General features: G+C 43.7%; 4 protein-coding genes and 1 long non-coding RNA gene across 6 annotated transcripts; 3 read left to right on the top strand and 2 right to left on the bottom strand.

Moving 5' to 3' along the window:
• The first annotated feature begins 10,909 nt into the window (after positions 1-10,909).
• On the top strand, positions 10,910-24,709 carry LOC120913910 (transforming protein RhoA-like). Its single transcript, XM_040324252.1, has 5 exons — positions 10,910-11,015; positions 15,477-15,634; positions 20,981-21,101; positions 22,207-22,337; positions 23,492-24,709. Exons 2-5 carry the CDS (start codon positions 15,479-15,481, stop codon positions 23,663-23,665), a joined length of 582 nt encoding a protein of 193 aa, XP_040180186.1. The 5' UTR covers positions 10,910-11,015; positions 15,477-15,478; the 3' UTR covers positions 23,666-24,709.
• A 12,725-nt stretch (positions 24,710-37,434) lies between these two features.
• On the bottom strand, positions 37,435-84,484 carry LOC120913907 (rho guanine nucleotide exchange factor 3-like). The gene is made up of 12 exons (XM_040324248.1): positions 83,827-84,484; positions 68,543-68,594; positions 68,411-68,464; positions 63,666-63,773; positions 59,573-59,734; positions 57,207-57,269; positions 53,902-53,998; positions 51,961-52,037; positions 46,388-46,645; positions 43,622-43,792; positions 42,374-42,563; positions 37,435-38,290 (listed from the first exon to the last, which is right to left on the bottom strand). Exons 1-12 carry the CDS (start codon positions 83,898-83,900, stop codon positions 38,052-38,054), a joined length of 1,545 nt encoding a protein of 514 aa, XP_040180182.1. The 5' UTR covers positions 83,901-84,484; the 3' UTR covers positions 37,435-38,051.
• Positions 84,485-87,185: 2,701 nt separating this feature from the next.
• On the bottom strand, positions 87,186-96,429 carry CCDC115 (coiled-coil domain containing 115). 2 transcript variants are annotated; one of them, XM_040324251.1, is made up of 6 exons: positions 96,351-96,429; positions 95,014-95,191; positions 93,282-93,385; positions 91,149-91,255; positions 89,317-89,478; positions 87,186-87,764 (listed from the first exon to the last, which is right to left on the bottom strand). In XM_040324251.1, the coding sequence occupies exons 2-6, from the start codon at positions 95,185-95,187 to the stop codon at positions 87,646-87,648; spliced, it is 666 nt and encodes a 221-aa protein (XP_040180185.1). In that variant the 5' UTR covers positions 95,188-95,191; positions 96,351-96,429; the 3' UTR covers positions 87,186-87,645. The 2 variants fall into 2 exon arrangements, with proteins under 2 accessions (XP_040180185.1, XP_040180184.1); XM_040324250.1 differs by lacking the exon at positions 96,351-96,429 and adding an exon at positions 96,272-96,294.
• A 19-nt stretch (positions 96,430-96,448) lies between these two features.
• On the top strand, positions 96,449-112,672 carry IMP4 (IMP U3 small nucleolar ribonucleoprotein 4). The gene is made up of 9 exons (XM_040324249.1): positions 96,449-96,535; positions 101,577-101,685; positions 101,767-101,850; positions 104,050-104,159; positions 105,111-105,243; positions 108,717-108,871; positions 110,714-110,808; positions 110,947-111,020; positions 112,512-112,672. The coding sequence occupies exons 1-9, from the start codon at positions 96,533-96,535 to the stop codon at positions 112,622-112,624; spliced, it is 876 nt and encodes a 291-aa protein (XP_040180183.1). The 5' UTR covers positions 96,449-96,532; the 3' UTR covers positions 112,625-112,672.
• Positions 112,673-125,547: 12,875 nt separating this feature from the next.
• On the top strand, positions 125,548-131,431 carry LOC120913906. Its single transcript, XR_005743590.1, has 2 exons — positions 125,548-126,731; positions 129,582-131,431. It is a non-coding gene; the product is annotated as an uncharacterized LOC120913906 (long non-coding RNA).
• The last annotated feature ends 12,748 nt before the right edge of the window (positions 131,432-144,179 follow it).

Here is a 144,179-nt window from a genome sequence, read left to right as displayed (position 1 = left end):
TTGGTCAGGGTGTATGAGGTGGGGCATAATGGGAGCTAATCTCTGAGCTACTAGTCTGGCATATAATTTAAGGTCAGTGTTTAAAAGAGAGATAGGGCGGAGGGGGGGGGGGGGGTATCCGGCTCCTTCCCTGGTTTGGGCAAGATTACAATATTGGCAGAGAGCATTTCATTAGGGAATTGAACAGAGGACACAGCAGTGCTGAACATTTCGCATATATGGGGAGCTAAAGTTAACAATCGTACAATGTTTCCAGGGGGAAGGAGGAATCTAAAAAGAGAAAAAGCAGAACTCTGCTTGAGCGGTCTGCGCCGCGACTTAAACTGGGGGTTTAGGCTGACGAGCTGGGCTCAGGCAAGGAATCTAGGGCTTATATGTAAGCCAGAAATAGCTTTGGAGACTCAGGTGGTCTTGTCATCCGGTGGGTCAAAATCATCCCAGTCACCAGTGTTGCGGGCTCCTTGACCTCGATTATGCTGCCTTTTTTCCAGTGGTTCCAGGATGTGCCATTGTCGCAGTAGAGAGAGGCCTTCGTCCAGGGTGTGGACATAGTGGGTCTTGTTATCTTTAGTGATGATCAGCTTAACTTGATGACCCCACTTGTATTGTATCTGGTGGTTATGCAGGGGTTACGTAATAGTGGCTAGATTTTTGCGTTGCAGCATTGTATATTTAGATAGATCCGAGTAGAAAGCCAGGTTGGCATATGGCTGGTGATAGTCAGCATGGTTGCGTGCGGCACGCATCAGATTTTCCTTGACGTGGAAAAAGTGAATTCTGACAAAAGTGTCTCTTGGGAAATACTTTTTCAAGGCACTGTATATTAGGTCCCATTTACCTTATGTTTGCTGGTGTGCTGCAGTGCCATGCATCATGAGTAGCGCCATAATGCACCTACAGGTCCATTGTGCATTGGGCAGCCTATTTGAATGACTGGGCTACCCTAACGGAACACACATTACAATTTCAAGGGGTATGAATACTTTTTCAAGGCACTGTATGGATCTGACAGTGGGGGGGAATGCGTGCAGTGTGAATCCATTCAAAACATACACAGACTACAAATTAAAGTAGGAAAAAGAGGGGGACCGGGAATAGAGGGGTAGCGGGTGCTAGTATCGCAAACTCACACTTTTTGTGTATCAATAGACTTTCTCGGTACTGATAATATGAATCAATGTAGTAAAAAATTCATTTATTATACATAAAAACATAGTTTTCTATATATATAAAACAAAGCTAGGACTAACAACCTCACTAAAGATACAGAATGTTATTACAAACGGAAAACCGTGAGGTATCTGGGGTTGTGAGGAGGAGTCATAGAAGAACCTCTACCAGTTTCGCGGGTGACCGCTTCTTCAGGAGGTAGTCTGCTAGTTTTTGATATTATATCATCTATTGTACAAACATAAAACATCAGAACAACAAATAATAAAACACTTGGAGGGATCAGAAAATTACAAACCAAACCACCAAGCTGCTTACCAGGAGTCGAGGACCGTAGTGCAACTTCACTGACCAGGGTCCCCCGTGGCGAACAAGGGGGAAGCAAAGTAGGTAAAACGCTAATAGGATAATAATGATAATATTTATTTTACTTTAGAATTAATAAACCCAAATATACTAATGGGACACCATGTGCATCCGAGGAATAGGATATGCGGGACCAACCAAGGAATAGAAAAAAAAGAAAAGAAAGACGAGGAGAGGTGGGGTGGGGGGGTGTTGTGAGGGCCCCCCTTTCCTCCGTTTACCCCCCTTGTTTTTGTTCCTTTTCTCCTTTCAGTGTTTTTTCCCTTTATCATTTTCCTTCCCCCCCCTCCTTTCCCCCTCTTCTGGTTTTCTTTCCTTTCTCCTTCTCCCCCCCCCCTTTTTTCCCATCCCCCTCTTTCTCTCCCCCTTTCTTTCTTTTCTCTTTTCCCCCCTTCCTCCCTGCTCCTCCCCTTCTTTTCCTTTCCCCCCCTCTTTCCCTCCCATATTTCCCTCCCTCCCCCTATTACCTTCCTGGGCCCCTCACAATACCCTCCCCACCCCTCCCCCTCTCCTTTCTTTTTTTTCTATTCCTTGGTTGGTCCCGCACATCCTATTCCTCGGATGCACATGGTGTCCCATGAGTATATTTGGGTTTATTAATTCTAAAGTAAAATAAATATTATCATTATTATCCTATTAGAGTTTTACCTACTTTGCTTCCCCCTTGTTCGCCACGGGGGACCCTGGTCAGTGAAGTTGCACTACGGTCCTCGACTCCTGGTAAGCAAGCAACTTGGTGGTTTGGTTTGTAATTTTCTGATCCCTCCAAGTGTTTTATTTGTTGTTCTGATGTTTTATGTTTGCTAGTTTTTGATATTATATCATCTATTGTACAGACTACCTCCTGAAGAAGCGGTCACCCGCGAAACCGGTAGAGGTTCTTCTATGACTCCTCCTCACAACCCCAGATACCTCACGGTTTTCCGTTTGTAATAACATTCTGTATCTTTAGTGAGGCTATTAGTCCTAGCTTTGTTTTATATATAGAAAACTGTATGTTTTTATGTATAATAAATGAATTTTTTTACTACATTGATTCATGTTATCAGTACCGAGAAAGTCCATTGATACACTTTTTGTCTGGGTAATAGTTTGTGTGAGTTTGCGTTACTAGCAGCCGCTACCCCTCTATTCCCGGTCCCCCTCTTTTTCCTAACTAATTTCGGATGATGGTACATTTTATTTTGATCTAATTAATTCAATCTGAGGCTATACTCAAATTTTATGCATACAAATTAAAGTACTTTACATATAAACACGCAGTTTCTATTTAAACGAATTAACTCAGAGGCATAGTTCACCTTTGGCAAAAACTGCTGATTAAAAACAAGTTACAGTATTGGTGTAAGCCATTTACATGCAGCCTGACCGAGAAACTCCCAGAGATTGCATCTCCCTGTCCTGCCTTAATAGGATGATGCTAAGACACACCCAGCTATTGCTGTTCACATTCAATATCACAAGCACAGAGCTACTGCATCAGGCCAGAGAAAGTTCATGTGAAGGAGTTTGAATGGATGAAAGAGCTCACTCCTGTGATGGCAGAGGTGAACAGTAAAAGCTGGGTGCATCTTAGCAACATCCTAGCATCAAGTCCGGATGGGGAGATGCAATCTTGGAGTTTTTCAGTCAGGCCTCATAAGTTATAGCAAGGACATTATTCAACTTTGGTTAAAGCTGCAGTTTGTTTTTATCTACAGACACCCCATTTTTTGGGGGTAAAGCTGATCAAACCCTTTAATTTGAATGTACATGCGGATTTGTTTTAAATTTGTAATATAATTTATTTATTTTGAATCGCCAATTTCTTTTGGAAGTCACAAGCAGCTGTGAGTGATCAATCGGTGGTAAAATAACAGTCTTCTAACCATTCATAAATAAAGTGGACCCAGCATCAGATATATTTTTCATGATAAGTGAAATTAATGTGTAAATGAAACAGGCCCGGACTGGCCATAGGGCAAACCGGGCTTATGCCCGCTGGGCCGCGGCGGCCCGCGAACGGCCGTCGGCAGGCCGCATGTCACCTCTCCCCAGGGCCGTCTTACCGAGCGGCACACCTGGGCAGTGCCCAGGGGCCACAAGTGCTGATGGGGCCCCATCAGGACTTGCTCCGATCTAGGGGGATGCAGTACGCATGTGCAGTTCCCGGCCGGAGCCGACAGAGACCGAGAGACAGAGTCTCTGGTGATCTGACAGGGTGCAGTCACATGTACCCTCCCCCTTTCTCTCAGCACGCCTTATTTAAGTTCCTCACAGGAGATGCTGAGAGGGGGAGGAGTGGAGCCATGCAGCCTGCAGTGGAAGACGGAGTTCAGCCTATCCTAAGGTAAGCTGAACAACATGCAGACAGTCCTGTCAGTGGCTTATCTTAGTGGGCAGGAAGAGGGGGAGAGTATGGGCTCTGTGTAGTGTGTAGCAGGCTCCTGTCTCATGCTGTATCACAAGATCATTTTTATGTGTGGCTGTGAACTGCTCTGCTTCTAAAGGGAGCATGTTTTCTGAGATCTCCCTCAATCTCTATTACACCTACCTATTACCTGCTCACCGGGCACAGCCTCCTCTCCTGTATGACCACCTCATGTGTTAGGCTGTGGCACCACAAATCCCAGCATGCCAGGAGAGGGGAGGTAGCAATATCACAGATCAGGCTGGTTTTGTAGATGAAAAGTGCTGGTGTTGTATAGTGTGTTTTATAAAATGTATGATAATTATATATTTGATTATTATGCTTGATGGTCTTAAGGTGTTTATTATTCATATATTTTTAGTAGTGAGCAAATTTGGTGTGGAAGCGCATTGGAGTATTTTTATTTCTTTATAATGGAAAGACATAGTAGTGGAGTGATGGGGGAGGGGGGTGGACAGAGGGATGGAAAGAGTGAGGAGTGAGTTAGGGCCCTTTCACACGGGGCGGATCAGTAATGATCCGCCTCCGTGTGTCTGTAAGCTCAGCGGGGATCGCTCCGTAAATCTATCTATCTATCCACCTTCCTTTCTTTCTATCTTTATCTTTCTATCTGTATCTATTTTTCTCTTTCTTTCTTTCTTTCTCTCTCTCTCTATTTCTTTATCTCACCCCACATCCCATCATTAACCCCGCCCTTGTACTCAGGGGGGGGAATGCTCCACCCGATACTTGTACAGTCAGGTATCGGGTGGTGGGGGGAGTTACAAGTCTTCTCTGTGTTGTCTTCTCCCCGTCTGTGCCGCTCTCCCCCCCGTGATGTCTTCTCCCCCCCGTGATGTCTTCTCCCCCCGTGATGTCTTCTCCCCCCCCGTGATGTCTTCTCCCCCCCCGTGATGTCTTCTCCCCCGTGATGTCTTCTCCCCGCCTGTGCTGCTCCCCCCCGTGATGTCTTCTCCCCCCCCGTGATGTCTTCTCCCCCCCCGTGATGTCTTCTCCCCCCCGTGATGTCTTCTCCCCCCCGTGATGTCTCCCCCCCCGTGATGTCTTCTCCCAATTCGTGCCGCTCTCCCCCCTGTGATGTCTTCTCCCCGTCCCCCCCCCCCCGTGATGTCGTCTTTCCTTCCGTGCTGCTCTCCCCCCGTGATGTCGTCTTTCCCTCCGTGCTGCTCTCCCCCTGTGATGTCGTCTTTCCCTCCGTGCTGCTCTCCCCCTGTGATGTCTTCTCCCCCTCCGTGCCGCTCTCCCCCCTGTGATGTCCTCTCCCCCTGTGGTGTCTTCTCCCCGTCCGTGCCGCTCTCCCCCCGTGGTGTCTTCTCCCCGTCCGTGCCGCTCTCCCCCCGTGGTGTCTTCTCCCCGTCCGTGCCGCTCTCCCCCCGTGGTGTCTTCTCCCCGTCCGTGCCGCTCTCCCCCCGTGGTGTCTTCTCCCCGTCCGTGCCGCTCTCCCCCCGTGGTGTCTTCTCCCCGTCCGTGCCGCTCTCCCCCCGTGGTGTCTTCTCCCCGTCCGTGCCGCTCTCCCCCCGTGATGTCTTCTCCCCGTCCGTGCCGCTCTCCCCCCGTGGTGTCTTCTCCCCGTCCGTGCCGCTCTCCCCCCGTGGTGTCTTCTCCCCGTCCGTGCCGCTCTCCCCCCGTGGTGTCTTCTCCCCGTCCGTGCCGCTCTCCCCCCGTGGTGTCTTCTCCCCGTCCGTGCCGCTCTCCCCCCGTGGTGTCTTCTCCCCGTCCGTGCCGCTCTCCCCCCGTGATGTCTTCCCCCGCGTCCGTGCCGCTCTCCCCCCGTGATGTCTTCTCCCCGTCCGTGCCGCTCTCCCCCCGTGATGTCTTCTCCCCGTCCGTGCCGCTCTACCCCCGTGATGTCTTCTCCCGGTCCGTGCCGCTCTCCCCCGTGATGTCTTCTCCCCGTCCGTGCCGCTCTCCCCCCGTGATGTCTTCTCCCCGTCCGTGCCGTCTTCCCCCCGTGCCGTCTTCCCCCCTCCGTGCCGTCTTCCCCCCTCCGTGCCGCTTTCCCCCTCCGTGCCGCTTTACCCCTCCGTGCCGCTTTACCCCTCCGTGCCGCTTTCCCCCTCCGTGCCGCTTTCCCCCTCCGTGCCGCTTTCCCCCTCCGTGCCGCTTTCCCCCTCCGTGCCGCTTTCCCCCTCCGTGCCGCTTTCCCCCTCCGTGCCGCTTTCCCCCTCCGTGCCGCTTTCCCCCTCCGTGCCGCTTTCCCCCTCCGTGCCGTTTTCGCCCTCTCAATATGTCAGGATGGAGAGCGGAGGTAGGAGCTGCTAAACCCGGCTCCTACCCTTTCCGAATGGACAGAGTCAGTGATTAGGGAGATGTCAGAGGTCTGTAAAGACCCCTGATATCTCACCAAAGCCCCCCAACAGGGCTAATTAAAAAAAAGAATAAAATTGCAAATAATAAAAAAAAAAAATGTTGATAATAATAATAAAAAAAAACACACACACACACACACTGAATCCCCTACCCCCCCCCCCCCCCCCTCTAAAAAAAAAAAAAAAATCACTGTAAAAAATAAATAGTAAAAAATAAAATTGTGTAAAAAAAAAAATAATACATGACATAAAAAAAAAAGTATCGGTATTCGGTATCGGCGAATACTTGAAAAAAGTATCGGTACTTGTACTCGGTCTCAAAAAAGTGGTATCGGGGACAACCCTAGTTACAACCAAAAACATAAATGTATTTTATTGGGATTTTATGTGATGGACAAACACAAAGTGGCACATAATTGTGAAGTGGAAAGAAAATGATAAATGTTTTTCCAAATTTGTTACACACCACACTTTTCAGATATTTAATTGTATTTGTATTCAGCCCCCCAACTGATACCACTAACTAAAATCTAGTGGAGCCAATTGCCTTCAGAAGTCACCTAATTAGTAAATTAGGTCCACCTGTGTATCATTTAATTTCAGTATAAACACAGCTGTTCTGTGAAGCTCTCAGAGGTTAGAGAACCTTAGTGAACAAACAGCATCACGAAGGCCAAGGAACACACCAGATAGGTCAGGGATAAAGTTGTGGAAAAGTTTTTAAAGCAGGGTTAGTTTATAAAAAATAAACCAAGCTTTGAACATCTCATGGCGGTGCACTGTTCAATCCATCACCTAAAAAAATGGAGTGTATGGCACAATTGCAAACCTACAAGACGTGGTCGTCCACCTAAACTGACAGGCCGGGCAAGGAGAACATTAATCAGAGAAGCAGCCAAAAAAACTCATGGTAGCTCTGGAGGAGCTGCAGAAATCCACAGCTCGGGTGGGAGAATCTGTCTATTAGTTGTGCACTCCACAAATCTGGCCTTTATGGAAAAGAGGCAAGAAGAAAGCCATTGCTGAAAGAAATCCATAAGAAGTCCTGTTTGCAGTTTGCAAGAAGTCATGTGGGGGACACAGCAAACATGTGGAAGAAGGTGCTCTGGTCAGATGAGTGCAAAATTCAACTTTGTGGCCTAACAACAAAATGCTATTTGTGGCGGAAAACTAACAGTGCACATCACCCTGAACATGCCATCCCTACTGTGAAAAATGATGGTATGATCATCATGTTGTAGGGATACCTTTCTTCAGCAGGGACAGAGTTGATGGGAAGATGGATGGAGCCAAATACAGGGCAATCTTAGAAGAAAACCTGGTAGAGTCTGCAAAAGACTTGAGACTGGGGCAGAGGCTCTCCTTCCAGCAGGACAATGACCCTAAACATACAGCCAGAGCTACATAGGAATGGGTTAGATCAGCCCTCAAAATTTCCACTCGCCTACTAGCATTTGGCGAGTGGATTTAAGCTGGGGGCGAGTGATGACAGGGCTGCATGACCAATCTCCCTCCAATCTGTGCCTACACTTATGCCGCGTACACACCATCACTTTATGTGATGAAAAAAAATGACGTTTTTAAAAACGTCACTTTAATTGACTGTGTGTGGGGGAAAACGTCGTTTTATGTCTTGTAAAAAACGACCAAAAAAAATTGAAGCATGCTTCAATTTTATGTGTCGTTTTTCAAAAGTGCACTTTTTACTTCACAGAAATTGACCGTGTGTAGCAAAAAACGTCGTTTTCTAAGACGTTTTTTCATCCACGCATGCCCAGAAGCTACTTATGAAGCAAGCTTCAATGGAAAAACGTGGTGGAACGTAACCTCACTTTGCAAGATCATTGTGAGAAAAACGATGGTGTGTAGGCAACTTCGTCTTTGAAAATTGAAGTTTCAAAAACGTCATTTTTTACTTCACAGAAAGTGTCGTTTTTTTTCATCACATAAAGTGATGGTGTGTACGGGGCATGAGAGTCCAGATGAGATTGGCGGCCAAAGAGGAAAGGTGCATGCTCAGGAAAAGTAGTCTGTTGAGCCGCGCACAGGCAGAGCAGTACACAAGTGCTCTCCTTACAATTCTCATTAAGCCATGGGACCTAACAGTATGACCTCTCTGAGCCTGCCCCCCTCCCTGGGCCCCGACCAATGTAGCTGGAGAGCAGAAAGTAATGAGTGAGGTGGAGGATTGCAAAAATGACCACTCCGGTGCAGCACTCACTGAAAGTTGCCCTGACATGAGAGCGGCAGCCTTCTAGTTTGTGCAGTTTTCTTCTCCTTGTGCTCTATGTAAGTGTCCAACAGTTTAGCCTGAGCACTGTGAACAGACTGGTCTCAATGTGTGCTATGCGCTGTCAGTGTGCGCTGTGCTATGGTGTAAATGGCTGTGCAGTTGTGTGGATCTCTGCGCTGGATTGTACTTCCTTCCGCTGTGCTGCAGCTCCTCTCCTCTCTGCCAGCCTGAATAAAAGGGGGAAGTGGGGACATGCAAGCGTGGAGCCGCACACAGGGGCTCCTGATGATGAGATGAATGGGAGAGAGAGAGAGGATGGATGGGAGTTGCAGAGGAAACAGCAAGAGAATGGGGAAGAGACCCAGTTCTAGTGCCCTGTCCCTCTGGTCTGCCCCCGGTGCCCTGTCCCTCTGGTCTGCCCCCGGTGCCCTGTCCATCTGGTCTGCCCCCGGTGCCCTGTCCATCTGGTCTGCCCCCAGTGCCCTGTCCCTCTGGTCTGCCCCCAGTGCCCTGTCCCTCTGGTCTGCCCCCAGTGCCCTGTCCCTCTGGTCTGCCCCCAGTGCCCTGTGCCATTTTGTTAAAGTTGTTGGTAATATTTAATTTTGTAACTTGATTCTGCATAAAACATTGTCATTCCATGAGATAATCTACGATGGCGTGTTTACGGGTGCAATTAGGCGCAGGGCAGTGTATGAATTAGGTGGGGCAACTGGTGGCGAGTAACTCTTGAGGCCTGGCTAGTAGCTCAGGACTTGAAATTTTGAGCCCTGGGTTAGATCAAAGCATATTCATGTGTTAAGGCCCGTACACACGGTCTGACTTTTTGCCAACAAACTTCAAAATCTGCAAGTTTTCTAATTTGTCCGATCGTGTGTACGCTCCATCTGACCAACTTTTTCGGGTTTCATTGGACAAAAAGTTCGGTCTGCAACCGGACAAACTTTACGTCAACAAAAGTCCAATGGTGCCTAGTCTGACCGTGTGTACAGCAAGCCATCGGACTTTTGTACAAAGTACAAACGCGCATTCTCAGAAGCAAAGACCAGCCGAAAGCGTTCTGTCTGGTAAAACTAGCGTTCGTATTTGAAAGAGCACATTCGTGACGTGGCAAGTTCTGAAATCAAGAAAAGCAGCGCACATTCTCTTCTTCTTTATAATGTGATAATAGTAAAAGCTGCTTTGCTGGTGATACTGACGGAGTAAAAACAAATGTCTTTACTTTGGATTAGTGTATTTTGGTTATATGAATCAAACATATTTTTTTTTTTTTTGTGGGTCAAGTTAGCACAACCCCATTGCGCAACATGTCTGCTTGATGAACGGACGTTCAGAAACGAACAAAATTGCATGAAACTGAAAATCGCGAATGCACACAGACGAAACCTCTACTCTCGATTGGCAGAAGGAGCCCGAAGGGTGACGCCGGAGAATTGAACTTCCTATTTTAAACTCTCGTCAGTATGTTGAAACGTCACTACGTTTGTGTTTGTTGCCGAAAAAGTCCGAGCGTGTGTATGCTATGGGTGTGACCGGACAACTACCTTCGGACAAAAATCCAAGGGAAAGTTTGTTGGATGTCCGACCGTGTGTACGGGGCTTTAGAATAGCACAGTCAAAGTCCAGACCTAAATACAATTGAGAATCTGTGGCAAGTCTTGAAAAACGCTATTCACAGATGCTCTCCATCCAATCTGACAGAGCTTAAGCGCTGCACTTCCAGATTGTGGCCCAGCGACTCAGCCTGTCCTACTGCACATTGGGTGTACAAGGTATTGGCTTCTGTATTAAGTTTGTTGCACTCCTGGGCCATCCCTATTGTGTGATATCCAGATTACCTCCTGCTGAGGAAACAGCACAAGTTCTGGTGAAAAACATGGCCTGGACTGTCCAGACTTTGCAGAGGTATCTTTAGAAGCATTATAGAGCCATGACATTTCTAGGTAGCTGTAGATATGCACTGCACCTCACTGTCACCTAGGGGAGGCTGCAGGAAGTTAAAGGGGGAAACAATTAAAATTGTGTTGTTTGTTCGTTTTTCCAAATTGTGTTAGAGGGAGATGGAGAAAAATAATTCATATTCATTGGTGAAGCAACCAGCATTTTCAGAAAGAAAGCTCAGCAGTGGCAGCTGCCATGGTTTTCCCCAGTAACTGCTGTTTGCCTTTTTGGAGTGAGGTGACTCCACCCTGTCAGGACTCTTCGCAGCTTCACCAGGCCCTGCCCTACTGTTTCTCTTATAGACAACTTTCACATTCCAACATGGCGCCGATCACCTGACCGGCGCTTTCATTTGACGTCGCCGCCCAATACCTATTGGGACTGGCGGGTCTGTCAGGCTTTCCATTGGTGTCTTCGAGGCGTTAGTCCCTCCCGCTTCCTGTCAGTCGTACGCTCGCACTCTGGCCTTCGCTATTGGCTTTTGGGTCTGTCAGTTTGGGGCGGAACAGGCTGTGATTGGCGGGCGGGGCGGAACGCTGGACACGTCACAGCTGGTCGGACGGGTGGAAGCAGCGGGATAGAGCTGACGGTAAGCGGATTCTCTCCCCGGAAACACAGGCTCAATCCAAGTGTTCACCATCTTGTGCGAATCACGGAGACTCCACGGTGGAGAGAAGCCCACTCGGGTCACCCGTGTGCCCGGTTTTCGGGTGTTTCCCGCTCGAGGGTGCGGTAACGTCATAGGAGGTGTATGACGTCACTGGGGACTCGGGGGGGACACAGGTGGTGGGATTGAAATGCCCGGGATGGCGGCCGCCTGTTATTTCCGGACTTCCTGTTGAGTGTGAAGGCAAAAGTTATCGGTGACGTCTGAGGGCGGGGCATCGGGGGAGGGGCAGAGGATGACACCCATACAAACTATGTGCTGGAGACAATCACCTCCAACACACGAGAGCCAGAGACATGCAATATCCCCTCATTCACACCTGATCTATTCCAACATAAGGAGAGGGACACACACAGCTACAACAAGCCCAGGAGACACCAGAGGGGATTACCGAGCATTGGTGTCACCCAATGTATAATACAAAGGTGACATCATCACTCTCCATTAAGGATGAGCTCTGGCGTGTTCGCATGCTACACGTGCAGAGCCCGCCAGGAAGTGTGCGCTAATCACAGCCAGGGAGACATTTCCCGATCTCTGCAGCCGAGCATCGGGACAATGTCTCCCTGGCTGTGATTATCGCAGCGCCGTGCACACTTCCTGGCGGGCTCTGCACGTGTAGCATGCGAACACGCCAGAGCTCATCCTTCCTCTCCATATAAGTTATATTCTACAGGTGTGACATCACCGCTCTCCATATAAATTATGTTTCACTTGTGTGACATCACCGCTCTCCATATAAATTATGTTTCACTTGTGTGACATCACCGCTCTCCATATAGGTTATATACTACTGGTGTGACATCACCGCTCTCCATATAGGTTATATACTACTGGTGTGACATCACCGCTCTCCATATAGGTTATATACTACTGGTGTGACATCACCGCTCTCCATATAGGTTATATACTACTGGTGTGACATCACTGCGCGCCATATAGGTTATATACTACTGGTGTGACATCACCGCTTGCCATATAGGTTATATACTACTGGTGTGACATCACTGCTATGTCCATATAGGTTATATACTACTGGTGTGACATCACTGCTATGTCCATATAGGTTATATACTACTGGTGTGACATCACTGCTATGTCCATATAGGTTATATACTACTGGTGTGACATCACTGCTATGTCCATATAGGTTATATACTACTGGTGTGACATCACCGCTTGCCATATAGGTTATATACTACTGGTGTGACATCACTGTGCGCCATATAGGTTATATACTACTGGTGTGACATCACTGCTCGCCATATAGGTTATATACTACTGGTGTGACATCACTGCTATGTCCATATAGGTTATATACTACTGGTATGACATCACCGCCCCCCCATATTAATTATATGCTACAGGTGTGACATCAACGCTCTCCATTTAAATGATATGTTACTGGAACAAAATCCGGGAGCTAGAGTTCGCGGCCTGGGGAAGGAAGCATAGGCCTGCAGAAGGCCGTAAAGCCGCGGCCTCAATTACTGGCCGGCGAGGTGGGGGCGCACGGAGACTCGGGACCATCCAGCGTCTCCATGCGCCCCCACCGTGTGATCGCGTTGGGCCGTGCCGGCCGGTAATTGATGCAGCGGCTTTGCGGCCATCTGCAGGCCTATGCTTTCTTCTGTGATCTGGCGCCATCTTGTGGTGGCCGTTGGCATGACAAGACTAATAGAGCTTCCCCTGGGTTTTCACTGCCTTCTCCTTCCCTCTAATTAGAACCCCAAAACATTAAATATATTTTTTTATTCTAACACCCTAGAGAATTAAATGGCGGTCGTTGCAATACTTTCTACTTTGCACACTTTTTTGGGATCAAATACACTTTTTTTTAATTAAAAAAATAAGACAACAGTAAAGTTAGTTCAATTTTTTTTATATTGAGAAAGATAATGTTACGCAGAGTACTCATGTATGCGTTCACTTCTGCGCGCGAGCACGATGGGACGCGTTTCTGGCGCCTAACTTTTTTAGCTGGCTCCTAGATTCCGAGCAAATTTGTCAAACCCTGATGTAAGATATATTTTGCTGGTCCTCAGTGTGATGTAATATTCCTGTTCTGCCCCTCACTCCCCATAAATATACAGTGCCCTGAAAAAGTATTCATACCCCTTGAAGTTTTCCACATTTTGTCATGTTGCAACCAAAATTGTAAATATATTTTATTGGGATTTTATGTGATGGACCAACACAAAGTGGCACATAATTGTGAAGTGGAAGGAAAATTATAAATGGTTCATTTTTTTTTTTTTACAAATATGTGAAAAGTGTGGTGTGCATTTGTATTCAGCCCCTCCGAGTCAATACTTTGTAGAACCAACTTTTGCTGCAATTACAGCTGAAAGTCTTTTTAGGGATTTCTACCAGCTTTGCACATCTAGAGAGAGACATTTTTGCCCATTCTTTTTAGGGATCGACTTATTATTGGTGCAGCCGATATTCACTTTTTCAGAAGTATTGGCCAAAGAACTGACTGATATTGCTTCAAGGGGTTTGCTTTATTGTAATAACAACCGATACAGCTCAGCAGCCGCTCGGCTGTTATTACAAGTAGCGGAAGGGGACATCCCGCCGCTCGCCCGGGCTCTCCTGTCCCGCCGGGAGGCCAGAGCAACTACCCGGCATGTTTACCGGCTGCCTGAAAACCCAAACAAAGCCGATGCCTTGTTCGGATCTAGTAGCCAGGAAGTGATGTCATGACATCACTTCCCAGATTACTGGCATCTTAAAGGCACCAGTTTTAAAAAATAAAGTATTCAAAAACCGCTGATCTTGAAGTTTTGAATACTTTCAAGTGCAGAGGAGAGGTTTGGGGTCTTATAGACCCCGATCCCTCCATAAAGAGTACCTGTCAATGCCTGTTACTGTGACAAGGGATATTTACTGATAGTGCAATCAGTGCCATATATCAGTGCCCATAAGTGCCACCTATTAGTGCCCATCAGCACCAGTCAGTGCCCATAAGTGCCGTCTGTCAGTGCTACCTATCCGTCCCCATCTGTCAAACTGTCACATGACATTAAAAATAAATAAAAAGTATCGGTATCGGCAAGTACTTTGAGTAAAGTATCGGTACTTGTACTCAGTCTAAGTGGTATCGGGACAACCCTACTTTTCAGATAATTATTTGTAAAAAGAAAAAAAAAAAAATTGTAAACCATTTATCATTTTCCTTCTTCTTCACAATTATGTGACACTCTGTGTTGGTCTATCACATAAAATCCCAATAAAATGCATTTATGTTTTCGGTTGTAACATGACAAAATGTGGAACGTTTCAAGGGGTTTGAATACTCTTTCAAGGCACTGTATATGAGAGCCAGCCATCGCTAAATGTGAGTCACACACCAAATGAGATTATACTAGTGCAAGCGCTCTCCCCTTTAATTTTTATACACAATATAAAACTGTGCAAAAACACATACACCAATATAAATATGTGTAATAACAAAAATTTCGAGTGCAAAAATAATCAACCAAAACCCACCAAGTTTGATGCACTGATTCTAAACATATTGATTTTTTTTAAAGGGGAGAGCGCTGCACTAGTGCAGTCTAATTTATATATTACAAGTGTGACATCACTGTGCTCCATGTAAGTTTTTATTTTACTAGTATGACATCACTGTGCTCTCTATGCATCACTCCCCCCCCCCCCCCCATATATCAGATCTCATAGACATTAAATCACTGCTCTCTGTATAACCTATATCAAGACTGGGGTGTCATTTATATATATTTATATATGGAGACCAGTGATGTCATGTCTGTAAAATGATAAGGATTGTGAGATTAAAAAGAAAGCAGGTAACTCACCAGTACTGTATAAGCAAAAAGTGACGGAGCAGCCATTCTGACACTTGACACAGGTTACAGAATGAAAGCTACAAGCTGATTGGGTGCTAGTTTTCCTTTGATGCAGTTATTATTGGCCAGTTTTACTTGCTTCCTTTTTGTACTTCCTCTGAGGAAAAAGGAGCAAGGAGGTGGGACTTTATGTAAAGCACGTGATTGCAATTGAATAGAATGGTGGGTATTAAAATATTTAATATTCTGTAGACATCTAATTACATACGTTAAATTCCACATATATAGAAATACACACTAATCGTAATGTCGATTTCTATATATGTGGAATTTAACGTATATAATTAGATGTCTACAGAATATTAAATATTTTAATACCCTCCATTCTATTCAATTGCAATCACATGCTTAACATAAAGTCTCACCTCCTTGCCCCTTTTCCCTCATACTGACAGGGATGGAATCGCATGACCTTACCAGGCCATGGCTTCATTTAAAGTCCCAAATCCCTCCTTTTTACCCCATTTGTAGTACTTTCTCTGTATGATTGCCTTTTCCTCTCTACTTACAGTAATGGCTGCCATACGTAAAAAGCTTGTGATTGTTGGAGATGGAGCTTGCGGGAAGACTTGTCTGCTCATCGTGTTCAGCAAGGATCAGTTCCCTGAAGTCTATGTGCCCACCGTGTTTGAGAATTACGTAGCAGATATCGAAGTTGATTCCAAACAGGTAAGGAAATATGTGGACCTGGGGCCTAGTTTAAAGGCACCTGTTATCTTGTTATAGACCCTGGTGCTGAAGGAGAGTCAGGAGGGGGGTACTTTCTTTAGCTTCTTGGCCAGTGACAGTTCATATATTTTGGATATGTGATCATGTGCTCCTGTTATGCAGTTTATTCATCTGTCATCACACAGGTTATGTCAGCTTGGTACTAGAGTATCAGCAGAAGGTTAGATTGAGGGAGAGGAGAGGTGGTTATCGATGCTGGGTGGACTGACCCTTTGAATGAGATAATTCAGTGTTTGGTGGATGCTGGAGCGTTAAAAAGGAGCTCCAGTCGTTTTCTGAAAATTAAGTCAGCAGCTACAAAAACTGTAGCTGCTGACTTTTAATAATTCGACACTGACCAGTACAAGGATCCACCACTGCTCACCCGACGCCGAGGACAGTGTTCTATCCTTGGCACCAGCATCCTAACTGTGGGCACCCTCCTGTGACAGCTTGCTGCTTCATAGCCAGGTGCCCACTGCACATGCACGAGTCACACTGCGCATTGTGAATGGCTCCACAATCTTCTTGGACCTGTGACATGTGGAAAGGGGAACTTCTGCTGCTCAGGTCACCTAGGCTGATGTTTCTCAACCCCCAGTCCGCAAGTACCCCAACAGGCTTTTCATTATTGTGCACACGTGATTTGATCAGTTTTACTGCCTTTAGTAATTACCACAGCCGTTGCATCTGAGGGAAATCCTCAAAACATGACCTGTTTGGGGTACTTGAGAAACATTGGCCTAGGTGCTTCGGTCAGAAGTGGGAGTGGGTACCTGATAAAACATTTTATCTTCCAGGAATGCTAGTGGTGAGATCGCTGTGCCATTGGCCATTGTGAGCCCCCATCCCATATATATATATATATATATATATATATATATATATATATATATATATATATATATATATATATATATATACACACAAACAAACCACCTCCTGCAAACTTTCTGATAGGTGACCATCCAGCCTTCCCTTTGCCTATAGTATCTAGGACCAATTCTAGACACGACCCAAGCCAGATTGCTTCTCTAGGGGCCAGCTGTCAGACTCTCAGATCAACCGGGAAACACTCAACTCGCTCCCTTCTTCCGGACATGGCTCAATTGCACTCCAAACCTTTCCAGCTCAACAATCTCACAACACTGGACAATTGGATCCTTTCTCGGAATCGGCCATTAGCACTGTTCAGCCAGGCAAAAATCTCCTTTGGCATTATTGATTTCCAACTTTTCCCTAAAATCTGTGTAATCATTCCTCCCCTTTCTCTGAGAGGTGGTAACTATGGGGACATCAGCCCATCAGGTTGGGGTGAGATCTACAACTCGCTAATTGTCCAGTGCCCTCAGTAGTCAACACTCCCCATCAATATTCTGGAACCAAGAGCCATAAGACCTGCTCCCCTACACTAGACCTCTCTTCTACAATCACCCAGTAAGAGTACAGTCTTACAACACTGTGTCTTTGGCCTAAATAAACAGCCAGTGGAGAATCAGAAGTCGGGCAGAAGGTGAACCCGATTTAATGTTGGGCAGAGAATTACATTTCAAGACTCTCGACCACCTACATAGCGGGAGTAGAAAATTGGCTAGTGGATTTGTCAATGCCTGGACTCGGAGGAGTTGCCTTTTCACCTCGAATATTTTCCTGATGCTCTGTCAAAAATGGAGAACACCAGATGCGGACATCATGGCCTCCAAATTCAACAGGAAAATGAACAGGTTTGTAACCAGATTAGGGCTGCAACTAACGATTATCTTCATAATCGATTAGTTGGCCGATTGTTATTTTGATTAATCGGATAATGGCCTTAAAAAAAAAAAAAAAAAATAGCATTTTTACATATTTCTTTTGAGTCAATTTGTTGTTGGGCAGATTACAAAACACAAATTGCCGCAAAAACACATTATATGCTTTTCTGCAGCTTCTCCATTGAAGTATATTGAACCAAAGATAAAATAAAAAATAGCATCGTTTTGCGTTAAAGCGGGGGTTCACCCAAAAAAATAATTTTTAACATTAGATTGAGGCTAATTGTGGGAAGCACAATCGGGTGTTTTTTTTTAAATCAATGCAGTACATACCTTTTTAGAGATAGATGTATGGACTGCGGGACTGGGCGTTCCTATTTGATTGACAGGCTTCCGACTGTCGCATACAGCCCGTCACGAGTTGCCGAAAGTAGCCGAACGTCGGTGCGCAGGCGCCGTATAGAGCCGCATCGACGTTCGGCTTCTTTCGGCAACTCGTGACACGCTGTATGCGACGGTCGGAAGCCTGTCAATCAAATAGGAACGCCCAGTCCCGAAGATCATACCCGGAAGCCGCGGAGAACATCTATTTCTAAAAAGGTATGTACTGCATTGATTTAAAAAAAAACACCCGATTGTGCTTCCCACAATTAGCCTTAATCTAATGTTGAAATTTTTTTTTACGGGTGAACCCCCGCTTTAAAAAGTCCTTGCTCTTTCCAAATACGCAGCAGCCGAAAAAAAATTGTGGATGTAAATGTGTCCCATAGGAAAACATGTAACTGAACTGTAGTGTGTTTCTGCAAAAAGCACCAAAAAAGAGGTGTGAACCCAGGCCTGAGATGTTTAGTAACATAATGGGGGTTAAAAAAACAAGTACAAAAAGAGCAATTAATCGCTACTATAAGGGGTTAATTTTTTTACTGTGGGACAGTGAAAGTAATATTTACAGTAGCGATTTGCTTTTTTGTACTATAAAAGGCTAATGTTAGTTTTTTTAACCCCATTATGTTACTGGCTGATTAATCGATTATGAAATTGTAATCGATTAATTTCATAATCAATTAGTTTTTTTACTTTCTACTATAAAATATACCCAATAAAAAATGAAAAAAAATCGAATTTCTTCATCAATTTAGGCCAATGTGTTACATAGTAGGTGAGGTTGAAAAAAGACACAAGTCCAACCTATGTGTGCGATTATATGTCGGTATTACATTGTATATCCCTATATGTTGTGGTCATTCAGGTGCTTATCTAATCGTTTTTTTAAACTATCGTTGCCCCCCGCTGATACCACTGCCTGTGAAAGGAAATTCCACATCCTTGCCGCTCTAAATGTGCTATATGTATTCTGCTACATATTTTTGGTAAAAAAAATCCCAATAAGCGTATATTGATTGGTTTGTGCAACGGTTATAGCATCTACAAACTATGGGATATATTTATGCAATTTTTTTATCTTTGTTTTTTACTAGTAGTGGGAATGCGACATTGCGGCGGACAAATCTGACACCAAGTGATACTTTTTGGGGACCAGTGACACTGTCTCTGTACTAATGACGGGCAGGAAAGGGGTTAACAGGGGCAATCAAAGGGTTCAATGTGCTCCTAGGGAGTGCTTTCTAACTGTGTGAGGGATGCTTTGACTGGGGGAAGACAGAGATCCGTGTTCCTGCTTGGCAGAAATACAAGATCTTCATCTTCCTCTCTCACAGAACGGCAGTCTGCCTTGTTTACATAGGCAGACCGCCTTTCTGCCTCTCCTTAGAACGATTGTGAGGCGCTGGCGAACATAGAGTCCACTGGACCCACTGATTGGCTCCTGCCGTGTCCAGTCATAGTGGGAGTGGGTCGCTGGCAGCACAAATGCCCCAGACCCAGTGCACAAAATCATGTACAGGTACATGATTTCACACAGGAGGGCCGTCCTACCCACAGTATATCTGCGTGGGGCGATCCAGAAGTGGTTAAACTGATCCAATATATCCCATTGGAAGATCTTTCCAGCAAAGTGGCCTTTATGGTGGCCATTACCTCTGTCAGATGTGTCTTCAAATTGGTGCCTCCTTTCTTTTTAAAAAACCTTTTCTTAACTTACTTAGAGATCAAGTGCTCTAGAAACCCTCCTTCCTTCCTTCCCAAGATGGTCTCTATGAGGAGCCCCCAAACATGCCAAGGAGATTTCACCCAATTGTCAGGATGTGGTCAGGGCAGTTACGGTTTACCCAGCTGCAACATCTTTTTTCTGAAACACTGATCCCCTTTTGAAGGTTCTAAGAAGGGTCATTCCTTCTCCTCTTTCACCATAACTAGGTGGCTCAGGCAGATAATTTCCATGCTCTTAAAGTGGAGTTCCACCCAAAAGTGGAACTTCCGCTCATTGGATTCCCCCCCCCCCTCTGGTGCCACAATTGGCACCTTCCGGGGGGAGGGGGGACAGGATACCTTTCCCACTTCTGGGAGTCTGGGCCACGGGGATCCCTCCGTCGTCGCCGAGCCAGTAGGAGAGAAGAGTGGGCCTTGCGCATGTGCAGTAGGGTTCACAGCATGAAGCCCAAAGGCTACACTGCCGGGTACCCTTACCCACAATGGCGGCGGCAGCAACTGACAGCTGAAGGAAACATCAGCTGCGGGTGCTGACATCGCTGGACACCAGGACAGGCAAGTGTTTATTTACTAAAAGCCATCAGCTTTAAAGCGGAACACCGCTTTAAAAAAGGGTTCTATTCTTCCCTATCGGAGCCCATTTCACCAGATCTATTGTTTTTTTTGGTCTTTTCAGCATCAAGCATCCATTTTACAGGTTTGCAAAGCCACCATCTGTTTTCTTTTGTTCAGAACTTCTGAAAGTTTTTCCTAAAGGACCTCCAGGCCTCTGTTCATGAAAGCTTTAGCCACCAGCTGTTTTGGGCTGTCATCTGAGTGTTTTGGTCCCATTGATCCTTGCTTTCTTGTTGGAGGTTTGCGATGTTTTCTAAATTGTTGTTCAGTTAATTGCTTGTGAACATCCCATGATCTGTGACTACAGATGATGTATTGTATGATTAAGAGAATTGGAATTTTGACTTGCCTGTAAATTCCATATCTTGGAGTATATAGTACAGAATACAAGTTCTTCCCTTCTGTTCTACTTTTTTCCTCATTGTTTGCTACAAAACTGGAGTCCCATGGATTAGGTGGGGTTATATGGGGGTGCACTGGGGGTGTTCCTTTGCTAGTGTTTAGTCATCTGAAGGTAGCAGCATATAACCTAGTGCCATCCAGTGCTTGGATACCAATCGGAAATCCTAGTATTGCACTTTTATTTTTTTTTATAATTATTGCTATTTTAAAATGCACTGTGTTAATGTAGTTTATAGTGCTGTGGGCACGGAGGTGACACAGAAAAGAGCAGGGTGGCAAGAGAATATTGAAGTTGCTTTCTTTGCAGTAAATCAATTCTGTGTATATTGCAAGGTTTTCTAAACAGAATTGTGAATGCATTTTAGCCATTTGGATAGTTTTATCTTTTAAAAATGCCAAGAAACATGATCTCTTACATTTTCTGCAGGTGGAGCTAGCACTGTGGGATACCGCCGGTCAGGAAGACTACGATCGCCTTCGACCCCTGTCCTATCCCGATACTGATGTCATTCTTATGTGCTTCTCCATAGACAGCCCTGATAGCTTGGGTGAGCATACAGAACAAGTCCTTCCTCTGCATGTCCATCGTACCTGTAAAATAACGTAATTGGATAAGAGTTAGAGTATTGTATTCTCGTGGCTTTTTTTTCTTTCTGCGGGAACAGCATTTTGCCACCTACAGCAGCCATCTCCTCACTTAACACAAAAGCTAGTAGAGGAAGTTTTCTATACCACTCACTTCCTCCACTGGCATCTATATGCTAGCGCCAGCATTGAAGGGCATGTGCTCCAGGACCAGGTCCAGATGCTGCAACTGTCGGTATTTCCTAGAGGGTTCCTGAGGCAGCTTCTATACCTGCTTGACAGATCTGCATAGCTCGGAGCCGAGTGAAGCGCTCTGAAAGTCCTCTTCGGCTCTATGCTACACAGATCTGACACAGGGCTGCACGGGTGAGACTGCAGTAGGTGGAGTAAAAAAAAAAAAAAGATAACTTTGGCACATGCAGATACAGGAGCATATCTCCTAAACCGTGCAGGTTTAGGAGATATCCAGGGGAGTTGTGGATGGGGTGGAGTTGAGAGAGGAGTTGTGGATGGGGTGGTGGGGCGCATGCTAAGGTGAATGTGGGGGGGGGGGGCAGCTGTGCATGGCATGTGACTTTTTTTTACAACAGTTCCTGCATTCGCAAACGCTCTGCGTGGGGGCCGTCATTAAGAATGACTGACTGGCAGCCCAGCGTGTTTTTAAACAGCAGCACAATTTGGCTGTGGGTGGTTGCGGGTGCAGGAATAGGTGTGTTTCCCACACGCCAGGAAAACTGCCAGGAATCCCAGCGAGAAAATGGAGAACCTGCTCTTTATTTTCCCACCGGGATTCCCGGCAGTTTTCCTAATGGGGGAAAACACTGCGAGGGAGCATACACACAGCCGGGATTCCTGGCCAAAACTCTCCCCGCAGTTTTCCCGACGGGAAACCCGGCTGTGTGTACACGGGGAAACTTACCGAGCAGGTTCTTGGTTTTCTTTGGGGTCTTATTTCAAACACCCCAAAGAATCCCTGGAGTTGTTTTCCAGTTACTCCTTTGTTTTGTAGCACCGTGGCAGCTGCTGTTTAATAACGCACTGTAATGTTTCTCTTTGTGTCTTATGCAGAGAATATCCCAGAGAAGTGGACTCCGGAAGTGAAGCATTTTTGCCCCAATGTGCCTATAATTCTGGTGGGAAACAAGAAGGACTTAAGGAACGATGAACACACTCGTCGTGAGCTGGCTAAAATGAAACAGGTGTGTGAAAAACAAATGATCATAATGCTATGCTTTTTTAGATATGGTTAAAAAAAAGAAGAGTGATGGTATTGTGCATAACAGGAGGAGTAGGCTAGTAAGGGAGGGATGGGGCCTGGGACCCGGGAGGTGGAGGGAGGGATGGGACCCGGGAGGTGGAGGAAGGGATGGGGCCTGGGACCCGGGAGGTGGAGGGAGGGATGGGACCCGGGAGGTGGAGGGAGGGATGGGGCCTGGGACCCGGGAGGTGGAGGGAGGGATGGGGCCTGGGACCCAGGAGGTGGAGGGAGGAATGGGGCCTGGGACCCGGGAGGTGGAGGGAGGGATGGGGCCTGGGGCCTCCCTCCCACCTCCATCAGTGGATATCGATGGTAAAGTTCACACCATTGTAGTGTGTTCCAGTAGAGACAACAAAAGTAGAACATGCTGCATTTTTTCTGCAAGGAACTGCACTAGAATGTGGCAAAAAGCATCACAAACGCATTACAGCAAAAAAACAAGCTTTGGAAAAAGAGGGGACACATGCAGAAGCACATTCCTGTGTTTCTGTGGTGGGACGTGGCCCTTAAACGGAGCTCCACCCAAAAGGGGAGGCTCTGCTTGTTCGCACCCCCCCCTCTTTCCACTGCCACATTTGGCACTTTTATGGAGGGTGCATGTACCTGGCTTTGACAGATACCCGTTCCCACTTCTGGGTAAGATCTCCATGGCGATCTAGGAGTATGTCTGGCCCCTCCTCCCCCTGCAGCCTTCTGGGACACACACACACAGGTCCCAGAAGATGGTGGGATCATTCACAAAGCGCAGTGCAACTTGCACATGCGCTGTAGGATACTGGCTGTGAAGCCTTAGAGCTCCACTGCCAGTTTCCCTTAGTGAAGATGCCAGCACCTGCACCCAAAGCCAATTGAAGAATTGGCTTAGTTGCCGACATTGTTGGATCCCTGGACAAGTGTCCAGTATTTGTAGCTGTTGATTTTTTTTTATTGTTTTTTTGGGGGGGGGGGGGGGGGGAGACTGTATCTCCTCTTTAAGTCATAGATTATATCACTGTTACCTGTATTGTGCATGCAAGTGTCCAGAATAATTATTATTTAGGGAGGAAAATCAGATGGTTGACAGTTTTTCTGTCTCTGGCTTTCGTTTCTGTGCAGGAACCAGTGAAGCCAGAAGAAGGCCGGGACATGGCCAATAGGATCGGAGCATTTGGCTACCTGGAATGCTCTGCCAAAACAAAGGACGGTGTGCGGGAAGTGTTTGAGATGGCAACAAGAGCTGCTCTACAGGCCAAACGAGGGCGTAAGAAAAACACGTGCAATCTGCTTTAAGATGCAACCGAGTCTCAAAAAAGGAAACAACCTCCCCCCACCACCCCTTTTCCTCATGCACTCCACCTGCTTCCCCTCTCTGCCAATGCAACTCCCACCTGCAAAGTGGGCCGACGAGGGGTCCATTGCAAAAGCTGCGTACCCCTCCTTCAATGTCAGCCACACTGCCTTATTCTGAGGAAGCCTCCACGATGGGGAAGGGGAAGCCAGTGCCACTTTCTGCGGGTCCTCTCCACGTTGGACACAGGTGAGGAGATCTGCTCCACCACCCATCCTACAGGACCTTTATCAAGCAAGGGTTGCTCTCCTGTGCCATGTGTGCCATGTGTTCTAGGACTCTGAAAGGAGTTGGGTAGGCAGGTGCCATTTTTTTTTCTTTCTTTTTTTTTTTGCAGGATTTCTTTTTGGGGGGGTTGGAGGGCAGCGCCCAGTGCTGTTTTGGCCTCTCCAGAAGCTTGTGCTTGATCTGGGGTGCATAGCAGCAAAATTTTTTTGGGGGGGGGGGACTTTATTCTGCTTCACAAAAACTGATCTTCCCTTTCTATATAAATATATATGTCTCAGATGTTTGTACATTGCTTTGCCGGGCCCAGTCTCTCTAGCTGTCGTCGGCGTGTGGGCTCTCCAGCTGGCATGGCCATGCTGGGACTCCTATTCCTTTGAATCATGAGAGCCAAAAGCTGCCAATCTCTGTTTAAAGCAGTTGGTTGTTTAGCTTTGCAGGCTCTGCTGTATGGCCTGCATTGTCAGGATAGGGTTTCAGAAACAGGAAAAGGAAGTGGTTATCACAGCCAGGCGTTGGCGATCAGTGCTTTTTGTTCTGATTGTTTCTGTACCATTAATGCTCCATCCGCTTTCCTCCTGCCTCCTCGAAGTTTGAACCTGACCACCGCTATATCTGTGTGTTTTAAAGATGTCTAATTTTATTCCTCTTTTTAATGTTGATATTTTTTTTTTCTTTTTTCAAAGATAAGATTTACTGAATACACCGTTTTCTCAGCAAGCAGAATTTCACAATAAAATGTTGTAGTCATGTTTAGTAAATTGCCTCTTTCCTTTTACAGATACTGAAATATTTCTCTGCTGTAATGACTAACTTGTGTGTCCGGTATAATTTCCTGCTTACCATGCTGCCCTGTTACAGATATTTTCAAAAAGGTCAAGGACTACATTGATATATGAAGTTACAGAACATTTAAAAAGGTCAATGAGCTTCAATGTAAATGTAAATTTAAACCCAGTGCGCATGCTCCTTATCACGTCGCAAATAGTCAATGCTTTAGACGTGAACGTAATTTACGCTAAGCCCTATTCGCGAACGACTTACGTAAACGACGACTCTGTCCAGACGTCCATACTTAACATTGGCTATGCCTCCTATAGCAGGCATAACTTTACGCCGGAAAAAGCCTTACGTAAACGACTTAAAAAAACCTGCCGGGCGCACGTACGTTTCTGAATCGGCGTATCTAGCTCATTTGCATATTATATGCGGAAATCAGCGGAAACCTTATTCCTAAGGGTTAATCACATCTAAAAGGATGTTGACACTGTAGCATTTCTTATCAAAGTAGTCCAAGTGCACCAGCTGATATAAATAAATAAATAAATTAATTGGTCACTCCCATTCAGAACCTGTGTCCAAAACCATAGTGGGACAAACGGACATTTCTTCAGAGCAACAAAAGGTAGGAATCGGTAACAGTTTGTTAAAATCTTTGCAATGTCCACAGATCACCCAGAGGGGAATGTATTTTTCTCAACAAATGGAGTTCCTATTCTGTTTAACCTATTCTGAAACGGACTCCGCTCCCATGTTTATTATGCTCCTTTTAAAGTTGGCCAAAATCAGATTGAAAGTTCAAGCACAGACACCCCAAGGTGCCTACTCTTACCTTTTATGATTAGACACATGGGGACAGTCCTGTTGTGCCAGGTGGTTCCAACACACATCACTAACCGTTCTAGTGCTGCCTGCGGTGCTAGACACTGACAGTTTGGAAGTGTGCCCTCTGCTGTGGTCTATGCTTTAGCTCAGTCAGGCGTGGCTGCCACCCTCTGCTGTATCGCGGGAGGCCGTCATGCAGGATTTTGTGAGCCAAATAGCATATTTCATTGCTAACTTTGACCACAGAGGCCATGAGCGTACTTCCACACCTCTCCCAGCAGAATATTTTTCAGATCCACCTTAGCGAACTTTGAGCCCTCAGCCATCAAGAAGCTGTCTGATGCAAAGTCTTTAAGTTCTTTTTAGTCTTTTGCCATCACTCCAAAATCAGAGGAAATTATTTCATCCAATGTTAATGTAGTATGCACCACTTTAGAACTTGAGGGTTAGCCTGCGACCTACTGCCAGTTCTGTCCCCAGTCTAGGCTCCCTTACATCTTCCAAGATTATCAAGACCTTTCCAGTGTACTCGCTGTTCTCAGTTTTCCCTTATAGAACCCTGACAAGTTGTTTTTTCCCCTCCCAAGTGTCTATCAAACCCTTTTGAGAAAGAACTTTGTTGAAAAAAAAAAAGGTGGCCTACCCCTTCTGTGAATATGGCTGTATCCCATCTTAACAAAGAATTGACCATCTTAGTGAAGAATGCACCTGTCTTTAGGACCCCAACATTAAGTGGTGGAAGGCCCAATATAGAACACTTCGACAGGACCTGCATTGCAATCTGACTTGGTTGTGCCATTAGTTTGTCAGACCATAGCTAATTGGGCTAAGACCATTAGCAGGGACCTGATCATTATCCTATCCTATGATCATAGAGCATCTGGAGCTCACGCCCAAGTCTAAATCCCAGGCAGACCGCAAAAGCCCCATGCTTTCAAATTGTCCAAACCCTCAGATAAATCTTCAACATAAGATGGCCTCCTACTATCTAAATCTGTTAGCTTGCAGGTGGTTTCCAAGGGCAACAAGCTAGAAATTCACTTCCAGCCTCTTCGCGATTTGTTGCTTTCAACCTGCTTGTGTCATCGCACAGATTAGCAGATCTCTATGCGGCCCTAGAGGGTTTTCTGGAGCAGGGTGTCATTGCCTCAGTCCTTGTGGTAGAATGGCTCCAGGGGGTTTCCTCCAACCTGTTCAGTTTCCACACCAAAGAGGGGCATCTGCTCTGTTTTGAATCTTGCACCTTAATATGTATTTGCACTTTCTCAGCCAAATCAAGAGAACGCTTGCATTCTGTTTGTTATGCCGTGTACACACGGTTGTTTTTCGGCATGAAAAAAAAACGACGTTTTTAAAAACGTCATTTAAAATCATCGTGTGTGGGCTTCACATCGTTTTTCGGCTTCTGAAAAACTACAAAAAAAAAATCGAACATGCCGCATGTCGTTTTTTTAAATGTCGTTTTTCGGGTTGTAAAAAATGATCGTGTGTGGGCTAATACCACGTTTTAAACCCACGCATGCCCAGAAGCGAGTTATGAGATGGAAGCGCTCGTTCTGGTAAACTACCATTAATAATGGAGTAAGCACATTCATCACGCTGTAACAGACAAAAAAGCGCGAATTGTCTTTCACTAACAAGGAATCGGCTAAAAGCAGCCCAAAGGCGAATAGAACTTTCCCTTCAGAGTGCCGTCGTAGGTGTTGTACGTCACCGCACTTTGTTCATAATTTTTTTTAAACGATGGTGTGTGGGCAACATCGTTTTTAATGATGAAGTTGAAGTTTTGGACATGCTGAAAAATGTTGTTTTTTTTTCATGCCGAAAAACAACCGTGTGTACGCGGCATTACAATGACATAACTTAAAAATATAAAATTATTCAGCGTACCCTTATTAGATGTTCGGTTGACCACAAATTTAAAGCAAATTCTTCCTATTGACCATCACGCTAATGTACTGTAAGCTGTTGATATTAATAATTAGTAATTATTAGCAGGGGTTTCCTGAGAGTGGAAAGTTATTTCAAGGGTTCTTCAAAAGGTTGCGAGAGGCTGGTTTTGAGGCTAGGCTCCTTGCATAGTATGTTAATGAGTACAGCCGTGGATCAAAAATCCTTGCAGTCGGCTATGACACCTCCTCCTGAGAAACACCTAAAAGGTAAGATCTATATTTTTAAACTTTTTTGATATGCTGCATGAATGCGAACACATAACAAACATATATTGGGGTTTAACTGCAAATATTAATGGTACATTTTAAATGTCTTCATTTTGGGCCCAAAATTTCCACATGGAATCCACCAGATCGGTCATAGCCTCCCTTCTTCACAGTGACTTTTGTGGGGTCTGTGGACATCAAGGACGTGTACCTGCATTTCCATTTTTTCCAGTACATCAGCTATTCCTTTTGTTTTCCCTTGAGTCCTCCCGCACTTCCATTCAGATGTCCTGCTGATAGAATACTCCTCTACAACACAACTTCTTGTCTTCATTGGACATGTTGGTCCAATCCTTGGACACACTAAGCCATGGGTCTTCTACGGCCCTCTGGTTGTTCAGGAACTACAATTCCTATCATGCCTAGTCATGACTGTGAATGTCGGTGTGTTACAATGCCTCATGGGATGTGTAGTTCTACAACAGCTGGAGGGCCGTAGTTTGAGGATCCCTGCACTAAGCCCTCATGCACACAGGGTGTTAAAAAATTAGCTTCAAAGCCAGAACTGTCGCCAGGAAAAAGTGGCATAAAAAACACGCTTTTAGCCATGTTTTGTATTGGCTTTAATGTGCGTTTAGCTGTGTTGTTTTTTATTTTAAGAACACTGCCCTCTTCTAATTTCCACGCCTAAATTTCCCACAATGCCTAAATAAAAATAAAATCTGGCAATGAAGATCAGGTTGTCCCCTGCTGAGAGCAGAGGGGAGAAGGGGAAGTCCCACATCTCCCTCCAGTCATCCTCGTCCAGCTCTTGCATGTTCCCCATCCATTTCCTGCAGAGGGAGGACAACTCGGGGGTGGCAGCAACCAACAGGGAGCCATAGAGTTGAGACGTAGGTTTCTCCAAGTCTTTTACCTGAAGGGTGGATTCAACCCCCGAATACGCCAATTCAACTGGCCGACCCAAAAACTGACACCTATAGGCATGCACTATTTGGAGGTACCTAAAGTGGGCCTGTGCTGGCACATAAAACATGGAAGGGGGAAAGCTCTCCATTAGTGATCACATGTTCAAGGGTCAGTATTTTATATTTGGCCCAGGCCTGTGGATCCGGTATGGTATTGAACTGCGGTAGGTTGGGGTTCAGCCACAGGGGGGTGTGAGGAGACCAGGAGTTAGGCTGGGGCGCCTCACCCATCTTCCACGCCCGCATAGTGGTTCGCATAGAAGGGGTGAGATAGTGAGGCATCTTAGGCCCCCTAAATAGCAACCCCTGCAGGGCTTCCAAAGACCCCACTATAGCTGCCTCCAGGACCACCGCAGAGTTGGTCAGGTCCGGCTGCAACCACCAGTGGGCGGTCACAAGCTCAGTGGCCAAGTAGTATTTGTGGCAATCAGGAAGAGCCAAGCCCCATTTGGTACTATTTTACTACAGGAACGAGGCATGCTGAGAGAAGGGGGGGGATTATATTGAGCTGGTCTCAATTTTTCTGTTTGCCAGTGTCCAATCCTCCTGTAGGTGATGGCATAACCCTCTCAATTTCTGTATGCCTCAATGGACTCCAAGAAATAGATTTTACGGTAAGTAAAAAGGTCCAATTTTTTGCACATACTGTATAACATATAAGAAATATAGTTGGGCTATGTATTGTAAGGATATTTTAAGTAATTGACAAGAGAGCAGGACCAGAGCTTCCACCTGTATTAAGGATTGCTGGCTTTTATACTGAATGATGTTATAATGAATTGTAATCCTTTTTCAGGGAAACATGTAGGTTGCAACTGCTGACCTACTGAAAATGCTAGTTGCCTCGAAAACATGCAGCCAGTGATGTCAGAATATCTTACATTGTGCTCTTGTTCTGTATTCAGGCTCAGTCTCCTTTGAAATGTGTTTTCTATTGTCAAATGCATTGAACACTTTTCTGGTGGAATTTACAAAAAGAAAGCGATACTTCCAGGAGCCTGCTGTGTTGGAAATATAGCAAACATTGGAGGCTAATGGAAGATCGCAGCTCTTTCCACTGCAGCCAGCACTTACCATCATTAGTTCATAGCCATCAGTTACCTCTGACACCTTGAGTTCAATTGCAGTTCCCAGATGGCGTGCACATGAAGTGGAATGTCACAAACCTCAAATAAAACTTTGCATTTGCAGCTTGATATGCATAATAAAGTGCACCGTGCTTAATAAGTGAATATACAGTTAATATGAAAAAATAAATAAATGAAATCCTTCAAAAGTCCATAAATTCTTCTGTGATATATTGGCAAATCATAAAACCATCCCCATAGGCAGTAATCCTTGCAGTTGCACCCGATGTGTGTGGTTGAGATTTCCTACTAACCAGAAAGACATGACCTCTTTAACCACTTAAAACCCGGACCTTTATGCAGGTAAAGGACCTGGCCAGTTTTTGCGATTCGGCACTGCATCGCTTTAACTGACAATTGCGCGGTCGTGCGATGTGGCAAAATTGGCGTGTTTTCCCCCCCACAAATAGAGCTTTCTTTTGGTGGTATTTGATCACCGCTGCGGTTTTTATTTTTTGCGCTATAAACAAAAATAGAGCGACAATTTTGAAAAAAAAACAATATTGCTTACTTTTTGCTATAATAAATATCCCCAAAAAAGATATAGGAAAACTTTAGTTCGACCTTCTTTTTTAGTTAGAGGTCATTCATGTCTTTCTGGTGAGTAGGAAATCTCAACCACACACGAGGTGCAACTGCAAAGATTACAGCCTATGGTGATGGTTTTATGATTTGGCAATATATCACAGAATAATTTATGGACTTTTGAAGGATTTAATTTATTTTTTCATATCAACTATATTCACTTATTAAGCATGGTGCACTTTATTATGCATATCAAGTTGGAATTGCAAAGTTTTATTTGATGTTTGTGACATTTCACGGATTATGGCCAGCACTTTAGCGCCCCCTACCATTGTTAAATATCACTTAAAGCGGGAGTTCACCCGAAATTTTTTTTTTAAGATTAAATTGAGGCTCATTTTGTCAAGGGGAATCGGGTAGTTATTTTAAAATCGAAGCAGTACTTACCGTTTTAAAGAGCAATCTTCTCTGCCGCTTCCGGGTATGGTCTTCGGGACTGGGCGTTCCTATTTGATTGACAGGCTTCCGACGGTCGCATACATCGCATCACGAGTAGCCGAAAGAAGCCGAAGGTCGGTGAGGCTCTATACGGCGCCTGCGCACCGACGTTCGGCTACTTTCGGAAAATCGTGACGCGATGTGTGCGACCGTCGGAAGCCTGTCAATCAAATAGGAACGCCCAGTCCCGCAGCCCATACCCGGAAGCGGTAGAGAAGATCGCTCTCTAAAACGGTAAGTACTGCTTTGATTGTAAAAAAAACTAGCCGATTCCCCTAGACAAAATGAGCCTCAATCTAATCTTAAAAATTTACTTTTTCGGGTGAACCTCCACTTTAAGTTAGCATTGTCTACACTTCGAGGGCAGCAACTTTTATCAATCACAAATTTTTATTATATCTATAGTGCGAGGTTTACACAAATAAGCGCACATGAATTGTCATTGTTAGCAGAATTGTGTGTTCCCTGGCTCTGACATTTGACTCTCTGGCTAATACATTTTAGATGGACTTGGCCAGCCATGGCTATTGGTCCATTTAGGTTGCCTGATGTACACAACAATGAGATAACAGAAAGGGAATTGAGAATGTTCTCTCCATTATCTTTGCTTCTAAAAGTTTCTAAAGCCTCCTACATACTGTTTTGGGTTTATTGTTCCCTTTTTGCAAAACAGGCTGTAGATTAGATGTGTTGGTTTGTTAAATGAATCCTGTCCCGAGAGATATAGAGAACTACATTGCTGACACCATTCTGAAAATCCCCCCCCAAAAATGGCTGTTATTTTGATTCTCTGGCTTTGTTAGTAGTTTATAAACTGCTATTTTATTGTTAAGAAGTGCTGCTAAACGTAAAGTGGTTCTAAGCCTGGGTTCACACTTGTGAGATGCAGATACTGCATGTGATTCGCACAGGAATCGCACCGCATTCCTGTGTACATCACGTGCGATGTCTGTGCCGTGGGGGGGCCCCTCCCACTTGTTGTAATAACAGCCGAGCTGCTGCTGACCCGCACCGGTTGTTATTACAATCAAGCAAACCCTTTGAATCAATATCAGTAATATCGGTCCCTTTTTTTTTTTTTTTTTACAGATACTTGTGAAAATGTGAATATCAGCCAAACCCTATTTTGTATGGCTCAAATAGATGGATATCTATATTTATTATTATTATTTTTTATATGTATCTTTTACAGTCACTTAAAATTAACTACTTGTGTTTGACCAGAGACAGGTTTTCCTAATAACCTCCCCGTCCTGCTTCATGATGTTCCTGCAGCTTCATTTGTCTGTTGGAGTTTTTGTGAACGCCAGCAATTTTAAATATAGATGATAATGTAACTTTCTGACCTTCCTCCCATGATGCATTGTTTAGGCCCTAGCAGGCAATCACCACACCTGAACACGGACAGCTGAGGCGCACGCCGCGTCTTTCGTATCACAAGCCAGTGACGGACCGGCCTCTGCCTTCGCTCAAGCTGCGCTGTTAACCTGCCATACCTGACACAAGTAAAAAGTCTTGTGATTTTACTAAATAAAAAGACTGTATTACAATATTATTGCCTCTCGTGGCTCATTTTGCTGGAGCCACATCCTTGCAGACTGAATAGAAAAGGGGCCATGGATGTATATGGTTATTCTGATTTGAAGAGTTTTATCTCGCACTTTAAAATTAATTGAAGAGAAGTCTTGCTATTGTCTGGAATCGGTGAATATAGCCTGTTGGGGCTTGAAGGAGGAAACATCTCCTTTATATGCCTGGTGGTCATTCTATGGCCTTGGATGGTGAGCACAATTATATGGCACTTCGGGTGAAGCACAGTGTTGGAGTTTTAGAAGATCTGATTCACTATATTATTTACATATTTTCTATAGAGACATTTAACCATTTGTTGACACGTTTTATTCATTAATAATTTTTTGAGATGTTGCACATATTCTAGTTGCGCCCTTTCAATCTCTATTTATAAGAAAATTAAGGTACTCAAAAAAAAAAGTCACATTGAAATTCACGTCATCAGAGGCCAATGAAAGGGCAGTCGTTTTTAACCAAGACGGAGATTATATCCATGGGTTTAAAACGACTCAACCCAGCTGCGGAAGCTAGATGGAGGATAACTGAATACTAAAAATTATTACACCTTGAGCAGGCTCTCTCCCCCAGCCTAAGACGGGAATCTACAAGCCTCTGGGGTAAGCTCCGGCGATTAGGTCGCACGGTGCCACATGCTCCAATCTGATGATCAAACAAGCGACTAAAAAGTGGCATGCTCGTGTAATAATTGTCTACATACAAATGGTACCCGTTTCCGAATAAGTGCGACACCAAGTCCCACACAATCTAGCTAGTGCTCCCTATGTAATCTGGGCAGTTCTCCAGCTCTACGTAACTATCTCTTCCTTTGTAAACCATAAAACTACATGTATAGCCTGTGGCCCTGTCACGGAGCTTATACATCTTGATCCCATATCTGGCACGCTTGCTGGGAAGATGCTGTTTGAAAGACAAGCAGCCAGAAAATTTAATCAGGGACTCCCCAACGCAGACAACTTGATGGGGAGTAAACAAAGCTACAAAACGTTTGTTGAAGTGGTTTTATGAGGGGCCGAATTTGGTAGAGCCGATCATATTCAGGGTCTCCACGAGTTCATTGCTGTTGAAGTGCATGAACCACAAGATCTGCTTGTATTGTGCCCTGGCCATGGAGGCAGAGAACAGGGGCATATGGTAAATTGGGTCAATAGACCAATATGACCGCAACTTACTAATTTTAACTATGCCCATCTCGAGGGATAGGCCCAGAAAGGTCTTAAATTTGGAAACCGTAATTGGCTTCCATTCTCTGGCAAGGGAGGACTGGGGATTAGCGGCGATGAATTGACCAGCATACAAATTATGTGACGTAAAATAAACTGTTTCCACCTGAATTCCGGGTTAGCCAGTGAATGGGGGAAGTGCGGGTGCTGCAGAAGTGGTGGGCTCCCAATTAGGATTGGCAAATTCTGCAGAAGGACACAATGGGCCTATCTTTGTCTTCTTGGTGGCAGTGGGACACTACTTGTGCTCGCCAGCTTGAACTGCACTTATGGGAGTCGCCGTGTCACCACATGATACTGCAGTGCTGGATGTACGACCAGGGCGCTGGTGCTTGCCAGTTCACCAGAAGGATGAGCGGCACTAGTACTGCTCTGCTCCATACGAGAGCCCTGCGGTTCTTGCACCTCAACAACAGCAGAAGAAGAATGGGGTCGGGTACGCCTGACCTTGGCAGGGACCACAACTCCGTCGTCAGTGCTTTCTGTCATGGAGCCGCTGTCGTCTACAGGATAGTATTCTGAGCCTGAATCTGACAGATAAGTGACTTCCTCTTCACTATCTGTCATGCTCAGAAACATGTAGGCCTCCTCACTAGTGTACCTTCAATTTGGCATTTTGGGCTCTAAATTTACTGGTACACTAGTAAGATTCACAGGAAAAAAAAAAGCTCCTAGGCTGTCAGCAACTGTATCAAATTAACACTGCAATCGGTGACACTGTGACTGGGGGTGAAAAGTGTGCCTACGTGTACTGGTGTCAGTGTACTGTTGGGGCACTTACTCTGAGATGTCTTCTCTCCTTGGGCGCTGGACGAAAAGAGTTTACAGTTACAAAAGGAGAGGAAGCTTCTCATTCGTCAGGAGGGATTGTGAGGGGGTGGCCATGAATCAGTGGCTGGAAGGTAGGGACGTACAGGTATGCCCATCTGCCTGCGCCATTCTGTCGACGTATATTGTCGTGCAGCGGTCGGCAAAGACTTAACATCCTGTGCTTGGCCACTCTATCAGTTCCCCAGACCAGTGTTTCTCAACTCCAGTCCTCAAGGCACACCAACAGATCATGTTTTCAGGATTTCCCTCAGATGAAATGTCTGTGGTAATTACTAAGGCAGTGAAATAACTGATCAAATCACCTGTGCAAAATAATGGTAAGCCTGAAAACATGACCTGCTGGGGCGCCTTGAGGACTGGAGTTGAGAAACACTGCCCCAGACTATGGGTAACAGAGACCTCAACCGTAAACTTCCTCTTGGTATATATAAATAATCCCGTTCTTTCTGCTACAGACTACAGCTCTTCTCCTCTGCAACTATGCAGAAAATTGGGGTAGAGGAGAATGTGGTTTGCCAAATCCCCAGTCCTTATTTTTGGTACATTTGTGCCGAATTTTATGGCTAATACCGACCGTTTTTCATGACATGAAAAATGGGCATTAAAAATTTAAAACGTGCTCTATTTTTTTGCGTAGTTTTTCAAGTTGTCGTTTTTCACATTGTGAAAAGCGGTCGTGTGTAGGCTTTAACGACGTGAAAAAACGTGCATGCTCAGAAGCAAGTTATGAGATGGGAGCGCTCGTTCTGGTAAAACTAGCGTTCGTAATGGAGATTGCACATTCGCCACGTTGTAATAGACTGAAAAGCACGAAGACTGAAAAGCGCAAATCGTCTCTCACCAAACTTTTACTAACACTAAATCAGCAAAAGCAGACCCAAGGGTGGCGCCATCCGAATGGTACTTCCCCTTTATAGTTCCGTCGTACATCACCGCAATTTTTTTTCACGATCGTGTGTATGCAGGCAGGCTTGACAAGAATCAGGTCGAAAAAAACTTTGTTTTTTCTATACCATTAAAAATGGTCATGTGTACCTGGCATTATAGTTTGGTTGGCTAACCCTGCTCAGGAAAGGTACCTTTTTGAAAGTGAGCTTCTCTTTTTAGAAAATCCCTTGAAGTATACATTGAGGGAGGGAGGGAACATTACAAAAGGAAGGGGGTTACTCCCCCACTATTCACAATCAACCCCTTTCCCCTGCCTCTCTATTTGTCACCATATACAGTATCTCACAAAAGTGATTACACCCCTCCCATTTTTATAAATATTTTATATAATTTCATTTATATCTCACTTGTGTTGCCAGTGGTTTAGACATTATTGGCTGCGTTGAGTTATTTTGAGGGGACAGCAAATTTGCACTGTTATACAAGCTGTACACTCACTACTTTACATTGTAGCAACGTGTAATTTCTTCAGTGTTGTCACACGAAAAGAGAGAATAACATATTTACAAAAATGTGAGGGGTGTACTAAATTTTATGAGATACTTTATATTGGTGGAGCCTTCCTATAAGGGCACCATCCCAAAATGCACAAACTATAATATCCCAACTCCTAACCCACAACAAATGAGAAGGGAGGAGGTCAGAGAAAAGGGGACTTTGGATGTGCCACAAAGTGAACATACACCAATTCAATGAAAAAAAAAACTTTTTTTTTTTTTTTACACAATTAAAAAAATAAATAAAAAAATACAGATCGTGGTTGCCACATATAATTATATTTCATTGGTGCATATACAACCCCAAATCCAAAAATTTGGGATGCTACGTAAAATCTACATAAAAACAGATTGCAATGATTTGCAAAGCTCATAAACGCGTATTTTATTTACAACAGAAAACATATCAAAATGTTTAAAATGAGAAAATTTACAATTTTTAAGAAAAAAAAAAATAGGGTAATTTTGTAATTGATGGCAGCAAAACTTCTCAAAGTTGGGACAGGGCAATGTTTACCATGGTATATAACACCCCTCTTTTATTAACGCTCTATAAAAATCTGGGAACCGAGACCAGTTGCTGGAGTTTTGGAAGAGGAATATATATTGTCCCATTTTTGCCTAATATAGGATTCTTACTGCTCAGCAGTCCTGGGTCTTCTCTCCCATATTTTTTGTTTCAAGGTGCACCAAATATTTACATGCTGTGCCTCCCTCTTGGGGACGGGGGGGGGGAGCTGAGAATTGTAATACGGGGGGTCTGAGGCTATTAAGGTGGTCGGGTGCTGAGGACTGTGATATGGGGAGGGGGGCTGAGGACTGCAATGTGGGGGGGGGGGGCTGAGGACCTTAAAGTGGAGAGCGAACGACTGAGGGGGGGCTAAGGACTGGAACGCGGAAAGGCTGAGAACATTAAAGTGGGGGGAGCTGAGGACAGTATTGTGGGGAGGGGGGATAATGTACATGGGGGTAGAGGATAGGAAAGTACTGTTGGGGAGGGGGGGGGGGTTGATGTTAAGGAAGTGTGAGAACACTACCATGAAAGGGGTGGAGGGGGGTGATGTAAAGGGGGAGCTGAAGACACTCAAAGATCTTGATTTGAAGGGAGAGGGGACTGTGATGTGCAGTAAAGACTGAGGATACTGATGCAAGAATGGATTCAGATCTGTGCACGTGCATTAGTTGCACGCATCGTGGGTAGATAATCCCATTTAATGGGCTGCATTACCCACAAGAAGCATAACTTTGAGAAATCCTTTGATTTTTTTTTTATCGCGCCGCAACATGCAGTTTGGCACACGCAAAAATGCGCCACAGGTACATGATATTCGTACCTCTGCTGGAAATTGTTTTCTACTGAACAGACCTTTTTATTTAATACTTCTGTTGCAAGGAAAAGATACCCAGGCTGGCCATACATCATACAATTTTTTTTGACAGTTTTCCTTTAGATTTACCAAAACCATCTAATATGAGGTCAAACCTAAACATTTTCAATGTATATGCAATCAGGCAGGCCCTTGCACTACATAGTTGAAGGTAAATCTATAGGAAATTGAATAAGAAAATTGAATAATGTATGGTCAGCCTAAGCTTTGAAACATTTGCTATATGAATCTTGGAACAGGCTAGGTGTGAGCAGACACACAAACTCCAATGTTTTTGCTGTAGTCCGCAATCTGCAATCACATTTATTGATTTCTTATAAAATGAAACCAATTCACTATTTGCAACAGTAAATAAAGTGGTCAGTTCTTCTTAGTTATTGGTATACATAAAAATGTTAATGGCCAGCTTTATAACACATTGCATGTTTTAATACGATTTTTAAGATGAAAGATCAGCTTCTGTAAAGCCCACTGCAGAAACATTTCAGTATAAGAGAGCAACCAGAAAATAATCACTTGTCTTTATCAGAATATTAAAACCACGCTTATAAACCATGTATAAAAATATATAGACTTGAAATGGGTAAAATCTATAAGTTCTTTTTTTTTTGTTTTTTTTAACAGTCTTGAGGTTTCAGCTTCATTCATTAGAATTGCAGGTCATTGCCAATAGTCTGATCTATCAAATCGTCTCTTTACTGACCACATTTCCATACCAGAGAAGCACAGTTGCCTTTTCACCTTTCACCCATCTTCCATCTTCTTGCTTTCCTCATAGCAATTGAGGCTCAGGTCAGAAATGTCTATAAGAGTACCAGAAGTCTCCTGTGCCTGGAGGGGGCTGCTATTTTGCTCTCTGCTTGCCACCATGGCCTGCCGGATACAGGTGACCCATTGTTGTTTGTTGAAGGAGTCGTTGGTTTGTAGCGTGTGAGCTTGGCCTCTGGATCGGTCCCGGAAACTCACTCGAAAAAAGTTTTTGGCTGTTTAAAGAAAAACAATTATGTCAAATCATGCTGTGGTTCATAGTTTTTCTTTCCCTTGCCCAGCAATAGATTATAGCACCAGATTGACATGCCACACTCCATCCGGCTAAAATCATTTCTGAACTCGAGGCATAGACAAAAAACAAATAATGCTGTTATGAGTTCATAGTCATTTGTACTAAAATTTGTGTAAGTTCCCAAATTTCAGCCTCCTCTAATTCCCTATACAGCAGCATTTATGTTTGAAAAGAGAGGGGCAGTATTAGAAACCAGTAGGTGTCCTCTGTAGTGTTAAGTGCTGACAGTGAACAGGGGGGAGAGAGCGAAAATAGTGGACTCCTCAATCTGCTACTGCTTATTCACTGTCCAATCACAAAATGGGGGCTGGGAGTTGCTATGACTGTATTAAGCTAGCCATAGATGGATCAAAATTTGGCTGCTGCAGCAGGGACTGGTTGAATTTCAATCCATCTATGGCTGTTCCTATTCGGGAGCCGTTGACCTAGTGATCAACTCCTTTCGAATTGGAATGTTGTAAAATTTGTGTCATTAGCACATATAGCCATATTATATTTGTTGTAATATAAACGTAAGTATATTACAACTTCCTGTATGGTGCGTTTATAGGATCTTCTTGCAATGCCGTGGAAAAACAAAATTTAATTGAGAGGTGGCATCCCAGGCTGTCAGTCTAAGGCCCCGTACACACGTCCGAGAAACTCGACGGGCAAAACACACTCGGTCGTGTGTACGGGGCCTAACACTGGGCATTTGTTAACTTGAGTAGTAAGCAGAGTAATTTTCAATGAGCTGCTGTGGAATGCCTGGAGTATAGGACTGTCTGAAAATAATTAGAAATTCTTTGCATGGTATGACAGTTCATAAAATGTGTACTGTATTTCAGCTGTGTATATAGTTGTTTGCCTGAAGATCAGCTTTGAGTTTACCATACAGAATTGTTAGAATTTACATTCTAAAAGATATGCAGCCACACTTCTGAAATTTAGCCAATTAGTTAAATATTAATCTAAGTTCCCTATGTCATCATAGCTGTGCCTTACATTATTTTGGATTGAACTTTAATTGAAAAGTTACTCCTGATGGTGCCAATGGCCGCAGCCTCAAATTCTGTTGCCCGCTGCTCCTAGAGTTTATCTTGTCATCCACTTTAGCACTTTTGAATGTGACTGGTTGCATGCAGTACTTTATAGACCACAATTCTCTTTTTTGTTGACCCGGTCAGTCCACTGGTAAGAGACTGTTTCAGCTCTCATTGATGTGGTTGGTGCACACCACTCTGAAACTAAAGATCCAGCCTGTTGCATCTAGTAGTGCTGTCTCCAGTCTTAAATCCCTGACAGCCCTCTAAAGCTGCAAATATTTCCCATTGCACCTGCGGTTCCAATTGTCCTTATATAGATTGGAAACACCTGGACAATCCATTTTCTCTCCTGAAGCACTTATTAGTCTTATACCCATTTGGAAAGGATTTTGGAAAAAACGGTCTACCCCCACTGGGGACCAAGCAATGTCCTACCTTAACACAGTGACTACTATAGAGATGGCACCAATAGATAAGTGGTTGGAAGCCTTCTCTAAAGCTTTGTTTTCTTTGGCGGGCTTTAATCTTCATCCAATCCTAGCTGTGACTTTACTTTGCCAAACCATGGCTGACGGGGCAAGATCCCTTAAAAGGAGGAGTTTTTAAACTGCAAGATAGGATTTCTCATTTCCCTGGAGATTGACTTTAAGGTGCTGTACTGTGGAACGTGGGTCTAAGAAGCATCTGATCCTGGTGGCCTTTGTGGACATCTCTTCTGATCTACACTTGATATGTTATCAAGGATGCTATTGGTGGCAAGTGTACCCACCTTCCTCAGCAGAAGCCAAAAAAAATAAAAAATTTGACTGCAAAGTCTTCTCCCTCTCATTTGTCAGGAAAACTTCCTTTATTTTCTCTACTCTCACACTCTCCATGTCCAGACCTCCACCCAAGCTTGGGTCTCATTTCACCCTCAATGTCTGGAGTTTGAAGTCTGCTAAATGCTCAGACAAACCTTCCTCTGCATAAAAGTGCATCTGCACTTTTCAGAGTGGGGAAACTTTTGTTAACCATTGCAGACACTTTGACAGATTGCTTCTTAGACAATTAGGTGCAGGAGGTGGTTTGCCTTGCCTTGAAATTGACATTTTCCCTACCACTTCCTCATTGTCTCACTTCCAAACTTCCTATGTTACCACACAAGTTTGCAGATCTTCAATTAAATCTCCGGACCAAAGTGTCATTGTCAGTTTCTGTGGCACAAAAGTTTCAATAATTTTTCTCTAATCTACTCGCTGTTCCCAAACCTCAAGGCCAGTGGTGGCTGGTATTAGAATGAATTAAGATAAAGAACCTTCTGCTTTTACAACCACTTTAAGTCAGAGTGCTTATCCCATAAGAGAAACTTCAATCTCAGATCCAAGCTCTCCAATCCAGAAGTCATCCGAGACTCTGCTTTTAGCCTTCTTTGAGGCAGTCCCATTTTATGATTTTTAGTCCTGACCTCTACATTGCAACATTCTGTTTGGCACTGGCCTGGTGGATCAGGAGTTTGGTTCTGGAATAGCAGAAATATTTCCTTCCTGTCTTCTGGAAGATCCTCATAATGGGTGCCAGCTTGAGCTTGTCAAGTTAGGGATGAATTCTGGGTACCCTGTTGGTGCAGGGGGCTTGACTTTCTTTGCAGCGTTGGATCATCCAGCTAGGAATGTCCCTGAGCCCTAGAGAAGTGGTCCCTAAAGCCAGAATTCAAGGACTTATGTCACAAGTGGGGAATGCTGGACATACACTTCCCCCAGGTTCAACAACAACCTGGATAAGTTTGTCTGCAGGTACAGGGACTCTTTGCAGAAGCAGTGGCTTTGTGGTATCTGCACACCCCCCTGATCTATGCCTTTCCTCCCACAAAACTTTCTGGTATGCATTCGAGGATCAAGATGGAGGGTATTTCAGTGTTCCCCATTACTCTGGACTGGCCAAGGCGAATGTGGTAGGCTAACCTGGCAAAACTCCTGGCACACACTCCGTGGGTCCTGCCAGATTTTCAGATTCTTCTGTCCCAAGCATTAATTTGCCATCCTGCTTCACAGTCACGGACTTTAACGCCATGGTTGTTGAAACCTAGGTCCTGAGGGGCAGGGCTGTCTCTGAGCCTGTGATTCTTGCCCAAGGTAGTTTCTACCTTTCCCTTCACTCAGGATATTGTTCTTTCATCACTCATTGCACATCCAGTTCACCAAAAGGAAATATCCCTCCATTGTCTGGAAGTGATTTGGGCTGTGTGAGCCTCTCAGCCACTACCTAATTCAAGCTGACTGATTGATTCCCTTTGTCATCCTAAATGGATCCGAAAGGGTGCATCAGCTTAGGCAGATCATCATCATCCATCAATATGGTATCACTCTACTAGATCTCCGAGTGCTTCTTTTCAGCATCAGGCAACTGTTTCCAAGATTTTCAAGGTTGCTGCCTGGTCTTCTGTTTGCATGTTCTCCAAGTTCTACTAGGTAAAGGTTCAGACCTCATCTGATGCCAGCTTCAAGCATAAGGTCCTTCAGGCAGCTTTGAGCTGCTCCGTTCTTTTTTTTTTTTCCTGGGCCTATTTCTTTGCAGTGTTGCACACCTTTCAGACTGCTTTTTAACTATTCAAAGGTTAATACTTTCTGTGTCCTTCAGTGGACAAGAAAAACAAATATGATTTTTGTACTCGCTTTAAAATCCTTAACTTGGTGGGACACAAGTCCCACCCCTCTGTATATATGATCATGCAGTTCCAAATGCTTTACTACTGAACTGAGGCATGCTGGACTGACCTGCAGTTTTTGCCAGTGTCCAATCCTCCACTGGGCAGCAGTATAATGCAAAGATTAAAAACCTTACGTGTCTTTTGATGGACTCCAGGATAAGAATTTTGCAGTGATTTTTTTTTTTCCACAGCAATCAAATTTCTTTTGAATTTCTGGTGCACAGTGATTAAAATCTGACTATTAGGGTGGAGAAACCAACATAGCTGGAGATGTTAAACAGTGAACCAGTACCCCGGTCACTGGCTGCCGTGAAAGCTCCTCGGATGGAGCCACCAACTCGCACTTCACCGTCAGGGAGGTCCTCCAACACCAACTCTGGTAGAGGGATGGGCTGACGATAGACCTGGAACTGAGGCTGATCATTGTGGGTCGTTAAGCGTGTTAGGACCAAAACGCTCTCAAACAAGAAGACGTGAAGCCTCTAGAAAGAAAGAACATGGGTAAATATAAACTTATTGCTCCTAAATAAAAAAATACTACTTTTCACAATCCTGTAAAATGTTTCTAATATATTTTTTTTTTTTAGAATATAGACAAAGAAATAAAAAGCAGCCAACTGTAACTCAGATTTTACAGGATGAGACTTCAGCAAACAAAATCTGCATGCTGTGGGTTTCTAAGTGGGGCATGGTGGCTACAAAGTTAATAATCTAAAGTGTTCCGGGGTCTTTGGTTCAAATTCCAGCAGGGGAGGCCCAACCATTGAGGGAACCCTTATAGAGAGCCCCCCGCAGGACGCCGGGCGCATGAATTCCTATAGCGGGGGGTGTTTTATTTGAAGCACGGATTAGAGCTCCAATAGGCTTCAAAATAAGGTTGGCTCAGGGCACAGAGAGTGCGCTCACAGCCCACACCCAGATGTGTTAAAATAGTGACTGAATATTCGCTATTGTAACACTGATCCAGGAAGGGGGTTTGAGACCTATTGGACGCCTAGGAGAAGGGTAGGAGACACACAGCAGAAGTGAGGAGGAGTGGACTCAGGACCTGGATGCCCGCTGTCTGAATGACAACCCTTATTACTTGCTGCCCAAATGCCCGCTGCTCGGATCCCCCTCACCTAGATGGGGTAAGTGCCGGACCGGCTGGTGGCCAGTGGGGGGTTGAGGTGCCCACCATATGCCACTGACTTCCAGTAGGACATCCATCAGAGCATGGCGTTTTCCTGTTCTCCCTGTGTCTGAACTAACATCCCCCTTCACACAGGAACATAGGGCGTAAGTCACAGGCTGTGTGTGGAGCTCCCTCCTCTGTCACCTTTTTACCTCTTGGTATCAGAAAAACTTGTCAGAAGTGACTGATGCAGATGAACAAGGTAGCAGACAGAAAAGACACTTGGAGATCTAGATCGAGAGAACACACAATTGAAGGATATGCTTTGTTCCTATTTCATGTAAGCTTTACAACCACTTTAATGGTGCCAGGCAGATGTGAGTTTCCACCCATTCCTCCTAATAGAAGACCGACAATCATACTCACTTGGCCTTTGTTGTTCTTCAGCTCTCCATGGCAATGCAGGATCCGAGAACGTGACACATCCTCTTCATTTTGATTCTCGTACAGATAGAACAACCGTTTCTTATAATATTCACACTCTGCCTCCCCAGCTTTGCTGTTTATCTGGCTTATCATAGTCTGAATGACATTCACCTAAACAGAGAATGGACAATTTAGCAATAATGCTCATTAGATTTCTCTTTAAAAGACATAAAGCACAGAAATATCTGCAGAGGTGGCATTGTTCAGAGATTTGCAAGGGACATCAGTCATTAGCCTGCTGCTGGCATTTTTAAGGGTCAGTCTACAAAATATGAACTGCCTACTATTTTGCAAGTGCTGACTTGCCAAGCTTCCTGTGTTCCCACATTCTCCCATTGTTCACATTAAATTAAGGGGTCTTGCTTCTTTGGGATTTTTAGTTTATTTTACATTATGTAGCAGGAGAAGTGAAAATGACAGATAGGGGATTAAGGAAATGGGAACTCCGGTGAGGAAATCTTACCCCTAATAAGTGGTAGATTTTGCCTTTTTCTGCAGTGATATAGCGAATGTTACAGCCCTTGTACAATATCCAGTAAAATCAGACACCGAGATGCATACAGGTATATTTATTATTACATAGAAAAGTTGGATCTCAAGCACACTGCAATTGTGGACTCAGCCTCTCTGACTTTGAATCTGTCTCCTTTTAGCATCCCACTATATCAGGGGTGTCCAAACTTTTTTGAAAGAGGGCCAGATTTGATGAAGTGAACATGTGTGAGGGCCGACCATTTTGACTGACATTCTTTGAACCATTAAAATTCAGAGAAAGTGTGTTCGTCCAAGCACAAATACACTGCCCAAAAATAATTCTTCTACCTTTGTGGCTGTTTGTGGTGAATATATATATTTTTAAAACCAAGCTCATCTTTACCCTGTGCGGAGCTTGGGGGCCACAAAAGTGATAAAAGCAAATTGCAAGTGGGGGCCGTATAAAACCAGGCTGCGTGCCACAACTGGCCCGCAGGCCGGACTTTGGACATACCTGCACTATATTAATAAGAGATGTGTTATTGGCAGCTGAACCACCAGCAGAATGCGACTTGGAAAGTTTCAGCGTTTTCCAAGGATTAGTGGCTCCCGCAGTGAAAAGAACCCTAGTATCAATTATGCCCCATACACACACGATCGGTTTTCCCATTGGAAAAAGTCCAATGAGAGCTTTTGATCGGGAATCCTGTCCGTGTGTATGCTTCATCAGACTTTTTTCAATGGAAAAACTGCTGGAAAAAGATAGGGAGCAGATTCTCTCCCAGCACCCCCCCCCCCCCCCCGTCAGGAAAAAATCAGATCGGAATTTCCCATCGTGTGTACAAATTCCGACGTGAAAAAGTCCAACGCATACTCAGAAGCATAGAACTTAATTTTCTCGGCTCGTCATAGTCTTTTACCTCACTGCGTTCTTGCCAGTCAAAAGTTCACCGAACTTTTGTGTGACTGTGTATATGCAAGGCAGGCTTGAGTGGAACTCCGTCGGAAAAACCATTAGTTTTTTTTCCAATGGGAAAACTGCTCGTGTGTACGGTTGCATGACAGTATCTGCAACACCACATAGTGCCTGGGCCTGCTCTGTATGTTATTAAGGTCAGAGGTGTTGCAGTTATCTACAGTTCCTTCATGCTAACTTTTTACTGACTGAAAGTAGCGAGCAGTGCTTTGCATTAGACATCATTCACACCTGAGCGTTTTGTAGTTTGAAGCCTGAAGCTACAAAACTCTGGAGGGGAAAAAATCTATTATTCTCTATGGAGATGGTTCCCATCTCCACTACAAAACGCCTGAAGCCAGAAGTTCCAAAACGCCTGAAGCTCAAACAAGTTCTGGGACTTTTTTTTAGGCAGATTTGTGCGTTTTTTTGCTTTTTAACATTGGTGACCCTAGCCCTGCCAAAAATCGCGGCAAAACGCTACGCTCAGGTGTGAATGCAGCCTTAGGGTTCAGCACTGTGGTATTTTATTGCAGAGGTCCTAGACCTAAATCCCATCATGACCCCGTCTGCATGCAGTTTGTATGTTCTTTTTGTGTTTGTCTATTTGCTCCTGTTCCTCAAAAATGTGCTAGAAGATAAAATGACTATGTTTAGAGCAGTAGATTTTAAACTGTTTTGGGGATTTGTAGATAATCCTGTATATTCTACAGTGCTGTGAAAAAGTATTTGCCCCTTCCTGATTTCTTATATTTTTGCATATGTCTCACACTTAAATAATTCAGATCAAACTAATTTTAATATTACACGAAGATAACCTGAGTAAATCCAAGATGCAGTTTCTAAATTATTATTTCATTTATTAAGGGGGGAAAAAGCTGTCTGGCCTTATGTGAAAAAGTAGTTGCCCCCTCCCATGCTGAATCATGCATGAACTGTGATTAACCAACATTTTTGGGAAATCGGAGTTAAATTTCACTTGCCACACCCAGGCCTGATTACTGCCAGACCTGCTGAATCAAGAAATCACATAAATAGAATCCGTCTCACAAAGTGAAGCATGCTAACAGATCACAAAAAGCCACACATCATGCCACAATCTAAAAAAAACTCAAGAACAGATTAAAAAACAAAGTAATGTACAAGTAATGTAATGCAAAAAAAAATAAAAAATCAGAAAGGGGAAAACAATTTTTCACAGCATTGTATTTAGCTCTCAAAAATCTTGAAACATCCCTGGAAATAAATGATGGGGCACTTCTATGTGCATTACTCACAGCCTGACTTAGGGGTCCATGGTCTGGGTGATCCACCATTGTGTGCTTCAATATCTCCTTCAGCAGAAGTGGGTATTTCACCAATCGGCTCCGGGGCAGGTCAAGGAAGCTCCACACATCTAGCTTACGGCTGAAGGCCGATTCTTGGCACAGCTGTAGGAAGTTGTGTACAGCCTGGCCCCTCCTCTTGTGGTCCAGCAGGGTCTTGGCAGACACTTGATTGCAGCAGTATGTCTTGTAGGACTGGAGATGAGGAAACTGCAGAGAATTTTTTTTATTATTTAATGGAACAAAAGAGTAATAGTGACCTGTGTTAAAGAGAGTAATGAGAGCAATGCAGAGGCTGCCATTGTTAACTATTTGCCTAGCAGACTCATAAAGACTTGTAAAGTGCAATTTTAAATACTTTTTTTTATACTTATCTGCACAGAGCAGCCCCAAACCTCCTCTTCTGGGGTCACCCACCGGCACCCTCGGCTCTAAGTCTGCCACCATAGCAAGCCACTTTCTTTGGGGACACAAGTATGGCCGGTGTGCTTTTGAGCCCTATGTGCCTGAGCCCTGAGCCTTATGTGCATACATAGACACACACACACACACAGCATGGTGCAGCTTCCTCCTCATCTGGAAGGGAAGAGCCAGGCCCGTGCCGCCATCGTTGCACAGTAGTGAGCCGGCTAATGTGATTTTACAAGTGCATTGGTCTTTTAATTTTGTAAGTGGATTTTTATTGTGTGGTCCTTTTGAATAAAAATTTGCAGTCCAAGGACCTAAATATGGAAGGCTCTACCAACCAGCATCCGACTGGAGGTGAACTACTTGGCCTTCAGAAGAAAAATCAAAACCCATCTCTTCTGAGGGCAAAAAAGTTTACTCAGGGAATGAATACTAAGCGCCCAGAGGCGATTCAGTTCGCATGTGTTGCGCTATATAAGTTTCTCACTCACTATGTATCCGCCTTTCTTTTCCATGTAATCCAAATTTGAGACACGAGTATATTGGAAGTTGGGGGGCGAGATCATCATGGAGTGAGGAGGAGCATGTTTAAATTCATTTCTTACCGACTTAATTTACAGTGAGGGAAAAGGGTATTTGATCCCCTGACGATTTTGCACATTTGCCCACTGAAAGAGAAATGATCGATCGGTCTATAATTTTATTGGTAGGTTTATTATACCAGTGGGGGACAGAACAAAAATATCCCAAAAAATGCATTTCAAAAGGTTTATAAATTGATCTGCATTTTAACCACTTGCGGACCGCCCGCTGTCATTGTACATCAGCCGTTTGCTGCCATAACGGTATTCCACTTCAGTTAGCTGCCATAGCCCCTGTATCCTCTTCAACGACAGACGGTCCTCTTTAAGATAAAAGTGGTCTCTGCGGCGGATTCGCCGCAAGATAACTTTTAATCAGGGGCAGGAGAAAGCCCCCTCCCGCCGCGCTCCGGTCGTCTCAGCCGCTTACCGGATCTGTCGGGAAAGATGGCCCCCGCTCGGCTCCACACCATTGGATGACGGAAGCAACATCAAATGTCACTTCCGCCCAATGGTCTTAGGGGGAAGTTGTTAAAAAAAATTTGCAGAAAAACCAAAAAACACACACTTTTTTATTATATTTTATTGCATTTACATGTAAATGTGAGACCTGAGGTCTTTTTGGCCCCAGATCCCACATTTAAGGAGGTCCTGTCATACTTTTTTTCTATTACAAGGGTTTGTTTACATTATATATATATATATATATATATATATATATTTTTTTTTTTTTAAAGCGCCCCGTCCAGCTGAGCTTGCGTGCAGAAGCAAACGCATACGTATGTCGTGCCCGCATATGAAAACCGTATTCAAACTACACATGTGAGGTACCCCTCCCCACGTCTGCACACATCTCCCGCCACAGCCCTCATCTCTCCTCACCCCCCCCAAACCAAAAAGCTCCTTCGCATCTCACCTACCCGGCCCAGCTAAAGTACCTCCCAGCACTTACAGAGAGATCATTGATCAGCATCTCTTCCCACCTTGAACAGCTGTAAGTGTGTGCAGGGCAGGCATGGAACTGTAAAGCAGTGGGCTGCCGACAGAAGAGTTTTTTTTGTTAACACAGAAGGCTTCTGTATCTACAAGTGACAGTGGTGAGCGGAAGGTGAGAGCCGGGGGTGGCGGAACTAAGGTCTGCTATGTTCTGGCTAAAAAGACCCCTGAGTGAAAGTGCCACATGATAGGCCTGGCAGGCTAGATTTAGCCCGCAGGCCTTGTGTTCGACACATGTACATTAAAGGATTGCAGTTACTTATACACGGATTAAATTATTAAATTCAACAGTATTATCTCAGTTAAAAATGGAGTCTGGGGGGTTGAGTCACTCATCTCTATTGGCTAGATTTCCCTACCATAGTTCTATGCCCACCCATCTTGGGATGTCTGCCTGCGCCCCCCAACATATATCCCTCATTAGTTCTCATCCTAGAAGATAAAATAATCTGTTACATGGTTTAAGGCTCTATTTCCACACAAATTAATTACTACTTCTAGGTGAAATGTCGCCTGGCCACATGTTACAATCTGATTGTACAATTTTTGTAAACTTTCCTTTAGATCATATGTCAAATGAGGGCCATTCACTCTACAGGGAGTGCAGAATTATTAGGCAAATGAGTATTTTGACCACATCATCCTCTTTATGCATGTTGTCTTACTCCAAGCTGTATAGGCTCGAAAGCCTACTACCAATTAAGCATATTAGGTGATGTACATCTCTGTAATGAGAAGGTGTGTGGTCTAATGACATCAACACCCTATATCAGGTGTGCAGAATTATTAGTCAACTTCCTTTCCTTTGGCAAAATGGGTCAAAAGAAGGACTTGACAGGCTCAGAAAAGTCAAAAATAGTGAGATATCTTGCAGAGGGATGCAGCACTCTTAAAATTACAAAGCTTCTGAAGCGTGATCATCGAACAATCAAGCGTTTCATTCAAAATAGTCAACAGGGTCGCAAGAACCTTTTATAAAAACCAAGGCGCAAAATAACTGCCCATGAACTGAGAAAAGTCAAGCGTGCAGCTGCCAAGATGCCACTTGCCACCAGTTTGGCCATATTTCAGAGCTGCAACATCACTGGAGTGCCCAAAAGCACAAGGTGTGCAATACTCAGAGACATGGCCAAGGTAAGAAAGGCTGAAAGACGACGACCACTGAACAAGACACACAAGCTGAAACTTCAAGACTGGGCCAAGAAATATCTCAAGACTGATTTTTCTAAGGTTTTATGGACTGCTGAAATGAGAGTGAGTCTTGATGGGCCAGATGGATGGGCCTGTGGCTGGATTGGTAAAGGGCAGAGAGCTCCAGTTCGACTCAGACGCCAGCAAGGTGGAGGTGTAGTACTGGTTTGGGCTGGTATCATCAAAGATGAGCTTGTGGGGCCTTTTCGGGTTGAGGATGGAGTCAAGCTCAACTCCCAGTCCTACTGGCAGTTTCTGGAAGACACCTTCTTCAAGCTGTGTTACAGGAAGAAGTCTGCATCCTTCAAGAAAAACATAATTTTCATGCAGGACAATGCTCCAGCACACGCGTCCAAGTACTCCACAGCGTGGCTGGCAAGAAAGGGTATAAAAGAAGAAAAACTAATGACATGGCCTCCTTGTTCACCTGATCTGAACCCCATTGAGAACCTGTGGTCCATCATCAAATGTGAGATTTACAAGGAGGGAAAACAGTACACCTCTCTGAACAGTGTCTGGGAGGCTGCGGTTGCTGCTGCACGAAATGTTGATGGTGAACAGATCAAAACACTGACAGAATCCATGGATGGCAGGCTTTTGAGTGTCCATGCAAAGAAAGGTGGCTATATTGGTCACTGATTTGTTTTTGTTTTGTTTTTGAATGTCAGAAATGTATATTTGTGAATGTCGAGATGTTATATTGGTTTCACTGGTAAAAATAAATAATTGAAATGGGTATATATATTTTTTTTTGTTAAATTGCCTAATAATTATGCACAGTAATAGTCACCTGCACACACAGATATCCCCCTAAAATAGCTAGAATTAAAAAAAAAACAAAGAACTACTTCCAAAAATATTCAGCTTTGATATTAATGAGTTTTTTGGGTTCATTGAGAACATGTTTGTTGTTCTATAATAAAATGAATCCTCAAAAATACAACTTGCCTAATAATTCTGCACTACCTGTATATCCAATCAGGCAGGCCTGTTGCATTACATAGATAATGGTAAAGTGTGGCCAGATTAACATTACCAACTGCCTCCCCGTATCCAAACTACAGGTTAGGAATTGGATCCTTAAAAACCCTTTCATACCTAAGCCTATTTCTGACATTTGTTGCTTACAAGTTAGAATCCGTATTTTTTGCTAGAAAATTACTTAGAACCCCCAAACATGATATATGTTTTTTAGCAGAAAATCTAGAGAATAAAATTGCGATTATTGCAATATTTTAATGTCACACTGTATTTGCGCAATTTTTTGGGGAAAAAAAGACACTTTCATGAATTGAAAAAAAAAAAAAAAAACAAAACAGTAAAGTTAGCCCAATTTTTTTGTAGAATGTGAAAGATGATGTTACGCTGAGTAAATAGATCCCCAACATATCATGCTTTGAAATTGCGCACACTCGTGGACTGGCGACAAACTACGGTACCTAAAAATCTCCATAGGCGGCGCTTTCAGAAAAAATAACGGTTACCAGGTTAGAGTTACAGAGGAGGTCTAATGCTAGAATTATTGCTCTTGCTCTGATGATTGCAGCAATACCTTACATGTGTGATTTGAACACCGTTTACATATGCGGGCGCGACTTAAGTGTGCGTTTTCTTTGCTGCGCGAGCTCGCTGGGACGATTAAAAAAAAAATCTTGTTTTTTTTTATTTTTATATTGTCACTTTAAACAGTAACAGTAATAGGTGGTGATAGGTACTCTTTTTGCACTTCAAAGTATTTAGATCGCCAAAAACGGCAATTCTGAATACCGTCATTTATTTTTTTAAATGGCTCCATTGGCAGCCGAGTAAACCGGAAGTGATGTCGTGGTGTTGCTTCTGTGTTTACACAAAGGAGACAGGAAGGAAGCAGTTTCCAGGCTTCCTTTCAGTCTCCCTCTAGCCGGCAGAAGTGCCGGATCGTGTCTCCTAGTGGGGCGGGAGGTCTGGAAAGAGCGGCAGAAGGCAGCAAGGACGTTGACTCTTGCTCCTTCGGGGGAACAGCCGAGTGACTTTTAGCCACATCGGTTGTTATCCTTGAAGAGCCTACGGTACTGAGATGAGGCCTGCAGCTCCATGCATTATTCCAGTATAACCCCTTAAAGCCAAGACCGCATATGTGTGTACGGTCGGCGCTAAGGGGTTAAAATTTTGGATTATAAAGACAGGTACCTGGAATGCCTCGTTCAATGCAACTTAAATAATTCAATCATTATTATCATATGTGACATTTGAAAGACATATTAAGAATTTGATTTAAAACAGTGTTTGTTCATTGTCAGTGTAACTATCACACAATGAAGCGCTGGAAACTCGATTGGTGCAGTGTTACCAGGCTGAGATTATGCTCACCCATTCTAGCATTGCTGGCCCCACTAGATTTACTGTTCCATCCTCACGGCGTAACTTCAGCAGGCGGTCTAGGAGATCTGGAATAAAAGGAGAGGTCTTCTCATAGATAATTTCTCCTAGTGAATAGAAAAATCCCATTGCCAGATAGCTTCACAGAGAATATTTCAATTCCATTAAACTCCATCTCTATGAGACATTAACGTTATCCATCCAAAATAGACAAAGTAGATCTACAAACCAACTGCTAAAATCTCATGTAAGCTTCAGCATTTGAACATAATTAACGAATGTTAAAACTGTAACTTTGATTAACAAATAAGAAGTTCCTTGTTCAAGTACTTCCTGTTATGGGGGTGAGAAAAAAAGCTTTGAACATCTCACGGAGCATTGTTCAATCCATCATCCGAACATGGATAGAGTATGGCCCAACTGCAAACCTTAACCATACAGCCAGAGCTACATTGGAATGGTTAAGGCAAACCATATTCATGTTTTAGATTGGCCCAGTCAAAGTCCAGACCTAAATCCAATTAATAATCTGTGCAAGACTTGAAAATCGCTATTCACAGATGCTCCCCATCCAATCTGACAGAGCTTGAGCTATTTTGCAAAGAAAAATGGGCAAAACTTTCACTCTCTAGATGTGCAAAGCTGGTAGAGACATCTCCAAAAAGACTTGCAGCTGTAATTGCAGTGAAAGGTGGTTCTACAAAGTATCGACTCAGGGGGCTGAATACAAATGGACCCACATTTTTTAGATATGCATTTGTAAAACAAATTAAAACAATCACATTAAATCCCGAAAAAATAAATTTACGTTTTTGGTTGCAACATGACATGTGGAAAATTTTAAGGGGTATGAATACTTATTCAAGACACTGTGTCCAGTGGCAATTTAATTTTGTTCTGTAAGGTGGTCTCTTCCAGAGATTATTATTCTCTATGTAGTAACAGTATGGCCCATGGGAAACAAGAGGCTCTTGAAGGATGTGGGATACTCCTGTGTCAGCTTTACCAATGACTCTTGTGTCTAGGGTCATCCTATGTCCACTAGGGGCATAGGATGACTGAGAACTGATATCATGGATTACATGAGATGGACAGTAATGATAATTCATATATTGCAGGATATCTTAAAATATTACAAGTTGTTCATTCTGAACACAACAGGTCAATAGAGTGTCTCCTTCAATGTGGAACATAGACTGTTGAGATGTTAATTGATGTTAATCACCTCCAGCTACCTGGCTTTAGTGATGAAAGCTTGCTGTGATTGCATTCTATTGTGTATTGTGTTAATTAAGTCTGGCTCCTAAGATATTTCATGGTGCTATGCTAACTAACCCTGTATTGTGTGAAAGTTCTATTGATGCTAATATGTGTTGTGAGTTAACGCACTCTAAAGGTCAGATGTCTGACTTATGTTCACTAAAGGAATGTGTATTGCGTAGCAGGTGATAATAGCTTATTGCGGAGTCAGAAAGTCTGTCTAAGATGTGGATTGAGGGGGACTCGTTAGCACCCATTGTGTGATATTGTGGGTGGAGTGTGTCATTTGATTACTGCAGCATGCTTTTTAACTGTATATAAGAAACATGAGTTTACTATTAAAATCTGTCTGTGTGGAACCAGAGAACAGAGCTGTGTCTCGTTATTCTGGGGGAAAATCAAATGGGTCCTGTCTGCTGGATTGTGGAGTGTCGGAAGCTGTCTTGGGTTGGTGGAATGGAATATCGTAATGGCGTTAACCCCTGACCGTTACACAGTATATAATACATTATTAAACATACAAGAGACAGCAGAGGTGATCTCCATGACAATCTGCTAAAATTGTTGGCATGCTATTAATTTATACCTAAACTAATGACACCAACCGTTTGCATTTCCTCCAGTGTCCAAATGTACAAACCACCAGTACTGTATATCTAATAACCATCTCACCTTGGTGCAATGCGGGCAGGGAGTCCAGGATGCCAAATATCTGGTTCAGCTCTTCCTCACTCATGATCGCCAGTTTTAGCATGGGCTCATAGTAGTTCTAGAAGAATTAAACAAGGAATGGTGAGCAGGTTCTACACTGCAGGAACAGGAAAGGCGAGGGACTTTACAGAGGGGTCAACAGTACCAACATATATCAAAGAAACTCCATATCCAACTTGTGGATGGTGGAACTAATTCGACACAGGTTAAACCAGCAAAAGATTTATATAAAAACCTGGGGGCAAACTGGAGGCCCTTTAGTACTTGCTGTGCATCCCTTGGCTCCCAGCAGTCAGTAGTGGAAGCACCAATTTGATTTATAAGGGCGCTGTAATAGCAGTAGCTCTTTAAGAGGTACAGTAAAACCTTGCTTTGCGAGCATAATTCGTTCCAGAAACATGCTTGTAATCCAAAGCACTTGTATAAAAGCATTTTTTTACAGGGTATAAATGGGAAGAGAGGCACCTCTAAGTGTAGCAATAAGTTGCTAAATGTTGTACCTTCATTAAATGTAACCATATTGCTACACTTAGAGGCTCCTCTCTTTTTTATACTCAGTTGTGACATGACGCTACTCATATCAAGACATCGCTTGTATATCAAGGCAAAATTTATTAAAACAGTTTGCTTGTCTTGCAAAACGCTCTCAAACCAAGTTACTCTCAAACCAAGGTTTTACTGTATTTAAGATTTTGCATAAACATACAAAATATAGACCATTACAAAAGTAGAAAAAAAAGTATAGGTAACATCCACAGATACATTACCCAAGGGTAACAAAATTAGTACAGGTCATGGGGACTACACAGAGCTCAATATAAAATATGAGACAGCACAAGATATCCATTACAACCGAAACACACACACATATTCGCACTCATACACATAACAGTGATCTCTAGCAGTCTTGTGTAACATCCTGAGTCCTGCAGCATGTCTCCAGTCTACAACCACACCTGAAGCATACAGTCATGGGCAAAAATACTGGCACCTCTGCATTTGTGTCAGATAATGCACCACTTCGCCAAGAAAATTGATGCAATTACAAATGTTCAGGCATTCTCATGGTTATTTATTTTGTTTGTATTAGTATGACAAAAAAAAGGTGGAAAAACAAAAAGCCAAATCGAACACATTCCACGCAAAACTCCAAAAATGGACTGGACAAAATTAACACCTTACCAAAATTGCATTTAAAAATTTGTGATGCTCCTATAATTTGTAATTAAACTCACCTGTATCGATTAACATGTGCTGACAATATGGAAATGACACTGGCAACCAGTTAAAATGGTGGAAAATGTACTCAACATTTCTGTTGTGTGTCTGTGTGCCACGTGGAGCATGGAGAAGAGAAAGAGCAGCAAAGAATTGTCTGAGGATTTGAGAACAAAGATTGTGGAAAAGCAAGCACAATCTCAGGGTTACAAGTCCTTCTCCAGAGATCTTAATGTGCCTGTGTTCACTGTGCGCAACATTGTCAAGAAGTTTGTAGCTGTAGCCGTTTGGGCTGTAGCCCAGGGCACTGTAGCTGATCTCCCTGGACGTGGACGGAAGAGAAAAATTGATCAAAGATTGCAACAAATTATTGTTTCAAATGGTGGATAAAAGAACCTCGATCAACTTCCAGACAAATTCAAGCTGGCCTTCAGACACAAGGTACAACTGTGTCAGCTCATACTATACATGGCCATCTGAATGAAAAGGGACGCTATGGTAAAAGACACAGGAGGACCCCCACTGCTGACACAGAAACATAAAAAAGCCATATTGGAGTTTGCCAAAACGTACCCGAGGAAGTCAAAATCTCTTTGAAGGATTGTGCTTTAGACAGACTAAACAAAATTACAGCTTTTTTGGATTCCATCGTTTTCAGAAAAGGAAATGAGGCCTTTAAAGACAAGGATACAGTCAAACATGTTGGAGGTTCACTAATGATTTTGGGTTGCTTTGCTGCTTCAGGCACTGGATGTCTTGACCGTGTGCATTGCATTATGAAATTTGAAGACTACCAAAGAATTCTGGGGTGCAATTTGTACAGATTGCATGTTTTGAGTTACAGAGGAGGTCTAGGGCTAGAATTATTGCTCTTGCTCCAACGATCGCGTTTTTATATGCGGGGCACTGCTCACGTATGTGTATGCTTCTGCACGCAAGCTCGGCAGGACAGGGCACGTTTCTTATTTTACTTATTTTCTTATTTATTTTTTAACACTGTTCTTTAAACAGAAAAAAAAATGTGTTACTTTTATTCCTATTACAAGGCATGTGAACATCCCTTGTAAAAGAAAAAAAAGCATGACAGGACCTCTTAAATATGAGATTTGGGGTCAAAAAGACCTCATACTTACACTAAAATGCAATAAAAAATAAGATAAAAATGTTCCTTTAAGAGCTAAGGGTCAAAGTGACATTTTGACATCCCTTCCGCCCTGCAATGGTATGGAGATGGGCGGGGGCCCCCCATCTTCCCCTCACTCGTCTCCATATCCAGTCTATTTTTGGAGTTTTGGGTGAAATGTGTCAAATTTGACTTTTTGTTTCTCCTTTTTTGTGTGTCCTACCAATATAAACAAAATACACATGATAATTCCTAAACATTTGTAATTGCAACAATATTTTGGCAAAGTGGTGCATTATCTGACAGAAATTGAGGGGTGCCAATATTTTTGCCCATGACTAGACTCTGACCATCTTCTATAATGAGTCTGCAGTCCCCGATACTCTTCTCTAGCATTACATACAGAGCAGTGATGTCAGGGGCCATTAGTTGAGCTCCTCTATACCACATAATCCCCGATTTAAATGGTCAGCAACACCCAACAGGACACTTTAGCGTTCAGTAGATGCTGAAGCATTACACTCAGCCCCTGCCAAACATTTTATTTAATTCTAAATGGAACAAAGATCGCTTTCGCCAAGTTATTTGCTTTCTGTGGCTCTGTCAGAGAGATATCCCCTGACTTCCCATGGTGTCAGTGGGTTAGGAAAGTAGGAGAATGTCTCCAACAGGGACACACAGTAAGCAATTCTTGTTCTGTCACTGGGACAAGAAGTGAGAGGAAAATATGTTCAATGCAGACACAGTATGGGAAAAAATAAAAAAAATGAAAAATGTTTTAATTCTATATTACAGAGAAATTTAAAGTTATATATTATGAATTAAATTACATAGAAAGCAAGAGGAGGACTAGAAACACACAGGAACTGTATTGAAGTTTCACAATCTTAAATCTTTAATACTGCTGTTCTTGCAGGTTTTTTACCTTCTTAACCAGGTTGAGGTCTTCTATCAACATGTGCTCCCCCTGCATCAGCTCGAAGATCACCTGTATGCAAATTATATTTGTCAAATATACAACAGAGTGAATAGAGATCATGCATTACACAGAAGAAACCCTGGGACCTACTTACTTATATTGCATGTGAAGTACAGAACCTGGGGCTGGTGCATGCCAGATGCAGTCCAGTGCGTTTTTATTGTGCATCAAAAACACATGAACAGCATCCAACGTGGCCCTAGTTCACAACGGTGCAGTGCATTCCAGTGCAGCCAACAAAAGTAGAACATGCTTAATTTTTTCTGTATGGAACGGGACAAAACACATCAAAAACACCGAAGCACACATTTCCTTACTTGAGAGGAAGAAAAAAGAGGGGAAAAAAACGCATGTAAACGCACATGGAAAACGCATCCGTAATGCAGAAAATGTGGCATTAACTGGCCCTTACAAGGGGTCTAGTACATATGGATGTATGCTAAATTAGAGTTAAAGGATCACTAAAGGAAAATATTTATTTAGCTAAATAGCTTCCTTTACCTTACTGCAGTCCTGGTTTCATGTCCTCATTGTTCGTTTTTGCTTTGAAGTTGCTGTAATTCTGCTGTGATCTCCACACTTCCTGCTTGTCTGGCTCCTTATGAAAAATCTCATGGCAGCTTTTCACTGTGGTCCAAGCTGTGTGTCTAAAACTCCTCAGAACCAATCAGATTCATTCAAACAAAACACTGCCCTGGATTTGTTTGTTTTTGTTCTGTGTCTCTCTCTACTTCACAGAAACTTGAAACCAGTTTAAAAACTAAAGTGAAACTGCAGGCACATTATATGATTGATTTTTATCTATTTTTAATCATTTTTAAAAGGAATCAGTTAACTTTTATTTCTCTATACCCTGTAAACAGTCATTTCAGCAAAACATTTTTTTTCCTTTAGTGACCCTTTAACTTACAATGCAGAAGTATAAGATAATTAACTACACAGAAACTGCTAAATTTGCATTGTCTACAACACTAGATATATATTTGTTTAACTCTCCTGGAGTATCTTGGTGCTACTGTAAGTAAAGGTCCCTGCCATCTAAATAGCAGCAGTAAAAAGTGCTCATAAGTGCACAACATAATGAAAGAAAAACAAAAGATAGTAGTTGCTGAAGTAGAGTGAATGATGACATGACAATCTGTCTCCTGCCGTTTTATCTTTTAATTAAGATGTTTAAGTGGGGTCTGAACAAAACCGCTTTTAAAGCATAGTTCCACCCAAAAGTGGACTTTCCGTTTATCCGATTGCTCCCCCCCCCCTGGTGCCACATTTGGCACCTTTCAAGGGGAGCGGGTACCTGTTTCTGACAAGTACCCTGTCCCCACTTCCGTTGAACCTTGCTGCGGTACATCACAAGTACAGCTTGTATAACAGTGTACATTTGCTGTCCCCTCGAAAATAACTCAACACACAGACATTAATGTCTAAACCGCTGGCAACAAGAGTACACCCCTAAGTGAAAATGTCCAAATTGGGCCCAAAGTGTCAATATTTTGTGTGGCCACCGATATTTTTCAGCACTACCTTAATCCTCTTGGGCATGGAGTTCACCAAAGCTTTACAAGTTGCCACTGGAGTACTCTTCCACTACTCCATGACGACATCACGGAGCTGGTGGATGTTAGAGACCTTGCGCTCCTCCACCTTCCGTTTAAGGATGCCCCACAGAGGCTCAATAGGGTTTAGGTCTGGAGACATGCTTGGCCAGTCCATCACCTTTACCCTCAGCTTCTTTAGCAAGTCAGTGGTCGTCTTGGAGGTGTGTTTGGGGTCGTTATGTTGGAATACTGCCCCTCCCCCCCCCCCATTTATAAGTGATCGCATTCCCTCTGTTCTCATCTGCCTAAGAGCTGGGGAAAGAAGAAGCAGTACACTGAGCTTCCCAGTGAATGGCTGTGCAGGAGTGTGGGGGGTTGTCAGGACAAGACTTATTGGAAGAGAGCAGGCTGAGTTCCCAGCATAGCTAGAAAACTGACCATGATGTGTTCTCCTGCTTAGTGTGGTCAGTTCTTAATAGGAAAGCAGAAAGGCAGGTACACAAGGGATTTCACACAAGGAAAGCCATACAAAAGTAAAGAAGAGGATACTTTTTCATACAAGTATATGGTACAACAGGCATGAAATGTTGGGTTTACATTTAAGGCCACAGTGGGAGACAGAGAGGATATTATTGACTCTGGAAGAATCAATAAAGGTTAGGTCATAGTTGACGGGGCCCATCACATTTTAGTTTAGGATAACTATACTCTTTAATAAACCATTAAAATGTAACTGGCATTTGTAACAGTATTCATGGTATAGTTGGATCTCACCTCCTGACGTTTGATCTCCCGGGTGGACAGCTCCTCCCGTGCACTGTCATAGGTCTCACTCCACAACTTGCTGCTCCTTTTCTTAGCTGATGCTGAATCTCGGCTCCTTGTACGTGGGTAGAAGCTGAAAAGCCGATTGTCATTGCAACAACCTATAGAACGCTGCAGAGGTTGGAATCTGTTAGTCAACATTTTGCTTTAGGTTTACAGTCCCCAACAGCAGCTGCAACATCACTAAAGACTTGTTAAAATCTGGTTCATCTATATTTTCTGTATGTTCTCCCCTTGTGCCATTTTTTACTGGAGCAATTTGGATCCAAAAGGAGAGTAAAATAAATCGTGTAAAGTTCATCTTTTGCATTATGTTCAATGAAGTATCAATAAACCAGTAAATAATGTAATATTGTTACAGTTAAGAGATATTCAAATTTTTCTGTATTTGTTGACATCATATCTCTGCATTTCAATAAAATTCTATTTTGGTCATTAAAAAAGCTAAAATTATCAACCAAGTAAAGTTTGGGTAATAAATATTCTGTAACTCCTAACACTTATTTAAGCAAACATCGATGCTCTAGAACTGGTCCAATACTGCATAAGGAAATAAAAAGTATAAAAAGAAGAGAGGTGAAGGAGGGAAGACAAGGAGTCTTATGGAGGTGGCCAGGGATAGAACCTGAAAACTTCCCAAACTCCCCCCTATTAACAGCACAGAGAAGTAGAAAAAAAGAAGGAATAAAAAAAAGGAAGAAATATGCCACTATCCCACTCACCAGCTCCCCCCCAACCCAGGACCTTGTTCCCCACATCCATAAAGCCCATCTTTAAGTCCAGAAGTAGAACAAATTTTGAAGCTAACCTCGGGGAGTAAATCTGGAAAAACGTAAAATACTCTTCAGGGAAGCCCGGTCGGATTTCCTTCTTAACCACTGCGCACTGTTTGTTCCATCTACACCTCTAACTTTATTTGCTGGTCACATCTCTAACTACTTTCTTTTTACTAATCACCAGTAGGTGCTCAGTTCACCAATTTCTTCTTCAATAATTGTTCCTAACTCCTCTGCTAGGCTTTCCTAAGAACAATTTTACAAAGCAGTGAAAAAAATCGTATTTTTTTTTTAAGGGAGAGGTTTGCGCTAGGAGTGAATTTTTTTTTTTTTGGTGGGGGAATGGGAGGAGGGGAGAGATTTATACCACAAGAGATTTTTTTGTTGGGGGGGGGGGGGTGTTCTACTGGAATGGGAAGCTATGCTGGGAGGTAGGATTTGGTGGTGGCAGAGGATTTTTTCCGAGAGGGGTATTGGGGGAAGGAGGGTTTGTACTGGTTGGGAAAGAGAATTTCTATTAAGAGGGGGAATTGAGGGGGGCAGGGATAGGTGCTTGGATTGGGAAGAAGGGGGGCTAGGACTGGGGATTGTGGAGAAGGACTTGTGCTGAGGAAGGGGGAAGAGGATTTGTTTTGAGAGGGGAATTGTTCTGGGAGGGGGAGAAATAATTTTTGTTGGTGGGGTGGAGAGTGAGCATAAAGATTAGTGCTGGCTTTTTTATTTTATTTTTGCAGGAGAGGGAGTTGAGATATTTGATAAAAGGGTAACATGGAGGAGAGTATTGCTTGCAGGGGGGGGGGGGACTTTTGTGCTCTTCTTACCCCTACACTGTGTCACACACCCCTGACTGCTGTACCCTTTTGTTTTGTACTCATGACTCCTACTATGCATTCTACACTCCTGTCCCCTGCATTTTGCACAGTAAATATCCCTGACCCCTCTATTCCATGCATAACACAGGCCACATCTACTGCGTTACACATTACTGTTCTCCTTGAGGCAACCAAGTGTCCCAGGTCTTGTATTTCACAATCTTATAACATATACTAACAAAAAAAAAAAATGTTGTGCGCCACTACAATGTTCGGGTTTGGCTTGAGGAATGGCAACCCTATGTGGAGGACACAGCACACCACGTGAAAATACTTGCAGAATGATCCCCTGCCTGTGGTATTAAAGAAGATCCCTGCCTTTTAGAGCTGCACGATTAATCGCGAGAATATCGCAATTTCGATTCACCCCCCCCCCGCAATCTCCACACGGGATGACCCACGACCTTTATATGTAGCCGTCGCGAATGGCGGATATCGGAACTGACGTCAGCAACTGGAACTGACGTCAGTTCAATGCATGAAGCGGCGCACCGCTGGGCATGGGCGGTGCAGAGACACAGACAGTGTCTCGCGCTTGTCTTGGGAAATGAGGAGCACAGCAGTGAGTGTGCAGTGAGGTAGGGTAGTACTGTAGTGACGTTGTACAAAACAGCCATGCTACTATCAGCTATCACTGCTGTGGTTTTTGATGCCCCTCGGCCTCCTGACTGTGTTTTAAAGGTTCAACTCCACATCTATGCGATGCATCAGAGTATGTGCCTTGCTGCAGAACATCCTATTAATTTGAGAATGAACTGCCTGTCACCCCTCAATAGCACCAAAGTGCATGGGCCTTTTTTTTTATTTTTTTTTTTTTAATGCTGCTGCACCAAAATGCATAGTGCTTTTGTGATTTTTTTTTTAATTTACACACTAATATATATATATATATATATATATATATATATATGTATATATATATATATATATATGTATATATATATATATATATAACGTGTGTAAATAAAAATCACAAAAATGCATGCTAACAACAAAAGCACCATGCATTTTTTTGAGAATCGTGATCTTCATTCTAAGCAAAAGAATCGTGATTCCCATTTTTCCCAGAATCGTGCAGCTCTACTGCCTTTAGGAATTAATATGAGAAACACCAGCAAATCTATTGACGTAGCTTTAGGTGCACACTGTACAGAGGACACAGACAGTACACCACATGAAAAAAATGCAGCTAGCACAATCACCTGCCTGCCTGTCAGTATATTAGGAAGAGCGCATCTATCTAAACTCAATACAGTGTATAAATATATATACACACACACAACACCTGGGATGCATATATATCCCTTACACACTGTAACTCTGACTAGCCTGCCTGCTCTATCTAACTTTAAAAAATGACACTCTCTCTCTGTAAACCACCAACACACTACACAAGGCCGACTTCCAGGCAGCATTATATAGTGTGGGGCGTGTACTAAACCCCCTGAGCCATAATTGGCCAAAGCCACCCTGGCTTTGGCCAATTATGGCTCTCCATTTTTTGCGCACTGTGATTGGCCAAGCATGCGGGTCATAGTGCATGCTTGGCCAATCATCAGCCAGCAATGCACTGCGATGCCGCAGTGAATTATGGGCCGTGATACGCCACTCGAATTTGGTGGGAACTGCCCAAAACTTTCATAATTCGACGAACATACGATGTTCGAGTCGAATGTGAGTTCGACTCGAATACGAAGCTCATCGATATTTACCATGTATTTTTGCCTGTCAGTCTGTTAGAGATGGTGACAGGTCCATTTTAAGGAGACCATCAGATCATCCCAGCGTCTCCCCGCAGGGATGTAGTCCCAAGGGAGGGGGCGAGCACGCCGACTAACCCCCAGCCAGAACGGCTCAGATGATGGGGGCAAGCTTACCGAGGAGGAACAGGAAGTGAGAAATTCAGACAAATAAAAAAAACACTTAGAAGGGAAATCGAAAGAAAAGATAAGTGAACCAACAATGCACTAGCTTAAAGGAACCTATTTAGAAAATAAAACTTTAAGGTGATGTATAGTAGAAAAATATATAAAATGTAGCTAAAAACAAGAGAGTCAAATAGTCCTGTTAGAAAATGTATTTGATATACAGAAAATCTAGCTCCAAGATAGTTAGTAAATTGAAATGTTGTGTTTAAATAGACAAGGTAGGTATGGTTAATAGCAAGAGGGAATAACTTCCACAATCTTCGCATTATAATGGTTACACCCGATAATTGGGAGTACCATATATGGCCAAACAACAGAACCCCCAAACAAGCAGAGTACTAGGGTCATCTGACACAAAAGCTCCTCAAAAACGACCAGCCCCCGCTGCACAGAAACACCAGGGAGAAGTTAACAGATTCTGGCACCTCAAGTTTTAGTGAATTCCCCTTTCTGTGCCTTTTATTACCTGGATGGATAAGCTGAGCTTCTTCAGTGGAGTGACTTTCATTTGCTGTGGAGTACTGTTGGCCGATAAAGACTTGGCGACAGGCTTAACTCTCTTGTTACTGGGTTCCTACGAGTGACACAAAAAGAAAACACTGACAACAGCTTGTTAGCAAAAAAAACGTTTTCTGGTAATATATTTAGGGTTGCGCTTTTTTACTGGCGAGTAGCAGTACCAGTAACGTAATCGCCGATACAGAGTACCAATACCTTTATGGTGTGATTTGGGCCCTTGCAAAATGATGGGCTTAAACCGCACTGCAAAGAATCGCAAGAGCTATGAACAGAAATGTGGTGCGATTCCTGTCCGAATGGCATGTGATTTCACAAACCGCTCGTGTGTAAACCCAGGCTAAAGTCACTAAGACAAGCCTGGGTTCATACAGAAGCGGTGCATGCAATTGCGACAGGAATTGCATCGCATTCCTGTTCAAATCATATGCGATTCTTTGCAGTGCAATTTGAGCCCATTAATTCTGGGTGTCGGAGCATTTTTCCGAGTACATGAACTTGTGAAAATACTCGTCATCAATGCAACCCTAGTAACACTGATCTCTTTAGGAGGGTGGCTATACTAAAGTCACACAAATAAACAATGAACACAAAATCATATTAAAAGGTGACATAAACTCAAAAAATGAAAGCTATAGGGAACATTTGGTAATATATTGTGCCTGAGCAGTACCCTGAAACATGTACATTTTGTGTTAAATTCATCCTGAAAAAATAACAGTGCTTTTCCTGGTATGCAAGGCTGCCTAGGTGTCCCTGTGTCTACAGCAGGGGTCTGAAGCTGGTGGCCCTCCAGTTGTTGCGAAAACTTCAAGTCCCATGAGGCATTGCGAGGCTGACAGTAACAAGCATGACTCTCACAGGCAGAAGCATGATGGGGCTTGTAGTTTTGCAACAGCTGGAGGGCCGCAAGTTTGAGACCACTGATCTACAGCATCACATCTGCAGCGTGAGCTCTAATGCACGGCTGCCTCAGTCTGTCTGTCTCAGATTTGGAGTGAGATTTAATTATGTCCCTATTGTGCGGCTTACTGCAAAGATCACTCTTTGCAAAGTTGGCTGCCTTCAAACAAAGACACCATGCAAAACAAGACATGTACCACCGGCGACTAGTGTCAGGATCACTTAGTGCCCCTGCACCTCATTCCAGCATACGGGTGTTGCTGTTGCATTCCCCGTCTGTGTTCACTTGCAAGGTGATTGATTTGGTCAGTCACCTGTTATAAGCAAACCGAACACTCTATCCCTTGCTTGTGATAGAGACAGAGTTACCTACATTGTTCCTAATCAAGTTTCCCATTTGTCTGCCTTGCTTTGCTGTTGGATTTCCCTGTGCATGACCCGGATTGGATATTGGACTATTCTCTGAACTCAGCCTACCTTTTACCTAGACTGTCATTGGATCGTATTTTGGACTATTCCATGAACTCAGCTTGCCTTTTACCTGGACTGTCTTAGAACCACGCTATCTGTCTGCTAAACTGCAAATAGTCTGTTGTTTGCTCTGTTCGAATCTGCCATGGTGTGGTGGCCAGGCACTATAGCATTGTGTATAAGTCATGGGGACCACCAAATAGCGGTAGGCCTGCTTGCCTTAAGGGAAAAGGGGGCTGTTATAGGTGAAGCACACAGTAGCTAGCTATAGTGTCTGACCACCCGCATTGAGGTAGACGTGACATTCATGACACTAGTCCAGGGGTGCCCAACCAGTGGCCCGGGGGCCACATGTGGCCCGCGGAGCCCTCTGATGTGGCCTGCGACCTCCTGCTCTGGGATGGCTGGTTGGCAAGCCCAGATTGCCGACCTGCCATCCGAGAGCATCAGTATTGTAAATGAAGTTGGCGGTAGAGGAAGCAATCGGCTTTTCACCACACCTGCAGGATATAATTGACATCTATGGCAAAGTGCAGCTAACCGGCGGGAAAACCACAGGTACACTGTGCCGCAATAGACTGCAGACCATCAGTGTAAAAGCAGCCTTAGGCCCCTTTCACACGATTGGTCCGACCCGATCAGACCCTCCATTCACCTCTATGGAGCGGCAGATGTAAACAGACTTTTGTCTAATGGCAGAAGCCAAAAAAAGGCAAACATAGAATGGTTAAAGGGTATATAATATGACACGAAAATTCTGCCCTCCTCCTCACACGACTGGTTAACCTGCCACTCTTCTCTTTAGTCTATATCTGAATCTTCCCCCTTTAGGAACCGCATTCTGCTGTAGTACCATAGACTGGGTACATACACATCCTCTGCTGCTGCTTCTGATGTTTGGGATTCCAGGACCTTTCTACGCTCCCTCCTATAGGACTTTGTTTGTTGAACCGCCGGTTGTGAAGCCTGGAACTACACACAGTGAGAAGGACACGTTTCTGGAGAGAGTCCATTTGACTACAGTCGTCCATCGGAGAAAGGAGAAGTTTGCAGGCATCCCATCTGAGGATTTCTATGCTGGTTTCTCATGTGGGGGAGGCAAGCGCTCTGTGAGCCCACCTGCCGTGTGAAATTTTACATCATTCTGTATTGGAAATATTTAATCGCTGCCAGCCTCCATACACGGATCATTGCATTGCTGTCACTTGGGACACTATATATATTATATATCACATTTTGGGACACTTTATTGTATCAATACTCTTGATTGCACACTTTAGCTGCCACTAGCTATTAGTGGTGATTGGTGTTTTTTGCGTTTAGTTTCTCAATTTATGAGGATCTTACATATTTCATTTTATAATCGTTCACATTATTGATGTGTTATTCCATTTATTTTTGCGCTCATCATTCACTTTATTCATCCCAATTTATTTGTTGTTAGCACAATCTAGATTTGAGCTGCATTGATTTTTCATTATTATTTTGTTAGCACATTTTCTCACCCTCACTTTGTTAGTATTGGCTAGCGCTTTAGTTACCCCCTTTTTTTGCTTCCCCCTTTATGCTTTGAGCCGGTGACTTGTCGTTAAAGTTCCCCTAACAAGAAAGTTCCTTCAAGGACTGCGCAGGCGCAATCCTTGCCGACGGAAATCTCTGAACCTCGCCCGGCATCCAGGCTCATTCTTTAACATCCCCGTGGTTTGGAGGATGTTAAAAAAAGAGCCAGGAGGCCGAGCGAGCGGAGCCAGCCGTGAGGCCGACTGGCCACTTTCCTCAAAATCCACGTCGCCCTGGATGCCGGCCGAGGTACGGAGATTTCCTTTGGCAAGTTTGCGCCTGCGCAGTCCTTAAAGGAACTTTCACGTCAGCTGGAAGATCGGAAGATCAGATTGCGCCTGTGCAGGAACTTTCACGTCAGCTGGAACTATATCGGCGGATCACCGGCAAACAGCAATGCTGGCAGGAAAAGAGGTAGCAAAAAACTGGAGCACCCAGGTTGAGAACCACTGCTTTAGACACAGTTCAACGTGAAAAACAATTTGTCACATTCTATAAATCAGTTTTCCGTGCGCCAAGTACTTTTAATAATTTATCAGGTCCCAATATGTGGTGAGCATAAGATTACGGAATGGAATCGGTATAGGATTACAGGACTGAATATTTTTTTTTTTTTAACAAGGCAGTAATTAGGGATGCAATCTATCTGCTGGCACTGCCAATCTAAATGGCATGTTGTGGATGTATTGAGTAGGTGCAGTGACAGAGGAAATGTGCATCAGAAGGTGCAGCATCCAGTATTAAGCAGCAGCTGCAAACTGAATAAAAGAGAATGAGAGTCAAACTCCATAGTTAGCTTGTCCTGCTACTATATTCTGTTATTAATAAAGAAGTTGCATACATGCAATCTTCACCCGAAAAAAACACATTTCCTAAATGTGTTTCACCTTGATGGGTTTGTTCATAAGGATAGAGTAGGTAAACAGCAAGCAGCTGAAACTTTGCTTCACTTGTCATGAATTGTGCATTTCTGAAAGAAGGATGTGGTTTTTGAAGTTTTCTAGAACTGCACAAAACTATACAGGAAGCCCTGATATGAATTTAAGAGAAATACACTAATTTTAGAGACCTCTTTTATCAACAATTACATGATGTGCATATAAACTAATATAAACATAGAGATGACTTCACACGATTGTTTTAAATTACACAAAAGATGCAAACCCGATCTGGGACTTTTTTTAGAAACACAGTGCAAAGTGCAGTAGCTTATAGCAACCAGATTTTAAATTATTGATGTTAGGAAGATTTTGGCGTTGTTGCTATTGATCATTACACTTTGCTTTGTGTAATTGAGAGGAGCAGAGGATTCTGGGTTTGAAACCATTGTGTATAGAGCACATAGCCTAGGATTCAAGGAATGGAGTCAGTTTGCGGAAAGCAGAGGATTCTGAAATTAAGACCACAGGTTTCTGGGGTTGGAGCCAATTTGTAGAGAGCAGAGGATTCTGGGAGTGGAACCACTATGTAGTGAGGAGGAGGATTCTATGAGTAGAGTCAGTGTGCAATGAGTATGTGGGTAGGGCAAACTGCATTAAGTATAGTTTCCTGTGAGTGGCGCCAGTTTGTGAAGGATTGTGCCAGGGAGTAATAAGCAAAGGATTTTGGGACTAGGGCCAGTGTGTGTCTGTAGACAGCAGGAGATTCTCTAAGTGGAGTCAGTGTGAAAAAAGCAGAGGAGTCTGGGAGTAGGGCCAGTGTGCAGATAGCAGAAGATTCTGGGAGTGAAGCTAGTCATGCGGCAGCATCATTTTTATTCACCTTTTCATCTGTGACCTGGGCTGGTAAACTGTCTCCATGTTTCCTCCTCTTCAGCTAAAACCCAAAAAAATAAAGCAGTCATTAGATACACTCCTAAGCACTGTGCCCCACACTGTGCCCCTAACTACTTACCCCCGAGGTCTCAGACCCAGTGGTATAGGATCGCTCTCGCTGTACTGGAGCCCTGTAGGAGGCAAACAGATGGAATATTAGTTTTATAGCATCCTGCCTTGTAGCAGTCCCAGCCTGCAAGAGGCTGTGGCATTGAGAATATGCCTGTGGCATATACAGTGCATCCGGAAAGTATTCACAGCGCTTAACTTTTTTCGCATTTTGTTATGTTACAGCCTTATTTCAAAATGGATTAAATTCATTATTTTTCTAAATTGTTTTTACAAACAATACCCCATAATGACACCATGAAAGAGGCTTGTTTTAAATCTTTGCAAACTTATTAAAAATAAAAAAACAAAAAAATAAAATCACATTCGCAGCCTTTGCCATGACACTTAAAATTGAGCTCAGGTGCATTCTGTTTCCACTGATCATCCTTGAGATGTTTCATCAACTTGATTGGAGTCCACCTGTGGTAAATTCAGTTGATTGGACATGATTTGGAAAGGCACACACCTTTCTATATAAAGGTCCCACAGTTAACAGTGCATGTCAGAGCACAAACCAAGACATGAAGTCCAAGGAATTGTCTGTAGACCTTTGCGATAGGATTGTACTGAGGCACAGATCTGGGGAAGGGTACATACAATTTCTGCAGCATTGAAGGTCCCAATGAGCACAGTGGCCTCCATCATCTGTAAATGGAAGAATATTGGAACCACCAGGACTCTTCCTAGAGCGGGCCGTCCGGTCAAACTGATCGTTCGGGAGGAGGAGCCTTAGTCAGGAGGGTGACCAAAAACCTGATGGTCACTCTGACAGAGCTCCAGTGTTTCTCTGTGGAGAGAGGAGAACCTTCCAGAAGAACAATCCTCTCTGCAGCACTCCACCAATCAGGCCTGTATGGTACAGTGGGCAGACGGAAGCCACTCCTCAGTAAAAAGGCACATGACAGCCTGCCTGGAGTTTTCCCAAAAGGCGCCTGAAGGACTATCAGGCCATGAGAAACAAAATTCTCTGGTCTGATGAAACAAAGATTGAGCGCTTTGGCCTGAATGGCAAGCGTCATGTCTGGAAGAAACCAGGCACCGCTCATCACATGGTCAACACCATTCCTACAGTGAAGCATGGTGGTGGCAGCATCATGCTGTGGAAATGTTTTTTAGTGGCAGGAACTGGGAGACTAGTCAGGATCGAGGGAAAGATGAATGCAGCAATGTACAGAGACATCCTTGATGAAAACCTGCTCCAGAGCACTCTGCACCTCAGACTGAGGCAAAGGTTCATCTTCAAACAGGACAATGACCTTAGCCAGACTTGAACATGATTAAATGTCTCTGGAGACATCTGAAAATGGCTGTGCACCTACGCTCTTCATCCAACCTGATGGAGCTTGAGGGTCCTGCAAAGGGAGAATAGGAGAAACTGCCCAAAAATTAGCTGTGCCAAGCTTGTAGCATCATACTCCAAAAACAGTTGAGGCTGCAATTGGGGCTTTAAAATAGTTGTAAAGGAAAAATGTTTTTCCTAAAATTAATGTCTGCAAGGTAGACAGACAGAATAGTGTAATGATTCTGTTAAAAAACGAGTAATGACCTATTAAATTCCTTCATCTATATCACCTCCGGCGTTCTAGTTTGTGTTCTCTCATTCACTTCCTGGTTTGCATCGCTCGTTCATGCAAGAACTACATTTCCCAGTATGAATTGCGGCACGCCCAGTAATTCACACCTCCTTGAAGTCTCTAACACGTAGAGAGCATCCTGCCGCACAGATGTAGTTCCCAGGAGGGGGTGAGCACGTTACTCACCACCGCAGTAAAGCCTCCCTTCACGATGGTGAGTAACAATCAGACAAGCAGGAAGTGAACAGAACAGAGAAAAAAAATAGAGCAACTTCTGAGCAAAAACGAACAATGAGGAAGTGAAAAGAGGAATGTCTGCAGGTAAAGGATGCTTATTATGAAAAAAAAATAAAAATCCTTTACAACCCCTTTAACAAAATATTGAGCAAAGGCTGTGAATACTTATGTACATGTGATTTATTTTATATAAATTTGCAAAGACTTCAAACCAACGTCTTTCAGTCATTATGGGGTATTGTTTGTAGAATTTTGAGGGAAAATAATGAATTTAATCCATTTTGGAATAAGGCTGTAACAAAGTGTGGAAAAAGTGAAGCGCTGTGAATACTTTCTAGATGCGCTGTAGGCAACAGTTGAGATTGTGCCTTGTGGTTTAAGAAAATGGCCTGGTAAAACTACATTTTTACCAGAAAAGAATATCTTTTAGTAAACGAAGAAGTAGACTCGTCCAAGTCTGGGGATCGAAATTCAGTAACATGTTTAGATATGAAGCCACTAATATGATATGTATTGATAATACAACTACTGGTTTTGGGCAGTAGTAACATAAATGCAATGCTTTGCGAGTTTGAATCCTGAGGAGGTCTCATGCTTTGATTTATTTATTAAGATTGCAGAAACTCAAAGAAACCAATTGGCTTTCAGACTAGGTAATTGGTTGCTGGGGGGTTACTGCACTTTGTAGGCAGCAGCTGAGTTGGCATCCTTTGGTTTACGGCAATGAAGTCCTGAAAGTGCACTTAGGAGGCGAAGTAGGAGACTAGTCTAGGTCTGATGGTAGCAATTTAGTAAAATGTTTGAATATTAATGCACTAGTCATATGTTATTCTGTGATATTAAAGCTCTAGTTGCAAGAACCACTTACCATCACAGGAAATACCCTTGTATGTATGCCACTGAACTAACAAATAAATGGTTACAAGTTCAAATCCTCAGGTGGCTACCTTTTCAGATTAAGTTATTAAAGTTGCAGCAACCAATCAACTTTGAGACGAGGTGTCCTTCCATGTTGGTTGCTATGTGTTATTGCACTTTGTAGGTAGCAGTTGAGATAGTCACCTGTGGTTTGTAGCAATGGACTCTTGAAATTACAGTTTTGCCAGATGAGAATATCCTCTAGGCCGAGTGAGAGATTTGTCTAGGTCTGATGGTAGCAGTTTAATAAATGATGTGAAGATTAATCTACTAGTCATATGGTATTCCATTAGATTAAAGGTCTAAATTTGAACCACATCCACATCTGAGGCAGTGCCATTGTATGCAAGACACTGGGCTAGCAAGTAAAATATTTGCAAGTTTGAAACCCCAGGTAACCACCTTTTCAGACCTTTAAAAATTGCAAAAACGTATACTTTCTTTTCATTTGCTATGGGTTATTGCACTTTGTAGGCAGCAATTGAGATAGTGCCCTGTGGTTCAAGGCAATGGACTCTTGAAAGTACAGTTTTACCAAATGGGAATTTCCTCTAGGTCAAGTGATGGACTAGTCTAGGGTCTGATAAAATGGAACTTACACTTTTTGGAATCCCCCCCCCCCCCCCCGGTGTCACATTTGGCACAATTCAGGGGGGAGGAGGGAGAAGATATCTGTGCAAAACAGATATTTGCTCCCACTTCTGGGAATAGATCACCTCAGCGCCTACTCTGTCCTCCCCCACTATCTTCTGGGAGACACACAGGTCCCAGAAGACAGCAGGGACCAGTGAGGATGCGCAGCACAAAACCACGAAGTGAAGCCACAAGGCTTCACTTCCCGATTCCCTTAACGAGGATGGCTGCAGCAACAGCCAAGAGCCGAGCAACAGATCGGCTTCCGACGTCGCGGGCACCCTGGAGAGGTGAGTGTCCCAATATTAAAAGTCAGCAGCTGCAGTATTTGTAGCTGCTGGCTTTTCATTTTTTAGGCGGACCTCCGCTTTAAAGTGGTTGTAAACCTAAAATTTGTTCTCTCTATTTCTAGAGGCATCCTAATATCCTCAATTCGTCTTGTCTTTTTTTTTTGTCTTACCTGCTTCCTTCGAGATATCGCTGATATCCCGAGTGGTGACGTCACTCTGCGCATGCGCCGTCTGATCGGTAATCCGGTCAGCCGAGACCCTGCCGGTCAATAGCTCTGTTTATGTCGGGGCTGCGTCATTTCCTGCTGTTGACGTCAGCCCCGACATCACGCGATATTTTGCAGTGGCGCAAGAGAAACCAGGAAGCATATTCATATTGCAGAGTGGGAAGCCTGGATTACTGATGAAGAAGAGGCTTTAATATTTGTCGTAGTGCGCACGCACAGGATTACAGCGATCGTAATCAACTGTGGGTGGAAGTTTTAACAGCAGCAGATGCGGAAGACCAAAAGAAGAATGGCGCTGGCATAGTACAAGGAAGCGAAAGGACAAAAGTAAGGATTTAATCGGAATAATAATAAGTGCATTTATTACATAACGATCGGTGGATGCAGCGGGACACTGTCTTTAGGAAGATAGTAATAGTTTAGAGAGTAGATGGGGGTTTACAACGGCTTTAAAGCTCTAGTTTTAAGCCCTGCCCACCATCTGAGACTATGGCCCTGCGTGTATGCCGCTGATCTCACAAACAATAAGGGCCAGATTCAGAGAGATCGGCGCATCTTTAGACTTACCCCTGCTTTATGAGGGGTAAAGTTAGGCCGGACGTACACCTTACGTAAACGGCGTAGCTTAATGCGACGTGAATCGACGTACCTAGCTCATTTACATATTCGACGCGTAAATCTACGGAAGCGCCCCTAGCGGCCAGCGTAAATATGCACCCAAGATACAATGGCGTAAGGAGACTTACGTCGGTCGCATCTTGCCAAAATCCAGGCGTATCTGATTTCCTGAATAAGCGCATAGAAACGACGGCGCACATTTGGACTCCCATGCAATTTCCGTGCACGAAGTGCATGACAAAATACAACATCAAAAATGTGCAGCAATAAGGTGCATGATAGATAATAAGTGCTAATCAGGTGCATCCATACATTGAAAAAAAATTCAGCAAACGGCACTAAATGTGCAAAATGAGTCCAATGTAAACAATAAATATCTTCATGCAATTGTGCAAAGACACATTAAAAGTGCAAAATTCCAAAATTCAGGATCAAAAATCCAAACATGCAAAAAAAAATGTCAAAAGTAAAGTCCACAACGTTTTCCAAATGTGCAGTGCTCAGAACTAGCTTCACTCTCCACGTGCCCAGTCTCACCAGCCTCTTACCTCTAAGAGGCTTAGTAAGCCTTATGTGAAATCCCAATGGCAGCTCCTCTTTCCCTCCAACTGCAGCAGCGTTGCAGATCACCTTCACTCCACAAAGGCAGCGCTTAGCCAGTGTACAAGCCCCTCTTCATTTGAATCAATGACTCCCCATAAGGCAAATATGGAATGAATAACGCTCACAATAGTGTAAAAACGTCAGCATCATTTTAATATAAACATAGTAAACACTCACATTTCAGTTAAGGATCTCAAACATCAGACATCAAACACAGTAGTTTCTCCACTCCCGGCCGAGAGCGGAGACAACGTCACCAACAGCTCACTTCCCTCACGCGTATCATGGCTGTGCACGCCACTTAATCATAGGGTATACGTAGGGCGGTGAATGTGGAATCTGAAGGCCATGCATTCAATTCCCAAAGCATATCAAACATGTGTCTACTCTGAGCTTTTTGGGGCAGAACAGCAACTATGTGCCTGGTGGCAAAGGGGTGTCTCTTTGTAAAGAGAGGTTAAGAAGCGGACCTTAACATGATGTGGGTGACCTTGGCACCATGTGAATGAAGTCTCAATGAAATGAATTCCAGCTATATAACCATGAAGTGGGAGTCCTTGAAACCATGTGAATGAAAACCACAAGTGGATACTGTGCCCTATAATGGAACGTGAACATAGAAAGTTAGGTGCTGAAAGCGTAGGAATGAACCTACAAAGTCAATAAGTACCACATAAACATGTCAAGACCAAGGAAGACATTTTTTGTGATTTTACCAGTGACTCATATTTTTCATGAACATGCCCTTCTCCTTCACAGTATACCTGCCCAGGTTCACTCAAGTCCAACTGATGGTGGTCTGAAACACCAACTTAGTCAAGTCTTGACCACTTTATCACAGACTTTACAAGTCCATTCGCCCTTCCAACAACCCCAAAGCCTTGGTGCTATTTTGAGGAACCATCTTTGCTCATTTATGGTAATTGAACTTACAAGCCTCCAATTCAAATTTCAGGAGCGTTCATGTCGCGCCACGGTACCAGAAGACGTCAGAAGTAGTTGCTAGTGCACCAATATTATGAATCTGGACACTCTAAGCCTTTGAAACATAAAGCTATTACCACATCAGAGATTCAAACTAAGAACTCAAGGGCTTTTTGCATGCAACAGCAACACACCAACAACGCACACCACAGGTTCTAGCCAACAATGCAACTTCTCTATAGAACCATCTACTGAAGATGATATGATGGAAACAATTGAAAAACATTTAGTGGTCCACCAAACACTTTACTGTTACCACATCAGATTCGAACAAAGAAATCCAGGGCTTTCAGCATTCAACAGCAGCATACCAACACCATGCACCAAAGGCTATAGTAGAGCTGCACGATTAATCGCGAAAAGATCGCAATCTCGATTCACCCCCCCCCCCCCGTGCGATCTCCAGGCTGGATGACCCGCGATTTTTGGGTGCGGCCATAGGAAAATCCCCGGCTTCAGCCTAGCTCCGGAGCGGTGGCCATCTTGGTACACCGGGCTGTCTCGTCAGGAAGTGATCTTGCTCCACCCCACACTCCTGCACAGTAATGTTAGTGAGAAGGGGGCAAGTGGACATCTTGTTACACCCAAAGGAGTTTTAGATTTCACAGTTATTTTCAACACAATAACAGAACTTATGTGCTAAAATACAGTATATGTCAATCTGACTGTTTACATGTTAAATTTTAAAAGCAGCAGCAAACCTTACATGCTTGCTAATGTGACAGAACACCTCTGATTTTCACATTTAGTTAAATGTGAAAATTAGAGCTGTTCTGTCACATTAGCAAGCATGTAAGGTCAGCAGGTTTGCTGCGGCTTTTAAAATGTAACATGTAAACAGTCCGTCAGATTTACATATACTGTGTTTAAGCACATAAGCTCCGTTTTGTGTTGAAAATAACTTTAAATAATTACATTTTTGAGAATCGTGATCTTCATCCTATGCAAAAGAATTGCGATTCTCATTTTTCCCAGAATCGTGCAGCTCTAGGCTCTAGCCAGCAAAAGAACTTATAGAATGATATACCAATGATATACCAAATACAACATGATGAGAACAATTAAAATACATTTGACAATACTATATTTTGTAACCTCCCTATACATATGTTTTATTGTCCTTAACTACTGTTGGTGATATTTTCTATGCTGACTGCATTTTCCACCGAACATCGCCGCTGGCTCGGTTCTCACAGATCCCCGAGAGCTGAGCAGTGGAGGGGCGGGGAGAGGCTGTCTCAGCGGCTTGCTGATACGCTGAGACTGCCACCAATCAGGGCAGCTGGCTGATCCTGACTTGGGAAGTCGTGATGACGTGCTGCCGCGACTGATGGCAGTGACGTCAGAGGAGAGCAGACTTCAGACCGCTCTCCGCTGAAAACGGGTCACAGGAGTGCAAAACGAATTACACTCCTGTGACCCATAGGAGAAGTCCAGCCTAAAAAGCTCAGGCTGGACTTCTCCTTTAAAAAAACATTTGGTGGCTCATGAAATACAAAACTGGGTTTTAGGCATGCAGATTTGAACACACAACCTTTAAGCTACAAGACAAGCACTCTACATGTTGAGCTACATCAAGAGCACAGAGTCACCTTTCTATTTTCCAGGACTTCATAAATGCAGTGCTCATTTTTTTTCCCCCACAAATAAGTGCTGGGTTAGTGATCCACTAAACAGTAAAGCAAAACGGTAAGGGTTACAGCTTCCAAAATTAGATGCCAGCAGTGGTTACCATTATTATCTTTTTTTATCCTGGAAGGTTATCTTTATGGGCTTGGTTAGAAAGCATCCAAATGGACATTGGAGGCAAAGCACATCCAAAAGCGGAGTTTACTTTTGCCAACAACCAGACTGAGTTGCTATTGCTCACCTGGTAGAAAGCCATTGGCATGAGTGCCTAGCCCAGGCCAATAAATGCATGCCACGTTCAGATTAGCACAGCACTCTGCAATGCCTGATGAACATATAGGCTTTCCAATTTGATGGTCTTTGCAGGGACCCCATGGAGCACTTCAGAACTAAGTACATATAAGCATCTAGAATTTTGTACTTTTAGGTCCTTTTCTCATATAAACACAATAATCCAAGTGACAGGCTTGCTTTTAAAAAGGACTTTTTTATAACACTTTGTGGGAAGGCACTCTTGGAAGTTGTTATTCTTGCCCTCTCAGACTGCATGTTACTGTAGTGCTCAGCCCCAAAGGGGCCCGCTGATTTGTCCCAGGTTCCTTTCCTAGATTAGTGCAATAGCAGCCAGGCACACAATCATTCTTCTGGCTCAATAAACAGTCTAGGGCAGGGGACTCCAAACTTTCTAAAACAAAAAGGACCAGTTAACTGTCAGTAAAAAACTGACTTTAGGGGGGGGGGGGGCAGACTGTGCCCATTGGGAGTAAACAATGCCCCATCTTTGGTATTAGGGGGAGAAATAGTTAGTATCAGTGGGAGCAATAATGCTCCATCATTGGTGTCGGTGGAAGGAATAGTTCCATACTGTTGGTGTCGGCGGGAGAAATTGTGCCCCATTGTTGGAGTCAGTGGCAGAAATAATGCCTCAAGGGCTAGATAAAAAGACAAGGAAAGGGCCGCATCCAGCCCCCAGGCCACAGTTTGGAGACCACTGAACTAGATGGACTTTTTTAAACCAGACTATGTAACTATATACTACACCAGTAGCTAGCTGGTGTTTGTGAATGGCAGTGTTATTTTTCAGCTGCCATCATTCAAAAGCACAAGCCAGCAGCTTATTACACTAGTCTCTCTCAGACAAAGGTAGCAACAATAATTCATACAAACGTATCCAGCTTTTTATTAGCGACATTGTGTTTTTGGTGATCATTAACACTGAACAGCTAAAATGATGTTAAACAGAATATCAGTAAAAAAACATTCATTGATAATACGTGAGAGTACTTAAGAGTTTTTTTTAGATCTAAGAAACAGTAAAGATTATGTTTTGGGAAGTTATAAATTGTCAAAACGGACAGCTGACTTCCTGTCCATTAATCACATAACCAAATCAGTCCAATCCACCCAGCACTGTAGCTTTCTAGCCCCATAGGAGACATATTGTAGCTCAATCATATGGAAAGATACCACACTTCATGGGTTCCCCTTTCACAAAAATACATCAATGGACCCCTTTCCCAAAGGTGACAGCCATCATTGTCTTTCACCTAGGGAAAAAGGTCCATGGAGGCCCTGAAAAGTCGATGTGTCTTTTTTTGTTTGCAGTCTATAAATATAGACTTCAAAATTGAAACTCAATAAATTGTATTTTCCTGACGCATTCATGGCAGCACACACTGGGTTGTGACTCTGCCCCCACAACCTGACAGGATTGGTTAGCTATAAATTTGAAGGGGAGACGCCCCGCACCATTCTCTTTTTTTATCCTCACCTGACAGATTGGACGAACAAGCAAGAAGCATGCCTCTTACCGCAGATCGCCCCAGCAGGTTCAGCCTCTCCTGTTTGGAAGTCCCTCCTGTACAGTCTCTAAATGAGCTTTATGGTGGGAACCCCCGTTCTGGTGGTCTCAGGGGCTCTGGAATTATACTGGCATCTGTAGCAAGCTTTAAAGAAGCTTCAAATCTCGCAGTGGTCCCCACTTTCGCTCTGTCTTTCCTTCCAGTGCAGTGTGTGCTTCCACAAAGGTATTTGTATCATTACATTTGCCACCTAAGGTTAGTCTGTTTTGTACCTTTGCCTGCCTGTTGTTTTTTTCTCAGCTCTGCTGAGCCCTGTGGTTCCTCTGACACCCCATACTCTCTGGGTCACCGTCGCGTACCCCTCAGTGCTCTGCGCATGCACGCAGCTCAGTGATGATGCCGCCGGTCTCCTCTGCCCTCTTCCAAATGGCGGCGCCGTTTAAAAAAAAAAAAAAAAAGGAAACAGTCCTATCGCTCTGTAGTTCTGGCTGCAGTCCTGCTGCTCTGCTCTACTCAGAGTGAAGATTGCACCAGGTGTGTGCAGGCTCGTCCCAGTTCAGCCTGGGCCAATTGATTACACAAAAAATAAATAAAAAAAGAAATAGGAACAAATAGGATAGAAGATATAATACATTTATATATTAATTTATAACATATTGTAGGAGGAAGTATATCCATAATTAAACAATTAATATAATCCAAAAAATAAAAAATAAAATAAGGATAGATATATGTATATAAATCATTATATTTAATAAATAGAAATGTTGGGGGGGGGGGGGGACATATTGTAATGTTTTCCCTTCTCTCTTTTTTTCCACCTTTCCGGGCTGTCTCCCTGCTATCCTCATGGGGGCCACTGCCCTCGCAGACCACCATCAGCTGACCAGGTATAGAGGCCGTCCAGAAGGTGGTAAGTAGAGAAGAGACAAAAAAGAGAGCTTGGCCACTGACGCTACAGTTTTGGTAGCCCTATCGGGTCAAAAGACGCAAGTTTGCGGCACAGAGGGAGATTCTAGCCATGCTTCCGGCAGAAGGCGCAAGAAGTCACTCAAGGTTACCCTCTTGCTTTCTTCAATCAAGGCATAGCCGCTCGCGTCACAGCCACTCCTGTCATAGTCGGTCCCACCGCAGACGATTACCTTCATCCCAGATGGAGCTATCTTACCCGCACCACAGCAAATGTTTGCCAAATATGCGGGGCGCCAGCCTTGCCAGGGGAATTGGCCTGCCGCTCGTGCTTCATTGAAGTAACCAAGGATTCGGAGGCCAGAGTATATACTGAGCTCCTAGGATAATCGCACAGGGATCAATTGTGGGCGATCCTTCCCCAAGCACATCGCCCAGCACCCGGCCGTTACGCCAGGCTGCAAAAACCCTCTCTAAGAATGAGGAGTGTGAGCAGGCGTCGGACTGTCTCTTCTTTAGTTGAACCATTTGCCCATTCAGTCGAGGAAGCGATCGGCTGGGAAGAGGTTATGGCAGAACCTCTGAAGGTTCAGAAATATTTCCTGGTGCTGAAAAGGGGGTCCTGAATCATTTCCCTTCATCAAAGAGCTGTAAAACCTCATAAAGGATGAGTGGGGGAGATCGCATAAGCGGCCCAGTATGAGCAACAAGTTTGCAGATTGTACCCCTTGTGGGAGTCTAGGATCAATTCTTTGATCAATGCAACTACGGTCGATTCATCTTTAATGCGACTCGCTAGAGACGTTTCTCTACCGATTGAAGATGCAGTTACCATCCGGGACGTTCTTGATCGTGAAATCAATATAGAACTGAAGGAAGCCTGCTCCACGACAGGAGACGCTAGTAGGCCGGCTATCACCACGGCGGCAGTAGCTAAAACTATCGCTGCATGGGCGGCTAACGTTGAGAATTCCATTCTAGAAGGAGCCGACCAGGGGAAGATATTCTCCTCCCTGCAGGGAAATTAAGTTGGCTTACGGCTCCTGAGGGGGCGACTTCATGACTGGGAAGAGCCTTATGGCTGAGACCCTGGATAGCGGAGACAGCATCAAAATCTACTGGTGCAAAACTCCATATGGCGGCTCAAGTGTATTTGGCACAAAGATGGACTTGGCCATCTCCAAGGTTACCGGGGGAAAATCCGGGCTGATTCCCTCCGATAGGAGACCAGAGCCCCAGAAGGGCCCCGCTTACAGACGCGATCTTCCTATCAAGTACAGGGATGCTAGATCCTACCGCCCCGGCAGGAAATTTAGGAGGGACTGGAAGACTCGACCCTCCTTCATGTATTTACAGTAAGCCAAGGCTATCACAGCCGGGGAACAGCAGAAGTCCTTTTTGAGGGTCCGTCTGCCCACCCAGCTCAGGTGGGCACCAGACTCAAGAGATTCGCTCGGATATGGGCAACTCGTATAACAGATTCATGGACACTATCCTCTATCAAGACCGGTCACAATTGGAAATTCATGGGCACATTGCCAGGGAACACATTCCAGCCTACCAAGTACCTCCGCACCAGAAAGGGAGGGGGTTTTATTCCCCTTTATTTCTGGTACAAAAAAAAAAAAAACAGGGGATCTACGTCCAGTCCTGGACCTAAAGAGGTTCAACAGACGATCAAAATAGAGGCCCTCAGATTGGAAAAGCCTTCAGTCCATTTTGTTGACAGTGGACGTGGGAGACTGGATGCTATCTCCTAGATTTTTCAGACGTTTACCTTCACGTCCCGATCATCCCGCCTTCCAGAGGTCCCTTCGGTTCTCAATCTATCAATCTCATTTCCAATTTTGGTGCCCCCCATTCGGCATCGCCTCAGCACCCAGAGCATTCAGCAAGTCAGGGTGTTCCTAGGGGCAGAATAATATACCAGGTTGTACCGGGTGCAACTCCCTCAAGAGAGGCTGAAGCCCTTACTCCAGAAGGTACAGAATCTGCTATCATCCAGACGTCTACTGTCAGAGCCTGCCTCAGTACCCGGGGGTCCATGTCAGCATCCATACCTTTGATACAGTGGCCCCTGTGACACATGCAAGTCTTACAGAACTCCTTTCTCAGGCAGTGGAATGGAACGTCAATACTCCAAACCATTCACATCGCGAACTGGGTAAAGCAATTAGTATGGTGGTGGACACACCCGTCCAACCTCAGGGAGTCCATTCCAATAGTTCCCCCAAGTCCAGAAGTAGTAACATCGGATGCCAGCCAGGGGGGATGGGGTCCACACTATCTAGACCAAGTAGCCCAAGGACAGTGGCACTTTGGGGCTCAGGGCATAGTGTCAAATATTTTAGAGCTCAGAGCAGCCTTTCAGGCTCTCCTGGCCGTTGCGCCTCTTCTAGAGGGGAAGAATGTCCTGATCAGGATGGACAACAAGTAGCAGTGTCATGTATCCAGATACAGGGGGGCATCAGGAGTCGCACGCTTCAAGAGGAAGTTTGCCCATATTGGAAAGGGCACAAGTGCACCTGTTAGATCTATGGGCAGTGTACGTCCCGGCAACACAGAATTCGTTGGCCAACTACCTAAGCCGAGAGACACTTTCAAACAACGAATGGTCCCTGAACCAACAGGTATTCTCCATTCTTACGAAAACTTGTGGAATACCAGAAGTCGACCTAGCGGCCACGCCAAAGAACTACAAGTGTCAGAGGTTCCTGTCCAGAGCCCACTTTCCATCAGCCGAAGGGACAAACTGCCTAGCTCTTCCATGGAGCTTCGAGCTGGGGTACATTTTTCTTCCAACTTCTCGGATTACAAGATTCCTGTCCCGACTTCGGAGGTCCTCAGCCACGGTTATTGTACCAATACCGTTCCGACCGAGGAGGCCATGGTTTACGACCCTGCTACAACTAGGTACGCGGCCTCCAATACATCTTCCAGTAACCTGGGATCTCATACATCAGAGACAATTCTTCCATCCAGCCCAGAGAAGCTGCATTTGCCAGCTTGGAAGTTGAGAGGGCTAGGTATGGGGAACTAGGATACTCTCAGGAGGTAATATCAACCTTATTACAAGCTCTAGGGAGCTCCACTGATGTCACCTATACTAGGATCTGGGAGAGGTTTGTGTCGTCGCAGCAAAGAGATTGGAATCCCATCTCAAATTCTTGAATTTCTTCAGTCAGGGCTTAACAAGGGCCCGGGTACCCTGAAGGTGCAAGTATCCGCCCTTTCAGCCATGACGGGTACTAGATGGGCTCTTCATCATCCGGTCACTCTGTTCCTCAGGGCCTGCGTAAGATCAGACCACCTAGGAGGCCAGCCTTTCCAACAGGGGATCTCTGTATAGTACTCGAGGCCCTGTCCAATCCACCCTTTTCTCCATTCAACTTAGTCTCACCGTGGAACCTAGCTCTGAAGATGGCTTCCCGTATTGCGATCACCTCAGCTAAGAGGACGTCGGAGATACAAGCACTTATGGCTACGGAACCCCTATTTAGTGTTCTCCCCTGACAGAGTGGTTCTGAAGCCCTCAGACCATTTTTATCCAAGGGTAACTTCCTCCTTTCATTATAACCAGGACATCGTCCTTCCATCTTTTACTAATGAGAGGGGCGAGTCCCATGCCTAGGATGTCAAACCTACCATCTCCAGTTACTTCACAGCTACATCTCAGGAAGACGGATTCTGTCTTAATTATCCCACACGGGAGCAGACGAGGTCAGCCAGCTACCTCCCGTACCATTACCTCTTGGTTGTTAGTGCTATCGCGGAGACCTATTCCATCCAGCAACTTACGACTCCTAAAGAGCATTAGGGCTCATTCGACAGGGGCAGTGGCCACTTCTTGGGCAGCATATTGCGGGATTTCACCGGAAGCCATAGGCAGAGCAGCAACTTGGTCTTCCCAACACATCTTAATTTCTCACTACAGAGTGGATTCTGCTCTCCTGGCTACCGTCGACTTTGGCAGATCTGTTCTTAGAGCCAATTCCTCAGCGCTATAGAGAATAAATATTACTGTTTTCTTGCACCCTCCCGACTGGCGAGTTATTTCCCAGTGTGTGCTGCCATGAATGCGTCAGGAAAACGGAAAATTGTATACTCACCTTTCCGTAATTTTCCTTTCCTGACGCATCTTCATGGCAGCACACAGATGCCCGCCCTATTGTTTTATGATGATATATACAGAGAATGGTGCGGGGCGTCTCCCCTTCAAATTTATAGCTAACCAATCCTGTCAGGTTGTGGGGGCGGAGTCACAACCCAGTGTGTGCTGCCATGAAGATGCGTCAGGAAAGGAAAATTACGGAAAGGTGAGTATACAATTTTCCGTTTTTCCCATGCTGTGTGTTGGCTTTCCATGTATATCAGTAATCACAGAACAGCCCCAACCGTCCCTTTTAAACCATGTTTAGCCAATAATGGCAACTGAACGCATCAATAGAATGATGGACTGTACTATGAAGTAACATTAAATAACAAATACCTCATTATCTGTGCAGGAGTAGAACTCAGTGTTATTAGTATTTCCATAACGTAATTAGATTTTTGTGTTTTACTGACCTTTAAAAAGCAAAATCACCCCTAATGCAAAATACATTTGTGAGAAGGCTTTGATGGAAGCTGCCATTCTGACTACTGGCTTGCACATCCACTCAAAAAAGCAAAATTTAGATTTAGAAGAAGTCATCACATTGAACTGAAACTAAACATGGATCAGGAGTAAAAACATCAGCATCCAGCAGAGACTTTAAATAAAAGGAAATGTGTTCTGTGTATAAAGTAGGTCATGCTAAATCTCAATTATCCCCAAAATCTGTCATACCAAACTTCGCCATCCTCCTCAAGGAATTCATGGGGCTTTTCACCTCCGTCCATGGTTTTCACTGCAGGTGCCATTAAAATTGGTTGCTCCTGGTCTTCATAGTGAGTGTTGGCTTCAAAGATCAAGATTCATCTTGAATGCCGTGTCCCCTCGGCTCTTCTGAAGCTGTTCGCTCGTTTCCTCCCTGTGGCTGTGGCTTCCTGTCATAGGTAGCTGTCATGGTTCGATATGATAAACGACATCACTTCCTGGCTTGTTACCTCGGCTCTCTGTGGTCAGCTTCTGAGCATTACTTCTCGAGTGAAAAGAAATGCTTCTCGACTACAAGTTGCATCACAGAATTGTGTCATATTTTATGATGAATTGTCCTGGAGATGTCTTGTGAAAATAATTAAAGAGAAGCAATACTCACATACAGTATGCCATGGTTTAGCAACTTTGTGGGTGGTTACGTTAAAGAATCAGCTCACTGAAAAATACAATTTTCATTTTAATGGCATGTCAGCCATAAAATCGGTCAAAAAATGGCTGGTAGTATCCAACACCCCTGGATGACGTACTGTATATTCACGGAAAAAAAAAAAGATACACATTTTGTGCAGCAATCTCTAATGTTTTATTCAAGATAAGCCAGCACCCATATTTATTCTCCAGCCTGAATATTTTCTGTTCCATATCAATGTTTCTGTTCCATATCAAACTTTGGTCAGTGCAAGTAGAACTTGTCCTGGCTAGTAAATAGTGCATCTATGGTATTGGGAGGAGAATAGTGCCCTATCGTTGGTGTCAATATGAGGAATAGTGCCCCATCCTTGGACTCAATAGCAGTACTTCTCAAGGACTCGAAAACCACGGTGCATTTTTGTTATGTATTTTTTTTTATTCATTTTAATAGGGAGGAGCATTTTTGTTTTTTTTAAGCATGCATAACTTCTGAAAACACACCATGCCCACAGTGCAATGGTGTGAAGAGTTCCAAAGGATTTAAAAGGGATACATTGTTAATGCATCTTCCACTTTATAAAGCCTAAAATAGCATAACAGAAAAAAAAAAAAACTGATCAGTGTAAATGGGCCCTTAATCAAAGTAGCCACAATAACTAAAGGAATTTAATCTCTAGTAAGGAAATCGTACTGCCACTATTGCTGAGAGAGGCAAGAGGCTTGTGGGTGATAAACCAACAGTATTATTTCAAATATCAGTTTTGGGTGGATCTGCCCCTTCTAATGACAGCTCCAGGCAAATCTACAGCATAGTTCAGTAGCCAGGAAACATTTAAAAGTAGTGTGGTTTCCTGGCATTTGTCTATCTGCCAAGTTTCTGCACCAGCTGAACACAGGCTTTGTATGTTCTATAAATTGATGATTAATTTGAAAGCACAGGTGGGTTTTAAGGGAATGCAACTGCCCATAGCGGGCACCACTAACTAGAGTACAGATATAAGTATGTGTATTAATTTAAAGTTTTTTTTTTTTTTTTTTCCATCGATACATGTCCCCCAGGGCTGTACCCAGACCCCATATCCTTTTTATTGCCAATTACTTGCATATAATAGATTTTTCATGTTTGGTTCCCATAGACTTTAATAGGGTTCTCTGTTCAGGAGTTCTGCTGCAAACCAAACAGGGGCGCGATTAGTCCATCTCCACTTGCAAGAAGTAGTACAATTTGTGTTTTCTCTATTAGCCTGGAGATCAGCTTTAATTAGGTTGCGTAGGTTTGCACATTTTAACAGCACATAGGGGTTGATTTACTAAAGGCAAATCCACTCTGCACCACAAGTGCAGTCACTGTAAATCTGAGAGGAAGATCTGAAATCAGGGGAAGCTCTGCCGATTTTATCATCCAATCATGTACAAGCAAAAATGCTGTTTATTTTCCTTGCATGTCCCCCTCGGATCTACAGTGAGTGCACTTGTAGTGCAAAGCGAATTTGCCTTTAGTAAATAAACCCCATTGTGTGTGTTGCAACTGATCTAAGCAATGAGGAAACAAAAAAAAAAAAAAAAAAAAAAAGGGAAGAATTTGAGATTCTGATTGTCATTAGTAATACAGTTCTTATTTCAGACAAGTAAACTCTATGTCCCACCAGAATGTAATTGCTCTAAAGCAATAGCTAAGCTGAGCAAAAAAAAATGAAAAAACACACACACACACACACAACGATGAAAACCATAGAAAATGGTGGTTTTCCCCAAAACAGTTGTTTTGAAAGTATTTCCTCCAGTTTATGTGTCTTTAAAACATGAGGTTGAGTTACAGTATATCACTTTATATATCCATCATTCTAAGAAAAAAAAAAAAAAAGTTTGCCGACAGCTGTCTGTCTAAGGTCACATGGGAGGAACTATAGGAAGTTTGGGTATGCTTCTTGCAGGCTCTGTCATCAGTGTTTTGTTTGTGAATAAATGTTTCCTTACACTGGACTTGCAGGTGCTATATGAAAATAATATGGCCGACACTGAAATAACCAGGGATGGGCATTGGCATAATACACGTTTTAATGTGAACAAACAAGCACACATATATTAAAAATGTATAGACAGTGAAAAAAATAATTATAATATGCACATAAATTATACAGCAGTAGTTTCTAGATGAGCTACACTCGCACTTAACATATGAGAGAGATCCAAATTGGAGCTCTAAAAGAACTCAAACATTTAGACATTTAACAATACTAATCAATTGAATAATTGGTCTCGCTCTTATGAGAAGTGTGTGATGCAGGAAGGATTTCAGATCCAGAATAGAGGATCCAGGTAGAACAACATTAGAGGGAGCGGAGAGGCACCAGTTGTAATGCAAAGGTTGGGGATCAAACATTTCCAGGAAAAATGGAAATTCAGACAAATTTGTTAAAAAAATAAAAATAAAAAAAAAAGATAAAACTAAATGAAAATAAAGTTATAACCCTTCTTACTCCAGCAAAAAAAAAAAAAAAAAAAAAAAAGTTTTGCATATAGTGCCAATTCAATTCATTAAATTTCCTTTCCAATATTCCGTGAGTGCATTGATTTTACGTTCATCAACAGAAGCATACACTCAGATGGAGGCGCCCTCATGCTTGTGCTTATATGCCAACATCCCATAGCTGCATCTTTCGATTCAGTCCAAAATTGGCCAGTCGGAGCTGAAATATCAGGTTTTTGGTGAACCGACCTTTAAAGCGCAACTCCAGGAAAAAATAAATAAAAAATAATAAAACCACATTCCCCTTTGGGTGATCTACGTACATTACAAGGATTTTAACAAACATTGTTGCAGAATACTACTTTCTGTTATTCTGAAGAAATCTGTGCGTCAGTAATTATGAAACCACTCCCTTAAGACTCACTCAGAACATGGGCACTGACAACAGTGCCCATGTTCTGAGTGAGTCTTAAGGGAGTGGTTTCATAATTATCAGCTGGCTGCTGCAGTTGTAGAGCTCTAATGAGGAAAACTACAGGGGTTGCATCCCTTTAGATGCGATTTCTTATTGGGAATATCTTACCGAAAATTACATTTTTGTTGAAGGGGGATGCCAAAAATCTTGACTTAGTGTAGACCTTCTGGGACAATCAGTGAGCCAATCACACAAGCAAGAAATTATATTTCTGTGAGGGCGTTCTGTATACAGAATATCTCCAGGTAGCCATATTGCATTACATTTGCAGAAAATTACAGCAGCTGCAGATTGAAAAAGGTTATTTTTAATAACCTTCAATTACAATACGACTTGTATCGCAGTTGTATATGCTAGATCATTATTTCATATATGCTTTTTTTCTTCTTAAAAGCGGAGTTACCCTTTAAATCTTATTGAAGGAAAAAGTTTATCCACAAACCGACTGAGATTGTAGCCGGTGTTTGTCAGTCAGTAATTCTCGGTACTGTTTGCGGGTCTCATCGATGCCGCTTTGTAGAGAGGCAACTTCAGCAGTCAGGAGGATACCTGGAGAAGACAGTATAGGAGATGAGAGCTGACTTGGCTCAAAGCCGGACCTTTATCCTCTCCACTAAATCATATAAAACCAGTTCACATGGCTGTCTGCTGCTCATTTCATTCTTGTATGAAATATAGAAGGAATGGACTAAAAAAAAAATATGCAGTATATAAAATTGAGCAGCACATGGAAACATTTCAGATAATTTCAACACTTCTGAAAGAGCACTTTTCATACATATAGTACATGAGATCAGTGTATTGTAATCTCATTAATGGTCGTTAACGGTTTAAAAACCTTTTTACCACATAACCATGAAATGTTCACACAATGATTATTTTGTTATTGTTGGATAAATTGGAAATTGATTAGAAGCCCTGTTGAGTTCCTATTTCTCACACTCTTTGTTCTCCTGACAACTGTATTTTCACAATGAGAGAAAGTGATGGGTAAACCAAAATATAAAGTTGTTGCTGTCATAGGAGGTGAAGGGAGCAATTTCAATGGAGCCTGCTGATCCAGTTGAGAGGCAAGAGGAAATTTCCCCTCACTTCCTGTTTGTGTTTCCAGGACAGCAAGTGAAAAGAAATCTCCCCCCAAAAAAACAAAACAAAACAACAGATAGGTTCAATTGCTTCCTAATGTACAAACCAGGGGTTTAAACCATTATCTACTCTATTTAAAACACCTTTTGCACTTAGATTTGGTTAAGCTGTTAACTGAACCCATAACAAGGGGTCTTCAAACTTTCTAAACAAAAGGGCCAGTTAACTGTGCTTCAGGCTTTAGGGGGGCAGTGGGATTAGCAAAACTCCTGGCATCAAAGTATACAGTGCCCCCTCATTGGTAGGAATAGTGACCTATTGTTGGTATCAGCGGGGAAAAATGGTGCTCTATCGTTGGCATTTAGTGAGGAATGGTGCCCCATCATTGATGTTTAAGGATGGAATGGTGCCTCAGATAAAGGCAAAGGGCCACATCCAGCCCATGGGCCGCAGTTTGGAGACCAGTGCATTACACCATGTGGGTGGTTTATTTTCTTGTCACTTTAGTAAAAAGATACTGACTGCACAGTCTGACATGGTGACTAGTGCCACAGCATAAAAAAAACTATATGAAATGCCTTGCCAGACTTGTAAACCTAGTGAAAGATCCACTTTAGACGGTCTTTATATTATCAACAGACTAAGAAAAGGACGCCACTTTAAGGCAGATGACTTTACTGCACTGTATAATACGGTCCTTCAAAAAACAAAAGCTTTCGGACAGGAAGAGAGAAGATAGATAAGCTTGTCAGTGAGCTGATGCTTCCTCAATATCCCTTCACGGGTCAGAGTGGATCCTTGACCAAGCTGTATTGATTTAATGGAGCAAGAAAAAAGTGAGAACACCAACCTGGCTGTGCCGTCTGTTAGGAGTACATAAATAACAAGATTGCCTGAAAGAACTAAAAATTCTTTGCTCTGCAAAACTGTTTTGGATATGAATTTTAGCTATTTGTATTAGCAGCCTGGAGCTCAGCTTTAAGTTTGGCTACAGGTATGCTGTAAATATACTCACCCTGGCGGAAAGTATTTTGTGCTTGGCGCAAGCTCTGAGGAACGAGAACACCAAACCAGCGCAATGGGTCATTATTAGGTGGCGGCCTCTGTTTCTCATTTCCTTCCGTCTTTAGGTGTTTAGGAGTCTCTGTGGTTGACTTGTGGCCTCGGTGTCTCAGCACTGGAAAGGAATAAAAATAATTTAATTTTTTTTTTCGTTTTACAAAAAAGTTTAATACATTGAAATACCAATAGTATCCAGGAAATACAGTAACAAAGTTAGCGTGTTTTCTCATAATCCATTTGTACATAGTTTGTATGTGCGATGCAGCTTTCAGACACCTAGTTCTGTCCACTGCAGCTCCTATGCTTCAGTACATAAAGCTCCCTTGTGTTCAGACAGGGTATTGCCGCAAATTGTACACACGATGGATGTTAATTCACAGGCTTGGAGGAAAAAGGGTAAAAAGGAGTTGAATTAGAGAGCAGACTAACCACAAGATGAATGCCAGGGTGAAAATTATAAAGACCAGTTGACAGGATGAGTCTCGGAGCTAATTCACAGTTGTTTTACTGCATTTTAAACTCTAACAATAGTCGTCGTCCCCCCGCCACATACTAATTCAGGGCCAGTGTAGCTAAACCTTTTCAGCAGGTCACTACCCTGAAACATATGCGGCATAAGTTGGACAAAAGTTGCTTCCATCAAGGCCCAAATTACACAAGTCTTCTGCAGTTAGAGACTAAGTACAGCTTCAAATCGTTTAAGCATTGAACAGGGAATGGGTTAGATCCATTGTAAGATTTTTACTGCTGTCCATGGCTCCCTGGGGGGAGCTCTCAATTACTGTCTCAGAGGAAGTGAGTGGAAATCACCTCTTAGGGCTGGTTCACACCACAAAAACATACTGTAGATCTGTTCCCAGATGTGTTTCTACATGCACGTTTTTTTCTTTTTTTAAACACAGTTTTGATGCGTTTCTGGGTGATTTTTTTTTTTACTGTACTGGGGACCAGTGCATTTTTTCATGAGTTTGTGATGCATTTTACTGCGTTCCAGTAAAGTCCAGTGTGGGAAAAATGGAGCATGTTCTACCTTTTTTTTCCTGGAACTGGAACACCCTCTACTTTCCATGCAGAAAAAAAAAAGAAAGAAAAAAAAAAAACCCCACACACACCACACTTGAGTGCTTATGGTGTGAACTGGTCCTTAGAGAGCCGTCACATGTTCTGGGGACAACTAACATTTTGATTTCCTATCGCTTTCTATCCTAGTGAATGGTCTTCCCGAGCAAACACGGTAGCATTTAAAGTGGCTGTAAACGTTATTTAAAAAAAAATATATATAATAATAATAATAATAATAATAATAAAACAAAACATGTCTATACTTACCTGCTCTGTGCAATGGTTTTGCACAGAGCAGCCCCAATCTTCTGAAGTCCCCCACCAGCGCTCCAGGCCCCACTTCATCGGGTGAGTGAGAGAGACTTGTAAAGCGCAACGCATGCAAACTGAATCGCCTCTGGGCGCTGTATCCATTTCATGGGTAAGGAAGGGTGCCCCCATGGAAAGCCACTTTCCATGACACCATTAACACAGACAGCGGGACTCTGCCCGCCCCCTGTGTCAGAGCTTTTGATTGACAGCAGCAGGAGTCAATGGCTTCTGCTGCTATCAATCTGTCCAAAGAGAAGAGCGACAGCTGAGCTCATGCACATCACTGGATCGAATCAGGCTCAGAAGAAGAAGAACGGAGGGGATCTGGGAGCTTAAATAAGAACATTAACAAAATATTTACAATTTACTAGAGAGTATACATAAAATATATGTATACATACTTAAAATTACCTTGATCCACTGCCCCGATTGTCTCGACCTCTTGAGTTTCCTCAGGCTCCCCCTTTTCTGACTCAACATTCCCAACATGAAACACTGTCACACCCTCCTCCGAGATGCTAAATCACAAGATGTATATGAAAAGGGATACGTCATACACAGTACATGGAAATAATCAAGGTAACTTGTTCTTTGCCCATGCCAATTTAAAAAAAAAAAAAAAAAAAAAAAAAAACCGAGATGGACATCTTAGCAAGCGCAATATACAGGGATATGAAAAATGGTAGCAACATGAACACATACACATTGAACTGGATGAACCTTACCAACCATGTTAACTATATCCAAGCAAAGCAAAATGTTCATATTAATACATTCCTCACCAGCAACATATTTAAAAATGTTTGCTTACTTGTGGCAGCATTCCGCCCTCAAGAGTAGGGATGAGCCGAACACTCCCCAGTTCGGTTTGCATCAGAACATGCGAACAGGCAATACATTTGTTCTAACATCTGAACGCCATTAAAGTCTATGGGACGCGAACATGAAAAATCGAAAGTGTTAATTTCAAAGGCTTATATGCAAGCCATTGTCACAAAAAGTGTTTGGGGACCCGGGTCCTGCCCCAGGGGACATGCATCAATGCAAAAAAAAAAAAAGTTTTAAAAACGTCTTTCAGGAGCAGTGATTTTAATAATGCTTAAAGTGAAACAATAAAGGTTAAATATTCCTTTAAATTTCGTATCTGGGGGGTGTATAGTATGCCTGTAAAGTAGCGCTTGTTTGCCGTGCTTAAAACTGTCCGTGCACAAAATGTAATTTCTGAAGGGAAAAAAAGTAATTTAGAAGTACTCGCAGCTATAATGAATTGTCGGCTCCTGGCAATGCAGAGAAAAGTCATTTGAAAAAAAAAATACATGGGGGTCCCCCCAAATTCAATTACCAGGCCCTTTAGGTCTGGTATGGATTTTAACCACATATATATATATTATAATAATAATAATATTGATGCATGCTGTATAGCCTATGACTGTGCAGAAGCTATGCGATTTGCCCAGTACTGTCACACAGGGGCAGGAAGAGTCCTCAGCCTGGGTAAGCTTCAACAAGAGCAACTTAGTTTACAGAGAGTGCGTTTTCTTTATTTTTGATAACGGATCAGAGCAGCAGGGAGTGCAAAAACGATTTTACTTTAATGTGAGCTAGACTCCTGTTAAAACATTCTTAATGTGAAACTTCACTCCACAAATTAAGTTTGGGTCCATGACTGCACTAACTCCCCTAGGAAATAATAGGAGGGTTGTGTGTGTGTGTGTGTTTTCTTGTTACTGGTAGCTGAACATGTTACACCCCAAATACAGATGTAACATGTTGAGAAAGGAGGACTTATCTTAAATCACACTGCAAAGGCATAGTAACTCATCTCCATACGTTGTAACACGATGCAATTTAAAACTTTTGTGCAAATGCTGCAGGTGTAAAGCATGTATGCTTACCAAACATTCACTTCTTTATTTTAAAGAGTGAAAATTAAACTACAATTCTGATTGGCTGCAATGAGCTATGCTATTTTCCTCTTGACAAGAGTGAAACAGCCAACAAGTTTTGGACAGAGTGAAGAGGGATTACTTGTGTTTTTATTGCTGCCTGTTCTCCTGTTAGGGAGATTCATTCTATTTGTCCCATTTACCATTATCATTGAAAGTGAAAGTAAAAGAAATTTGCGGGTTGTCCCCAGAAAAGTAATAGAGGGAATATATTCCAATTGGCCCCCAAGGAACTCCCTTAATTTGCATGGATTTCCCTCATGTCCTGTTTTGGTGGGTCAGAAAGTAAGGGTGTAAAAAAAAAAACACCCTAATTAGGCAGAGATAAATAATAATAATAAAAAAAAAAAATTAACTGACAGGGGTTAACCCTCCCTTACTCTATCCAAAAATGAAAAAAAAAATTAAAAATTGCTTACAGTTCTACTTTAATTAAAAAAAAAAAAAAAAAAAAAAAAAAAAAAAACGTGGGCCATAAGGTCATTCTATAGTGTACATCATTTTTGCAGATAATAACGTTCAGGAGAACAAAAGGACCTGACAAGTTTTCAGAGAGATACACATTGTATTTAAATTAAGCATGTTGCTCACAACTTACCTGCCCTGGACACAGACTGAGGGAACCATGTCTTGTTTATATTGCAGAGAAGATACAAATTTATTCCCCATTGAATATCGTGACTGAGAAAGGTAGAACCACCCCTGGAAAAAAAATAAACAAAAAAAGTGACCCATATATAAAATGCAAGCATTTTGTTGCATAGCTTCCCCTCGTTTTACACAGGAAGCAGTTCTGTGATTTTACACACATATGCTTATTGTCTTTTATAAGGAGGTTTGAGCCTTTATCTGAAATCAAAGCCAAAATGGACTGGTTGGTAAAGCACATCAAAACGGTTTTAAATCCCCTTTTCTGTTGTCCCATTGGGGGCGATTTCCCCTTATTTCCTGCCTTAAGACACAAGAAGCGGGGGGATATTCCTTCAAAATAAAATCTCATCTCAGGCAGCCGACACCTATTTAAGGATTTTGCCTCAACTCAAAATTCCAGATTTTCTACTCGCTTACTGTCTCAATGACAATGGTCACTGGGAGGAAACTGATGAACCTCACCAGTGAAGACATCAATAAAAACCGAAGGCCTAACTCTTACCTACACGAATACAAACATGTAAAATGGCTGTAGATACCATTAGAACTAGACAGATAGGAGCTGGGCTACTCAATCACCAAACAAGTCAATCACACAAATGATTTCAGATATGAGCTCAGACATCAACATGCAGCCGCCAGTCTCCCTTGGCAGTTAAAAAACTTCTACTGTAAGTGGAAAGGACTTAACTAGACTAAAGAATGCTTTAAATTGTATTTATCAGATCAATTCGATGGGGGGCTTGATATATCTTTCAGGAATGAGACATTCCATGCCTTTGAAATGTGACTGGCTCCTATGCAGGTGATACCATTTTGGTCCTGTTGTGGATCATGAGTGGTCTCAGTTAGATGGATAATACTTTGAACAGATTAGAGTAGTGTTTTACTACTAGGGTGCCATGGCAACAGCTTGATCTCAGTGCCATCCTGTGCACAGGGAGGAGAGAGAACACAGCCCACATCTCCTCCCAGTTCTCTCCTCCTCCCTGCTGCTATCTGTATAATTGCTGACAAAACAGAAAGCTGTGTGGGCCACCCACATGGATTCTACGAGCCAATGACATTGTTGGTTGCCAAGGAAATGTCAGAGGGCCCACACGGCTTTCTGTTTTGTCAGCAATGGTACAGACAGCAGCAGAGAGGAGGAGGGAACTAGGAGGAGGGGTGGCCTGTGTTCTTTCTCCTGTCAATGCACAGGATCACTCTTGCATCTAAAATGTACAGGGTTTAATTACGGTACCACCCCATATATGCTCCCCACACTGTTCCTGTCCAGGCAGCAAGACCTGTGGGTGGCGGGGAGGCAATTAAAAACCTTGTACAGTTGAATCTGAGCAATTCTGTATTAGCTCCTGTATAGCGATGGGGGGATGGGGGGATGGGGGGGGGAGCACACAGCCCTCACCTCCTCCCAGGTTTCTCTCCCTGTCTTCTGTGGACACTACTCCTTTAGTAAGCAGGTAGAACATAATTTGTGTTGGGAGGTGGAGTTTGTGAACAGAGCATTTGTGCTTGGAGGGGGGGGGGGGGCATGCAAGCTCAGATGGTGTGAATGAGCCTTTGAACTGGAGTGCCCTTGGATTGTGCACAATTATAAAAGTGTGACTTCCCTGAAAAAAAAACACCAACACTAAATTGGAGCCATTTTCAGACCTGAGATAATACAGAACACATACCTTCTCTATGAGGCTGTTGAGGTTTTCTCTTTTCTCCTTCAGGACCTCCAGGTCATCCATTAGTTGGAGAAGCAGCTGATCCAGCCTCTCATTCACCTCAGTGAGAGTCTCTTTTGTAGCTGGTGCCATTTTGTTCTGGGCTGTGCAATCCAGATGTAACAAAGCAATGCTCATGTTTCTGTAACAAGCAGAGCACAGGGTGAAGATCCAGTGCTATCCAGTTTTTTCCCAAAATAAGGAACCAGAAAAACAAGGTGAAACATAACATTGCAGTGCCTTTAAATCTCCAACGGTAGCCATACACACTTTGAATTTGCTTGTACAAGTTGCTTTGTCAACAGAAACACCCAGACTGCCTTTCCTATCCTGCTTCTGAAATGGCAGCATGACCCTCCAGGTCAATACTCTGAATCGACGAACGAAAAAAAAAAGTGTAGATAAGAAGTTCTGACTTTTCTCAAGTGATCTGCATACTTAAATAGGAGCTCCAATCAACTTCTAAAAAAATCAGCAGCCACAAAGACTGTAGCTGTTGACTTAATAAACACTTACCTGTCCCAGGATCCAGTGCTGTACTCACCTGTGTCCTTTGTTCCGCTGGTCTTTAGTCACAGACGGCATCTGAACAGCGGGCACAGCTTGCGGCTTCAAAGCTGACAGCTAACTGAGCATTGTGAACGGTCCTGCAGTTTTCAGGGAGGGGGAGGAGAACAACATCTTGGATCAAAGTGGCAGTGGGTACCTGTCAAAACCAGGTATCCTTCCCCCAAAAAAGTGCCATTTGTTAATAAGGAGCAGGTCAGGAGACCTTAAAGTGGAACTTTACCCAAAAGGGGTTTCAGAAAGTCCAAGGGGGAGTCAGCATAGCAGCCAAGCAATTTGCATTTTTAGGAAGTTATCTAAACACCAGTCAGAGCTTTTAGGTATATTATTGGATGGAGCAGGAAGGGGTTAGAGCCCCTGTTCATGTTCTTAATGTAATGTGTGTCCATGTTGGGGAGATTTCCCCTTTTCAGGACAGGAAGGAAGTTCTCCAATGGTGACACAGACACAAGGAAGGGTTGGAACTTCCCAGTGTTTTTATTACTGTCAGGGACAGTAAGTGCAGAGAAATCTCTCAGAAGGGGGTCACAGAGAGAAATAAAAACCTGACTAGAAAACTATCTGAAACTAAAGACACATTCGGTTGCAGTATTATGGCAAAATAAGACAACAGAATTGCTGAAGCCCATTGTTAGTGGTAGAGATTTCCAAGGACCTCCTGACGGCCCCTGGAGATTCAAGGCGAGCTCACAAAACCTCTCTGACCCGCAATACACCGGCCACACATCACTCACCCTCCTGCTCTATCGTATGACCTGAACTTCTCATGTGACTTTGCTGCCCCGGAACTGAAATCCGCTATCGGGTCACTTCCTGCCGCGGCTCCGCCATGTTTACTAAGGGCGATGGAAAGGCAGCTCCTTATTGGGCGGCTGCGGCGTGCTGATCACTTCCACGTGTGATCCCGTCTGCGATCATGGTGAGTGTAGAGATCTCCTGAATGTAACTTCATTTTACGCCGTGTACTTACCTCTGTTTGTCCTGGAAGTAGGCTGATCTGTAGTGCAATCCTCCATGTGCTGTACCCATCCCACCCCATGTATGATCCTCAGTGTCATCTCCAGGCTGATCTGTACTCTGCCTTGGCTGTCCCCGTTCTTTATACAGACTGGTCTCTACACAATTGGGGCTTCTGCTTAAATCCAAAACCAAAAATATAATATATTGTAGTTTATCAATCATTAGAAGTGGTGGCTGCATTAGTTTTCTTTTTTAGGCATTTTCCCATCTGTTTTCACCTGGTGATCTGGCCAGTAACACACCTCCTGTTTAGGGCAGCAGTATTGTCAGTCTGGGGAGAGGGTGATGTTAGATATACTCGTAGAAAGGACCTGCTCATGTACATATATGTTGTTTTTTAAAAGATGGATATCTCGGTAACGGCAGCAGCTGCTGCCACAACCGAGGTATCCATCTTTAGCATGAGTGGTTCTGTAAATGATAACGGCGGTCTCCGCGTCGGATTCGCCGCAAGATCGGCGGCGGGTGAGGGGCCCCCTCTCCCGCTGCTTACTGGAGCCGTCGGTAGCGGCGATCGGGTCCTTCAGCCTGCTGTGTGGGGATGCGAGTGAGGGCAAGATGGTCCCCATAGCCTAGCAGGGCGGAAGTGACGTCAAAACGTCAGTCCCGCCCATGTGTCTTAAAGGCACATTTTTTTGTTGTCATTTTTTCAAATGACAACATTTCCATTTTTTTTTTTTTTGCATTTTAGTCTAAATATGAGATTTGAGGTCTTTTTGACCCCAGATCTCATATTTAAGAGGACCTGTCACGCTTTTTTCTATTACAAGGGATGTTTACATTCCTTGTAATAGGAATAAAAGTGATCAAATTATTATTATTTTTTTTAAAGTGCCCCGTCCCGACGAGCTCGCGCGCAGAAGCGAACTCATACGTGAGTAGCGCCCGCATATAAAAACGGTGTTCAAACCACACAAGTGAGGTATCACTGCGATCGTTGGAGCGAGAGCAATAATTCTACCTCCTCTGTTGCTCAAAAGATGCAACCTATAGAATTTTTTAAACGTCGCCTATCGAGATTTTTAAGGGTAAAAGTTTGACGCCATGCCACGAGCGGGCGCAATTTTTAAGCGTGACATGTTGGGTATTATTTTACTCGGCGTAACATTATCTTTCACAATATATAAAAAAATTGGGCCAAATTTATTGTTGTCTTATTTTTTAATTAAAAAAAGTTATTTTTTTTCAAAAAAAGACTGCTGCGCAAATACGGTGTGACAAAAAGTATTGCAATGACCGCCATTTTATTCTCTAGGGTGTTAGAAAAAATATATATATTGTTTGGAGGTTTTAAGTAATTTTCTAGAAAAAAAAATGTTTTAGTCTTGTAAACACCAAATCTGAAAAACACCCAAGGTCCTTAAGTGGTTAAGACCCCTTTGACACTGAGGCGCTTTTCATGCCTTTAACGCTAAAAATAGCGCCTCTCAAGCCACCCCAGTGTGAAAGGCTGAATGCTTTCACACTGGGGTGCTACGCTTGCAGGATGGGAAAAAAAGTCCTGCAAGCAGCATCCTTGAAGCGTTGCGGGAGCTCCCAAAACACTCTGCCCACTGAAATGACTGGGCAGCGCTGTCGAATCGCCTGAAAATGTGCTTGAGCAGCAACGCAACACGGGCGCTTTTAACCCTTTCTTCGGCCACTAACGGGGGTTAAAAGCGCCCCGCTAGCGACTGAAAAGCTCTGCTAAAACCAACGGTGCTTAACCGCTAACGCAGGCACCGCTCCAGTGTGAAAGTCCCCTTAGATGGACTTGACTAACAAAAAAAAAAAAAACTTACTAGAGGTGCAGGGAATGGAAATTTTGGTGCCAAAACTGAAAATTCAAGGTGCACTTAGCTAAAGACCAAAAATTACAGTTTTAAAAAATATGTGTGTGTATATAAATTGTATTATATTGGAATTATAAATTAATATCATAAATTTAACCACTTCCATACCGGGCCTATTTTGGCACGTCTCTCCTACATGCAAAAATCATAATTTTTTTGCTAGAAAATTACTTGGAACCCCCAAACACTATATATGTTTTTTTAGAAGACACCCTAGGCCTAGGGAATAAAATGCCGGTCATTACGCCTTTTTTTTTCATGAATTAAAAAATAACAAAACAGTAAAGTTAGCCCAATTTTTTTGTATAATGTGAAAGATGAAGTTACGGCGAGTAAATAGATACCCAACATGTCACGCTTTAAAATTGCGCACACTCATGGAATGGCGCCAAACTTCAGTACTTAAAAATCTCCATAGGCGTCGCTTATTTTTTTTCTACAAGTTACAAATTTAGAGTAACAGAGGAGGTCTAGTGCTAGAATTGTTGCACACGCTCTAATGCAAACGGCGATACCTCACATGTGTGGTTTGAACGGCGTTTACATATGTGGGCGGGACTTGCGTGTGTGTTCGCTTCTAAGCGCGAGCTACCGGGGATAGGGGCGTTTAATTTTTTTTTTATTATTTCTTCTTTTTTTTTTTTTACTTTTAATGCATTTTATTTTTGATCACTTTTATTCGTATTACAAGGAATGTAAACATCCCTTGTAATAGGAATAGTGCGTGACAGGTACTCTTTATGGAGAGATGCGGGGTCAACAAGACCCCACATCTCTCCTTCAGGCTGGAAAGCATTAGAGCATGAAAAAAAATTCACAGATCTAATGCTTTCAGCCGCGATTGCGGCTGTGCTTACATTCCAGTACCTGGGCGTGACGTCATAACAGGGCCTCCGACGATCATAGAGATGACTGGTGACCATCTGGATCGTTTCTCCGGGTCTCCGATGGCAAGGGAGAGCCCAGAGAAGCACCGAATGGTGGCAGGAGGGGGGGACATCCCCTCCCGCCGCCTATAAGAACGATCAAGCGACGGAACCGCCGCTATGATCATTCTTATGGTGCACAGAATCGCCGGCTGAAGAGATGGATATCTGAATGATGCCTGTAGCTGCAGGCATCTTTCAGATATGCCCACTGAAAGTCCTGGACATCATATGACTTCCTTGGACGGGAAGTGGTTAAATGAAAATTAACTGATTGTCGGCTATTGTTATCACCTTTAGTGCAAGAAAAGCTCAAGAAAAATGTATCCCTTTAAATTCTATGTATGTCTCCACTGGTCTGTTGCTCTTCCATTGCGGTGGTAAAAATCTTGCTAATAAGTTTCAGCAAGTGCTTATTTACACTTGTGTTGCCCTCTGAAGAGCAAGCAGTGGCTTGCTTTTCAGATGGCATCTAACAAGCAGCGAGGAGGTGTTCTGTCACTACTTCACCACCTGTTTTACAGGATAATATCACCTTTGGCTGTTGTTAGACATTACACCTGTATTTAGGGTGTAACCTGCGCCTTTAATCCTCCCAATAACCTGCACCACCATGCCACAACTGTGTGTATTACAAGCGTTTGTGGGGCATTTGTGGCATGGCCTCATTTACTTAAATTTACGTTTTGTCTGCCAAATGCGTCAGTGGGGAATCAATTTTTTTTGCACCTTGGTCCTAACATGTGGATGTTACTTACCACCTACCTCAGTGATGGCGAACCTTGGCACCCCAAATATTTTGGAGCTATATTTCCCATGATGCTCCACTACACTGCACCGTAGGAAATGTAGTTCCAAAACATCTGAGGTGCCAAGGTTCAACATTGTTAGTGGCCAAGCACAGCCCTTCATGGAAATGATATTCCTTGATGTCAGTGGCCTCTTTCAGCAGGATAATGTGCCCTGCCACAATGCAAAAATGGTTCAAGGTGTTGAATTGGCCTCCAAATTCTCCAAATATCAGTCCAGTTGAGCATCTGCGGTATGTGCTGGAAAAATAAGACTGATCCACCAAGGTCCCACTTTGCAACTATTAGGACTTAAAGGATCTGCTGCAGATGGCTTGGTGCCAGATGCCACAGCATTCCTACAGTGGTCTACTGGCATCCATGCTGTGATGGGTTGGGACAGCAAAAGGGATCTACTCAATTTTAGGTGAATGGCTGATCAGTGTATATGCTTTTATTTTTCAATTAGTCTGAAATAAATCTCTGCCTTACGCCAGGGGTTGACAAATTTGCTTGGAATCTAGGAGCCAGCTAAAAAAGTTAGGAGCCAGAAAACGCACCCCGTCCCGATGAGCTTGCGCGCAGAAGCGAACACATACGTGAGCAGCGCCCGCATATGTAAACGGTGTTCAAACCACACATGTGAGGTATCGCCGCGATTGGTAGAGCGAGAGCAATAATTCTAGCCCTAGACCTCCTCTGTAACTCAAAACATGCAACCTGTAGATTTTTTTTAAACGTCGCCTATGAAGATTTTAAAGGGTAAAAGTTTGTCGGCATTCCACGAGCGGACGCAATTTTGAAGCGTGACATGTTGGGTATGAATTTACTCGGCGTAACATTATCTTTCATAATATAAAAAAAAAAAAATGGGGATAACTTTACTGTTGTCTTATTTTTTAATTAAAAAAAGTGTAATTTTTCCCAAAAAAAGTGCGCTTGTAAGACCACTGAGCAAATACAGCGTGACAGAAAGTATTGCAACGATCGCCATTTTATTCTCTAGGGTCTAAGGATAAAAAATATATATAATGTTTGGGGGTTCTAATTAGAGGGAAGAATATGGCATTGAAAAATAGTGAAAAATGACATTAGAATTGCTGTTTAACTTGTAATGCTTAACTTGTAATACCAACGGCCACCACCAGATGGCGCCAGCTCACATCTGGTGGTAATAACTTGTAATACCAACGCTCACCACCAGATGGTGCCAGCTCACAAAAAAAAAAAAATCGCCAGGACACTATTTCTAGTCGCCCTGGCGACCGGGATTTGTCGAGCCCTGCCTTACGCTAAACATTTTCTTTGAATGTATACTACATCGAACCTGTTTCTGAGTCTGAAGTCGAATGCATTAATTTCAAAGCTGATTTGTCTAATCCTCTCCTTTACAGCTGCGCAGGGAGGCTCGGTTGCGGAGGGAGTACCTCTACCGAAAAGCTCAAGAAGCCAAACAGCACAACATAGAGGACAAGAAGCAACGACTAAAGAGAGCTTTAGAAGGTTGGTGGCAAGAGGGGAGCTGACACACTAGGCTTACAAAGTATGATTTTATAAATACTAAACTTGTATCTCTGTCCACAGAAAACCGGCTGATCCCAACAGAGATCCGCAGAGAGGCTCTCGCTTTACAGAAGCAGCTCGAGTTTGATGATGAAGGTGGCGAAGGTAAACGCTGAGGAAGGGTACATTATCACCTAAAATGGTTCAAGCTTGAAGATAAATGATCTCTCTAAAGTGGTGGGGGCTGATCCACAAAGAAATTACGCCGGCGTATCTATTGATACGCCATGTAATTTCAAATTTTGCACGTCGTATCTTTGTTTTGTATCCTCAAAACAAGATACAACGGCATCTCGGCTAAATCCGACAGGCGTACGTCTTAGTACGCCATCGGATCTAAGCTGCAATTTTTCGGCGGCCGCTAGGTGGCGTTTCCGTCGAATTCAGCGTCGAGTATGCAAATTAGCTATTTACGGCGATCCACGAACATAGGACCGGCCGGCGCATTTTGTTTACGTCGTTTGCGTTCGGCTTTTTACGGCTTTATGCTGTTATGAGGCGTACTCAATGTTAAGTATGGCTGTCATTCACGTGTACAATTTTGAATTTTGTAAGTCGTTTGCGAATAGGGATTTGCGTAGAATGACATCACCGTCGGAAGCATTGGCTTGTTCCGGGTTCATTTTGAGCATGCGCACTGGGATACCCCCACGGACGGCGCATGCGCAGTTAAAAAAAATGTCGTTTACGTCGGGTCACATCGTATTAACATAAAACACGCCCCTATTGCATCCATTTGAATTCCGCGCCATTACGCCGCCAAAGATACACTACGCCGCCATAACTTACGGCGCAAATTCGTTGAGGATTCGAAAAAAAAAGATAAGCTGCGGCGTAGTGTATCTTAAATACGCTGCACCAGGCGCAAAGGTACGTGGATCTGCCCCGTTATGTATAAGATTGGATAGACGTTGTAGCATTCTTTCCTGGAAAAAATGGATTTCATCTGTCTATGCCAGTGATGGTCAACTTACGAGATATAAGGAGCCTCAACTATAATACTATAAACCAAAGGGGCCCATATAATGTACACTATATTACCAAAAGTATTGGGACACCTGCCTTTACACTCACATGAACTTTAATGGCATCCCAGCCTTAGTCTGTAGGGTTCAATATTAATTTTGTCCACCCTTTGCAGCTTCAACTCTTCTGGGAAGGCTGTCCACAAGGTTTAGGAGTGTGCCTATGGCAGTGGTCATCAACCCTGTCCTCAGGGCCCACTAACAGGCCAGGTTTGCAAGATAACTGAAATACATCACAGGTGATATCATTTGCTCCTCAGTGATTGCAATATTCTAGTCTGCATCTCTCCAAGGTAATACATAAAACCTGGCCTGTTAGTGGGCCCTGAGGACAGGGTTGATGACCACTGCTCTATGGGAATGTTTGACCATTCTTCCAGAAGCACATTTGTGAGGTCAGGCACTGATATTGGATTAGAAGGCCCGGCTCGTAATCTCCACTCTAACTCACCCCAAAGGTGTTCTATCGGGTTGAGGTCCGGACTAGAGGCCAGATGATATATCGGCCGATATTTGGGCTTTTTTTTTTAATCGGCTAATTATGACAGTTGGCACCGCGGCGCAGCTTCCCTATTTACATCGCTCAGCACAGCTGACATGACGTGCATGGTGACGCCACAGGCGCTGTGAATTTCAGCTGCTGCCTCCCACAAACTTCTTTCTACTCCCCCGGCCCCTCCTTCTCCTCCTCTCTTCCACCAAGATGCAGGATGGATGATGGCCCTTCGTTTCTGAACCCCTCCCCTGATAAGATGAGGGGGGGTCGGCATCATATATTGGCTGCCCCGATTTTCTAAATATCGGCATCGGCCAGAGAAAAACCCATATCGGTCGACCTATATAGTCAGGACTCTGTGTAGGCCAGTCTAGTTCTTCCACCCCAAATCTTGCTCATCTATGTCTTTATGGACCTTGCTTTGTGCACTGGTGCGCAGTCATGTTGGAACAGGAAGGGGCCACCCCCCAAACTGTTCCCACAAAGGAGGGAGTTTGGAGAGATATCACATGAGACCACTAGAGGTTACTAGCATTACAACCCATTTACAAACAGCTGTGGAAGTCAAGCCACACAGCCAGTACCAAAGGTTGGGCATTAGTGGTCTCTTCACTGAGCTTTCAGAGTATGCTGGGACATGTACTTTCACAGCCTCTAGGGAACAGTAAATCTACTAGTGAATGAGGTGACATGCAGTATATAATAAGAATTTATAATACACAGAACAATATGGATGTATGAACGTTTTTTATATAGAGCTCACCATGCTGTGCTTTCTCCTAGGGGTCTCCTCCCATGTGGATGATGAATACAGGTGGGCCGGAGTTGAAGATCCAAAGATCATGGTTACAACATCAAGAGACCCAAGCTCTAGATTAAAAATGTTCGCTAAGGTACAAGTTTGTCCAAGAAAGCAGAACTCCAGACAGAATTAACAAGATAAAAATGACCAGCCCATTAAAAGATACAATAACAAATCCAGCTTTCCTTGGTCAACTTCCAGGACCGCTACCTGAGGGATGATTGGTTCCGACTTTAACAGGAAACACAATCTAAAATAATTGTTAAAAGCCCCTCTCGCCCCCTTTGTCCTCAGTTTTCATTGTGTTTCTATCCATACGGGAAGGCATATTGTCAAGTTTGTTGGGTTGTGTACAGGCTTTCTGTTTGAAAGCTGAAGGAAGTGTCAATTAACTACGAGGACGCTCATCAGCCTCATATACATGAGTATTCTTAGAAGATAAGAGTGATTTTGAGGCAAAGGTGATTATTGCAACTTTTTGCAATTCTTAAAAGAATAATAAGGAATTACAGTTCAATGTCAGAAGTTGCTTGTTAAGATATGCATAGGATGCACATAGTAGTTGCGATGATATGTACGGTTTTACTAACACATGTCAAAGTTGCAAAATTGGGCTTGGGCATTAAGATTTGTTTTACCCTTCGGCGTTAAAGGGTTAATATGGTTTATAAAAGCGGCCATTTTTAAAGCATAAATCCAGTTGTCCTGTTTGATCAGTGTGATAAACAATTTGCTGTGATTACCCACTAAAAGCATTTGAAGAATGAAAAACTTTAACTGGCTGCTAGGGGCTTACAATGGGAGTCCTATTTCACACGCATTACTAAATAAGGCTCTGTCACATGTTCCTAGACCGTTTATAGCTGCAGTCTTTAGCATGGCTGCTTCTGATCTGTAGTGCAGGGTACACCCAAACACATAATAATAACCAGGGTAATAACTGGTGATCCCTGTTTCCTTGTTTTGGGATGTTGACTGTGATGACGATAGTAAACTTGGCCTTCATAAAATTTAACTTTTTTTAAAAAATTTCTTCCTTTAGGAAATGAAGCTCATTTTCCCCAATGCCCAGCGCATGAACAGAGGAAAACATGAAATGGGGGCACTGGTGCAAGCATGTAAAGCTAATGAAGTTACTGACCTCCTCATTGTACATGAGCACAGAGGAATGCCAGGTTGGTCTATTGTCTTAAGCTGTATTTTTTTTTAAAACTCATTTAGTCGCACCAAGCGTTTGTTCATTTATTTTGGTCCGAATATTAATTTATTCTGGCCATTGAATGAAAGCTCAGCTGCTAAACAAGTCTAGTGTTTAAGTGTGTGTGTTTAAATGCGTTTACACGCATTTAGCGTGTTTTCTGCCCAAACACTCCTCTTCTGAACCAGATTTTGGTGCATTCAGATTTCTGCCCATAAACGCCTCTGCCTCTAAATGCCTATGTGTGCAAGGACACATAGAGGGTTGTTTATTGGCAGAAAGAAAAAGTCAGACACCTGTGAAACTGGTGTTTTGGAAGCTTCAGTGTGCATGAGGTCTTAATATGATACGTGACAGGAATTGTCACATGTCCAATTGGGATGATAAGACTCTTGGGGCGATAACAAGACGCTATATATATATATATATATATATATATATATATATATATACTGTGTTTCCCCGAAAATACACCCTACCCCGATAATAAGTCCTACCTGGATTATCGGGGTGGGCTGCAATATAAGCCCTACCCCGATAATAAGACCTAGTAAATCGCCGGAAAAAAAAACTTTTTTAAATGCTGGCTAAAGGTCTCTGTTTGCTGCGGTATATGTAAAACAAAGTATGCACCCACCGCTGCCCCGCCGGAGGTCCTCTTCTCTCCCCCCGGGGATCGCGGCTATTCTCTTCCCTCCTCCCTCCAGATGCCGTCTTCAGCGCATTGACGTCAGCGGCAATCCGTCTCTTCTTTCTCCTCCTTTCCTCCCGCTGACGTCTGCGCCCCCTCCCTTTTCACTGCACGGAGCGGGCTGACATCACCAAATCCGAACTCCTCATCACCTCAGATCTCAGTGCAGAAAAAAAACAGGTACCGTACCCCATACTTTTAACGGTATACCAGTATAAAACTGAACCTCAGACCACAATATGACACAGTATCACAGTACCAAAAATAATGATCTAAAAAACGGAGACTCCTGACTTGATAAGGGGGGGGGGGGGGGGGGGTAAAGGAACAGGATTTTTATTAAAGCAACAACCAGCCAGACAGACTTGCTGTAAATGAGAGATTAGGACCAATGGTTCAAAGGAAAATGAAGATGACTGTACCGGTATTTGAAAAAATTTTGTTTAAATGTTGTTCAATGTACATACCGTAAATAAATAAGCCCTACCCTGAAAATAAGCCCTAGTGTGTTTTTTGTGACTAAAATTAATATAAGACCCGGTCTTATTTTCGGGGAAGCACGATATATATATATATATATATATATATATATATATTTACACAGTAAAACCTTGGATTGTGAGCATAATTAGTTCTAGAAGCATGCATGTAATCCAAAGCACTTGTATATCAAAGCAAATTTTCCCATAAGAAATAATGGAAACTCAAATGATTTGTTCCACAACCATTTATTCATAAGTCCTTCAGTTTATAGTCCATATAAAAGATTATAGCAATGTGACAAGTTGTGTAACCATAAAATGTCCATCCACAAATGGCAGCCTCCCAAAGAGGATTAGAAGCAAAATCCAGCAGGAGCTACAGTAGAGAGGCGCCTCTAAGTGTAGCAATGTGGTTACGTTTAATGAAGGTACAACATTTAGCAACTCTCATGGTTGATGATTACAAGAGGCACATCCAAGTATGCAGGCATCCGGGGTAAAGCTGTTCTCCTCCCCGCCATCAGTCTGCAATCGTGACCTGGAAGACTATCCTGCACTAGAGAGTTCTGAAAGCGTGGCTTGAACCGCTCGTAGAGCGCAGCGCGGAAGGGTCCACATCAATGGCGGCGAGGAGAATGGTCTGTGGACAGCTTTACCCCAGATGCCTGCATACTTGGATGTGCCTGTTTTAATCATCAACCATGTGAGTACCTTCATTAAATGTAACCATATTGCTACACTCAGAGGCTCCTCTCTTCTATTTTATACTCCGATATGACATGACGCTACTCTTATAACAAGACATCGCTTGTATATCAAGTCAAAATGTATTAAAACATTTTGCTTGTCTTGCAAAACGCTCTCAAACCAAGGTTTTACTGTAATAATATGATATCAAATTTTACATAATAAACAATGCTGATTAAAGCTAATGCAACAGCTGTCTGTTGACTGCAGGTCTCCTATCGCTAAATGTCATCTAGCCTTCTGTTAAGTCTCCTGACAATGAGAAGATAAAGGTGCCATACATTCATGCTCTCAAACACTGTAACTAAGCCACCTTCCTAATGAATTCCTGAAATTATGAAACGCATGTGAATATTGCAACAAAGGAAGAATAAGTTTAACGTTTTTCTTCATGTTAGTGGTTGGGCAGCTCAATGCATGGCATGTTTCCTCACAAAAATATATAAGGACACCTGCACTCCCCCAAAACCTTTAACTACAGGCAGCACTCTAAATAAACTAATACAAAAATTAAGTGGGTATCCAAATTGAATCCCTATAGTTTATAAACATCCAATGTGAATCGCTAGTATAATACAACCCTGTAGATCTATTGCCTGAATAAATATATGAAGACACCAGAAAAAAAAATCCATAAAAACAGAATGCAATCTGGTAAATCAATAAAGTGCTCAAGCATGCGCCACAGTCCCAAAACATATGCATAAGCTCCTGTGTGAGAAAAAAAAAAAAGCCAATTGGTGAACTGATATATTGTGCCACAAACAAGTTTAATGTATTTATAGTGCATAAGTGATACACATCAATTGAACCGTAGACAGGTGCTCTTCAGTGCATCTTTTCCTGAGAAAGCTCACTCACCAGAACCAGTGCGACCTCTTTATAAATAAGTAGGTCTATATGCACTTTTGATAAAGGTATCTTCCTGCTCCTCCATACTCTCTAGGCTGATGGGGGGAGGGGGGGGTGCACCAAGGGATAACTCAGTGTTCAAAAGTACCCAGGGTAAAGACCAGGTCCAAATGCCACTCCTCATACAGCAGGGAAGACACAGACAGGGAAGGGATCTCCATTGTTTACCAACGTTTATTAAATTGGCAATAAAAACATGTATAAAAACTCACATTATTGTGTGCCACAAGCTGGCACCTGGATTCGTAGGCAAAGCTCTGTACCGCCACTCCACCTGCGAGTACAATTGTGCATTCCAAATAGTGGAAGTAACGTTGGCAGCCGTAGCCACGCCCTTTCAATAAGCTTTGCCTGTTTATACACTATGGCAGGACTTGGCACAGTCTGTCTCGCACAGCATCAGCTAAAATTTTAATCACAATATGATGACCGGCAATTGTCAAGCTCTGCCGTCGAGATAACAAAGGGTCCTAATATTTTCTTAATTTTTTATTTCCTTGCTACTTTATTTTAAGTGTATTGCAACCGCATAATCTTGGCCGTTATGTATTTTTAAATTTTTATATAACATTTATGAAGTTGAAATTACTAATAAGGAACCATCTTATTGTCTTCTAGATGGATTAATTGTGTGCCACCTTCCATTCGGACCCACAGCATATTTCACCCTGTGTAATGTGGTCATGAGACATGATATTCCAGACCTGGGCACGATGTCAGAAGCTTATCCGCACCTCATCTTCCACAATTTCACTTCCCGCCTCGGCCAACGTGTAAGACCTTCCTTCTTAAATAGTTACACAGATTTAAAGTTTTAAAATGAATCGGTGGCAATGGATTCTTGATATATATTTATATATACTTATCAAGCAGGGCTGGACTGGGACAAAAATTTGGCCCTGGACTTCATCCAGACTGGCCCATATTGACAGGTCTCTCCCATGAGCCACTAGCCATTCTACTTTATTAGAGTAGAACGGCTGGTACTGGTACTCTTATAGGCAGTACCAGTGGGAAAGCTAGACATTATTTCACCCGGGGCAAAGAATCATTTTGGTGCCCCCCCTTATGGGACAAGATAAACTCCCACGCCATAGCTGTTGAGTCAGCTGTCTGTCCCCTCCCCCATGCTCCTCTGTCGTCCCCCCTGCTCCTCTGGTCCTTCCTGCTTCTCTGTTCCCCCCAGTTGAGCGCTGTGGGGAGGGAGAGGAGGTGAGCGCTCCGGGAAGGGAGAGACAGAGGAGGGGAGGGGGCGGCAGTCCGCTGTCACTGAAGTGGCCCACTGAGCCATCGGCCCACCGGGAAACTCCCTGTAGTCCCAATGGCCAGTCCATCCCTGTTATCAAGTAGTAAAAGAACTTTAAAACAAATCTTTACTGACCGGCATTGTGGAGCCGTTTATTTTCAAAATTCACAGCAGAAGCACTGAAGTATTCCAAGTTGCTCTCAAAGCAGTGTCCATCACTTTGCCCCCGATTCCCCCCCTACAGCCACTGCTTTGTGCTTACATTAGAGGTTACAAAATCATTGCTGAGCTGCCAAAAGAACAACTTGTACAGCTTCAATGCTTATGCTGTGTTACAGAGCCTGCAGCTAAGTTGGTGGTGGGAAAGGGTTGTTTTAAAGCGGAGTTCCAGTCTTTTAATGTTTATTAAAAGTCAGCAGCTGCAAAAAGTGTAGCCGCTGACTTTTAATAAACAGACACTTACCTGTTCCACGGTCCAGCGATGCGGCCGCCCCTAGCGTCGCTCCTATCCTCGGTGCCTCCATTGCTACTCTGGCCGGCCGTGACAGCTTTCGGCTTCACAACCAGGCACATGTGCGAGGACTGGTGATCTCCTGGGGCCTGTCACGTGTCCCAGGAGATTGCCTAGAGAGAGCGGCTGCCTAGGGGCAGAGGCGGAGTTGCCTAGGCGTGCCGTAGGTGGAAGTGGGACAGGAAATTCAACTCCTAACTAAGCCCCCACGTCCCCCCCCCAAAAAAAAAAAAGACATGCCAAAATTACTTTTGGATGGAACTCCGCTTTAAAGTGACCCTCTCAGTTCACGGCCACTTGTAAAGAATTACCTGTCATAAACAAGGTTCTATACTTATCTGTCAAGTGTCTAAATTATTGAAACCTTTACGCTGCTCGCTGGCCACTGCAGGTGCTATACCTGCCAGATAGGTCAAGTCCCTATTTCTCCACCTTTTGCAATATTTCTCCCGCAGACTAGTATGTTCTTTAGTGGCATATAAACTGGTGGGAAAAACCACAGCACAAGGGAGCAGGCATTTCATGCATTTGGAGGTGTGGATTACTGGCAGTGGCTGGCAAGCACCGAAGGGGCAGCGTTTCATCAAATGGGCTGTTGGAAAAGTAAGGCCTTGCACCATGTGCTGAAAGGGTCACTTTGAAGCTTATTTACTGCATGTTAACATATTCTGTCAATGGGGGAATGCAGCGTTTTTAGGTATATTCACTTGCATTTGAGATCGGCACCTGTTGTCATGTATAGGGGGATAAGCAGTTCTGATATGATCAAGGTCCTGTCTTCACGGGCCATACTACCTGAATGTCCGAAGATTCAGCCTAAAGTGTGCAAAGGGACTAAATTTTTCTTTTATGCTCTAGGTGTCCAACATCCTGAAATATTTGTTCCCTGTCCCAAAAGAAGAAAGCAAGCGAGTGATGACGTTTTCTAATAACGACGACTATATTTCCTTAAGGTATGTGGAAAAGATTGAATATTAGTCTCAGTACTGTTACGGTATCTAATTTTGTACAACAATTTCTGGTAGAAAGTGCAATGTGTCGCATGTGTATATGCTTCAGGTACTGAGTGGTGCTCTCTGTTTTTTTTTCAGGCATCATGTTTACAGGAAAACTGATCATAGAAATATTGAGCTCTCTGAGATTGGCCCACGCTTTGAGATGAAATGTAAGTGTGAAAAAACAAGTCATACTACACACTGTACAATAATTTCCACATCTTACAAACCCAACTGTTCATTCATAGAAAATTAATTCTATGCCAAAGGTTTAGTTTCCATCTTGGGTTGGGTAGGGTAGGGTTTGGTCCACACTAGGTTGTCTATTATCCAGAAAGTGTATTCCTCATGGAAAGCTATTAAGTTTAGGAGGATGTGGAGACCTTTACCTGCAGGGGCTCTGGGCACAATAGCCATAATAAGAAGAATATCACTTTTTTTCATTTTTTTTTTACATTTTCATGGGGGGGATGTGGTTTAAGGGGAGCATGTGGTGTGCAAAGTCACACCCGTTAGTCGCATCCCTAGAGAACCACAAACCAGTATCAGGTCACCTGTGGCCAGATGACAAATGCACCCCGTTGAAGACAGGGGTGCACCGCAAGGTAGTGAACCTAATCGACGACTGCTGCAGATGGACAGGAAACGTGAGCCCAAGATTCCCCAGGGCGCGGAGTCCAAGGTCCAACAGGTGTTCACCAGAGCCTCTAGTGGTGAGGATGGCCTTCGCTGCAACTGAACCCAGGTCGCGGCCCCTGGGGTCCCCCAGGTCATGCTCCGTAGGGAGAGAGGGGAAGCAGCCACTGAGGACACAAGGGATAGTGATGGGTAAGCCGAGGTCGGGGGAACAGGCAGACGAGGGTAACCAAGGGACAGGCCAAAGGTCAGGGTCGAAGGCAAACAGGAATAGTCAGACGAGCCAAATTCGGTACACAGAAAGGTAAACGTAGCACACGGCAGACAGGAACTCAAGCTAACAAACAAAGTTGAACAGCAAAGCAGACCTGCAGTGCAACAGTTAATATAGACTTCCTGGGATGGGGCCATACAGGAAGGAGAGGTGATAAAAGTCAGCCAGAAAGAGAGTCAGGCCTCTAATGGACACATGGAGAAGGTAAGCTGCCAGACATTATTGCATGTCCTTGACAACCAGCTTCACACAATGGAACGGCCCAGTGTTTTTTTAAATAACAAACATGTCATACTTACCTCCACTGTGCAGTTCGTTTTGCACAGAGTGCCCCCGATCCATGTCTTCTGGGGTCCCTCGGTGGCTGTCTCGGTCCTCCGCGCAATTAGTCACCACAGTCATGCGAGAGCTCTTATGGTGGTCACTAATTGCGGGCGCGCTCCTGTGATACAGCGAGCGTCACTGGATGTGATTGACAGCAGCGCCAGCCAATGGCTGCGCTGCTCTCAATCCATCCGCGCTAGCTAATCAGCGGCGAAGAGAATATCGGGACCGCGTGGGACTTTCGAGGGGTCAGGTAAGTATAACGGGGGAGGGGGGGGGAGCTGGCAACATCAGATGTTTTTTTCACCTTAATGCATAGATTGCATTAAGGTGAAAAAACATTTTCCTTTACAACTTCTTTAAGGTCGTCTGTGTGCAGTACTGTCACCAGGTTAATATCCTTCCTAATTGTTTCATTTTTTTGCAGTGTACATGATCAAACTGGGCACCTTGGAAAATGAGAATTCAGCAGAGGTGGAATGGCGCTGGCACCCATACACCAACACAGCCAAGAAGAGGAAATATCTCAGTGTTGAATAGTGTCGTGTGTTTTTCTGTAAATAAAGTTAACATTTTTTTTGTTCTTAACATCATGAGCTTCTTAATCACTTTTTTTTTTTTACAATCCAGTTCCAGTTTTTTTTACACATGTTGAAATGCACATTGTGGGCCCCTGTTGCCCCCCCCCCCCCCCCAATTTTTTTTTTTAATTTATGTCCCTGATACAGGGAACAGGTTTATCAAACCATTTTTTTTTTCATACAAAATACACTAAAGTTAGTCGACCTCACTGAACTGACCAAGCACAGATTGTGGGAGTGGTACTATAGGGGGATGGGGTGCGTGAAGTGTATGGGCAACAGAAAGCCATTAGCTTGATGGTAGCAAACCAGTCTCCGCTGTTATAGCAGCAAAATGTGGCAAGCTGCAGTGTGGGTGAATGGCTTTCTATTGTGCAATGGAATGCTATTCAAAATGAATGGCTTCATGGTGCGCTTGATGGTAGAAAGACTCAAACTAAAGCCTTGTACATGGAGAAGTGCTAAATATAATTTTTTTACACACAGAACCTTTGTCCCATCACGATTTGGAATATATATTTGGGATGAGGCTGGGATTTGGACTTTGATGGTACCATATATCAACTGATTACCAGTCAAAATTAGAAAAGCATAAAGAAGGTTTCATTACAAAAAACATATACATAATTTACATATTCATAGAATAAACTTCTTTAGTCATAACAACTATAGAGTGCCTAAAAAGCATTCTGTCATTATAGATAGAATGTCAACATCATCTAGTTTTTATATTGAGAAGAGCTTGACATGTTTTGCGGTTTTTTATATCGCCCGCTTCTTCGGGAGCATTACTCATACATACAATTTGTCAGATGATGTATAAAAGGTTGTCCTGAGACTATGAATAAAGAAAAACAACATTAACACAAATATTACAGTGTGAATACAATCATAACATATCAGATAAAATAGGAGAGGATAGGGGTAGGTACCGGAGCATGATGGGACTGTGACATCATAAGAGGCCTATATAAATCGGTGCAAACCGCGCACCCGGCATTGCAGCGGGAAGAAGCGTTGTGTCAACATCGGAGGAAGAGACGAAGGCAAAAGACGGCACAGAAGAACTGGCAAGCGAGTGGGAGAAGAATCGGGGAGCGCCGACATGACAGCGGAGAAGACCCCCGGAGAGCGGGAAGAGAACCAGACAGCGGTGAAGAAGAAGGCCCCCCCTTGTAAAGGAGCTAAAGAAGAGAGGGGGGCCCCCGTAGCTGGCTAATAAATTACTTTAAAAACCCTGTGTCGTGTGTTTATTTACTTTTACACTTTGCCTCCAGGTGAATGGGTAGGGGTACGATGTACCCCATATTCATTCACCTAGGGTGGGGGACCGGTATCTGGGGGCCCCCTTATTAAAGGGGGCTCCCAGATTCCGATAAGCCCCCCACCCGCAGACCCCGACAACCAACGGCCAGGGTTGTCGGCAAGAGGCCCTGTCCTTATCAACATGGGCACAGGGTGCTCTGGGGTGGGGGGGCCGCAGTGTGCCCCCCTGTCCCAGAGCACCCAACCCCCCCATGTTGAGGGCATGCGGCCTGGTATGGCTCAGGAGGGGGGGGGGGCGCTCGCTCGTCCCCACTCCTTTCCTGACCGGCCGGGCAGCGTGCTTTGGATACGGGTCTGGTATGGATTGTGGGGGGACCCCCACGCCGGTTTTTCGGTGTAGGGGGGGTCCCCTTACAACCCATACAAGACCTAAGGGCCTGGTATGCTCCTGGGGGGGGAACCCATGCCGTTTTTTTATTTAAAATTTGGCGTGGAGTTCCCTCTCAGGATTCATACCAAACGCCGCAGCTAGAATTGGTGGGAATCCAAGTCGGATCCCCGTCGCTTCTATGACGGCTTTGTCTCCATCGCGGCAAGCCAGCTCGGCGCTGGCTCCCGCGATGGGGCTCGTAGGTGGTCAATCTTGCCGAGAAAGGGAGCGAGATTGACACAATATCGCGGTCACCTACTGTATGTTCGTAAATAATCTACGTAGATTGACATCTGTTGTTCTCTGTGGCATGAATCCTGTCTGATCTGAATCTATGATGGTTTTTCATAATGGCTGTAATCTTATTGTTAATATTTTAGTTAGCACTATTAAATATAGATAGTTAAAATACTATCGGCCTGTATGATGGGCATATTTTTGGATCTTTCCCGTCTTCATATGTAATAAGGCCAGTATGCTGGCCTGAATTTATGGGAGGAGCCCGGGGGTATTTAACCAGCCCACTCACCTGTGGTCATTGTTGGTTTCCTGTGAGCGATACCACACATCACTGGGCTGACTCTTCCCAGCTCACCTCACGTTTGTGAGTCCTGGCATTTTGATCGCAGGTGCATTTCGGCTTCTTCGTTTGTGCTCTTCGTCGGCGGTTCCCGCTCACTGTCGCAGGTACTTTCCGAATCTTTCGCATCATGTGCGATCTTGCAATTTGTTATGCTACCTGTCCCGCATCCTTGCTTCTGAGTTGTGGTCTGCCAAACATATGTTTAATTTATAATTCCAAACCTCTGAGTCGCGGTCGGTCTTTATCCGATATCACTCGCTGTAGATTTCACTGGATATAAAGATTCACTGTCCATGGGTTTGCCGTCTCTTCCACTTAGAGACAAGCATGTATTGTTTGTACAGGTTTCTGTGGCTGATTGAGTTGATAATTAGGCCCACCTGATGCCTTCTCTGCACTGGGTTAGCCTGGGGGGAGGGGTGGTTGGTTGGTGTTCAGTTTCAGAGTAAGGGGTGACATACACTCTACAACCAATTCATATCAGATCAATTTAATTCTTCTGATTCGTATGGGATTCATTTAATATATTTACGAACTGATTCGGGTTACACACATTGCATACTTCCTACCGTTGCCATTCGTTGTTTTCCCCCATGCCGTGTGTTTTAGTTCCTACAGTGGAACTTACAAATCGTTTGCACATGTTTTCTCTCTTTGTTTACCAACCAAAGTAATTTTTTTTGTGCGTCATCCACGGGGCAACACCATGCTCTTCAGATGTCTTGCACACCCACCATGCTTTACGTAGATCAAGTCTTTTTTTTTTTTTTTTTTCAAACTGTCGCAGGTAGGATTTGTACAAATTCTTTGTTTCATGCACTGTTTTGCCATCTAACCCGTGCCATCAAAACCCCACTGTGGAACTTGCGAGTCATTTGTCAAGTCTCTGTATGCAGCCTTATTTGAGCCACGGTCTTATCGTGCAATTCATGAGCACATGCCACGTAGTAGGCCCATGTCACTTAGGAATACACCGTCTATCATTCCAGTGATTTTACTTTACATTACCCTCCAATGGAATTTAGTCACATCAGCGACTCGCCGGTTCATCCCTGCTATTTTTTTTTTCTCTCTTCCATCTCATTCACTGAGCCCTCGTTCACATTGATGCTACTTTGAAATCGCACTACTTCACTTGAAGTAGCAAGGTCAGTGGGATTTCAGGTGCTACGTCAGACACATCTGTGCGGCTTCATGCTCAGATGACTATTGAAGTCGCACCGGATAACAGCATAAGTAATGCAGGAACTACTTTTGCAAATCGATGCGGTGCCGCAAAATCTGTGTCCCACCGATTGGAACAGTGCCATTGCCTCCAATAGGCTGCGACTTGTCATGCGAGCGATTTGTTCTCTCAAATCGCATTACAGATTGCTCCAATGTGAACCTAGGCTGACAGTAATTTAATTTGTCACGTTTTGTTTTCCCTTCACTCCAATTCGAATCCAGTCGCGTCTGCGATACACTGATTCATGTCAACTCGTGCCAGTCATTCTGGCTCATGCATCTCACGCTCCAGTCAGGTCCGTTATCAGTCGCAAATTGCAGCACACCTGTTAGCGCCACTGTTATAGCAAACATTTCAGTCGTTTGATTCACCTACCCTTCAATCTGATTCGAATTCAAGTCGCATCCGATGCACCGATTTGTCCCGGCGTGCCCCAGGTGTTTGTTGGCCTCATTTCAGTACATGCTCCAGAGTTCGCTCATTGTTAGTTGCACCCGCAGTGCACCGACTCGCACCTCTGTCATGGGAAATTTCTGTCACTCATTTCACTGTCACGCATCTGATTAGAATCCACACGCATTCTCATGTGCAGGTTTATCTCAAGCGTGCCCTAGTTGTTGTTGGCCTTATTTCAGTACATGCTCCAGAGTTGCTCGTTGTCAGTCGCATCCGCAGCACAGCGATTCGTGCCTCTGTCATGGGAATTTTTGTCACTCATTTTACCGAAACGCATCTGATTTGAAACCACGCGCATTCTCACATGCTCCAGTCGCATCCTCATGCACCAATTCATCCCAGCGTGCCCCAGTTGCCTCATTTCAGTACATGCTCCAGAGTTGCTCGTTGTCAGTCGCATCGGCGGTGCAGCGATTCGTGCCTCTGTCATGAGAATTTCTGTCACTCATTTTACTGTTACGCATCTGATTTGAATCCACACGCATTCTCATGTGCAGGTTTATCTCAAGCGTGCCCTAGTTGTTTTTGGCCTTATTTCAGTACATGCTCCAGAGTTGCTCGTTGTCAGTCGCATCACAGCGATTCATGCCTCTGTCATGGGAATTTCTGTCACTCATTTTACTGTTACGCATCTGATTTGAAACCACGCGCATTCTTATGTGCAGGTTTATCTCAAGTGTGCCCTAGTTGTCGTTGGCCTCATTTCAGTACATGCTCCAGAGTTGCTCGCTGTCAGTCGCATCCGCTGGGCAGCGATTCGTGCCTCTGTCATGAGAATTTCTGTCACCCAATTTCCCTGAAAAGCATCCAAATTGAAACCACGCACATTCTCACGTGCTCCTATCGCATCCTCATGCACCAATTCGTCTTGGCGTGCCCCAGTTGCTATTCAGCCTCATTTCAGTACATGCGCCAGAGTCCGGTTCATTCTCAGTCGCAACCACGGCCCGACCAATCCGCGCCTCTGTCATAGCAATAATTTCATTAAACTGTCACATACCGCACTCTGATTTGAATCTAGTCGCATCCGTGATGCACCGATTCGTCCCAGTGTGCCCCAGTTGTTTGGTCTCATTTCAGTACATGCTCCAGAGTCTGGTCGTTGTCAGTCGCAGGTGCGGCATACCGATTCATGCCTCTGTCATGGCAAAACATTCCACTGTCTTGTATCATGTTCCGATTCTAATCCGGTCGCATCCTCATGCACCGTTTCGTCTCAGCATATCCCCAAAAAAAATCAAAAAAAAAAAAAAAACCAAGCCCTCACCAACAGCCGATCTGAATCTAGTCGCAACGTCGGCCCTATGATTCGGATCCTCGGTAACCACAAACCCCTTCAACCACTAACACCATCAGCCGATCCGAGCCTAGTCATATCATCGGTGCAATGACTCGGATCCGGCACACAAGCCCCTCCGTCACCTTACATCCACAGCCGATCCGAATCCATTTGCAACGATTCGGATCCTCGGCAATACAAACTTCACCAACCGACCCGAGTACAGTCGCAGCACCGGCCCAACGTTTCAGATCCTTCACAAAACAACCCCACCGATGCTCACACCTCGAATTATTCGCGTTGGCGATACGAATACAGTGGTACTTACGATTCAGATCCCGGGCCTTACGTTTGTTGTCAAGCATAAACATTTGCATCTCACTCCATCTGTATTTACAGTGTTGCGCACGGTCCTTCCTACATACTCCAAATTTCCGCTAAACTTTGTTTTCACCTTTCTAATAAAGCTGCTTAATTGCAATTGTGGCTTAAATCGGTCACTCATCTCCAGTAGCAACTCGGCTGCTCACCTATTTTCTGTCGCGCTCACACGCAAACCTGCATTCACTACGTCTGTTGTTCCTTCAAGTTGACTTACATCAGGTCAGTGCTCCAAGACTTCACCCGCACAAGGGGTGTACTAAGAAGCAGCTTCAATCTCTCCCGGGGATGCTCAATTTGCAGTTCGGATCATTCCCCAGGGTCGATCTTTTGTATCATGCCTCCTGGTCTTCCTCTCCCAGATACAGGACTCCGATCAGATCCTTAACTTAGACACCGCGGCAGTAGCGGACCTTTCAATATGGGAGGAGTTCCATACTACGTGAAACAGTATCAACGTTATACCATCAATATCGCCCCCATCACCACAGGTAGTGATGGATGCCGCAGCTTCCACAGGCTTCGCTGCAATTTTTGGCCACTATTGGTTTGCAGGACCATGGCCTCCAGAGACACTCTTAATTCCAGGGTTTACCCGGACTTCCTCCGTGTTCAAACAATTCCCGATCGTGGCAGCCGCTCAGCTCTGGGGTCATATCTGGACAGGACGAACCGTGGCCTTCACCACGACAACCAGGCCACGGCCAACATTATTAGTAAAGGCAAGTCTAAGTTATGTCCTTCCTACGCAGGCCCATACAACTATCCCCACAGCACCAGTTAATGTCCACTATCTTGGCTAGTTCCCCATTTGGCTTTCTCCCCAGCCTGGTCATTCAAGCAACCATCTACTCGGCCTAGAGAGAAGATAGTCACCGCTCCAATTGGGTATGTGGATGAATCCATATCCTCTCAGAGAAACCCAGGTGCCGGAAATGCACGAAGCAATTGTAGAAAGAAATGTTTGGACAGCCTCACTCTGGAAAAACCTTCTCGGTTGCCTTTATTGATAAAAGTATTTAAACACCACACCTCACAGAAAAGACAGGGGCATACAGCTGACGTTCGCACTACAATCAGTGCTTACTCATAGCTCAACTACTCGGCCTACCATGGGTTCTTGCAGCCTAGCGAGTTCACCCACAGCTACCCCACCGGCCAAGTTCTACATAGACCTCACTTGGCTCGCTACCACGACCACTTCATTCTCCACCTGGCACTATCCAAAACCCAGCGATCAGGCACTTGGGTAGACATCCAACTCTAAAGCAAACAATGTCCGGTGTGCAGTAACCACACTCAATCGCCTTCTGTCACTCCTACCTGAACAGTCAAACTCTTGTCCCCTAATACCTTTCCCGATCAAACCCTTGAGTGCCTGCCAGTTCGTCAAACACGTCAGAATTCATCGGGGCACAACCAACCATAGGAAGTTGATCCAGGGTTCACCCGATCGCCTCTCGGGGGATCAGGAAGGAATTTTTCTCCCCTGCTGTAGCAATTGGCCTAGGCTCGGCTGGGGTTTTCGCCTTCCTCTGGATCAATGGGGGGGGGGGCGGTTAGGTCACTTTGGGTCCTGTCACCTTCACACTTGCTCACTCACTCTTCCACGCTACCTACACCCCAACCCCAGTCAGTGCTCCAGTCGCTCTTATCGTATTGGAGCGGCCTCGGCCACATCCCGGTGTGGGATCCCAGATCATGACAATTAAGAGACTTGACGGGTGGAAGTCTGCCTGCTTCGCTAAGCACATCCCTCAACCCTCAGGTGGAAATGGCACAAGCGTTCACCAAACTTGCTCAATGAATAAAGCTAAAACCAATAAAACTACACCCCCTACCTGAATGTTTTTGCCCCCTTATCTTGGCATACCGTCCATCAGATCAGGGCACACTTCAGGTCTATTTCATGTGGTAAGTCTTATGTTAAGTCTATCTATCTTGTTCATATCCGTATCGGACATAGGGCTTTGACCATAAGTAATAAGGCCAGTATGCTGGCCTGAATTTATGGGAGGAGCCCGGGGGTATTTAACCAGCCCACTCACCTGTGGTCATTGTTGGTTTCCTGTGAGCGATACCCACCCTCCCATCCCCTTTTTAGGGCATTTCTCAAATTCATTTCTCTCCACAAAATATTCATCTCTAATCTTGGGTATGCCCCCTTATCTTGGCATACCGTCCATCAGATCAGGGCACACTTCAGGTCTATTTCATGTGGTAAGTCTTATGTTAAGTCTATCTATCTTGTTCATATCCGTATCGGACATAGGGCTTTGACCATAAATTAAAGTTATATGTGCCTGCCTCATTGAATCTGGTAATGTCCCTTTCAGTAGCCCTCTTGTAAATACCTCTGCCAATTTTGGAGCAAATAGGGCTTCATATTTTTTATAGAATTCAGCAGGAATTCCATCTGGGCTTGGTGCTTTTTCCCCTAGAAGTGTTTTTATGACCTTAGCTATCTCTTGACTTGTAATTGGGTCTGCCAATGCCTCCCTCTCCCTATCCGACAACCACCCGAGGGCCACCCGGTCCAATAGGTCCGACATGGCCCCAGGGCCAGATTAAGAACATCATGGGCCTGGTGCTGAGGATTTTGGTGGGGCCTTTTATAAATATTGCGTGGGAATGACATGAACGCAGCCCGGCCAAGGCAAGTGACCAAAGGCACAGAACCCAGAAGGAAGACCGGGTGAAGATGGAAGTGCCCGGGCCCCGCCGGATTCATCACAGCGCAGCACTGGAGGGCTCAGTCTAAAAATTTACGTGTACACTAATGTGCTAATATGCTGTGCATACTTGTACGCTGTGGCATAACCTACCCCAGGGCCTCTAAAAAGTAGTAATGTCAGGAAAGTTTACTACCACTTTTTTTTTTTTAAATCAGTAAAATGGTTTATTGTGCCAAAAATAAAAGTAAGATACAGAAATATATATCAGCATACATGGAAGTCACAAAATATCAGCACAAAGAAAATAGTACCTTACATATGCCAGAACAGAGGCACCAGGAGATTACAGAAACCATATACTGTTAATGACAAAGAAACCGCCTCTCCCCCCAACACAATCACACACTAGGCCAACGGGCCAGAACAGAAAGTCTGCATTCCACAGTCAGCCCAAACATTCAAAACCATTGCCCACCATTAATGTAAATTCTCCTGTCCACAGTATAAAGTCCCCAAAGATATATACTTCAACCATGGTCAGAATTTTATTTATTCATTAATTTATTTATTTATATATTGTTTTATTTTCTGTACCAGGGTGGATAACGTCGACTACATCTGCAGCAGCCGCGTCATAACCAATCTCAGAGGTGCTAATCCAGGCGTCTCCAGCCAGGGCTGCCAGATGGAGTTAAATTTCCTGGGGGCATTTCTATGCTGATATGTATAGTGTTCTCTCACAATAATAAGGTTCACTTGGTCAATCCATTGTTTTTTAGTCGGAACGTGCGGGGACAACCAGAATCTAGCTATCTGTTTCCTTGCTAGGTATAAGAGCCTGATCACTGCGATATTAACAGGTGGAGGGTATACCTCTTCATCCACGGCACCCAGTATGCATACTAGGGGGTCCAATGGGACCCTAACTTGGAACACCGAGGAAATAACCTCTGTGACACTCCTCCAGAACCGATGCAACTTGGGACAGCGCCACATTAGGTGAATAAGCGACCCCTCCTCCCCACATTGCTTGGGACACAGGGAAGAGTCCCGCCTTCCCCACCGAAACAATTGAATGGGTGTACGGTAAACCCTGTGTAACAGAAACAGGTGAGACAATCTATGCGATTGTGAAACTGAGGTGAGAGGACCAGCTTGTAGACATGTTTCCCACGTCTCACCATCAATGTCCCCCAGATCCTCCGCGACTCCTCTCCTACAGGGCGAAGTCACTGAGTTCTGCACGGATGACAATAGGGAGGAGTAAACATGGGATATCATACCTTTTTTATCTGTACCAAAAAATACATCTGTTATCAGCCTATGACTAGATAATTGAAGAACCGACACCCGACCCTGGGTCTGAAGGGCGTGCCTGAGTTGCAAATACCTGTAGAATTGTTGTCTAGGTAGATCAAATTCATTTTGCAATTCCTGAAATGACTTAAGCACGTTGTTACGATAGATCTGGGCAATATTTTGAATCCCCCGCTAGTTTTCAAGCCAGGAAGCCTTCAAGTCTGAAAACCTCCATCAGGTTTAGGTTGTCCCACAGAGGAGTGTCCACAAGAAATCCCGAGACACCCAAGGTGGATCTGACCATGGACCACAGCTTCCCAAGGAGAACCACGGTGGGCGCCGCCCGAGGCAGGTGTGGAAATCCCGCCTCCAGACACGCCAAGACCGACGCACTCCCGGATCCCACTCGCAGCAGAGTGTCAATGGAATCACTGCCATTGACCCGCCCCATGACACACAGATGCTGTAATTGAGAGGCCAAAAAATTGAATATAGGATTAGGGACAGCTGCTCCCCCCTGGTCTTTATCGTATTGTAATGTGGACAATCGAATGCGGGCAACTTTTTTTTTTCCAAATCAGTGATCTAAATAAGGAGTCTATCCGGGTAAACCACCGACGAGGTATCCATTGAGGGGAGTTGTGCATAATATATAAAAGTTGGGGGCCCCACACCATCTTAATTAAATTTATCCTGCCTATCACTGACAACGGGAGTTTACACCAGGTATTACAAGTCATTTGCAAGCGTTGGAAAAGGGGTAATAGATTCTCCTCCAAATATTTCTGTGGGTTAACTGACACTTGAATCCCCAAGTACTTAAAAGACTCCACCACCTGTAAGGACCCCGCCGCCTCCGGCAGAGAGGCGACCGGGCCATCCACAGGTAAAATAACGGATTTACCCCAATTTATCGAGAAACCCGACAAGGTGCCAAACCGCTGGATCAACTCCATAGCTGCCGTAAGAGATGTATCCACATCTCCCAAATACAATAAAGTATCGTCTGCGTAAAGGGAAATCTTCTCTATCCGCTCGCCTCTCACAAAACCAGCTATCGCAGGGGAGGACCTTATTTGCGCCGCCAGAGGTTCAAGGGCCAGTGCAATTACTACCACTTTAATATCACAGGATCCCAGGAGCCTCTCATGGGGCCCCTACTGACCCAGTGGCCCTTGGGCAGTGCCTAGGTGCACAGTTTCCAACATTTAAAAAATATTTTCAGGGACACTTTTTTTTATATAAGTGCTATATTTAGAGTAGCTGAGATCCCCAATGTTTCTCTATACATCATAGTAGTAATCACAAAATTAAATGAGTACTAATAATGGGGCAGAACAAATATGAGAACTTAGATTTCCTTTAGTTGAACTAACAAAAGTGTGCCCATTCTAGAGCTGGTAACATTGAGGATATTCAGTATAATGTTAAAGAACTGTTTTTGTGGGTAAGCGACATAGGGGAGGAGTATGGACGGTATATAAGTGGTATATAAGTGGGAAGTATGTGCAGGTGAGGGAGAGGAATGTGGAGGGTCTAACAGTGGGCACTATGTACAGGAGAGGAGTGCAAAGGGTACGGCAAAAGGCACTATGTACAGGAGAGGAGTGTGAAGGGTATGACAATGGGCAGTATGTACAGGAAGAGTGTGGGGGTATGACAGAGGGTAGTACGTATCAGAGAGGAGTGTGGAGGGTATGACAGTGGGCAGTATGTACAGGAGAGGAATGTGGAAGGTATGATAGTGGGCACTATGTATAGGAGAGGAGTGTGGAGGGTATGACAGTGGGCACTATGTATAGGAGAGGAGTGTGGAGGGTATGACAGTGAGCAGTATGTACAGGAGTGGAGTGTGGATGGTGCGACAGTGGGCACTATGTACAGGAGAGGAGTGTGAAGGGTATGACATTGGGCGCTCTGTATAGGAGAGGAGTGCGGAGGGTATGACAGTGGGCACTATGTACAGGAGAGGAGTGTGTAGGGTATGACAGTGGGCACTATGTATAGGAGAGAAGTGTGGAGAGTATGACAGTGGGCACTATGTACAGGAGAGGAGTGTGGAGAGTATGACAGTGAGCACTATGTACAGGAGTGGAAGGATATTTAGGGACTGCGTAGTGGTTAAGCGGGTCATACATGGATTGAAATTACGCCAATTATGCAGAGACCAGCCATAGTCGATCTATGTATGGGCAAGCTGGTTTTACACAAGTCAATCTATTAATCGACTTGAGTACAACCAGCCTGTTAGGTTTTTCCCGAAACAATCAGTGCTGCCAGCTATAGTTAGCAACACTGATCATTGTACTCACTGGCAGAACACAATAACACTGCAGGAGTGATTCCCCCATCCACAGGTCAGCAGGTGAGAGGGTGTGTGGGGACAGACTGGGGAGAGATACTAGTCAGTGGCTGGGTAGGCACTGGTAGTATCAGAGCCAGATACACAGGTTACATACGCCACGATCGTTAGAGCGAGAACAATAATTCTAGTACTAGACCTCCTCTGTAACGCTAAACATGTAACCTAAAAAAAATGTAAAGCATCGCTTAGGATACCAAAAAAAATCGTGCTAACTTAACTAACTAGTGCTTTTTTTTTAGTGAATGAAACAGTTTTTTTCCCAAAAAAAAAACATGTTTGAAAAATTGCTGCGCAAATACTGTGCTAGAGCTGCACAATTAATCGTTAAAAAAAATTGTGATCTCGATTCAACCCCCCTGACGATCTCCAATGCAGAGTTTGCCGATTCTTTCATATAACAAGTGGAAAGACTTTCAGCTGTCAAAAGAAAATATCCGGGCAGTCTGCCAAGTTTTTAACAGGAAACATTGGGCTGGATACAGGTAGGAATTGCGCCCTCTTACGGAGGCGCAGCGTACCGTTTTAACGCTGCGCCTCCGTAAATTACCTGCGCTACGCTTCATTCATGAAGCAGTAGCTACGTAATTTGCGCGGGCGCTCCTTAAAACTGCCCGGCGTAAGGGCGCGTAATTTAAATGATCCCGTAGGGGGCGTGGATCATTTAAATTAGGCGTGTTCCCGCGCCGAACGTAGTGCGCATGCTCCGTCGGGAAACTTTCCCGACGTGCATTGCGGCAAATGACATCGCAAGGACGTCATTTGCTTCAGCGTGAACGTAAATGGCGTTCAGCGCCAATCACGATTCACTTACGCAAACAACGTAATTTTCAAACATCGCGACGCGGGAACGGCGGGTATACTTAGCATTGGCTGCCCCTGCTAATAGCATGGGCAGCCTTACGCGGAACCCGACGAATATCTAATATTCATCTATTAACAATATTAACACATGAATGAATGGAGTTGGGTCTTTGAGAATAATGGACTTGGATATATTTAAAGTATTCCATATAGTGTCTGGATTTGGAAAAGTGAATTATATCATTTGTTATATATTTAAGTATATAGTTCATAAGCTTCTATGGTATAACTGGCATATGGTTGTCATTAGCCTAGCTGGCTTCATATAGACATCCTACCTTCCCCCATCATGGCAAATGAAGATATAAGGTTACATGTTGTAAGATGTAAACGTATTTTAGTTAGGAATATAATTCTTTCTGTAGACTACAGTATTTCTATGTATATGTATATATATATGTATGTATATATATATATGTATATTTGATTTAGATGTTAAAGGACATTTGTCTTACATAGGTTAAAATGTAGCTACTTATTCACAGCTTACAGCCCTATCCTCAGGAATTTGAGAGTAATTGACCCTCTCTTTCTCTTCTAAGGAAGATTTGAATTTGGCGCGTTTTTTGTAGAACAAGTCAAAAATGAACCGTTACATGACGTATTTTTAGAAGGGTGGGGGTAGGTTATATTTGGGCTCTCTCTTCTCTTGAATGCGACACACACTCAAGCTCACACACTTGGAAATGAGCTGACATGCTAGAACAATCTCACTGACACTTAGAAGAAGGCTGACATAGCCACACACACACAAAGATATATATTTGCAACTTTCATTTCAAGATTAAGAAACTTATTGATGCTATTTTTATATTCTACAATTGATGATATTCATGTGATATTTTACTATTTTATCATTAAATACATTTTGGAGTTTTTACACAAGAACGGAACGGATTTTCTTGGAACTTTTCTCATCAATATGAATATCGATTAATAATACAATTAATAGCGATATACAGACTTTATTTCAATGGCGAGCCTTAGCCAGAATCGATTTGCTTGAATATCGAACGTTTTTGAATTATTTCTCCTATCGCTTGTCGAGAGGGAAAACAAGCATTGATCATGCAGACAAGCTTCAAGGAGAAATAAAAACGAATGAACTTTCAGCATCATCGAATGGATCTGGAAACATAGAATTATTTGGTGAAGAAGTTTACACACGTAAGAAAATCCTGTTTCTTGATGACGTAATTTCCCGTAAAGAGAGGGAAAGCGCGAAAGAAGTCGTCCTAAATTGGTAAGTAATGGATTTTATTAATGAATTATCTAGTGAGAGTAATTTAGAATTCAAAAATCTGTCAAAATTTGTTAAAGATGATGAATTATGGAGGTACATGTTCAATGAATGCTTACAATCTAATATTGAGATCCAAAAGTCAAAATTTACTTTTAAGAAATTCAGCAAACAGATTAGGAATTTGATGAAGCTTGTTAAAGTTTTTGATGCAATGATTTTAGCTCCTGAAAGGAATGATAATTGTGCAACAGGGAAGGACAATAGTCTATGTACTAAATGTTCAATTTTGACTGAACAAATAGATGATTTGCAAAGTGCAATTCAAATAAAAGATATTCAGTTGTTGGAATTACAGAATAATGTAATGTTTAAAGCAGAGTTAAGCTACAGTAATGATAGTGATGATTCTAAGAAAAAGTCTGTTGTGCCGGTAAAGCGGTCAATTGGAAAATATGACCAGGAACTTGAAGTTTTGTTTAAAACTAAAGTAATGAATAAAGATACAATATGTACAGAAAGTCTAGATAGACAGAGTTTAAACACACAAAGAAAAGATGGAGAAATCAGAGTTGCCACTTGTATGGCCACACCCAGATATGATGAGATTCACGTCACAGACAGAATTGAGCAGACAGGAAATGCTAATTGCTTTCAGAGTAAAGAAAGTGGATATGTACACAAAGAAAAAACATTGGAATTAGGAAAGGAGGAACATTTTGAGCAATTTGTTCATCCTTGTTCAAAGTCGATTGACTTGCCTTATGCCTCAGAAGTCAAGCAGATCAGTACATTGACTGTTAATAACAGTTCAATCAATAAGACAAACAATACTGACAATGAGATAAATGGATTACTTCCATTGACTAAATCAAGGAAAAAAGAAGTTTTAACTTCTCCAACATTAAATTATGTTGCTCCAATTTTAATAGATCAGTCTATTTACAGTAATGTTGGGAACATTTCTACAGCAGTCGCTGACATGTCTTCAGATTTTAAATGGCCTCATACAAAAGCCAATCTTGTATTGGAGAAATTGGTTCAAACACATAAAAGTCTTTGGAGTCAGACCAAAAAGGACACAGGTGTGTTTAAAGATATTGAAATTGATATTGAAGGAAAAGATCCCAAACCTCAAAGTCAAAATAAGTTGCCACAAGAAGCAATAGGTCCAGTTTCTGACATTGTACAAGAATTTTTACAGCAAGGAATATTAAAGAAAACACGATCTGTGGTAAATAATTGCATTTGGCCTATCAAGAATGCTGATGATGAGTATATGTTATCAGTTGATGTAAGAGCATTGAATAAGTGCATTACAAATGACACACCTATTATTCCTGATTTAAATTTAATGTCACACATGGATGCCAAGGCTAAAATATTTTCTGTATTGGAAATAGCCAACAGTACGTTTTCAGTACCATTAACTAAAAGCTGTCAATATAAACTTGCATTCAGCTTTAATAAAGAAACCTATGCATTCACTAGATTAATTCCAGGATTGGACATTAGTGATGGCATAGTACATGAGAGTTTGCAGGAAGTATTATCTAAATTCTCTAGACCAGAATGTATTTTCCAGCATGTGGACAAGTTTTTGTTGACCACACAAACTACAGAAGAGCACATTACTCTTTTGTCAGAGTTATTTTCGCTATTAGAAACAGCAGGGCTGAAACTGAATACTGAACTAGTTCAATTGATGAGAAGTCATGTAATATTCATGCACATGCAAATTAGTCATGGACATAGAAGATTATCACAGGAAAAAATCAGAAAAGTTTCTGCTTTTCCAGTTCCAACATCTTACAAGGCATTACATAAATTTTTGAACGAAATAAAGTGTTGCAAAGAGTTTTTACAGAAGTATGATGATAAAGTTAAACCATTATTTGATTTGTTGAGACAAAAAGATGATGTGTTTTATAAATGGGGTCAACCCCAGACAGATGCCTTTAAAATGTTGAAATGGGATGTGCGGAATGCTCATTCATTGAGTACAATTGAAATTGGTCCATCTATGAGATTGTACACTGATTTATCAGAGAATTCGATTTCAGTTACTTTGTCACAATTAAAAAACAGTAATCAGAAAATAATCGGATATTTCTCCAGAGGTTTGACAAATATGGAAAAGACATTTGATGCACATAATAAGCAATTGTTAAGTCTTTATTTTGCAGTTAAAGTAACAGAAAAGATTGTGAGATCTAGTAAGATCATATTACCGACATCTGATCAATCACTAAAACTTCTCCTACAGAGAATTAATTCAGGAGAATTATATGACAGATATTGCCCATTTGTTAAAACGTTACAATCTAAATCTATACAGGTAGATTTAATAACAGAACATGTTCAGCAAATGTACAAAAGGATGTTTTTAGAACTGCTGAGAGAGGTTTTAAGCCAGTATTTGTTGATGATATCAAGATTCATTCAGCAGGTTATTCTATGTGCTACTCAAAAAATATCATTCAGCCAAAATTCTACAGAAAATGCTGAATTGGAAGATAGAAATTACAGTACAGCACGCATTACTCTGAAATTTGTAGGGCAGAAGTGAATGGATATATTTCATTTCAGTCCTCTGGGTTGATTGAAAACATTTCTGTGTTTGTTAAAACAATGTTTTGAGTCATGACAAAAAAAAGAGAAATTGCGTCTTGTAATATTTAAAATACACAGAAAATAGTATAAGAAGTATAGGCCTAGTTTAAGAAAAATAAAGTCAAGTAAGGCAATTACAAATGTTATAATCAAAATATGTTTTTCATGTCATGATGAAATATTAGGATATATAAAATGTATTTTTTCATTCAAAAAATTTGATGCTGCATTCTTTTACAGGATCTGACTTATGAGTCACTAAAAGAAGAGAAATGTCATATTTCTAAGATCTTCCAGATGCAAACAAGCCCTTTGAAACTTAAGAATATAGTTCTGGGAGAAGATGACATATGAGATTCATTCGTCATAATTATTGTTGTCTTTCTATGTTCAATAAAGTTTTCAACTTTACAGTACAGGAGTACAAGAGGAAGAAAAAGAAAGAAGAATCAATACCTTTTAATGAGAGGGAAATTTCTAAAAACAATTGACTTTTTATTTTTGACGACTGATGATATAATTTTATCCATCAGATATATTGTAGTTTTTATATATGAACTTTTTATGTGACGAGATATGTTTTTCATATTAAGAAGAGATATTTGTTACACACCAATTTTTAAAAACACATGTAGTGTACTTTCAGAGTTGAAAGGGTTAAACTTTTTTACAATGAAGTCTAGTTAGTAGGAACATCTGGTGTTAATTAAGATAGAGTACATGTTTCTTAAAGGTACATAAACAAGATAGGATTAACTTTACCTTGTAATATGCATTTAGTTTTGAAGTCATCTCACATATATGAACAAATTGAAGTTAGGAACATATTTTATATTTACATTTTGACAAGGTTATTAGAAATGTTGTATGGATTATAGTTAAATATGCTGAGCACAATTTGGAGGGAAAATATGAAATATATATATTTCTGAAGTGACATTCATACTTCAAAGTATTGTACAACTATGCTACAGTCATGGATTTAGGAATATTAAGGGGGTTGATTTTATGACAAAAGGAAGAAGAAATGAATAAGGTATAAAAAAATGTATGGTACATGAAGCAAAAGTTTTTCTGAAATCACTTTTCCTTATGTGGAATTGGAATTGAGAATATATTCAAGTCAATTATCTTAGGATTTATATGAATGAATACATATGTGAAGCAAATGATTATGAATGAGATTAGATGGAAAATGAAAGATTGTTAATCAATCATTTTGAGAGGGAATTGTTATAAAGATTTTCTTTAATCTAATATCTAATATTCATCTATTAACAATATTAACACATGAATGAATGGAGTTGGGTCTTTGAGAATAATGGACTTGGATATATTTAAAGTATTCCATATAGTGTCTGGATTTGGAAAAGTGAATTATATCATTTGTTATATATTTAAGTATATAGTTCATAAGCTTCTATGGTATAACTGGCATATGGTTGTCATTAGCCTAGCTGGCTTCATATAGACATCCTACCTTCCCCCATCATGGCAAATGAAGATATAAGGTTACATGTTGTAAGATGTAAACGTATTTTAGTTAGGAATATAATTCTTTCTGTAGACTACAGTATTTCTATGTATATGTATATATATATGTATGTATATATATATATGTATATTTGATTTAGATGTTAAAGGACATTTGTCTTACATAGGTTAAAATGTAGCTACTTATTCACAGCTTACAGCCCTATCCTCAGGAATTTGAGAGTAATTGACCCTCTCTTTCTCTTCTAAGGAAGATTTGAATTTGGCGCGTTTTTTGTAGAACAAGTCAAAAATGAACCGTTACATGACGTATTTTTAGAAGGGTGGGGGTAGGTTATATTTGGGCTCTCTCTTCTCTTGAATGCGACACACACTCAAGCTCACACACTTGGAAATGAGCTGACATGCTAGAACAATCTCACTGACACTTAGAAGAAGGCTGACATAGCCACACACACACAAAGATATATATTTGCAACTTTCATTTCAAGATTAAGAAACTTATTGATGCTATTTTTATATTCTACAATTGATGATATTCATGTGATATTTTACTATTTTATCATTAAATACATTTTGGAGTTTTTACACAAGAACGGAACGGATTTTCTTGGAACTTTTCTCATCAATATGAATATCGATTAATAATACAATTAATAGCGATATACAGACTTTATTTCAGTAAACAAAGTAAACTGCGTACGTAGGGCGCGCGTACGGTTGTGAATCGGCGTTAGTATGCAATTTGCATACTCTACGCTGACCACTACGGGAACGCCACCTAGCGGCCATCGTAAGAATGCAGCCTACGATACGACGGCATAAGAGCAGTCGGCGTAACGAGCTTTCTGAATACAGAAAAGTCGTTACGCCGGCGCAACTAAGCAATTGCGCTGCGTAACTATGGTTACGCAGATGCAATTGCTTACTGAATCCACCCCATTGTAACTAACCTTCCTTCTTAGATCAAAGGGATACACTTCTGTGTGTAAAGAAAAAATCTGGGCAGTCTGCCAAGTTTGTAAACAAAAAGAAACATTGGCCCAGATTCAGGTAGATTTGCCCATTACTTACACCTGTTCAGCTCAGCTGAATTTCTCTGCGCCGGGGCAATTTGCCACCTGATTCAGGATTCCTTTTGTGTGGTAATTTGCTCCTGTGTAAGGCAAAATTGAGGGCGCAAGCCAGCGCAGGTGAAAGTAGGTGTGCCCCTATGCAAATGGTGGTCTGTCCGCTCAGCAGTGGCTTGCGCCCGGCGCACGCATGCGCAGTTCGACCGCTCCCGTCTGCGCATGCGTGCAACTGCGCCTGTCCTACTTTCAGGGCAAATCCTGCCCACCTGCTTGCACTGAGCAAATAAATAGGGGCAGACCTGCGCAGGTCCTGTGCAAAATTACATCCTGCTTTTCGCCCCCCCACCCCCCTGAGCAAGGTAATTTTGCACTTTACCCTTTCGTCTTCCAGGACAGCCCTGTAGATGTAGCTCCTCCCTCCGGGACAGGAAACACAATCACCCCCAATCATAAAAGGCGGTCCTCCAGGTCCTCTCCTCAGTTTTTTGTGTTTCCTGCTGGACGGGAGGAGATACAATCAGGGAACGTATTTTTTTTGTTTTTTGATGTGAGAGAACCTACCTCAGCCTTCAGCACTCCTCTGGCCCTAGGGGTAGAGAGCGTAGCTGGAGTCTCCTCCGCCGTGAGCTCGGCGAGAGTCGGACCCCGTTGACGGCGGGATCCGTCCCCTGTAGTGATCCGGGTGGCGTGGCTGCGAGGGTGAGAGACGCCATCGATTCGGCGCGCCACTTCCGGTATTCGATGAGGGGGCGGGTTCCATGCGTTCCAAAGAGAGGAAGGAGTATTCTCGCCGGAAGCGCGTCATCAGGGGGCGCCCGGAAGTATCGTTCCTACTTCAAAAAAGGGCGCGGAGGAGACTCGAAGGACCCGGCGCTGGTGTTTGTTCAGGGAGACTGAAATCGATTTACACAGGACCATGGAGGCAGCAGCGGCTATTTCCGATCCTGGTCCAGCAGGCACCGGTACCTCTCAGGTAAGGCCTGGTGACGGCACATGGCTTACTCTGATAGGTAGGGGATTGTTACCCCAGATACCCCCCCCCCCCCTAGGTGGTGAACCTGTTTGGTGGAGGTTTTTCTTTTGCACCTTCTAGGAAACCTTGTCACAGTGGTGAATGAAGGTTTAGCTGGTTGTAATGTGGTCAAACTGTGTTGTTTATTTTAACAGGTCAAGGCCCATGATAAGAACCAGCCTCCTAGGAAGAAATGTGCAGTGTGTGGGACAAAGCTAAGTTCTAATTGGGATAAGCCTTTATGTCCTGACTGTGTTAATAGCTTGGTTAAAGAAAGTTCGTTAACCACTTGTAACCAAATGTTATCATCTTTTAAAGATGAGATGGCATCCACATTTCAGTCGTTTAAGGGACTGATTGACAGGATGCAGGCTCCAGCCCCGTCCCTAACTAGGGCCTCTAGTACTCCTTCCTTACAAATTCAGGAGGAAGAGGAGGAAATTAGAGACAGAACTCCCAGATCAGTTGTTTCCTCTCAGGCAGGTTCAGCATCTGAATCAGAGGGAGAGGAGGATTCCTCCAGGGCGGCCAGATACAAATTATCATTAGATGATGTGGGGGATCTCCTGAATGCCATCTATGACACTTTGGATATCCAGGAGGAACAGGTTCAGCTCTCACGGCATGACCTCATGTATCAGGGGAATGCGACCAGAACCAAGGTTTTTCCGGTTCATAAGTCTTTGATTGATATGATTCTGCGAGAGTGGGAACAACCTGAAAGAAGACCCTTTTTTTCAGGCAGCCTCAAACGTAGGTTTCCATTCGAATCAGATGTGTCTCATCCTTGGAACAAGGTTCCTAGACTGGATGCCCCTTTAGCCAAGGTCTCCAGGAGGACAGATTTGGCATTTGATGACCTAGGTTCCCTTAGGGACCCAATGGACAAAAGGGGGGACCTACTATTGAAAAGAGCTTGGGACGCCTCTGCGATCAGTTTAAAACCAGCTCTATCGGCTACTTGTGTAGCAAGAAACTTAGAGTGTTGGCTCACCCAGTTACAGGCACACATCTTGGCCGGTACCTCTAGACAAGAGCTTTTAAAATCTTTTCCACTCTTGTTCAAGGCAGTGGGTTTTCTAGCTGACGCCTCAGAGGAGTCAGTAAAGTTGGCTGCCAGGTCAGCAGCCTTGGTCAATGCAGCCAGAAGATCAGTATGGCTAAAAACTTGGACGGGAGATGCCGCCTCAAAATTAAAATTGTGTGGTCTTCCGTTTTCAGGAGATCACCTTTTTGGACCCGGCCTCCAAGAGGCTTTGGAACGTACTCAGGACAGGAAGAAGGCCTTTCCTGAGAAAAAGAAAAAAGCCGAAGGAAAGAGTTTTTTTCGTGGCTTCAGGGGTTCAAACTTTTGGCAAAACCAGAAGAAGGAAGGCCAACCCAAGAAGCATTGGGCAGGCCACAAGGGGCGTGGTAGAGGAGGAATCCTGTTTAATCCTCCTCAACCCCCCCCAAAACCGCAATGACTCCTGTGTCCCCGTGGGAGGAAGGTTGGGGCAGTTCCTCCCACAATGGACCAAGGCAACTTCAAGCCCGTTCATTCTAAATCTAATAGAGAACGGATACAAACTGGAGTTTGCGTCACTGCCTCACTGGAACTTCAGGGTGACTCATCCACCCAGGGAAAAGGCAAAGGCAGAAGCTCTCATGCTGTCGCTAGGAGAATTAGTGGATCAGAGAGTTCTAATTCCGGTACCCCTGGAGGAGCAGGGACAGGGAGTATATTCCCATGTCTTCATAGTAAAGAAACCATCAGGGAAGTTCAGGATGATCCTGAACCTTCGGCCCCTGAACAGATTTGTAAAGTACAAAAGGTTCAGGATGGAGTCGATCTTTACAGTTGCAAGATGTCTGTTCCCGGGGTGTTACATGGCGACCCTGGATCTCAGGGATGCTTATCTGCACATCCCTATACATCCAGATTACCAGAAATTTCTCAGGGTAGCAGTGAGGGCAACTTTAGGGGTTCAACACTTCCAGTTCCAAGCTCTGCCCTTTGGTCTATCCTCGTCTCCGAGAATTTTTACCAAGGTTCTGGCAGAAGCTCTTGCCCCTCTCAGAGATCAAGCTATCACGGTAATCCCATATCTGGACGATCTACTGTTTGTAGCCAGATCGGCTCAACAGTTAGGAAAGGATTTACTGGTTGCACAGGAATATCTCTCCTCACTCGGGTGGATAATCAACCGGGACAAATCCCAGTTGGTGCCATCCCAGGAAGTGGTTTACCTGGGGTACAAGATATCTTCGGTAAAGAAAAAAATTTATCTCCCCGAGGAAAAGGTTACCAAAGTAAGTCAGGCCGTTGCCCAACTACAGTCCAATCAGTGGATTTCAATCAGAGAGGTAATGAGAGTCCTGGGGTTCATGACATCCTGTTTCCCTGCAGTTCCTTGGGCAAGACATCATCAACGCCCATTACAGGAACTTATGCTCCGTCTCTGGAGTGGCCAAAGTCAAGATTTAGAGTCGCTGATTCCAATCTCAGCCAAAGTAAAAAGGAAGTTGTGGTGGTGGCGAAGACATCACAACCTGAGCAAGGGTCTAGACTGGTCCTTCCCGGTGGAAGTAATAGTGACTACGGACGCAAGTGCCTGGGGCTGGGGAGCCCACCTAGGGGAAGCAGTAGCCCAGGGAGCATGGTCTCCAGCGGAGGCAAGTCGTTCTTCCAACCAAAGAGAGCTGTTGGCAATTCTAAGAACCATAGAGTCATTTCAGGGAAGGTTGGTAGGACATCACCTGCAAGTTCGTTCGGACAACGCAGCGGCTGTTGCGTACCTGAACAAGCAGGGAGGGACAAGAAGTCCGGCTTTGCAAGAAATATCCAACAAAATCCTCTCCTGGGCGGAGACCAACTTGTTTTCACTGACAGCAGTCCACCTAAAGGGTACTCAAAACTCTCTGGCAGATTACTTAAGTCGCCAGCCAGTGAAACAGGACGAATGGTCCCTGAACGAAGAAGTATTTGCTCAGATAACACAAAGGTGGGGTCTTCCGGAAATAGATCTTTTTGCCTCAGAAAAGAACAGGAAAGTAACCCAGTTCTTCTCAATAGATCCCAGAGATCAGGCCTTAAGGATAGACGCATTTTCCAATCCCTGGAGGTTCAACATTTGCTACGCCTTCCCCCCAGTAAGGATGATAGCAGCAGTGCTCCAGAAATTTCGGTTGGAGGCGACAGACTTGATTTTGATCGCGCCCTGGTGGCCAAAGAGGCCTTGGTTCGCAATCCTGAAGGAACTATGCATTTTTCCTCCATTTCCCCTTCCAATCCGGAAGGATCTGATCTCGCAGGGTCCAATCCTACACCCGCAGATAGACAGATTGAGTCTAACTGCGTGGTATCTGAGGAAGAGTTATTGAGAGCAGAGGGTTTCTCAGAGAAAGTAATAAACACCCTATTACAGTGCAGAAAGCCAGTTACAAGAGCAATCTATGCCAAATTCTGGAAGAGATTTTGTTCCTGGATGAGAGAACAAGAATTAGATCATCCAGGTATTCCAGCTATTCTAGATTTTTTGCAGGCCGGGGTAGATCTGGGTCTCTCCCCTAGCACTCTAAAGGTACAGGTAGCAGCCCTGAGTGTCTTCTTGCAGTGTTCCCTCCAGCAGAATTCATATGTTAGGAGTTTTTTCAAGGCCTTATCAAGATCTAGGCCAGTGAGGGTCTCGACCTGTCCTTCTTGGGATCTTTCATTGGTGCTCAGAGCACTCTCAGGCAAACCTTTTGAACCTCTGGAGGAATCCATCCTGAAATGGGTCACACTTAAAACGGTCCTCTTGGTGGCAGTGACCTCAGCCAGACGGGTGAGTGAGCTACAGGCTCTTTCAATCTTGGAGCCTTTTTTGTTGATTTTTGATGATAGGATTATTTTGAAAACAGACCCCAGTTTTCTTCCTAAAGTTGTGTCCAAATTCCATAGGACACAGGACATTGTCCTTCCTTCCTTTTGTTCCACCTCAGACTCAGAGGGAGCACCCCAAAACTTACTAGATGTTAGGAGGTGCCTTTTAGTTTACTTAGAAGCTTCCAAAGAGTTTAGGAAGAGTGATTCCCTTTTTGTTAATTTTTCAGGTAGTAAGAAGGGTCATAAGGCATCAAAATCCTCTATTGCCAGATGGATCAGAATGGCAATAGAGAAGGCTTATGAGTTAGAGGGCCTACAAGCCCCATTTGTTAAAGCACACTCGACTAGAGCAGTTTCGAGTTCATGGGCCGAGAGGGGCGGAGCCTCACCAGAAGAGATTTGCAAGGCGGCAACGTGGTCAAGTTATACTACCTTCGCCAAGCACTATCGCCTGGACTTGATGTCTGAGAAAGATCAGGCATTTGGTAGGAGGGTCCTCCAAGCAGTAACCCCACCCTGATAAGTAAGCTTCTTGTCTATCATCTACAGGGCTGTCCTGGAAGACGAAAGGGTAAAACCGAAGTTAGGCTTACCGGTAACTCTGTTTTCAAGAGTCTTCCAGGACAGCCTGGCTTCCCACCCGGTGTATATTATTCTAAACTGGAAATGGAAGTTTGTACTAACGATGTGTTGGTAAGATTATGTTTTTCAGAGTCCGTCAGGAATTCTTGGATGAACTGAGGAGAGGACCTGGAGGACCGCCTTTTATGATTGGGGGTGATTGTGTTTCCTGTCCCGGAGGGAGGAGCTACATCTACAGGGCTGTCCTGGAAGACTCTTGAAAACAGAGTTACCGGTAAGCCTAACTTCGGGTTTTTTTTGGAGATGGCACCTCCTGAGAAGAAAAAAAAGAGAAAAGCTAATTTTATCTCCGCTGAGATGGAGATAATGCTGGCGGCACTCACGCGCCATACTACAGTGCTCTATGGTGCAGAGCAGAAAAACACCACCGTAGCCCAACGGAGGGCAATATATGATGCCATTACTATGGACATAAATGCCCTTGGCAATGAGGAGAGGACCTGGGAGGACATACAGAAAAAGCTTAATGATATGCAGCGTAGGGTCCGGGATAAGCTGGTGCTTACCCGGAAGCATACTAGTGGCACGGGAGGAGGACCAGCCTGCACAATCCGTTTAAATCCGGAGGAGGAGGTGATTGCCCAAAGTTTAGCGCTGGAGGGAGCAGGTGGAGGGACTCCCAGGCTATGACTCCACTGTTGGGGACTTGGGGACTGGTAAGTTTTTTTTTTTTTAGCTCATATTTGCTGTGTATCATGGGAGGGGGTAGAAGGGAACATGTAACAAGTGTATTTTTTCTCATATTTGCTGTGTATCATGGGAGGGGGTAGAAGGGAACATGTGAGTGGGTAGAAGGGAACATGTGACAAGTGTGTTGCTCCAGCAACATGTGTTTTTTTGTGTCATCCACAGATGTTGATGATGAAGCTGGGCCGTCGTCGGCTGCGGGGCGACCCACGCCATCCCCCCATCAGCATGGGGTCCAGTCAGGCCCCATGGAGATACTGGGCATGTTGGTGGAGGAGGAGAGCGGCCATAGGCCAACTATGGAGGAGGAAGTGGAGGAGGAGTCCTTTATCCTCAACCTGGAGGACTCTGTCTTCCTCCAGAAGGATCCCACCATCCCTGACCTCCCCACCACCCCCCCGACCATCACGTCATCCCCCTCCAGGGCAAGTCCCTCCAGTGTCCCTCCCTCCAGTGTCCCTCCCTCCAGTGTCCCCCCCTCCAGTGTGGCCCCATCCCCTTCTTCTCCCTCAGGACGTGCCCCAGCCTCTCCTCCCAGGAAGGCACTTTACAAAACGAGGGGTGTACCCTCCCTCCTCCGTGAAGGTCTGCAGGAGGAACAGGGCCGGCAGACCCGCCATCTAGGGGCCATGGTGGGAGATTTGAGGCGGGTGGCGGACAGCCTGGCATCCTCCTCCTCCTCTGTGCAGCAGGCCCTCACCCTGCATGCTGACCGGGGCAAACGAGATACTGAGAGCCTGGAGGAAGTCAGTACAAACTGTGCTGCCATGGTCACCTGCATGGTTGAGCAGCAGGGTGCCACCGCTTTGCTCACAGCGGAGGCGAGCAGGTTGGCAGGGGCGGTGGAGGCCAACACTGCTGCTGTGCGGGAGGAGGGGAGATTAACCCGGCGGCAGCAGAGGAACACAACCACCTGGCAGATGCGGATGTTGGCACAAACCAACAGCGTGCTCACCCGCCTGGCCAACGCCATGGAGGGCATGCAGGCACCACCTGCCAGGAGTGAGGAAGTAGGGGTTGATGCTCCTCTCCATCCCCACCCCATGCTCCATCCCCACCACAGGCTCCATCCTCAGCCCAGGCTCCATCCCCACCACAGGCTCAACCACACCGACTGAGGAGCCAGAGCCGGGGCACCCTTGGCACAAGGATGTCAAAAAAATAAATAATTATTTTCCTTTTATTTTTTGTATTTTTAACATATCCCTTGGTGCTCATATAAGGAGCTTTTTCTATTTATTTTGATTATGTTTATTTTTTATTTTTTTGGGGATATTTATTTTTTGCTCAGAAGATGAGCTTTTCTATATTTAATTTATGCTCAAAGTTTGAGTTTTTATTTTATTTTGTAGTCCCTACACACGGTGAGGAGTGTATACTACAGTGTGACTGGTGTGTGAATGGGGGGGGGGTGTCACTCCTGCTGGAAAAGAGGTGTCACCCTCTGCCATGTGAAAGGTGGATGAATGGACAGCAACATAATTGGAGCCTTGACGGGGCGTTGCTGCTCCCTAATACCATGGGGTATCCTTGGGTCTAATCCAATTTTGGGTGCATGTGGGGTGTGTGTGCTAGGGAACACAGTGGTGTGCACGCGTGCATTCTACTTGTGACATGATTGTGTGTTTTTAACGTGCAAAGAGACGTTCCACGAGATCACTCCTGATTGCTCTTCCCTCAGTAGACCCGGTAGAGTTTCTTGGGGGGGGATTGTGGGGTTCGGGGGTCAGGTCATCACGTATGTCAATCTGCAGGCCCCTTCTCTCGGCAAAGTTGTGCAGAATACAACATGCCCCTATGATCTGGCACACAAAGTTTGGGGAATACAACAGGGTCCCCCCGGATTTATCCAGGCATCTGAAACGGGACTTAAGGATGCCAAATGTGCGCTCCACCACTGCATGGGTACGTGCGTGTGCTTCGTTATATCTTTCCTCTCCTGGGGTTTGGGGGTTCCGGAATGGAGTCATCATATGGGGTCCCAGTGCATATGCAGAGTCACCTGGAAGGGAAAAGACAGAAGGATGTTAGTCATGCATGTGCCCCTCGTGATGTCTGCATCATGGGAGGGGACAGTCATACCTGACACCCATGTCACTCACCAATCAGCCAGCTGTCCCCATACATGTTCTGGTCAAATTCGGTGGGGATGCTGCTCTGACGGTAGATGAAACTGTCATGGCTGGATCCTGGGTGTTTGGCACGGACATGCCATATGAGGCCATGGGCATCCACTATGACCTGGACATTGATGGAATGCCAGTGCTTCCTATTACAGTATATATGCTCTAGCTCACGGGGGGGCTGTAGTGCCACATGGGTACAATCAATGGCCCCCACAGTGCGTGGGAATCTGGCAATTTGGTAGAAATCTGTGATTGCCTTCTGCTGCAGGTCTTCCTGGGTTGGTTTGATGAACTGGTGTGACATGCGCCTGAGGATTGCAGGGACAACTTGGTGCACACACCTGCTCATGGAGGATTGGGACATCCCAGCCACCATTCCACCTGTGCGTTGAAAAGATCCACTTGCCAGGAAATGCAGGGTTGCCACTACCTTGACCAGTGGCTCCACTGCATGTCCACGATGTGTCTGGCTGGTGATGTCATCATGCAGGATTGTGGCTAATTCCAGGATGACTTCAGGGCTGAATCTAAACATGCGATACACCTCCATATCACTCATGTCAAAGATGTTCCTGCGCACTCGGTATATCCTCTCTCGTGCCCTCCTACGAGTCGGTTCACTCTCTAGTATTGCTAGAACCATAGCTGCCCCTGGCATGTTGGCACACAGATGTGAGGTCCAGAAAGTGTGGGTGCTCTGCTTGTTCAGCTCGTCCGTATTGGTGCTGCTGTAGTTGCTCTCCAGCGTGCGTTGAAAAATGCCTGATTTCAGGCTTAGCTTGTTTTCTGGGTCATCCGCATATTTGCCTGGGCGCAAATCCGTACTTGCGCGGCGCATATCGCGATTGCGCCCGCGCAAGTCGTACCTGAATCTGGGCCATTGTAACTAACTCCCTTCTTAGATCAAACTTCTGTGTGTAAATGCGGTAAATTTAACCAATTAAAGTCCAACACTTGTTTCTTAAGTTAAAATCAATATTATTTGCTAGAAAATTACTTGGAACTGCCAAACATTATATATATTTTAGCAGAGACTCTAGGGAATACAATGGCAATTGCTGCAATATTTTATGTCACACTGCATTTCCCCACTTCAATGAATAATAAAAACCATAAAAACAAAACAGTGAAGTTAGCCCATTATTTTTTATTTTTTTGTTTTAATGTGAAAGATGATGTTACCCTGCAAGAATGGTGAGAGAATCGTGATCTATCTTCTAAGCAAAAAAATTGCAATTCTCATTTTAGCCAGAATCGTGCAGCTCTATACCCTGCAACATATAAAGTGCAAAGACCACCATAGAGTAATTTCCTAGCAAAAAACAAATGATGATTTTTACATGTAGTAGAGAAGTGTCAGAATTGGCCTGGGTGGCAAGGGGTTAATTACCATGAGTAATATAAAAATAATTATTATAAGCCCTGTGATCCTATCAGTTTGCTGCAGTGTGTCAGCTTGTATTTATATTGGCCGCTCTGAATGTAGCTTCTGACAGGCTGTGCAAGCATCTCCGTATCTCCGGAACCATAAATGATAGCCATTCCATATTTTGACCAGTTGTGTGGTAGGTCTTCAACTGCTTACCCCCCAAATGTGGGGTTTCTGTGACCTCTGGTCGTCGAGCTACAACCCCCGAAGTCGATCTCTTTTTTTTTTTTTTTTGGGCAAATGGGCCTATCTTGAGAAAGGGGCCTGGAGCTTCAGCTCCATCATCCCCCTTGTTAATCCGGCCCTGGGTCTACCAAAACCGATTTATGCCACATCCAGGCTGAAGTCCTAAAACACCCAACTTTATACGGCCAGTTCTCCCGAACCGTAACCGGTAGCGACTTACTTCTCTATCGGTTTTTGGGCTATAACTTTCGAACGGAACGTGCTACCGACTTCAAACTTGGGGAGCATCTTCATGAATAGCAACCGTAGCGTATCGAGAATTTGGAATTTCTGGGACCTTTAACCGGGAAGTTACTAGTCTCCAAAGATGGACCGTTTAACATGGAAGTCTATGAGGAAACAGGGTCAGCTTGAGACGCGATATCTCCACGGCCATCAGTCCACTGGACCGCTTGGGGCTACAATGTGGCGAAGAAAGTAAGTCGCTACCGGTTACGGTTCAGGGGGGACTGGCCGTCCAAAGTTGGGTGTTTTGGTACTTCAGCCTGGATGTGGCATAAATCGGTTTTTGGGCTATAACTTTTGAACCAAGCGTGCTGCCGACTTCAAACATGGGGAGCATTGTGCTCCCCAAGTTTGAAGTCGGTAGCACGTCCTGTTTGAGAGTTAGAAACTTGGGTTTGGTTTATTATAATGTTCCCCAGGAAAAATATTAAAATATGAAAGTTATGTTTAATCTAAAAAACTTTATAAAAAATTGTAAAAATAAAATTAAAAAACAAATAATTGTTAAAAGTTCTTATAACATGGTGTTTATGACAGGGTGGAGATATTGGATTGGGAGGAGGAGGTTCTCGTGAAAATGGCCATCTCACTGTTCATTAGGCTGGAGCTAGTCTGTGAATTTTGCGAGTTTGTCCTCTAAACGATCTTTTGTCGCTGCTGTAGTTGGGAAATGTCATGTTATAATGTAATGTACATGATCTTTGGCAGATGTACAAACCAAATATATTAAAAAAAAAAAGGATTAAAAATGATAAAAACTATACAATTTGATTGTAGTCACATTGTATGGTGAGTGGTGTCAATATAATCTTGTACAATCTTCTCTAAGCAATGGGGGGGGGGGGGGGAACATATGTTTCCTCTTAAGAGATTGTCGAACAGATGTGTTTTCCTGTAGAGAGCACTAAGAAAATGTGATCTGGCTGCTAGAGATCAGGTTACGCAGCCTGACAGAAGCCATGTAACTTTCTACTGATGGGTTTTAAATGACTCTTAGGCCTCGTACACACGGACGGACTGTCCGATGAAAACGGTCGGATTTTGGTCTGATGGTTGTACACACCATCAAACCAAAATCCCCGCGGACAGGATACGCGGTGACGTGGCCGCGACGATGACGCGGCGACGTGCGCGACCCTGGAAGGTCAATGCTTCCACGCATGCGTCTAATCGCTTCGACGCATGCGAGGGCTTTTGGCCGAGCGGACATGTCCGGTAAGTCGTACAGACGACCGAACATGTCCGACGGACAGGCTTCTAGCGGACATGTTTCTTAGCATGCTAAGAAACATTTGTCCGGTCGGACGTACAGACGACCGAACATGTCCGCTGAAACTGGTCCAGTTTCAGCAGACATGTTCGGTCGTGTGTACGAGGCCTTAGAGTCCACTGCGATGTTTGAAGGCAAAAATATATATTTGTCTGAAGTAAATATTAAGTGAACTATAAAAGCATAGTATAGGGCAAATCTTTCTTTAATAATAAAAGGTAATTTGTACACAATCATTTGAAGATCTGAAAGAAAGCCCATATTAATATAGTAGTTTGGTTTGATATAGAGATATTTTTTTTTTTCTTTCTCGCTCTCTCTCACACACACACACACTCTCTCTCTTCCACACACACACACACTCTCTCTCGCTCCTAAAATATAGTGTTAATCTGCATAGCTAAAGAAAAGGTCAGTTAAAATAGTGAAAAATAAAGATACAACATGAACAGATGATGCAGTATGATAGAGCCATATTTATGGAACAAAGTGTCACTTTCCAGGCTTCAGGTTGACGAATGTATTAATGGAGGGAATATTGGGCCTTTTACACCTGGATCCATGTGGAGGAACAATTAACCTTCTGTATGTTCGTTTATGCTGAGGGCTGCTATGTTTGTTTAAACAGTCATGTGACAAGAGTATTCATACTGTATGAACGGTTCTGAAAACTAGTGTAATGTAAATGAATACGTTTCTTCAGGAAACAATATTTAGGACAGAGCCCAATATAAAATTAAAATGCTTATGAAGGAAAATATAGTAATTAGGTGAAATGTATGCTTTT

Source organism: Rana temporaria, chromosome 9 (genome assembly GCF_905171775.1).
Source record: "Rana temporaria chromosome 9, aRanTem1.1, whole genome shotgun sequence".
Lineage (NCBI taxonomy): Eukaryota > Metazoa > Chordata > Amphibia > Anura > Ranidae > Rana > Rana temporaria.
This window is presented reverse-complemented; position numbering and strand designations above follow the sequence as displayed.

Excerpts from the sequence above, each read along its gene's own strand:
- LOC120913907 (XM_040324248.1), bottom strand. The coding sequence starts at position 83,900 with ATGGCACCTGCAGTGAAAACCATGGACGGAGGTGAAAAGCCCCATGAA. Across the intron at positions 42,564-43,621 it reads TGAAGAACAACAAAGGCCAA|AGGCTTCACGTCTTCTTGTT; the intron begins GTGAGTATGATT and ends CTTTCTTTCTAG. Across the intron at positions 38,291-42,373 it reads CACGGCAGCCAGTGACCGGG|CCAAAAACTTTTTTCGAGTG; the intron begins GTACTGGTTCAC and ends TTCTTTAAACAG.
- CCDC115 (XM_040324251.1), bottom strand. The coding sequence starts at position 95,187 with ATGAGCATTGCTTTGTTACATCTGGATTGCACAGCCCAGAACAAAATG. Across the intron at positions 89,479-91,148 it reads AATCGGGGCAGTGGATCAAG|TGCTGAGACACCGAGGCCAC; the intron begins GTAATTTTAAGT and ends ATTCCTTTCCAG. Across the intron at positions 87,765-89,316 it reads ACAAAATACTTTCCGCCAGG|GTATCCTCCTGACTGCTGAA; the intron begins GTGAGTATATTT and ends TGTCTTCTCCAG.
- LOC120913910 (XM_040324252.1), top strand. The coding sequence starts at position 15,479 with ATGGCTGCCATACGTAAAAAGCTTGTGATTGTTGGAGATGGAGCTTGC. Across the intron at positions 21,102-22,206 it reads AGACAGCCCTGATAGCTTGG|AGAATATCCCAGAGAAGTGG; the intron begins GTGAGCATACAG and ends TGTCTTATGCAG. Across the intron at positions 22,338-23,491 it reads AGCTGGCTAAAATGAAACAG|GAACCAGTGAAGCCAGAAGA; the intron begins GTGTGTGAAAAA and ends GTTTCTGTGCAG.
- IMP4 (XM_040324249.1), top strand. Across the intron at positions 108,872-110,713 it reads CTTCCCGCCTCGGCCAACGT|GTGTCCAACATCCTGAAATA; the intron begins GTAAGACCTTCC and ends TTTATGCTCTAG. Across the intron at positions 111,021-112,511 it reads CCCACGCTTTGAGATGAAAT|TGTACATGATCAAACTGGGC; the intron begins GTAAGTGTGAAA and ends ATTTTTTTGCAG.